Genomic DNA, 144,179 nt, shown 5'->3' with positions numbered 1-144,179 from the left:
GGTGCCCAAATCATTCATGATGACTTGAGTCTCCTCTGGGGTCATTTCATGCAATATTATGGTTTTGAGAATGTTTTGCTTTCTTCAGTTATAGAACGTATTATGTTTTTCTGACTGTTGGGGAATGAAGCCAATAATATTTGGATTTGGGCATAGAATAGGTCCTTGGGGGACCCCCCGGGCTGAGCACTAGTAACATCTTTACTCACAGGGCATAGATTAGGTTATCCAGGTAATGTCCTTCAGTCTGGTATCTCTGAGATGTCTCAGCATGAAGTCAGAGCTTCAAAACATGGCTGATGTAAAAATAAGCTGGAGACCAAAGCTTTTCCTTCATCTAGGTTGCAGTTGAGTGCTCAGCTTGAAATAAAACCTTGTGATCATAGTTGGGATAACGAGGCTCCCTGGACCAGAATAAGGTTTTGTGGAGTTCATCATTAACTAGGAATATGACAAACCACTTTGTTCATAAGGTACCCAAAATCCATTTTTATAGTGGGTCTAATATACAGTACATAAAACAGCTGTTTGCTTTTTTTTTTTTTTTCTTTTTTTAAAGTAAAGCATGTTTTTGAGCAGACTGCAGGTTGTCTGTTTTGGGGTTTTTTATATGCACCAACACAGGGACTGTGTTTTCTTCAGAAAACCTCAGAGGAAAGGTAAATATCCAAAGCTGCCTTGGGTTGGAAGAAGATAAGGATGGGGTTGCATTAATGCCTTAAAATCTTTCTGAGTTAGTACAGGACAAGACTTGATATAAACTGGGGTAACTAAGACCAGAGGCCCTGAGGCTGAGTACCAGGTACCTCCTTCAGCCTCAGGGTCCAGGTCTATGCTCTGATTATCTGAGTAGGAGACATAAGGAGAGAGTATTACAGTTCCTGATCCTCTCTGGGCTCTTTGTAGAGAGTATTATTTTAGCAGGCAGGTCTTGCTTTGAGATAAGAACAGGACAAGGTTTACTGATTCTCCCTCCTAAAAATCCTCCTTCAGGTAGTGAAGAGCATAGAAATTACCCTTAACACAAATGCTCTTTGCTTGAGTTCACAGATTGAGTTTAAGTCCAGGTTTGGGTTGGGATTGTTAATGTTGTGATGAGGCTAAATGTAGAAATGTTGCATTCTGGGGCTGCAGTTCAAAGGTTGTGTCTCCTTTCTGCCAGAAACTCTGTCCTGAAGTGGAAAGAAAAATGTTGCTGTTAGTGCATCAGGTTTGACATGCTGCAGTGCAGGACTTTTATGTTCCAGGGATTCCCTCAAAAAATGTCCAGGATGAAGAGCAAAACCAACAAGAAAAAAAAATATTTTGGCTCAAGTGAATTTCCTCCAGCAAAGGTAAGGACAAGGGTTTCCCAATGTTTGGGTTGAATGTAGGATCAAATTCCTCCAGAATTAATAAACATCACAAAACTCATTGTCTGCTGCTGAAACACAAGACTTCTACCTCTGAGCTGCCTCCTCTAACACCAGATGAACAGCAAGCACTTAACAATGTTCCTTGGGAAAGCAAAAGCCCCTATTGCAGACACTTGTCTCCTGGGGAAAGGATGAGAAAAAGCAGACAGCAGCTGACAAATGCCAGTCACATCTCTGAATGAGCCACTGGAAGGCAGTCAGAAATTATGATGGGGAACTCAACATATGAACAGAACACACCAACACATGGTCAGTCATCCCATCATCAGACAAACTTCATACCTAACCCAAGAGAAGGATTTTGCTTCAGTTATAATGCCTTTTCCCCACAGCCTCAGCATTTGTTACTTTAAAACTATAGCTTTTTTGTTGTTCTTTCTCAGTCATTGCATTTAACTTTTCCCAGTGAATGTATTTATATAAAAAATTCCTTCCTTTTAACAATGCTGCCTCCTTTTTTAGACTGGCAGCTAAGGAAGGGAATGTTCAAGGAAGAAAATGCAAGTTTTTTAGGAAAGATTTGAAAGAAAGAAAGGAAGAAAGAAGAAAAGAAGAAGAAAGGAAGAAAGAAAGGAAGAAAGGAAGAAAGGAAGAAAGGAAGAAAGGAAGAAAGGAAGAAAGGAAGAAAGGAAGAAAGGAAGAAAGAAGGAAGGAAGGAAGGAAGGAAGGAAGGAAGGAAGGAAGGAAGGAAGGAAGGAAGGAAGAAAGAAAGAAAGAAAGAAAGAAAGAAAGAAAGAAAGAAAGAAAGAAAGAAAGAAAGAAAGAAAGAAAGAAAGAAAGAAAGAAAGAAAGAAAGAAAGAAAGAAAGAAAGAAAGAAAGAAAGAAAGAAAAGAAAGAAAGAAAGAAGGAAAGAAAGAAAGAAAGAAAGAAAGAAAGAAAGAAAGAAAGAAAGAAAGAAAGAAAGAAAGAAAAGAAAGAAAGAAAGAAAGAAAACAGTCCAACACAACAAATCAGAAACTGAAGAGAAATGTCAGTCAAATCAAAAAAAGGAACATCAGATTCTTAAGTAAAAGCTACAGATAGAGTGAGCCAGACGCCAAACTGATTTTATTATACCTCCACTTTAGCATAAATAGGCAACTGTCAAAATACAGCATCTTGTCATTCGACAAAGTGAAATTCTACTAAATTGAATCAAGTTGAACAGAGAGACGACTGTAGTTTAGACAGGCTCTCCCTCCCCTTCTGACATTGTGGGCCTGCTTGGCAGAGTGCTCAGGTTTCAAATGAAAGAAATGTGTTGGAATAGAGCAAGTGATGAAAAAAATGTCCTTAACAGGAACTTCATTAATTAAAACCCAAGAGGCTGACAAGCCTTGAGCTAATATCTTGCAGCATTGGGGTGAGGGGTATATATTACTCAGAGCTACAAGCCAGGTTCATTCCCCACCCCTATTACTGGGACTGGTGGAAGTTTCTTCTGTAATTTAAACAGTATTCACTGTTGGAAAAGAAAAGAAACATAACATCAATAAAACTGAGCATGTCACACTTCTGCTAACCTTAGGGCAGTGTGCAGCTCTGAGCATTTATGAAAATCAGTTTTAGGGTGTTATACTGGTGCCCATCAGCATAGTATCTCTCAAAGTAGATTATCCCCAGACTGGTTTCACAGCAGTATTCACAGACTTGGTGACTTCTTCTGGCCCTTGAAAATCCACCTTGGACAGGATAGTGTCTTGATTCTTTTGTTCATGAGTTTTGAGTTTCTCTTAGCTTTCTGCAATTACATGTGATTTTAGGCTGTCCATGAGGGTGACTTCCCTGGGGCCTTTGAGAACCTTCCTCAGAGCAGAAAAGTATACATCAACATGGCAGAAGAGATGGTAAAGAAGAGGTGCAGCATTTTCTGAAGATCAGATGTATCATATTTTCTGTAGGGCCTATTAGGCAAACCTGAATTTTCAATTTTAAGAGCTGTTCTACATGTCTTAATGCTGCATGATGTTTTTCATTGTAGGTTGCTGTGTTCCTGTGTCTCTCTGAAGCTTTGTCTGAATTTTTCCTGCACCATGCACTCCTCTCAAGTTGAATTTCTTTTGCAGTGTCGTTAAAACGCTTCAGACCTTTTTAAGTACAGAGCCCAGAAAAAATACTTCTGTCACAGAAGATATGAAGAGAGTAAGTTGGCAGGAACCTAGGATCAGAAAAGGAGCTGGAGGTCTGGTGAAAAAGAAAAGCTGGAGTAATTAAAATAGGAGCCCTGGAGTGAAATGGCTCAGATCATATCCCAATAGAGCCTGAAAACAAGGAGCTAGAAGAGAAACCAGTGAGAAGTCACATTCGTGGACATTATGTAGCTGCATATACCAGGCCACATGTCTCCTTCAACCTTCATCATTTTACATAATTTCAGCATGTGATGGTGGTGAGTTTTTGTGATAGTGGAGCAGGAACAGCCATCTTTTCAACCAGTGAGCTGTTACTCATCCCAATGAATGTCTGCCCTGTACTCTGACAGAGGCAAAGATCCAAAAGCAGGGACATCCCATATCAAGTTGGGAAATATGAAGTGTAGTAAAGACAATGCAAAGAAAAAGGAAGGAATTTGGGTTACCACCTAGCTCACTGTTCACTCCTTTGCAACGAAGCAGAAGAAAGGATCAATAAACCTTGCTATGAAACTCCCATTCCTCTGACCACCTGTGGCATTAACATGAGCAAGAGGAAGAAGAAAGATTAAAAACTGCAATATTGAAAAGATTAGAAAAGAAACTGTTTTTTTAAAAACTTCTTATTTTTTTACTTTGGTTTTAAATTATGGTACTTCACAAATAAACAAAACCCTCAACATCTGGAAATTTCACCTTTCCTCCATGGAGCAGGCAGAATTTCTTTCCTTTCTTCTTGGCTGGACAGTCCCACCTAGAAGCCAGAGTCCAGAATCCATACTCAGTAATGCATTTGGAATAAACTATTACACATACTGTGCTCCTAAGCAAGTGCTAGTAATCAGGGTATGAAATCAGAAGAGTAAAAGTAAAGGAGTCTGACCCATTTGCCAAAGAAATAATAAAATTATTATTAAAAGGCAAAGGAAAAAAATGCGATGAGAGAAATTTATTTCCCTAGACAGAAATTGCTTACTAATATCAGGCTCTCTTCAGGCCAGAGGAAATAGCCAGATGTCTCACTCAGGCTAATGGCATCTTTGCAGACATATTTATCTCATAGACTTCCACCTTCAGCTCTATCTGTATGGAAACTCAAGAAGTCTTAATGCAAGTAGATAGACCTCCAGATGGTCTTCAAGTAACTTCTCCACCCCTTAGTTCACATCATACAAAGATTTGCACCCAAATCTAAACACCCATTTATAGGCTAGGACTATCTAAAATTTGCCTTAGCAGCAGAGAGCAAAATAGATTTTTTTTTTTCATTATTAGAAGGCAGATGAGTCTCTAATCTTTTTTCTGACAACTGAAGTGAATGACTTCTTTGTGGAATTAGGTCAACAACTCTCATTGTCAGCTTCCACAGGTCTTTCACACAGATTAATTTTATGCCTCAAATCTAATATATGCACAGGCAATAACATCCAACTAGGGTCAAAGGCCTGACCTAGGATCAGAGTTAACCACCCTCTTCTTTAAATCAATGACTCAGAAAAAGGAGCTACTTCACATCAACTCCCAAGAATACACTATTGGGTAAGGATAAATTTGAAATACAAATAGAAAGGTGGTAAGAAGGAAGAATATTTTGTATAAGTATTGCTGAGATCAATGCTGGAATGTTTTGTACAAACATTCCCATTAACCCCATATTTTAAGAAACTGGAAAATTGGAAGGCAAATCTCAAATTGCTTTAAGTGGCTTTCAATGAGAAACTCAGATTCTGAGTCAAAATTATTCAGTCCATGGAGTTTATCAGGAAGCAATTGAGCAGTGGTGTGACTGGAGTCAGTGAAAATGTACTCAAGGAGGAAAGACCCCATGTACAATGTGCCATTCATCAATCAGAGTAAAGGATAATAGGAGTGGAAGCCCTAAAAATTACAAATATAAGTATGACAGTGGAATTGATTCGTCATTATCACAGCCTATAAGGAAAGCATTTAAATATTCACCTGTGGATATTTTCTAGGGGTTATGAAGATGTCAAAGTTATATTTTAGCCAATACAAAATAATAGCTTTATCAAACAAAAACTGCTGGAGTCTATAGCCGGGCTGCTGTGGGTGATCTGATAGGTGCACCACCATATTAAATGTGATATCCTTGCCTTTCTGGCCTTAAATTCACTGACTCAAATAAGCTACTGTAGTGTCCCCATTCCAGTCTTGAGCATCTTTGAAGCCACCGACCAAATCTTTGCACATAGTTGTGGTGCTTTGGCACAGCTGAAGGATTATGGTGTTGATACTGGAAATGAGTTGCATGGATCTAGTTTAAAAGCTGATGCTATGTATAGATTGTGTACGTGGTGCCCTAAATAAGCTAAAAGGGGGCTTGAGTAGTCTGGGAGGAGGCTGTCAACACTGTCAGCTTGTGCAGATCTTCTCTCCTGGCTGAAACACACAGAGCAAACTGCTATTTATCAGCATAAAAACTGCTATTTATCAGCATAAAAGCTCTGCCAAGGGAGGAATGGAGATCTTCCCAGTCTCTCCCATGGAGCCTTTGAATTCAGGCTGTCTCCACAGAAGTAATATTAAGCAATCTGAGGAGACTGCCTTATAGTTGTTCCCAGGCTTCTTTGTGGAGTAGCTGGCAGAAAAGATGGGCGGGAAAGAGTAGAGAAAGGTGAAAGATAAAAGGGAAAGTCTGAAGTGAAATGTTCACTTGGTAACTGACTGAAGTTCACCATCTGTGCAGAGCTGTGCTGAGAGCCAAGGAATTTGCATATTACAGTGAAACTTTTATGAAATACACAACTATGTATATAAATACATTATACTAAATTTTCTTATATATATATTTTTTTTTACCATTAAAAGACCCTAATTACACTAATATTCAGAACTTTACATATGTTATTTGCCATAAGGAATCAATAGGTTTCTAAAAATTTTTGAGATTTCATAAACAGTTTTTTGGGTTTTTTTAATGTTAAAAAAAACAAAACAAAAAAACCCAGTTTTTCTTTAAGTATAAAATATTCTTTGGCATTTGCTTGAAGCTTTCATTTCACTTCCAAAATGGAACTTTTTTTTCCCTCCAAATACTCATAGTCATTTTTAGCAGCCTGCTTTATAATTATTTTTAATTGGACTGCACAATGTATATTAGAAGAGTCCAGGAAGACTATCACAGATTAAAACTTTCCACTTTATCATGTAATGTGAACTCTTTAATCCATCCAAAACTTTCTAACAAAAATCCTCTGAAGTGCCAGGGAACATTGACACCTCTGTGGGTTTTAGTGAAGAAAATTGCTTTCCAGCTTAACTTTGTATGTGTGAAAGGCTTTGAATTTACAGTACTGGAGACCAGAATCTGGAGGCTCAGATGCTGTAATCTAGCAGGGATTTGCATTAAAAAAGAAGCTCTGGACCCATCTGGTCACTTAATGGCACGATGTGTTTAATAGAGACAGAAAAACAAGAGAAGTTGCCCTGAGATTTCTCTCATGTACCTTCTTTTATGGCAGTTCATTAGTCTATCAGTGTGTACAGCTGTAAGTTAATTTTCACCTTGAACACCCATTCCAATCATTAGCCAAACTTTCTGCATTTCTTTAAGGAGATCATGATGGTCATTCAGTGTTATTTGACTCAGATGTTCTTCTAGATCCTCTCTGAAAATCAGTCTTAGAATGGTTTGGGTTGGAAGGGACCTTAAAGATGATCTAGTTCAAAGCCCCCTTCATGGACAGGGACACCTCCCAGCTGACCAGGTTTCTCCAAGCCCCATCCATCCTGTCATTCACAACTTCCAGGGGAGGCGACAGCCACAGCTTTTCTGGGCAACCTGTGCCATTGTCTCACCACCTTTACAGTAACGAATTTCTCCCCTGTATCTGATCTAAATTGCTCCTTTTTGATTTTGAAACCATCCCCCCTCATCCTATCACTCCAGGCCCTTGTCAAAAGTCCCTCCCCAGTTTCTTTGTAGCCACTTCAGGAACTGGAACATGCTCTGAGATCTCCCAGGTGCCTTGTCCAGGCTTAAGGGTCTGGGGAGACTTTATAGCAGCCTTCCAGTACCTAAAGGGTACTGGTAGTCATGCAAAGAAAACACACAAAGGAGTCTGCCCTGGTCTGGTACCGTTCAGCATTTTCACAAAAGATTTACAAGATAGACCTGAAGTTCGATTGACAAAAATCAAAGCTGTGTAGTAGATCAGAAATTAAGTTACTATCAACACTCCCATGCTGTTGGCAAAGAAAGGCAAGGAAGGGCAAAGCTGTCCAGAAAACCACAAAGCGCTGCTCATGCTCTCTTTAGCATCAGTATGTCCCCAGCAGATACAGCATCCAGTCCTGGCACCACTCTGAAGGAAAATACACACTAGGGAGAAGATAAGGGACAGGAGTGAGACTCACACAAATATGGGGGAATGGCTAGAAAACCTGGTCTGGGAATAATTTTTAAGAAGACACTAAGGCTGCAACAACTCCTGAAGTTATTTTCTGTATAAACCTGATTGCATGAAGTGCTCGTGAAACATGTTCACTCCTTGCTTCAGCAAACACACACAAATACTTTTCCCTCTGCCCCTCTCAGGGATGACTCCCAGGCATCCATGAAGAGTTCTTATTCTCCTTCCTTGGATTCCTCCAAATTTGGGATCAACCTCCTCATCTCAAAGCTTTAGACAGCTCCAAACCTGTCAGCCAGCAGGTTGGGGCTCTCTACAGCCAACTGCCTTACAGCTTTTGGATGAGGAGCTGGCTGCTTCCTGGCTGCTGTGTACAAAATAATCTGGGTTTAGGCATCAACATGTAGATTATTTCTTCCCTCTGTGGAGTAGAGCGTTAAACTACAGGAGCTCTTACTTGCCTTTAACTAAGATCACCTTAAAGTATTCAATCATGAACTCTAAGTGCAGATCCATTGTCTATTTAGCTGCAGGAAATGGCAGATGCTCATCTTTAGAGACATAAAATCAGCTCTAATAAAACAAATTCTTTCCTACGAAGGTTTTTGTAAACAGCAGAGATGAAGCAGCATCTGTCTGAACACACCAAAGCACAGGTTCTGAGATCCAGTCTCTGCCACAGGTGCACAGTTCTGACTTGATCATCCACTGGTGGTCATCAGTGTCTGAGATTTACAGAATTCCCTCTTCCTCCTGCATTGCAATCAGTGCAGTTCAAGGTGAGCTTCTAGGGAAAGTGCCCTCATTGAAACTTGAAATTCAGAGAGGATAAATCAGGTGAAGTTTGCAGAACCATGAGCACTTCCATTGCACCACTTACTGTTGTGTCAAGATAAGGCACAAGCTGGGAAAGCTGGGGGGCAGAGGAGGGGGGAAAGTTGCATTTTCACAGCAGAATATTTGATGTAGAAAAAAAATTGTCTACTGGAGACTCAGTCAGATCTTTGAACAAACTGGGATGTCCTAGGCTGTAAATATATTTGATTGAGTCATTCATTAGGAGCACTCAGAACCACAGATGAACACACACAGAGGGATGAACACTTCATAGAAATAAGACTTAAGGAAATAGAAGTTATATTCTGACAACATTCTGTCATACATGTACATAGGTGAAAATTTTGTTTGCTTGTGTTCTTATTATTTTTATAAACCCAAAACGTTTTAGCAAAAAAAAAAAAAAAAAAAAAAAAAAAGATATTTTCTCCATTGTCATTAGTTATGAAGAAGTCTTCTCAGAGCTTTCAAAGATGATAATATGCATCATCAGCTATGAGTGTTGGTGAAGGGTCTTAACAAGTCTTAGAAGGAGCAACTGTGGGAAGTGGAGTTGTTTAGCCTGGAGAAAAGGAGGCTCAGGGGAAACCGTATTGCTCTCTACCACTACTGGAAAGGATCTGTAGTGAGGGGAGATTGGTCTCTTCTCCCAAGTAAGAAGCAAGAGAACAAAGAGGAAATGGCCTCAAGTTGTGCCAGGGGAGGTTTAGATTGGATATTAGGAAAAATTGCTTCACTGAAAGGGTTGTCAGGCCCTGGAACAGATGGCCCAGGGAAGTGGTGGAGTCACCATCCCTGGAGGTATTTAACAGATGTGTAGATGTGGTGCTGAGGGACATGGTTTAGTGGTGGACATGGCAATGTCAGGTTAACACTGGGACTTGATGATCTGAAAGTTCTTTTCTATCCAAAATCATTCTATGATCCTTTGAGTATTCATAACTGCATCCATTGTGCAAATGCATAAATACTCTGAACTGGGTAAATTGTGGTCAGTGTCATTGAAAAGCTTGGCCATGACTGATCACTGAGTTGCAAATCATTTGCAAAAATTGTTTAAGAAGTAATAAAGAATAAGTAATAATTATTCATATAAGAATATGCAATAAATATATGGGAAACATGGAATAAAAAAAATGAGATAGGAGTTACTGGTTATATTTTTTTTTGTGGCTTATTAGCCTGCAGTCTGCATATAACACATACATGTTATAAAATAAATTAATTTTCCTAGGAAAGAAGTCTTAGAATAGAATTGAAACAGTGAATCTTCCAGCTGTTTGAACTTATTATATCTCTGTGAAAACAATTCATGCCTCCATTTACTTATTTATTTTCAGTCATACTCAGATATGAAAGAAATGTCACTCTAGGTGTCATGTATGTGCACACATTTAGCAATGATATTTTTGACATTTCAGAGTCCTTAGCCTTTAGGAAATACCTCAAAAGGAAAACTTGTCTTTGAGATGGATGAATATGAGATCAGGTCTTCTGTTTGTTATAGTCAGGATCAATCCACCTAGAAAAAAGAAACTTTTTTAGAAATATGTTGAATGAGGGTGTTGCAAAAGCTGAATAAGGGTGAACTGGGGAAGAAAATACATTGTTTTTTCTCTAATGTGTTGATCATAGTCATGAATGCACTGTATGGGTGGATGTGTAACTCTCCACACAGACACGCATGCACACAGAAACATGCACACAGACATCTACATGTAAAGAAATAAGTTTATGGCAGGTGTCTCCAAATGGCAACATTCCCACAGAATCTCCAGGGAGATTCTGTTTCTTGGCACACAGGCAGATTTTTCTGCCATGTAAGGACATGTTGTTACTCTGTAATGAGTTTTAATTTTCTGGCTAATTGTTGACAGAAGATCATGAAATCTCAGGGCACCGAGTCAACCCAGAGACTGCAAGAGAAAAGTGTAGAGTCTGGACATATTGAGGACCTCTTAATAACTTGCTGAACATGAACTTTTGCCAGTTCTGGCCTTTATTCTTTCCCTGAATCTGTGATTGGAGCTGTTTTCCATGTTGAGACATCTTGGAAACCAACAATGAGCATGAAAGGAAGCATTGCTCTGCCCATCCTTTCAGTGCTCTCTATACAGAACCTATAGAACTTATACAGGTGAGGACATCTAAACAAAGAAAACTGCCCTTTGTATGTCACCAGTCTCCTCATCCATCATGCTACTTAGTCAAAATGTGTGTATAGATTCCTGCAGGAAGCTATCTGTGGTGGAATACTTGAGAGAGCAGGAGGGACTGCTATGTCTGCCTGGTTTCTAAGAAAGTAATGGACTTCCAGCCTAGCAAAAGAAACATTCAGATTAGAACACCACAGCTCTTTCTGATTCATTGCCTTGGAGAAGTAAGAGCAGCTTTGGCATATACCCCTGTTATTGTGTGCCAGCTATGAGAGAAGCCACACTGAGAAGCCTGGGGCCTTACACTGGAAGAAAAAAAATAAAAATCCACCGCAGTAATTGCTTCTTGTTAGTGCAGCTCAAACCCACAGACTGCAAAAGGTTAAGCTTTTGGTATAAAAACCTAAATAGAGTTTGTCATGTTGGTCCCACATAAATACAGTGCTCTACTGTTTAGTTTGTTGTTTAAATCCTCCTCTTGCCAGTGCCTGGGCCTTCTGCAGATGTCTGAACATGGCAGGAGATTTCTGGTGCCAAATTCATTTTGAGACCAGTCGTTTATTTTGCTTTGGGTTTTTCTTTTGTTTTCTTTTGTTTTGCAGTTTCTTTCTTTTTACTTCTTATTACGTTCATCAGAACCAACCTTCCAGAACTGGCATGAAAAAATGCATCCAGACACACACACACACAGGAAACAACATCGTGGCCGCTTGCCAAGGAAAAGGTCAGATCCTCAGGACAGGAGCTGGTGGGTTTGTACAAGCACACTTGTCTATGCCACGAACACCTTTACCTTGGCAGCACAGCTGGAAGTGCTGTAACAGGGCTGGGGGCTGTCACCAGGGCTGCCACGGAGAAGCCACAACCCTAGCATCACCTGGGCTTTGAAACCAAAGCAGATTTCTCAAGCATTGCTAATACATTCTGAAAGCCTTTATGCACCATTAACTTGGGGAACTCAACCCCACCAGGCAGAATTGAAACCCAGGTTATGCTAATATTCAAACCAGGGATGCTGCAGCACCCCCCAGAACCATCCAGAAGTTCTTTAGCTCGCATAAAAATATGGGCATAGGGAAAACAGCATTGAATTTGCATTCTTAACAGGCAAATTTCTGTGGTCTACCTTCATTAACAAATTTCCTTAAAAGGCAGGGAAACAGTTAACCCAGGCTGCAGCTTCCTGCAGAAACTGTGCGTAAAAAAATGTAAAAATGTTGTTTTCTTTCTCTGTATCAGCTTGTGTCCCAATGGACTGCCATAAATTATCCTGCAATACAGATTCTGAGTAGTACAGTTAAGCTCATCTCAGATAAGAAAGGTTTGTTGTTTGCAAAGATGTCATGGTTATACCCACACTAATAATGTATCTCCAGACAGAAGAATCTCAGCCTGCTCGTGTGAATACTCGTGACTTGCGACAGTGGGAAAATATCAGAGATAAAGATGGCTCAGAAGACATCAAGTTAGTGATCAGTAATGCAGTCTCCTGAACTAACCTCTGAAAACTGCTGTACCAGATGCAGAGGTGAAAGAAAAGTTCAGCTTGAGCCATCTCAGCACAGTCTAAACTCTCTTGCTCAAGCTGCCCAGACAGTGAAAGCATTTCATGACAATTTCTGTAATTAAAAGGTGTTTTTATTTAAGAGACTTTAAACAGATTCCATTTTCCAGTGACAACCAATTTTTTAAAATACCTCATATAAACACTTATCAGTGTGACAATCAGAATATAAAACCAACCTAGGAATGAGTGACATCTTTAAAAGCAATTATTTTGCTAATGGTTTAGACAAGAATTTCCCTAATCATTCTAGTTAAAAGTACATTGTAAAAAGTCAAATAAAACTAGTAATATTGGCAATTGTGCACCCACAAAAATGTATCTGACAATTTGCCCTTCTTTACAGTAAGCAATTTAAAGAAATTTGTTCACCTGCTCTATTCTTTTGCTTGAAGCTATTAAACATTCAGTTACAGTAATTTGAGATTGCAATCGTGTCTTGTGATGAAAGAAGAAATGTTAGATCAGATTTACTCTGACTGTGGAGCCTGGATCACAACAGCTTCCTATGCACTCTAGAAAGAGTCAAAAATAATTGCATTAAAAATCGTTTAGTGAACCTCAAACCTGATTCAAGTGTCTTTTACAGGACTTTTTATGAAGGTTTATCTCTGTATCTTCCTGCTGTTCTGACATCCCTTCTCAGATTCACTGATTTCCACCTCTCCTGCCCTAACAACTGCCTGCCCCCTTGCCTTGGTCTCATGACTCTTGGTATCTGTAGAGTCTCTGTTGCTGGTCTCTGCTTTGGTGCTGTGTTCTGCCCCTACTCACTTGCTCCTACCCTTCCCTTTTATGTTTTCTCTCCTTTGTCAGCTCTGTTCTGCCTCCTATGTAGTGGCTTCAGCCCCCAGCTGCTTCTCACTCACCCCTGTTTGCTGCAGAGACTCTTGTGGCAAGGCCAAGACTTGGCTGATTTCCCTCTTACCCAGCACATCTTCATGTAACTTTTCTGAACTTCTAGCTAAATATTTTTTCAGGCTTTTCCAGACAACTCCACACCCTAATGTTACAAACCCTTCTGACAAGTTTTCCCCACCCCACATTTGACCCACCATCATCCCTTTCATATCCCTTTCTTGATCTTGTTCAAATCACATCTCACCAGTGCTTTCAAAGGTGCAACATAACCTTTTTCATTTCTTTGGTGTCATTTTTGTGGCTCACTTTCTGTGTCACAACAGTCTCCTTCTGTCGTCTTGATACAAACAGGGATAATTGTGTCCCTCCTTTAGCACTGGTGGCCCTACTCCACATGATGCTTTCACAGATCCTATTCCTCATTCCTCTAAATTTTGCAGTTTTTTCTCATTATGTTTTCCTCTTTTCTCATTATGTTTTCCTCAGCCCCCTCCTAAAAACACTGTTCTCCCATTACACCACCAAGGATGCTGGTCAGGATCTGGAGTGCCAGCATGGAATCATAGAATCATGGAATCATAGAATAATTTGGGTTGGAAAGGACCTCTAAGGGTCATCCCCTTAGAGGTCATCCCCTTAGTCCAACCCTCCTGATGTAGGCAGAAACATCCTCAACTAGATCAGGTTGCTCAGATCCTCATCAAGCCTCATCTTGAATATCTCCAGCCATGAGGCCTCAACTACCTCCCTGGTCAATCTCTCCCATTTTTCCACTACCCTCATGGTAAAGCACTTTTTCCTAACATCCAGTCTAAATCTACTTACTGTCACATGGATAAGCAGCCATCTCCTTTCCTTGCAATCACTATCCACAGCCATCTGCTGGTCTTTGCCTCACACCTACCACTGCAGTACAGGATCTCCTTACCAAGACTTGGAGAGTCACCAGGACCAGCTGAATCACCAGGATAGCCCATGTGTAAGCCACCAGCCCTCAGCAAACACAATGTAAGACAGCTTAGGTGGTAACTTTATTAACACAGGAGCTGTATTTATACCACTTCTTGCTCCTGACTATAGAGTTCAGGTCTCCCAGGAGTGAAGACACAATGACTAATAATAATACTAATCCCAAAAATATCAGTAAGGGGATGGTTTTGATTATAATACAGATGCTGATGTATGAACACAGGGTTTCAGAATCTGCTTGCATTGTCATTGTCAAGAAATGGTTATGTTGTAGAAGCCCCTTTGACCTGTCTCTGCTTGCTCCCAAAGTGATGTGAAATTCATCCCCTGCAGAAAGGGAGAGCAATGGGCCAATTAGACCCCTAAGACCCACAGAAGGTGAGTTATGCCTAGAGAGTTTCTACATGTTATGAAAGTATATTGCTGAAAAAAAAAAAAAAAAAGTACCCTTACTCTGGAACAGTCTCTTTGAACACAATATAAATGCTACTGTGGACCACAGGGGTTAATCCATTACAACGAGGCAATTAGATTTAGTGACTGTTTGGATGATAAAAGCAGCGAGTCATAATCAATCCTGAGAACCCAGACATGATAAATTTCTATAATTTCCTCTTACTTCATAGATCTGAGCATGACAAAGCGAGTTAGGGTGGAGTGGTTACAGTCTCATGTCAGAAATGCAAGAGGAATTTTATTTTTATTAAACAAGTTACTTGTGAAAAAGGAGTCTTTCTCTCACTCTCTGTCAGGCAATCCCATTCCAGATGGTGAAATGTTTAGCCCTCAAACATTTTGTAGATGCCTCTTGCTAAGCTTTGAATGTCAGCTTCTGGACGGAGATGGGAACAAAGGGTTTTTTTCCTGATTCTGCTACGGCCAGGAAACTTCAAATTAAGGTCTCATTCCCCATCTCTTGGCTAAATCCTGCCCGGGATCCTGCTCTGCTTACAGATTGTTTCACCCATAGTGGGAAAACATGTTTTCAGTTTTGTGTAAAGGTGGTATGTAGCATTATGTACATCCAGATGCTTCTCAAGCTGCATTTCAGTAGTAGAAGAAATTATTTCTGCAGCAGAGTGGCAAGACCCCAGTCATGAGCTGCTGGGCTGCCTGCAAAGCCAAAACCCCGAGTCAGTATGAAAGACTTCATTAAACAAAGCCACTGCAGTATTTTGAATTGTGCATGTGTCTGTCCTCTCTGCAGCAGAAGACATCTAACCTGACTGGAGGAACCTGGCTCTCTGACAATGTTCTCCAGCAACCCATGCATTGGCATAAATTAGATACAGGAGGTTGGATGCCTGCTTGGCGTAACTCCACCAAACTCACTGCCTCGTGTTATGTCTGCAAAGCAAAAGGTCTTGTTCTCATGGGATAGTGGTATCAAGAGGATGCCCTTGAAATGTTGATCTTTGTGCACAGATCTCTGTACCAAACTTCCCTTGGAGACTTAAGTTAGAGATGCAGCAAGGCGAGTGGAAAGCACTTACACCCCATTCAGCACAGGTCCTCCTGGCATGTGCTAGGTGGACTCTGATAGCATCTGGGGGGCTGATAGTCAGTCACAGATAGACCAACTTACCTCCCTTAGCTTTAACTCTCCAAAAATTTGTGACTTAACCTAGACAAGCCATTGAAATTCTTTCTGGACTCAGGAGGAAAACATCAGGGAGCGATCAGGAGTAGGGAGATGTTACCAAGTTATTAAAATACAGAAACACAGGGTCACAGAATAGTTTGGATTAGAAGGAACCTTAAAAATAACTTAGTTCCAACCCCCTCACCATGGGCAGGGACACTTTCCACAAGACCACGTTGCTCCAAGCCCCGTCCAACCTGGCCTTGGAGATTTCCAGGGATGGAGCAGCCATAGCTTCTCTGGTCAGCCCCTGTTCATTTTTCACCACTAAAGAATTGCTTCCTAATATCTAACCTACCTCTATGTTCTTCCAGTTTGAAATCATTGCCTCTAATCCTATAATCCCTAAATAAGTAGAATTAATGCCCTCTGAAGGCGCTAACAATACAAAGAGTTTAAGGTATTTGTTTAAGCGAAACACTTTTTTGGTTTCAAGAGAGTTAAAGTTAAATTAAATTAAAGTGATACAACTTTAAAAAGTTGTACCAAGCTAAAAAAACTCTGTACCAAGCTATCAAAAAAATTAAGTTCAGGTACCTAAAATTATTTGGTACACCCATCTGCTAATTAGTGCCTTGCTTCCGTAAAAAAGCCCCAAATGAAGCTGGTTGGGCAACATCCATGTTTTTTGCTGGCCCTTCTTAGAGATACAAACTCAGAAGCACAGCATATGAATTCTCAGGAAGAAAAAATGTCCCTGGTGGGACAACCCTATTTTTCCTAGAAAAATATTGGCAAGTTGTCTTCTTCAGTGAACCCACAGCTCAGAGTAGCTGGAGGGAAGAATCAACCAAACAGGTGACACAAAGCTGACACCCTTTGCAACCCAAATCATTCTATGATTCTGTGAACTCCTAATAATCTGCAGCCTGCTCCAGTCCCCATTCACTCATCACACTCAGCCATGGGCATCTGCTGGGGGCTTTTGGGTCAGGAGAACTGTGCCTGAGCCACCTCCCTGGCTGTGCCATTACTCAGTGCCTCGAGGGAGATATCATCCCACTCTGACAGCTGCACATCTGTGGCCATGTAACCAGCTAACTGCAGCTCAAGCATTCCTCTTCTGTATGTAGTTTGTTAGGGCTCTTAGCATTGCTTCGTATTAATATAAGAATATGTGAGGAAAGAGAACATGGTAGCAATTAAGTGCAGCCATGAATTTTATGAACAGTTTGCTGGAAACCACATTAATGACTTCATCAAGGCTAAGTGCACACATCAGCCCGGCAGTATTTGCTTTTTAAAATAAATTTATTCCCCAGGAAAGATGCCCAGCTGACAGCCCTGAGGCCTGAAGCCTTCTCCTAGCCACAGAAAAGATACAGTGAAAGCAGCAGTGGGATAAACTTCACCACATTGCCATGTGCATGTGGGCCTCAAGCCTCTTTCAGAAGGGTCACTTCTAGGCTGGCAGAATAATTTGATAGTGCATCTTTTGCTGCTTATCTGCATTTGGAAGAGGTTCCTGTTTGTGCCAGCAGTAACAATATCTCTAGTGCTGCAGTAGCCAGAGCCTGGATTCTCTTCCAACTTGCAGCTGAAAAAAAACATATTAAAGGTCTCCAAGAGTCAGCATCGTTTTGGTGTCTCCTTGGCTAGAATGAACCAGAGGCTCTGAGCTGCTCATGAAGCTGATTGTTGTTGTCTATCTGCAGATTTTTCTGGCACACACCTTCATGCATTTTTCCAAGCTGCTCCTTGACTTTGGAAGAAGTTTCCCAGAAACATCTGTAAACATCTATTTTTATTACTTTGGTCCCCTTCTTAAACATCTCCTTTTTTTTCCACATTTGCTAAAGATAAACAACTTGGAAAAAAAATTTATCCCTATTATAGTGACCAGCAATGAGTTGGTGGCTTTTACCTTGAGGTTGTCTCTTGACTTATTGCAGCAGGTGGGTCACAGTCATCTCTATCCTGCAGGATGATTTATTGCAGGCACCAAACACCTCCTGTTGCATTGGTACACCTGGGAGGTGGACAGACTCAGTCTACAGTGATGAATCATTGGCCTTTAAATGCAGAAAAGTTAGAGGTTTTAGACTTGGCTTTTTAGTGGAAGAAGACACTTTGAGTGGAGTTTGTGCAGAAAGTACAGTGAGGTCCAGGTCTCCTGCAAAAACAACAACAACAAATATTTCAGACAGCTCCAACCACAAAATTCATATCCAATTCAGGATTCAAACACCCATAAATTTTGCTTCTAGTTGTGAAATTCAGCACAGATTCTCATTACAAATAGTTTCTAAGGTCAGTGTCATAACTGGACCCAGGCCATTCCCTGCTAGGAACTGAATCACTGCACAGAGAAAACTGCAAAATTCTCAAGTGAAAATAAAATTACTGCAAAAAAATATTGGTAGATATTCCTTCTTTCTTTTTCTTTCTTTTTTTACAGCTTTTCTTTAACAGACTGGGTAGTGAGCCTCTGGAGATGGCCTAATCCAAGCCCATTCTCAGAGCTGGGTCACCTACAACAGGTTGCCCAGAACTGTGTCCAGTTGGGTTTTGAATATGGCCAAGGCTGGAAAGTTCACAACATCCCCGAACAGCCTTTTATTGTGCCTGACCAATAACCCATCAAACAAGACTTTTCTTATGTTTAAATGGAATTTGGTTTATTCCAGTTAGTGCCTGCTGCCTTTTCTTATTATATTTGGCTCCACGGAGCTGAGTCTGGCTTCTCCACCCCTGCCCCCTCCAACTAAGTATTTATACACAATGAGAAGATCCCCCTGAGCCATCTTGCCCTCAGGTTGAACAATCCCAGATCTCTCAGGCTCTCCTTTGACAGATGCTGCAGCATGTCCATACCCAGCACTGGGACACAATATTTCAAGTGTGGCCTCAGGCAGGATGGGTCAATACCCTCAACCTGCTGGCAAAGCCTTTTCTAATGCAGCCCAGAGTGCTACTGAATGCAAAGACACATTCTGACATATGTCCAACTTGGTGCCCACCAGGATCCTAAATCTACCAAACAGTTTCCAATCCAGGAGGATCACAACCTATACAGACACATGAGTTTGCTCCTTCCCAGGGGTAGGATTTGGCATTTCCCTTTGCTGAACTTCATGAGGCCACCATTGGTACATTTCTCCAGCCTGTTGAGGTCCACCCTGAACAGAAGCACAGCCACCTAGTCTACCAGATACTTCTCCTAGCTTTCTATCACCTGAAGGCTTCTGATGGTCTACTCTGTTTCATCAGCCAGGTGATGGGTGCACTCATGGTGCAAACCTCTAGTGACTGAACCCCAGATATATTCATGCCACAGATCACATCCCTTTAAGTTTTTACATGACTGATTTCTCACCTAGATTCTATACCACATGATCCTCCAAACAGTTCTGAACAAATACATGTATACACAAATACACACAAATATATATATATATAAATATATATATATACACAAATACACATATGATTATATGGCTGGATTTAAAATTACAGATAGCACCGATCAAGTTAGAGGTACTCATGTTCAAGCCTGTAGAGGATCAAAACTTTTAAAATAACCTATCTGGATCCAAAGAAGAAATATGCCTCTGACCTCAGGATGGCAAGCATCTCACAAAGGTAACTGAGAATTATGTTTGTCAGGAAGCTTACAGGGAGAAGGATCAGAAATGGAAACTATGAATATTTAAGTGTCTCCTTGGGTTTTTTTAATGTAAATTTCACTGAGGCCAATCTCTTCAGTCCATGTTTTTTTAAAACATTTCCATACCTCTCAAAGTATTTAAGGTATGTTAATAGCCAGCTTTTATGCAACACAAGCAGAACTACAGCGTTTCAAGTTATCAGAGTTCCTGTTCTGCAAAAATGTCACCTTCCCAAGGTTCTGCACTTATTTTTGTTGCAGAACAGGGTCTTTTCCTGTATCTTTTCTGAATTAAAAAAGGAGGAGGAAGGAGGGTGATGAAACATGCTGTGAAACATAGTTATATATGAGGAACCATGCATATAATGTGTATTATCATAACATTCCCAGCAGCAGCTGAACCTCCACTTCAGAAGAGCTCGTCTTGAACATTACTCCCCCACCTTTTCTTTTTTTTTCCCCAAAAGGGGAGATTTCCAGAACTTTTGTGTTTAGTTTCCATGAAAATGGAAATGTCCTCTTTCCCTACAGTTCCTCTGAGTCATGGCTCAATGGGAATGCTGACTATAATCTCCTCTTGACATTAAGATGTTGCTGAGCGACTTGAGGATATTTCAAGCAGCGGAATTCATGCTCAGCCGCAGGTTTGGGCTGACAACCAGTTAAACCTTGCTGGAGAAATATTTTTCTATGTTGTTAGTTTTTATACCAAACAAGGTCTGTAGTAACTGGATGCCCCAATTGAGCAAAACTGTTTACAAGAAATAAATCACTCCTGGCATTAAGAAAACACGAGGCTCACAGGCATAGGATCATTCAGATCTTCATTTCTCATAAACCTAACCTCCAAACATGTGTATTCTCATACACTATGACACGAATTTTGAGCTGTGGTCAGTGCATTTCCATAACCCTTTATTATGGTGCTTACCTAATCTCGTAGCCATATTTAGCAGCAAATGCATAAGACACCATTTCATTACTCAAAAAGGGAAAATAAAAACCCATGCTGCTGAAGACCTGAGACAAGGTAGGCATTTTAACCAAAGCTTAACTCTAATGCAGATCTCCTAGTGATGCACAAGGACCAAAACTTGGCCCTGAGAATGATGTGTGGCTTGTGCAAGCCACTGGTGTGTCTGAGTTTCAGGTCCTCTTTCTGCTGGCCCACAGCAGATATGAGTTTTTACAACTTCTAGTTTGGCTTTCCTGTCTGAAGGTCCCTGAGTTGCACCATGACGTGTCAGGTAAGAAGAACTTGTCTACCACTTGTGAGGAGGTCAGACCTGGTTGCTGCAGATCAGCTTGCTCTAACTGGAGGAGGAGTGCAAGTCCCCTCGTGGCTTCAAGCTTGGGTTTTCAGGCAAATTTCAGACCAGAAGGTGTTGTTGTACTTCTTTTATGGAGCAGCTTATGTCAGCCTCAAAGCCACAAGATGACATCCCTGCAAGTGTCCATTTTTTTGCAGCAAAATGCCCATTCTACAGAGATAGGATACAACCTAAAGGCCATCGAGGTGCCCCCACCTTGCCATGCAAAATCAGACCCTGTTGGAGAGTGACTGATTCTCTTTAGAACAGATTTTTTTCCATGTTGAAAGTTTCTCATCTCACCTCAGAGAAAACTGATATTCACCCTTCTGTATAGTGTATGTAGTTGTTAGTTCCTCTTTTATAACATAAGGAAGACAGTACTTGCATTTTAATGTCTGTAATCTCATCTCTCCAGACAGATATCTTTGAGCACCAGAGCCTGCTTCTTCCTCTCTTTCTGCAGAATGTATAGCATAAGACCTTGATTTTTGACTCAGACTTCTCATTTCCTCACCATACAAAAAAAAATTATTATTCTGAGACTTTAAGTTCCCACACTACAGAAATTCACATTTTTTTCTCATATAGGTAGCAAAATTATATCAAAAGCAGATAGCTGCTGTGCAAACATCAAGTGGTTTTCTGATATTACATGTGTTACATGGTTCATTGCTCTATATGCATTGCCTCTGTTTTGATACATTTGTTAGAATGCCCCAGTGGTTCTCTGTGCATGTTACTAACCCTGCTGATACCCTTGAAATCAGCAAAAGTAATTTTTCTTAGCTTTCAACAGAAATAATCATTGCAGCAGAGAAATTACAAAAATATTTCTCAGTAAATAGCAAGACTGTGTGTGCACAGGGAAGACTGACTGAATTTTAACTGTCATGCTTCTGGTTCTAAAATCATGGCTTACATCCACGAGAGACAATTTTCTGTATCATTTTCAGTTACTTAGTTAAATATAAACTATTTGCTAACTTTCCCATCCTTGAAAGGGTTCATTAAAGATTTTCTCTACCAGAGAGGCCAAAGGATCCCACTCAGTTACATTTATAAAAATAAAAATAAATGAAATGGGGTCAGGCCCCTTTTTCTGGTCCTGAGGGCAAATGACAAGCATAGCTTATGTCTATGTCTCCTTCCTCAGTCCCCAAAACCCCAAGGTGTCATTGTCTGCACAGCTTATGAGGAATACCATGTAGAGCCAGCCAGGACAGCCCAGATGAGTGCTTATGGGTGTCTGTCAAAAGTGTTCTGGAGAGAGCACTTTGTATTACACAGTCCAACAGCTAATGGGGTGGAGTTTCATTCAGCCCCGTGATATTAAGGACCTTGTTTTCTCAGCTTAATAATATATTTATGGACATCATTATAAGGAAGAGTTGCTCCATGGTGCTTACCTGTTTTTAAAAGCGTAACTGATCTGATTTAATATCTGCAGTAATACATCTGACCCAGCTTGAGTTCCAGTGCAACAGTTTGGCAGAGGATAATTTTCCACCTTTTATAGTTTTGTGCTTGTCTTTATTATGGAATAAAATATAATCCTAGAGAAAGTGATCTAAACAGAGAGTCTCCCTTTTTATACTTTGGCAATCAATAATCCTCTGTTCATCTCTTTGCATGGACCAAGAAAATTTCACTTTTGAGCCTATTAATGGAAGCAAAGGTGGATATTGCTGTTCCAGGTTCACACCCCTAAATGCAGGATCTAGGTTTCCCATGTGTGCCTGGGTTTAAGCTTGGTGGTGGGCACATTCCCAGGCTCAGTAGAGCAGCGGGTAGATCTTATGAGACTCATGATGGGAAAGTGTATGGCTATCAAGTGCTTTAAGATGTCTTTGAAGTCTCAGCTGTGAATAATCATATCATTGCTACAAAATGGACATAAATTCTGTGGTGATTATACTCTGTTCACCTTAACTGTGGAGCCAGAGCTATAAAGCTGTGACACCAAGTGGCAAGTGTGCTCATGAAATTGGATAATCCACACTGCAATTTGTAAAACTGGAGGGTGTGTTTTGCTGTTGGATGAAATTGGAACAGTTCAACTTTGTGTCATCAGTACTAATAATATTAATAACACTTTTTTTCCTTGATCATAATTTTTGCCGATAATCCTTGAAGTATTCTACAAAGCTGACAAGTATAATTAATTCTAGTTTATAGGATAATAATTTGAGGCACAGAGAAGTGAAATTTCTGGTATTAGGACTCAAAGTCTGAGTTTTGTATGCCCTACACACCAGACTGCATTTTTGGTGATGTTAAAATTACATTTTGCACCATCAGATTCTGAATTAGTGATTTTTTCTACCCCAAAATTGCCTTTACAATACGTATGATATCTGTATGTAAAGGCCTCACACTGGTTGCTAAAAAAACAAGTGTTGTTAGTGGAATATTATTTTACTTCCAAAACCCTGTAAGAAAAATATATACAAGTGAAAAGAGAGCAAGGTAGCTTTTAAAATCATAGATTCATAGAATCATAGATTGTTTTGGTTGGAGAAGACCTTTAAGATCATCGAGTCCAACTGTTAACCCAGACCTGCCAAGTCCACCACGATACAGCAATATCACTTGTGAGGTCAATTTGTTTTTTCTAAGATGTCTCATGAGTTGTAGCTCCTTAGAGAGAGTAAAATAAGAAAACACAATTCCTTGGCACACACTGCTCAGCCAAGCTGACAAAACCCATCAGCAGGTATGAAACAGCCACCCAGCTCTACTCTTCCTCTAAGCTCAAGTGTTGCCTTCACCCTCTCAGGTAGCAGTAAGTAGGATCAGAGCCAGATGTTCAGGGCTTAAAGGTTCAATCACTTCCTCCTCCCCTGCCCAGCTAAGAAGAGAGACTTCAAAAATGTTTCCAAAGCAAATTATAATGGAGCCACAACCACAAGAATGTCCTGCCATTTCACAGTGGCTTCTACCAAGACAATCTCCTTTTCCCAGTGGAGTGGAAGAATCGCAGTGTGCTCCACTTCAGGCTCAGCCCTGTCAGCCCTTTCCAGCCTCAGGAATCTCAGGGTAATTTATGACCAGCTGCTCTGTGCCTCTCTGGCCATCTAGGTAATTAGCAGTGTACCAGAGGGGACTTGCTAAAGGGTGAGAGCCTTGCCCTTTGGATCACCCTCCATCACGAATGTGCTTGGAGGCTTTTTCAAAGAGGTTTGAAGTTCAAAGGTCTCTTTTTTTAACAATATAGAATCATAGAATGATTTGGATTAGAAAGAACCTTAAAGATCACCAGCCCCCTGAATGGACAGGTGCACCTCCAGGTTGCTTCAAGTTCCATCCAACCTGGCCTTGAACATTTTCAGGATAAGGCATCCACTTCTTCCCTGGGCAGTCTTTGCCAGAGTCTCACCACTCACACAGTAACACATTTATTCTTACTGTCTAATCTAAACTTCCACTCCTTCAGCTTAAAACTATTCCCCCTTGCCTTATCACTCCAGGCTCTTTTCAAAATTCCCTCCCCAGCTTCTCTGTAGCCTCTTCAGGTAGTGGAAGGTGCTCTAAGGTGTCTCTGGAACCTTCTCTTCTCCAGGCTGAACAACCCCAACTCTCTCATCCTGTTTTTGGAGGAGAAGTGTTCCAGCCCTCTGATCATCTCTGTGGCCCTTCCTTACTTGCACAGCTGTTGGGAGATGAGTGGAGATCACACAGGAAAGGCAAGAGCCATGAAAGGTCTTGGGTGATTAATTTGTCCTTACTATCCTTCTAAACTCCCATGAAATCTGAATCCCTGCCTTACCTTCTGCCTAACCTTGGAGATCCTTCCAAAGCATCATCAGCTGCTTTCATAAGTTTGCCACAAATCCTTGCTCTTGGCACTGCTAAAGAGCAAAGAGCTTAACCTGTGCTGCATCTCCAAATCATTCCAATCCTCTTTTAAACAGCTACCTGTATCTGCCCAGAAGTGCACTTAGCAGGGGAGAGAAGAGGAAGGAAATTTTAACCCTCTTTTAACACTGTTTGGTGTGGCACGTGTCTGTGACAGCACTGGGAAGAAGCCAGAAGGAGTACAGACTGTCACTTGCAGAATTACATGAGACCTTAGCTATATATCATGGTTCTATGGGCACTTTCCTACAGCATATATGTGGCTTTCATATCCTGGCCTATAGCAAAGGAAGTCTGTATTTCCTCCCACTATGACATTCTTTTTATAGTTCTTTGTAACTTTGTAAATTTAACTATTAGGTCTCAAATTTTACAAATTACGTTCACCTGTTTTCAAAACAGAGCTCAAGATAAAAATGAAAATATTCATTTATTTTCAGCATAAAACACAACAAAACCCAAATAGGTGCTTCATTAAAACATTACACTATCCCTCTTCTCTGGAGCAGGGATTTGGAATCCAGCAAGGGGCTTACCCTACTGTCAGAGACATGCCTTTTCCTGCACAAACCTTCTCTAGTGAAATTACCCGGTGAAATTATCCTATGAAATGAGCCTTTGGGAACTTTGAGGTCACACACACTCCATAGAGACTTTTTTTTTTTCAAGTTTAACAGCTTTGGAGTTTCCTCCAGCCCTGAGCCAAATATGAGTTTCCAGATAATTTGCTGCTCTTGGCTGTGGAAGGGGTGCTGGTAAGGCTGGGGGAGCTGGGAGACAGGGGATGCCTCTGATGTGCTCCCATTGCTCCTCCTGCTGGAGTCAAGCAGCATCAGGGAGGAAGTTGGGACACCCAGCAGCCAGGTGGGAGATGGGTATAAGCAGGGCCAAGGAAAAGCCAGCCCCTTGAATATGGGTTTTCACCCAGTCATTGCTGTTGGGGTTATCTGTTCAGTTTTTCCCACAGTTATTGGAGTTGACAAATCCTACAGGTTTAAAATGAAAAAAAGAAACTTTCTGTGCAAGAGTTACATGCTGTCAGCTGGCAGAAAAGAAGTAATTCTGTTTACCAGGAGAGATATAAATATTCACAGCATCAAGAGCAGGAGTAGCAGCAAGAAAACAAATAGGGCCTTTACACCACCCTTTCTTCTCCCTGTAGTCCCCTGGCCCAATTTCCCACACCCTTACATGAGGTATGGTACTGCCACAGGTCATATTATGGGTTTCTACACTTCCATGAGACTAATGATTGTGAGCTTTGGATAAGATTGTATAGAAGAGATTCACACAGAATCACAGAATCACAGAATCCTAGGGGTTGGAAGGGACCTCGAAAGATCATCTAGTCCAACCCCCCCTGCCAGAGCAGGGCCACCTAGAGTACATCACATGATCATTTAATTCAGGATATCATCGTGGACCTTGTGTGCATGGAAAGAACATGGAGGCTGCACAAGCTACCTGAACTATAGCTTTTCCTAATTTCTTGCTTGACTTTGTGACCTAGAGTTCTTAAAGCATAGAGGATTATGTGTATGCATATGTACTGTTTTTCCCAGCTAATTTGTGTCTGGGTTAACAAAGACATTAGACTGTCTAGTGTGAAAATATACAATATACTTGCTGAAAATGCAGTCAGAAACTGCCCTTTTGCTATGGGTTGCAAAGCTGAGAGTCACCACAAGTAGGATAACAAAGAGAGTTTCATGATTCCTCTTGCTCAACAACCTAATGCAGCTTTTCATAGCCTCAGTGGTGGATTCCTGTCTCCAAGCTCTCTTGTGGTCAAGGAAGTGTGAGGAGCCACAAATGACAGCATGTTCTTGGCAGCAAAATGCAGGCTCCACAAGTCTTGTAAGACTCTGGTACTTCAGGAGCTTTGGTTTTCATTCAGCAAAGAAGTAAAAAGTCATGTGCATTAATTATCTGATTTCTGCGTCCTGCACTTCATGTACACCCTCTGCTTCATACATGTGTGAGTCTGAGAATGAAAGAGGAAACTGATGGATTTATCTGTTTCACATCACTTTTCAGTATTGTTATTAGATGGAAAATAAAAAAAAAAATAAAGCCATCAAGCTACAGAATGACATTTTTAGAAATCAAGGTGGCAGACAGAACTGAAAATCTCTGTCTGTGAGATGGCATCGACTTTGGTGTGGAGAGAGGTGAAATTTCTTAGAGAAGATGGAAGTGAACACAATTACTATATGTAGTTGTGACAGAGGGTTGTAGGTAGTAGATATTCACTTTGAATTTCACTACAGCTGTTTTCTAGGCAAATATCTCTCACCAAAAGAAGCAGACAACGGCTGAAGTCCTTTCTGCTTGTAAAGACAAAGGCTTCTATTTTGGATGCTGTGTGAAGAAGACTTGCCTGTTGAGATCCTTGGTGAAAGGTGTTTAGAAATTACTCATGGTAATTGGAAGAGGACTTAACCACAGATCCCTCACCACAAGGGCAACTTTTCCCTGTCCTGTGGGTGGCTGCTCTTTGAGAGGCTGATGAGGATAAGCTCCTCCAGAGCTGGAAAACACCACAGCTTCCTCTAAAGCTGGCTCAAACCAAGAAAACCAGGGTTTTCTTGGAATATAAAAAAATATTCAAAGATCAAACTGAAAGTCCTGTTCCTTTAACCATGCCTTCCTAGACAGTAACACATAAATGAAGTTAAAACTTCTTTAGGGAGAGAGGGATCCAAAACTGATCTGGACAGTGCAGAATTTTTATGGTTGTGTACACACAGGTGCACAGAAAGAGAGAGGGAAGATAAGAAGAAATCAGCTTAAATTTTGACAAGAGCAATTTAGGTTTGACAAGAGGACAAAATTTTTAAATCTTACACATCTCTGTGCAGTTTTCCTATCTTTAGCCCCCTGCACACATGCATGTGGAGACAGCCAGCAACATTATTATTATTGCCTGTCTACCATCTTCTTTGGTAGCAGTAGCCTCAGGCCTGGCTTGTACCCAGCTGGTTTACTCCTAAGTCTTTTTTCTGTCCTTTCCTAATATTCATCAGTATCACCCATGCAAATAATGTGTCAACACAGAGCAGAACTGACCAGGAGGGTTTCAGAGTTGGGGAGGCTGCTGCAGGACATGGGATGAACTTTACAGGACCACAAGTTCAGACCCAGAATCTGAAGCAGGTAACTGTGGAGAGAATATCCAAGCTGTCTGCCTTTGATCATATGTAAGTATCTCACATTCAGATCCCCACAGGGAGAGTAGGAACTACACCAGCACGGTGTAAAGGTACAGGGGCTGCTCCCAAAACAGATAAATCCATCAGTCTCAGGCTTGTTCTGCCAGATGTTTTGGTTGAATGGATTTAAGACATACAAATGTGATCATGTTTCACCTTCTTCTTTTAATGGTTAGGCTGTAAGTCCTTCAGTGGTGATTCAAAGAAACTGAAGTGATGCTGTAGATTTTTTGCTGAGTTGATCTTTGATTTGAGTCTCCTTCTGCAGATCTTGAGGAAAGACCAACAGTTCTACTATGAATGTCCTTGCCTTGCCACAGTTAAGACCACATATGCACATGACTTGCATGTGTAAGCACAAAAAGATTTGTTTTTTAATTGCATTTTCTACCAGCAAGAGAGAAATGATAGGCTGCAGAAACTAGAAGGACTTCTCAGTTTTCTGGGCAAAATCTTTGAAATCCTTAATATCAATATTGTTTCAGTCAAAACAGTAAAGGTGCAAAAGCAACTCTAGAGCCTCTCTTTAAATTTTCTAATGGACTTCAAGATTGTATCTATGGTTTCACAACCAGGCCTGAATCTATAATGCCTCAGAGGAATCACTTTGTCAAAGTGATGACTGCTGAGATGATTTGTTATAATCTGAGTCAATACTTCATCAGATACAGAGATGAAGAAGACACTGCAATAATTGTCAAAAAATTATTACCTCAAAATTAGTGGTTTAACTCCTCTTTTTAGCTCCTTTTTTTTTTTTTTTTTTTTTTTTTTTTTTTTTTTTTTTTTTTTTTTGCAGCTCCACTTGTTCACACAGCTCTGCTTCAGTTGATGCAACTTAATGGGCAACTCTTCCATTTCTTTGTCTGTTCCTATCATTACCTCTTCATTAATAGAGACAGGAGCCTTAAGGATAAAATTGTATGTGATGAGAGAACTAAAGACCTCATCCTAAGGCAATGTTTTGAAGTTGTTTGGCATCCTTAATTCTTGCATTCATCAGCTTTTAAGTGCTTGATTCTACAACTATAAAATGTTCTTTTAGGTTTGTTGGATTCTTTTTTTTTTTATATCTTTAAATGTAGTACTCCTGATCTCAAAAAAACCCTCACTCTCCCTCCCCCTTCATGTCTCCTCAGTTACATCATGCTGACATTCACCTGGGTTTAGGGAAGGATTGATGCACACTATGGACCAACCCCTATGAAAGCTGAAAAAGAAAAAAGCAATGGGAGTAAACCATCATCTTCTACTGGAGCTAGGCAGAGGTGAGAAAACTTCACCAGTAATTTTCACAGACATTTACTGACTTCAAAGGATTAATGAGCAGTGGAAATGCTGGGAGTAATCCAGACTGCAATGGGCACAAAACCAAGGCTCATTCCTTCTCCCCCTTCCTCTCTGACATCTCCCAGTCTCTTTCCTACTTCTGACTCTTTACCTAATCCCATCCTTTTCTCCTAGACAGTCTCAAATAAAGCACACAGCAGAAAAATACCTGCTGTGAAATTTTCTTGTGGGAATTTACAGACTGAAGAACAGCAAGTCAGACAGATAATTAGATGTGAGGTCCTAATGAGGTGAACCAGCAAAAACAGAGGTCTGCTTTTCTTTGACCTGATAAATAATGTTGCCAAATTTCATCTTCTCGTTGTGTTCAAAAACTGCATAAAAATATTTAGGGATATGTTATACTAAATTTACAAAATCTGGAGTCAGCACTTGTTCACACACATCAAAGCCCCAAATCAACATGGGTACATTTGACTCCATAGTACAGATGTTATTGGCATTTTTTCTGTAGAGGTTTTCTTTCTGGTCACTCATGTGGTGGAGGAGATAATTTTCAAGAAGCACAGTAAGTAAATTCAGTAAGGCCCAAGGAAGTGGGTATTGTCATCTGTTAACTACATGTTGAACTTTGAAGTTAGGAGAAGCCACAGTGCTCACCACACCGCCATGGTCAATTTTTGAGTGGTAATTCCTTCCTCCAGATGTTATTATGTCAGCCACTGTAATAATGGGCCCTTTCTCTAGCTTTGAAGGTTTTTTTCTGATCAGTGTCGAGGATTTTATCGGAAGAGTCATGGACCTTAGGGGAACAACTGCCAAAAACTCATTCTGAAAGTTTGCGGGATCAGATTACTGTGGTGGAGAGAGGGTGAGAGTCCAAGACGACTTTAGACAAATCTGTCCAACTCAGTGTATTTGTTACAGGTTGTCTGATTCCACAAGATTTATTTCCCTGTCAATAACAAAGTACTGCTTCTTACTAGAAAAGCAACTATATGGCTGTATTCTGGCTCAACAGAATGAACCTTGTAGCAAAGTAATCTTGTTCCTTTAAGATAGTAGTTTTCTGTTAACATTAGGATACAATGTGAAAAAAGGTCTTTCTGAGCATGATGTTCTATGAATGACTAAATAGTTCATCAACTGTTTATTACTCAAATATCATGTACTGAAAAGACATTACAGCTTGTGCTCAAATGCTTTTTACTCTTCATCTCTTTAACCTCTTTATCCTTTTTTATCCTTTATCCTTTTTATCCTTTGTCCTTTTTTAACTCCTTTACTGTAGAAAGAAGACTCTTTCAGGTCTGTTATGGTTGTGTAATGAAAAGTAGCTCACTTAGATCCTCATTGTCTCATCTAAAATATAAGCCAGAGCTATCCAAAATACTCATGAACCATCCCTTACTGTACCGCCCTTACAATGCTACTTATCCTTGCTCAAACAGGAAGACTGTAAGATGACCAGAAATTTACTTTATATATCCTATTCCTAACTCCAGGGCCTTGACCACAGCACCATCCTACTCTTAAATCAGTCACATTTGGTTTTGGTTATCCAAAATCTCATTGATGAGGTTTTTGCATAAGCTGTGAAGTGCCATCATTGGCCTAAAAGAGCAGTTAGCTGGATTATCCCAATCCTAATGGCTTTTATGGGTTTGAATTGTTACTAATGAGGGTGGGCCTTGCCCTTCTATTACTTGGCGTACCAAAGGATTTCAGTGCTTGAGAAGCATGGGGAGAAGGATGGTCTAGGTATGAATCTGTGCAAGTCAGCTACATTTTTGTTCAGTTTCTTAGGTGATAAAATCTCATGGTCAGTCATTCCTTGAATATATTGATCTTGCATCCACATTTTCAGGATAAGAAGTGCTGCTTGTTAACAGCAATTCAAAGGTAGTTATATGTTTCAGACAAGTCTTTCAGGATGCTCATATCTTTAGAGCTTCTCCTTGAACTCAGGAGACAATGGTCTGTAGGTCTGGAGAGAGTTTGTCTTCCAGCCTCACTTCCATCAGGAAACATCCTCTGGGAATCTACAAAAAATGAACAATTTTTAATTCAACAGATATTGGTAGTTGTACCTAAGAACTACCTGAAATGGATTTTTGGTGAGTTCATAGCTAATTTTAATAACCATAGAAGGTTCAGAAAAATCCCAGAAGTAAGATCAAAACCAGTATGTAAGTCTTTGAGTCAGAAAAGTGAGATGAAACAGATAGGGAACAGGTAGCCATGGCTGGTAGGTTTTCAACTAATGGCAAAATTTAAGGCATCCAGAAGAGTGATTCACTAAGTAAAGAATTCAGAAATAATATTAAGAAATAATAATTAAGACCACTGAGTAAGTTCAAATTGACCTGACTCTCTTTTGAAACCACACATTAGAACTATAATAATAACTTCTGAGGCAGGTGAGTTATCTAGGCTTTTGTAAGGTCAATTGACCGTGCCACCAGTCTCTTTCAACAATGAACATTGTACAATCTCAACTGCACAAAAGTTAAATGTATTAAGAAATCATTAGCTAACAGATCTCAGAAATAGGAAAGTCAACAGGAAATTAGTTTTGAATAAGGTGCATCCATTGGTCTCCTACAGGGATTGGTATAATTTGTCATGTCGTTCAGTGCTTTGATCATTGTTCTGAAAATAAGAGCAAAAATTGCTGCTCATAAAATTTTCAGATTACACAGTTTTCCAGGTGGATGAATAATAAATGAAGACTGAGCCTTAATACCAAATGATTTGCATCATTCAGTAACCTCATCCCAGTCAAACAAAAGATGGTTTAACAGATAGAGATGTAGGTACAGCTCTAGAAATAAGTTATGCAGACTGTGCATAAGACCTTCAGATCAGCAACAGATGCTCTTCTGGAAAATCCGAATAATCACATGAAAGTTATGCTTCGGCCAGTGAAAAAGTCACTCAGGACAGGGTGAATGAAGTAAACAACAACAGTTTGTCAGGTACAATGGGTCGTATCACATTATTTCAATGTTTTCTGTTCTAGACGACAAGGGCCACAGTTATACACTTAAAACATAGACTTCTGCATGGAAGTAGTCACTCTGGACTCCATAATAATCACAGAGTCATAGAATCATGGAAAGGTTTATGCTGGAAGAGACCTTCAAAGATCATCCAGATCAACCTCTGCTGCCTTGAGCAGAGACATCTTTCATCAGACCAGGTTGCTCCAAGCCCCACCCAACCTGAACTTGAGCACTTAGCATGAGGGGTCATCAACAGATTCTCTAGGCATCTTGTTCCAGTTTCTCATCACAGTTCAGTTCTTCCTCATGTCCAAGCTAAATCTACTTTCTTGCATTTTAAAATTTTTGACCCTTGTTCTGTCACTACAGAACTAGTAAAAAGTCTCTCTTCACCTTTCCTTTAAGCTCCCTTTACATGTTGAAAGGCCACAATAAGGTCTCCCTGGAGCCTCCTCTTTTCCTGGCTAAACCACCCCAGTACTCTCAATAGTCAATAAGGAGAGATGAAAAAAGCCATGATGCATCTCTTCCAATTATTGACAACAAAAATAAGCTAGATGAAGCAACCCCCAAGAGATCCTACTTCTTTCCTTTGCTTATAGAATGTGCCTGGCATGACTATGCTAGCTGTAGATATACCCACTGTAGCTTTCTGAAGCTATACAAGATGAATCCCAGCTCAAGTGACAACAAAGGAAATAAATTCCCTTGAAGTCAGGAGATGTTAACGTATCTCTTACCAAATTATACCTTTAAAACAGCATCTATCAGGAACAACTCAGTTCAAAGTTAAAGAATCTCATATTCAACTGACAAATAATTCTGGAAAATCATCTGCAAAGTGATGAAAGGACCCAGTTTTCAGGAACAGTTTGTCCCAGTTTCAGAGTGGGACACTGAATTTGAATCACAGACTGTGTACCCCTCAGGTGAGGTTTGCTTAATCAGCAGCCACCTTCCAAGTCTCATATTTAATTTACATCATAATGTTACAGCTTGAGTGAAATGGAGGTTTTGTGGTATCAATACCATTAGTTTTCTCTTGAAAGCCATTCTTCAAAGTGAAATTCAACAATAACTTCAGTGCTTTGGGATTGGTGGGGACTTCAGGGGTGTCTTTATCACAAACTCAGTGGTATCTGTCCTTCATGCAAGTCTCCTGACATTTCCAATGATGAAGAAGGGAGAATGGCAGGTCTGCTCAGCCCTGCGTGTCTGGCCTGCCTCCCTATGTGACACCATTGCTCATGCCTTGCTCCAGCATAATCGAGCAGGTCAGCAGTTATTGCAAGCTTCACCCATTCCAGATTCCACCCTTAACCCTCCAAAATGAGTCTTTTATAGTTAAATGATTCACTTATTAGGTAAAATAAACATGAAAATAATGTCAAATTAAAATAAAGCAAAGTAGCATGAAGTTAAATGCAGACTGACATTGAGCAAACAGTCTGGCTGGAATCATTATACCCTTTGGAAGCAGGCATGGATATCAGAGCATGGATCCAATTAGTTTCAATTGGGAGGACCCTTCCTGTTCCTGGCTCCCTGAAGCTTAAATCTCCCAGTTTAAACTTTAATTTGGAGTTCAGGACAACTATCCTGCAGTTGCCATCTGCAGGAGCTCAAGAAACCTGCAAACTGGGTTCTAAGACCAAAATAACAAAAAACATTGAAAAGTATGTAATTTATTGTTTTCAAAGATCTTTAAGACCCCGGTCATGTAAACATTCAAGAGGCCTTGGACTCTATGAAAGCTTGGAGAGCCAAACCCAAGCCAGGTTCACCAAGTCCAAGCACTGGTTTTTATATCTGAGCCAACAGGCAAGCCAAGAAACACAAAAGAAAAATGAGTGGGAAGGGATGTGTGAGGGCTGCTCTGCAACTGCTGAAGGGTAGTGGTAGATTGGTCTTTCTGGCTTGCTGTTACTAATTGGGCTCCACAAACGATCCAGTTAGATCCAGTACCAGACCAGTGCTACAACCACTTGTTGGTTTTCCTGCTACTGCTCCTTACCTCAGTCCAGCAGATGTGAAACTCTATACAAAGTGGTAGCAAAGAGCAAGTAAGCAGCATGGAGTAAGATTTTGGCTGTAGGCAACTTCCTGCCTTCCAGACATAACCTCCCTTGTTGAAGTTGTGGTATCACATCAGGAAAACACAAAACAAAAAACCCAACTCAGTGATGACACTTCAGGACTTTGTGTTGGGGTGGTGTCACCCAAATAAAAACCCTATAAGATGAGGGAAGGTACATCTTCCAGTTAAAATAATCTTGGCTGAGCTCAGGAGAAGACATCTTTCAGAGTGAACAAGTCCCAGCAAAGCTTGTCGATTTTAAACAACTACTTCATACACATCCAGGGAGTGTATAACATGAGGTACATCCCTATTTTCCTGCAAATCCACCATCCTTCTGAGAACTGATGGTGCTCCTTGGCTGTACCACACAGGGTGACATTTTAATATCTTCACTCTACAGAACTCTGCAGCACCTCACCAACATCCTGTCAGGAAGCAATCATAAGAAACACAAATCAGATTTGTGCAGTTCTTTTTCATTTTGCATGCAGTGAGAATCAAGAAGAATGTCAGGATGTTATTTTGAATACTTGTCTTTTTGTTTGTATTTTGGAGGGAAAATATGGGCATTAAATTAGTTTAATTTAATTAGTTAGAAATTTCTTTCAATTTCTTTGTAAAATCTCAAATCAAATAGAGTTACAGTGTTTCTGCTAGCACACCCACACTATTCTGAATTCTGTGTATTTAGTGGCAAGCAGTTTTCAGCTTGCTTTTGCTGCTACACCTGAAATCATTAATGCACACATTTAAATTACCTTTCATCTCAATGAAAACCAAGCTATTATCAAGCTATTGACTCTGAAAATTGGGCAACAGTGATTTTAATAAAAAATAAATATAAATCAAAGCTGATATCACCATCTCTCCCACGTGGGAGTGATCCAATCAGAACTTGGCATAATCAAGTGTTAGGAATTCTTCCAAACATTCATTACAGTCTGTAAAACAGTCTTTCATCCAAAAGGCTAATGCAGCATCAGTTATCACCCCAAATAATCATTACAAAACAGGGAAGACAAAAGAAAAGGCAAAATGAGAAAGGTCTTATTGAAAATATTGCAGATTGGGAAAGGAATGTCTTAACTTTGTTATAATTACATTTGCTTCTCAAGTATGACAGCCCATGTGGTCTACTTTTGCACATCACCTGGGTAACCTGAATATTATCTGGATGAGGACATCAGCTCTTCTGCATAACACTTTATATCCTACCAATGTGTCACAGGCTATGGCCACACAGTCTACATTATTCTTGAGAGAATAAAACCAGCAAGATGGGATCTCTGTAGAATTCCTCCCTTACTGCTCTGAGGAGGTTGAAGATCTCTGTCATCATCTGGTAACTCTTGTCCAAAATCACAAGCACAAGTGAAAAGAATGTGGAAGTTACCCTTGGCTGGGGAAAGTCTTTGCAGCCTCCACCACTACAAGAGCAAAGCATCCTTGCTGCCAGCTCCACCATCCCAACACCTTTTTCTGCAAGACCACTCATCTTCCCATCACCCCTTCAGTGCAAGCCCAGCCCTGTGGTTACTGGGACAATTGCTGCTGACAGAAAAGTGAACCTCAACCTACTCACCCACCTCAGGCAGAGCCAGCTGCCTGGGTCTTCTCCCAAAACACAGATAGACACTTGCAGCCTCCTTGCTTTCTCCAAGGCACATTTCTTCTGCTCCAGCAGTTTGCCATGGCAGTCCAACCCTGGCACAATACACTGTGAGCTCATCATCCCCTAAACAGCCTTCAAGGACCAAAACACCTCGTATCAAGAAGAGATTCTGACATATTACCCTGTTGGAGTATTTCTGCTTAGAATGTTGCCTATTAAGCAATGGCAAATGCCCACCTATGTACTGAGAGAAAAGTTTCTGTGCTCTTATGCACATAAACATCTTGTTCACTTTTCTAGGAAGAAGTGGCTGGGGTGAACTACAAGCCCCAGAACCATTACTGTTGATGACTAGAGCCAAAGAGTTACATCCAATGCTGCCCCCTGAATCCAGCTTGATACACTCATATCTTCAAAACCAGAAAGGGAGGCACAGAATTAGAGGCAACTTCTGTTTTGTTTTTTTTTTTTCTCTGCTCCATTCACCATCTCTCTCATCTGAATTAAACCTGCAGAGCTTGATTTGAAGTTTCATGGGAGTAACTACTTCTTCTTCTTGAAGGGATGAAACAAGGCCCCCTCCTGAGGCTGGGAAAACACTGGCCAGGTTGCCCAGAGAGGTGGTGAATGCCCCATCCCCAGCATCCCCAGAAACACTCAATGTCAGGTTGGATGGGGCTCTGAGCAACCTCATCTAGTTGATGCCTCTGCTCACTTCTGGGGGAGGAGTGGACTAGATGACCTTTAAAGGCCTCTTCCAACCCAAACTATTTTGTAATTCTGTGATCCACACTTTCCAAATCCACAGATTCCAAGCAATATTGGGAATAATGGCTAATGGTACCTCACCAGTCTGGACCAAGGGAACCATACAAACTTTCAGCATTCTTGGTTCTCCATGGAGCTACAAATCTTTCTCCCAGTATTACCCTTAAGAAGGACAGAAAAGAAGATGTAAAGGGCACTCAGCTTTTGCTCTAAAGAGCAGGTAGAGTTGTTTATAAATTGACAAGCTCAGGGCAGTGGTCCTGTAATGTAGATAAACTAATGTGGACCAGTAGTAGCTGGCACTGCACTGGCTCCCAAATCCATTGCTCAGCACCTTTCAGACAGACTTCTGGAGTCAGCAGGTGTGAAATGTTAAGTTAGAAATCCATGGAAAAATGCTGAAAAACTAAGAAAGTATTTGCTAATTGCAAGCCTAGTGGTATCATTCTATTAGATTTCAGATAAGAAACCAGGGAATGATGTATAGACCAAAAGATTCAGCATCTCAGCTGTCAGTTTAGGCCCAGCTGGTACTAACCAGGACTCTGCTCCCTCCCTCCCTCCCTCCACTGTGGGACAGAGAGGAGAAAATCCACTCAAAGATTCCTTAATTGAGACAAGGTCAGGTGGGTTTCATTGCCCAGTTATGGTAACCTGCAAAAAACAGACGGGTTCAAATTGGGAAGAAAAGGAACTCATTTAATCTACAAGAAGAAAGAGAAACCATGGCCAGATCTTAATACGTGGCCATGGGGAGGCAATAATACCAGCTGTGGGGTAGCTTTGCTTGGGCACCTTCAACCTCTCCTTCCTCTCTGACCTCATCAGAGTCTTTGCTCTGGCACTGCTCTCACCCACTCCTCACCTCTGTTCTTCAGGGTTTTTTTCCCTTTTGATATTTCATTTTCCCTTTTTTTGAATATGTTACCTGCAGAGGTGCATTCAGATTCCCATAACCTCTTGGTCTTGACCAGAGGTGGAACCAGAATTGGAAGTGGAGGAGCTTCCAGCAGCTTCTCACAGTGTGCACAGTGCACAGTGTTCTCACCCCTGTGAACACTCCCTCTTCCTAAACACCACTGCACTGAACTAGGACATCAGCAGAAAATTAGAATCCTACCAAATGAAGGTTGCTAAATATAAAATATTTAGCAAGAAAACAACTGATGATTGAAGGGATTGACTTCACGGTGCATTAATGATGGATGGTCTGAGGACAGTTAGCTAAGGAGCTGATGGTGAAGACTGTAGTCTGTTCTGTACCAACCCAGATGTATGTGATTATGTAGGCAAACCAATGTGCTTCTGTGTGATTTCTCCTTTCTTATCTCACGTCAACATTGGAGCAACTTCAAGGTCAGCTTCATTCTTTTTTTCAGAACAAATATTGCCAGTGACTATTTTACACAATACAGCATTTCATATTTTATTCATATTCATACAGTATTTTAGTACTAAGAATGTGTTATAATTAAGCACATGAGACCTATATTCTGTGTCCAGACATTGTGAGATGGGTGAGCAGATGCTATGGTAATGCTATAGTAAATGCTATAGTAATGCTACAGTAAATGGTAATGCTCTTGTTGAGCCCATAGAAATCAGAGAAAGGCTACAAGGAAATTGTTTTGGAAGCATCATCTTTAAGATACCCATGAATCAAAAATTGCTCATCTTGATCTCAGTAATGCATTCACACAGCTTAGAATCATAGAATCACAGAATGGTTTGGGTTGGAAGAGACTTTAAACATAACCCTAGTTCCAACCCCTCCTACAAGGACATTTTCTACTGGACTAGGTTGCTCCAAGCCCCATCCAATCTGGCCTTGAACATTTCCAGGGAGGGGGCATCCATGTCCCTTTTCCTAATGCAAGACAAAAGGCACCAAATACTCTACCCCCAGTGTTGGCTTTGAAGAAAGAAATTGTGGCCACTCTGGCCCCTTGAATCTTACAAACATTGCAGTCCCAGTACACTGGCTACTGTTTTGTATATTAAATTGTTGGGGGGGTGGTATCAATAAACAGCTGCACAGTCAGATTACTACTGTTTACTGTCAAATTAACAAGGAAAGTGATACTTTTGGCTCTTTGTTTATAACCCTGCACAGTTTGGCCCTGGCACCAGGAAGACTAAATGGAAATGGACAGCCCTCAATGGTAGATGCTCTCCTAGATCAAACAGAAGGGAAATTTTGTTTGTCTTATAAAATAAACAGTATCTTTTCAGGTTCATGTGCTCAGAATAACAGCTATTCAGTTGAACCAGATGGTTTTTATTTGATTGCTAATTGGATGTCTCATTCCTCAACAGACTTGCAGGTCATTGTTTCCTTGATGATATTCACTCAGGGAAAGGGCACAAGTGTCGAACACGCAAGTGCCTGCACGAGGGAGGAGAGTGGGGAGATGTCTAAATGTATGGATGAAAGTTTTGTACATTGGTGGGCCTATAATATACTGAGCTTTAGAAGACACATCCTGGTCTTTCAGCATACTTCTGGAGCTTTTGTTCTTGGAGAAATGCTATGGAAATTATACCGAAAACTTCTTTGCTACAGTTATACAAAACTGAGCCTGAGGCTGAGGGTGGAGTTTTTCCCTAAAAAATGCCCCTAAGGTCTACAAGCAGTACTTAAAGAAATATACTGAGTTCCTAAATCAAAATGTAAATTTTTAACAGAAAAAGCCACTAATTATATTAAAATATTTACCTTAACAGGGAAAACTACATTTTTTGCAGTTGCTCCTCATTTTTAGGTGAGGCCTGGGCTACTTGAATTAGGATAATGTTCACTGCTCTCTGTGCTTCTTATCACTCTTCTGATTGTCTTCCTTCACCTCTCAATTCATTAAAATGTCTCTTACACTTATTTTCTAAACTCCCATGTACTCATCCAGAAATATGTAAAGGCTGTACTCACATAATATAATTATTATTTTATATAATATTAATATGAATAGTGGGTGATAAATAATTATTTGTATTATAGTGGCATCAGATTTCTGCAAGATGTTTTCTCCTTCAATCTAATATTAATTTTACCATTTATCATCAAGATTAGACTTAGAAGAGTTGTGGGAGAGCTTTCTAGAGCTATAATTCTTATCATAGAAAGTAAAAAATGGAGAAAGTAAGTACACAGACTATCATAGTTCACTGTTTGCATCCTTTGCTAAATGCTCAGAACAACATGAATGAAGGTGGCAAACATGTTTGGCTGCATTAACACCAAAAGGCAGCAGTGTTCTGTCTCCAGCTGAAAGACTTCTGTGGTGATGTCATGTTGATGATAACTTTGAAATGCTATAAATATGTGCATCTGATCTGTAAAGAATGTGTTTGAGGTCATTCTAACTCATCCCTCTCAGGGAAAATTTCACTGCAGGCATTTCAGCTACACACACAGCTTTAGGGGACTAAAATTCAATGAGCAGAGAGAGAGAGGGAGGGAGGGATGAAGGGATGAAGGAAGGGATGAAGGAAGGGATGAAGGAAGGGAGGAGGGGAGAGGGGAGGAAGGGAGGAGGGGAGGAAGGGAGGAAGGGGGGAAGGGAGGAAGGGAGGAAGGGAGGGAGGGAGGAAGGAAGGGAGGGAGGGAGGGAGGAAGGAAGGAAGGAAGGAAGGAAGGAAGGAAGGAAGGAAGGAAGGAAGGAAGGAAGGAAGGAAGGAAGGAAGGAAGGAAGGAAGGAAGGAAGGAAGGAAGGAAGGAAGGAAGGAAGGAAGGAAGGAAGGAAGGAAAGGAAGGAAGGAAGGAAGGAAGGAAGGAGAAGGAAGGAAGGAAGGAAGGAGGAAGGAAGAGAAGGAAGAAAGGAAGGAAGGAAGGAAGGAAGGAAGGAAGGAAGGAAGGAAGGAGGAAGGAAGGAAGGAAGGAAGGAAGAAGGAAGGAAGGAGGAAGGAAGAGAGAAAAACAGGAAAGAGAAAGAAAAAAGAAAGAAAGAAAGAAAAGAAAGAAAGAAAAGAAAGAAAGAAAGAAAGAAAGAAAGAAAGAAAGAAAGAAAGAAAAGAAGAAAGAAGAAAGAAAGAAGAAAGAAAGAAAGAAAGAAAGGAAAGAAAGAAAGAAAGAAAGAAAGAAAGAAAGAAAGAAAAGAAAGAAAGAAGTTTTTCTTTTCTTTTACTTTTTTTCTTTTTTTTATTGAAAAATTTCATTATTTATTATGAAATTATATGGTCATCTTTACTGGCATTATTAAAGAACAAATCTTGACTTGCTATAAAGCAAGTTATCAAATCAGGATCATACCAACTGAAATTTTCCTTGTGCTTTCATCTGGATGTTTAATGATACACTTCTGATCCAAAAGCCTCTGTAATATTATTCCTTACGTATGACATTTCACAAATGAATAAACTTCAAAGGTAACTTAAGCTAATTCTGAACCTCCTGGACATTACCTCAGAATAACACAACAGCAAAAGGTGCTGGAGTAATGTACAACATGGATCTTGCTAAACCCTAAACATAGTGGTTACTTCGGTTCTCTCTAACAGCAGAATTTCTGTTGTGCAATGCCAACCAACAAGGGGCAACTTTAAAACCAATGAGGGTAGAGGAAATAACTTCTGCAAATCTGTGCCAGACCCTTTCAAAAGACAACAAGGAATGCAGCAGAAGTGATCAAAGGCAAAAGAGCCTGCCAGGCTTTATTTACTCTTTACTCCCTGTCTGCTGGGGATTGACATATTTTATATTTTTATTTCTTTTTTTTTTTGAAAAACAATAGTTTAGACAAATGTGTCTAGACTGATGGTAGAGCAAATGTGACATTAATTATGGATTCCTACACAGTGGCTGAGTCTATGTGGGCAGTTGCCAGTTCCCAGGGAAACAAGAACTGCCAGGCTGCCAAACTGGAAATAGCTGCTCATCTTACCATGGTCACATCTCTGAGCATGACTGGTGGCAGATGCTTCAGAGGAGGGTGCTGGCACAGGGAAGTGGCAACTATAGGGCAGAAGCACTGAGACAAAGAAAAAGGTGTTAATAGAGTGGAGCCTGCAGGGAGATTTGTTGTCACAGAAGTTCAGGAGGGATAAATCTGCTAGGTGAAAGTTAATCTGGCTTGAAGAAAGCTTCCTGCAAATGTGGTGATGCTATTTCTCAGCCCCAGCCTATCTACTGGTACCCCTTAGTCTGCTCTCACAAGGTTGATTCTCTCAGGCTTGTCCACATGACAGTGGGTACCCAGAGAATAGGCAAAGAAGTCAGGACTTTTACAATAGTGTTAGACCACCTTCTTTGCTGGAAACATCTTCCATCCCGGAAAGAATTCTGTGTTATTCTGATTCCATTACACTGGTAGCTCCAAATATCAGTGTTAGTTTTAGTGTCTTAGTGACTATTACTTCAACAGTTAACAAACTAATGCCTCTCCCATCTCAGTTGTGCCCCACTGTGGCTCTGATAACTTGTATTATTAATTCTATAGTGCAATCCTGTTTTTTTTCCTCTATTGAATAGCATCCTACTTCTGCTTTTCTCACCCTCAGGATATCAGTTTTCCTTGCATTATACCCCAGTCCCCATTGTGTCATCAAGAAAACTCAACAGCCTTTTGTGCTGAAGTAAATAATGACCATATTAAATGAATATGCTTTAGAAATTGTTAATGAGAAACTTAATTCTTTAATAAAAGACCATGATCTAGTAATCTCCTTCCAGCCATGTGCATAATATTTTTAATCACATGCATGTTTGCTTTCTATTGAGCTGGTTCCTTTTGAGATGTCTAGACATTTTCCAGATAATTCATATTTAATATAATGGGCTACCATATATATTCTTATATCTTTCGGGGCTGTTGGAAGCCAGAGCAAGATATAAATACACTGCAGTCATGCAGTATTGTCACTTAGTGCAGAACATTCTGCTGGCCATACCCTTCTCAGGATACAGATGCAAGTCTATACTGGACCAGTGTCTCAAGCTGGGTTGTCAACTTCTACACAAGTTCATGGGTAGAAAAGTTCTTTTAACATTTGAGCCCATGGCTAAACCTAAAAGAAAAAAAAAAAAAAAGGAAAAGGAAAAGAAAGTAGCCAACATAGCCAACATGGTTTTGTCTTTTAGTAATTACTCAGCAGCGTAATTTTTAGAACTTACCAGTGACACAACCTGGTATTGGTTTGTCCATATTAAAAACTTCCTGGGTTTATTTTTAATTAAAAATAGCTCTGACTGGTGGAAGTGCTGAAGGCTATAACCTTCTGGTTATCCACAAAACTAAAATAACAAGGGTAATGGGGTGACCTCTCCTCCCGCTGTCTCCTCATGCTTTCTCTGTTCCCCCAGAGGGTCTGACTCTTCCCACTCAGTCTCAGGCTGTTTTGCTGGGTCTGACACCAAAACTGTGGGGCTGGATTTCCTGTAGCAATGCCAGGGACAAAACCAGAGTCAATGTGTAGCCACAAAAAATCCCTTCAGACTCAGAAAAAAAGACTCAGAAAACTGACTCAGACCAGCTGAGGAAGCGGATTCATCCAAATAACTCCTCTCAGTAGCATTCAGGTTAGGGTAAAAGTGGTAGGTGAAAACTCCTGCCCTGTTATTAAAAAAGCAATTTCCCTGAATTTTCTGAATTGAATTCTCCCTTCTCTGAAGTGATCTGCTGGTGATAGTGCATCAGTCAGTTCTGTGGGTGCCAGAACCACAGGAGCTGGCATTGCTGGAGCACTGCACCTCTGGAGGGAAGGTACCTGACCCACTTTTTTTGAGTGGTGTGAATATGGAGCTCCTGAGAAGAAAATGGGTGAGGGTGGACTGTACACATCTCTGCTGCTCGTGATTCATCAATGATGTGAGTCAAATTGTTATCACATATTCATAGAAAGCTTTAGCACCTCACTTAATGGCTGAGAGGCAATCAGTCTGCTTGTATAAAATTATAGACTGGTTTGGCCTGGAAGGGACATTAAAGATGCTTAGTTCTAACCTCCCTGCCATGGGTAGGGACACCTCCCACTAGACTAGGTTGCTCCAAGCCCCATCCAACCTGGCCTTGAACACTTCCAGGGGTGGGGCAGCCGCAGCTTCCCTGGCCAACCTATGCTAGTGTCTCACCATCCTCACAGGAAAGAATTTCTTTGTAAGATCCCATCTAAACCTATCTTTTTTCAGCTTAAAACCATCTCCCTCATCCTATCACCCCATGCTCTTGTAATAAGTCCCTTCCCAGCTTTCCTGTAGCCCCTTCAGGTATTGAAAGGTGCTTTAAGGTCTCCCTGTTGTCTTCTCTTCTCCAGGCTGGAAAACTCCACCTCTCTCAGCCTGTTTTTATAGCAGAGCTATGAAAAAGAGTATAGGCTCTCTCGTCACAGCCCCCATCTGGCTCAGCCCTGATTGGTAGAAAAGTCAATAGGAGCTTGTCTCCTGGATCTAGTGGGGGATGTCTATAGCTCTTGATATATTTGCTTTCTACTCATCCCATCTTGCAGGCAGTTACCTCTAGTTCTGGAGGGACAAATGTGTTCTCAATTATGTATATCTTGATTGCCAAACTATGGCACTGCAATGAGGGGAGTCTTCGTTGGGCTGCAGAAGGATTTGTCCCTTTCAGAAATATGGTTCAGTGAATGTAACCACAGACAATCTTAGGGGTTGTTTATATCAACTGCTGGTCGTTCAGTTCAGTAAAAGTGTGCAAGCCCAGTGCCACCTGTAGTTCTGTTCCCTGACACAGGATATTAACCTGTCTTCAGCCATCCTAAAGCTAAATGTGGAGTCTGAGATGGTCATCTGGAAAAGAATGTGGTTCCTTCCATCCAAAGAGTGGTATCTACAGCCAGCAAGGTAAACAGCTTTGTGGAGGTGCTCATCTCCCATAACTGGTGGCAGAGGCACTTTGGCCAAAGTTAACTGAGGACAAACTCTCCTAAAGGGTTTGGTGGGAGCCCCTGACTTTGCACTGGGCTCCTCAGGGGTAACATGAATCCCTTTTGATACAGCAGTTCTTGAAGATGATTGAAAATCTCAGCTCCTTCCCTCTGCATGGCCATCAGCTAATTGAGCCTCAACAGACACAGGATTTGCAGCAGCCAGGTTTCTAAGACAGTTTAATGTCTGTGAGTGAAGTTTTTTGAAGAGTGAAGTACCACTGTCCCACTGGAACTCACCCACTGCCATTGCTGGAATCCATTGGAAAATTTGGAGCAGCCTGTAGATGCTGAATGGGAAGACGTCCATTAAGAAAATTTAGAAATTGCCTTTAGAAAAGAGAATTGCATGGGCCCTTGCATTTCAAACAGGTCTTTGGGTATGTCTTCCAGAGCTGTCACCTATTATAGTCCAACAAGGACATAGAATTAATTCAGCCACGGAAAAATGTAGCCAAAAAATACAGATAATGGCAAAGAGAGTGCCAGCAGCCCTGATTGCCAGAGGTCATTTCACACATGCTGCTGACATTTGCATCAATTTGTAGTTCTGGGGAACCCAACACTTTATATTTACAAATATGGGGCAACCACCTGATATCCCCAACCCCTGGCTATGTGTAACCTCCATGCCCAGGGGGCTTTTAGTAGAAGCAGCAATCAGCCCTTGTTTGTGTGTATGACTCCAGGCTCTCCTCTTGTGGGAAGCTGCACAGATTCTTTCTGACATAGTGATGGCAAACACCAGGAAGGGATTGGCCACCTGGGTACCACTTCAGAAGTCCAACTTCAACACAGGTGGGGTCAGACACGTCCAGTCTGAACCAGGATCTTGGTCTCTCTCTGTCTAGAAAGCATGTGAGCGTCTACCACATGTGAGCGACTGGGCAGATGCTGAAAATAAGGAGAAAATGCTTTGAAAATGTCATCTCCTCCATTGCCTTCAGTGCCCACAATTATGTTTGCACAAATATATCAGGGTTATCAAGAATTTTATAATGATATTCCTTCACCCATGGTTCCACTTAAAACCACTGTAATAAACAAAACATACAGAGCACATCTCTGGCACCAGAGGCTATAATTTTCTCTGAGCAGAAATATTACAAAAAGAAGGGAAAAAAGGGAAAAAAAATCATAAAAAAGAAAGGCAGGGTTTCATCCAATTTAGGAAGAAATATACGCAGATCTTTCCTTTCATTAAACTTCTTGACTATTATTACAGGAAAATTAGTAGCCAAAAATTCTTTGATGATGACATTGAATCATTTGATGACAGAGTGTTTTGGGAAAGGCTACAAATGCAGATCACTGGTAAGAACTTTGAGTCCCAGGAAGAAAAATCTTTCAAATGTCACAATACTTTCCCTTTTGCAGGGGAACACTTTTAACCCCCTTTTTCAAAAAAGCTCTAATTTTTTTCTTTTATACTTTGGTTTTGCAGTTATGAGGAAAAGAATATATGCTAGGGTTCCTTCTGGTCTTGACTGATGGTAAAGAGAAAGCAACTATCAAGGAAAGAAATCTTGGTTCTACAGAGTATGAAATAAGTAGTGCTCAAGCACACTGGGATCAAAAGTTTTTATTTTCTTATTTTTTTGCTTGAGTTTCAGAATACTGTAAGGAAAATGTAAGCTATGTAATGAATAATTCATCACTGCATGAATGGTCCAAATTCTATTTCCTACATATTTTACGTTTCAGATATCCCTAGTGATTTATGCTTCACTAGTTTATATAGAGCAGCTGTGGACACTTAAGAGATCTGACTTATGCTGCTCATCATTGTTTGGAGGCTGTAGCTGTTTGAAGGTGCTTCTTTGGCTATGTCACCCCCATCCAGTGACATTGACCTTCTTCCTTATTTTATTTTATTTTTTCAGTCACTCTCTCTTTAAAATTGGTGGAAATACTCCGTAAATTAACTGAGTATGTCTTCAAGCACACGTTAAACTCTATCTCAGATAAACAGACCATATAATCCCCTTGAATTCAACCCTGGATTTAAGGGTATGTGACTATACATTTTTTCAAGTGGGAGTCAAAAGAATCCCAAATTATCCCATCCAAGCTGCATCTGACCAGCTTCAAGCACCCATGAAAAGAAGCTGCGGGCTGCCTGCACCCACGTCTCTGAGACTGAGACAGAAATAATTTCTTCATCCTCTTGATTCATATTCCATCAGTTTTCAGTTTGGGGTCCCTTGTGTTATCTGTCCCAGCACACATAAATATTCACCAAGCCCACATGTCAGAGTAAAGCAGACAGAGAGAGCCCAAGGTGACAATGGTTGTCATCCAAAAATTGCCCATTTCAGTGCACTGGGAAGGAAAATTCCCTTTGAGCTGACATATTACTCAAAAACATAGTTTCATTTTGAAATGCTGGCTTTAGATGAGACATTTAACTTTGGTATTCTGGTTAATAAATAAGAATTGATTGTTTTGGTGAGGACTTGAGTGTGTGTCCAAACCAGTAATTTTATATGGAATATTTTGACAAGAATATGGTTTTTTAATGGGAATTTTCTTTCGGATGAAAAATATTTTTCATCTGTGAGAGATGTTGCTTAGAAGACCCCCTAACTGAGGAGTCACATGCAGAAGATCTATGAGTTGTTCATTCAAATTTCCCAAAACTGATCATACAAATGAGCTGTGCCTCTGAGGCACCAGCACAACCTGAGGTTCCTGGCTGAGTCCCTGCAGGTGCTGGGCCATCCTTACAGCTCTTAGGAGATTCCTGGGAAAGGTCAGGATGTCACTGGCCTTGCTGAAGAGAGAGTGAAGGAGAAATCTCTGATGTCCATTCCTTTGGTTCCTGTAGTGGTGGTGGCACTGAGGAGATAAAGGTTTGTTGGTCATTTATCAATTGCAGGTTTTAGCCCCAGTGCTGAGCATTTCTCTACATGAGATAGGAGATCAAGATCTACCATGGGTCATGGCACAGATAGATTTGGCAAACAGAGCAGGGAGGAAGGAACAGCAATGAGAATGTCATGGTTATTCAGTGTCTTTTGTCCTGCAGAGGAAAGTGAAGACAGTGACACTTGGTGACTCAGAGATGAAGTTTTCAGAGCATGGTCTGGCTATAGCTTCCTGCAGACCCAGCAGATTGCAGAAAGGCCCTGAGGAAACATCATCCTTTCTCAGGTCTGGATTTCTCTCCACAAGCCACTGCCTCTAGGTTCCTCTTGCAACTCACCACCACTCTTTTCCTCTTCATTGTCTTTTCAAGGAGGAGAGAAGCCTCCTGCAAGCCCCTCTATTTATGACAAGAATAGGAAGGCAATGATGATCCTGTGCTTCATACATTATTTTCGTGGAGATGAGGGCTGAACTATTGACCTGGCCATTTCAGTGATGAGTTAACGTCTCTGTACAATCCTCTCTATGCACAAAGAGGCTCCAGTAAGAGAACTTTATCCCATTGAGGCTGAAAATTCATAGGATCACCACGGTCACATCGAGCACTTTATTTGTGACATAAATGTTATACATTTTCATTATACATATTTCATTATTGCACATATCCAGACTGTGTGGAAAATCTCTTCCAAAATTTGCTGTAGCAAGTGATGCTGTTTCCATCCATCCTTTGTTTGCCACCATGCTCTCCTGTAGTTTCTCCAGAGGAGAGGATAACCAAGTGCTCTGCCATCAACTCCTGACTGAGGCAGTCTCATGATCGACCATACTCACTTCTCATTCCCTAAACAACCACCCTCAATATCTTAGGGAATGCTCAGGCAACCCCTTGTCCATGGATGGAATTTTGGAGGTTAAAGGAGACACATGGGACATCTTCCAGTTGTCCTTGTCACTTCTTTGCTTAGAAAACCACCATCTATGGTACTAGTTACAGCAACCAAGTGCTACATACATAAAACAAGTTTGATGTACAGGGAAGAGAAAGGAGAATATGTGAAGGAGGATCTCAGCCTCCTGCTCTGCCTGGGGTGGTTGGTGTCACCATGATCCCACTTGGCCACTGTGGCTTGTGGCTGGGGGCCAGTGAAGTCCCTTCACTGTCAATTTAAATTAGGTTGTGCCTCCTCCCCAAAAAATGAATGGTAAAAGCACTTTACAATGTGACTTGCTGAATGGCAACCAACAGCAGAAAATTCCCAGGGCAGCTGCTTTTCCCCAGAGCCCCATTTCTCACAGGCAGCTGGGACTGATAACATCATAATTGCCCCTTCCACTTCCAAGAGCGTCTTGGGGAGCAGTGGGCAGAAACCAACCTCTGTCCTACCTGGTGAGCATAAGAATCCCACACAAAGGAGACCATTGAGTGAAACTGGTGCTGGAGTATATAAAAAATATTTTCCTTTTTTTTTTTTTTACAACAGAAAATATCATATCATCTAAACCACTATCTAGCCCCCGTCCTCCTGGTTTGCCTGCAGGGGAAGATCAGAGCCCCACATTTCTGCTCCAGCAGCCAGTGGTTTTGCTGTCAGAGGAGCCCCAGAATCAGACTGGTCTCTGTAGAAAACAATGGCATTGTTGCCACTGGAATAAACATCCTGGTGGCCCATTTGTGTTTATCTGGTATTTCCATTCTCTGCTGATTACCCAGCCAAGCGAGGTCTTCATGTGGTAATTACAGCACAGCTCATTTGTGTGTGTTTTACAATGGTGTTGATATAATCCCACTAGAGCACCCCAAGCATGTGCAAGGAGTTCCCACCAGAAATCTAACTAACGCCCCAGCACTGCTGACAGTTTAATAACATGACAAAGTTCAGTCTCACTGGATGTCAGGGACAGGAATGTGGCTCAGGCTGCTCTGACCTGGAGCTTTCAAAATCCTGTACAGTTGAGGCTGAGCTTTTGACAAATAACCTTTTCTTTGCCTGCTTGAATCCATCAGACGTTACCAGGTGCCATGGAGAGGCCACATGCCACTGTTAAAATGTTAAATTGAGTGGCATGGCCATCGAAAGCTCTGGGGAGGGACATTTGTCTTTATTATTATTGTTATTAATAATGCAGATATTGCTGTGCGTTGCATTCCAAGGTATTTTTTCAGCACTAAATCATCCAAACGCCCATCGACGGCTCTGATAAATCACACAATAAACCAAAATTCAATGCAGCTGTCAGCCCAGACCCCAAGAAAAATCTCAGTTGAGCTTAATTATAAAGTTCAGGCTGGGACTGAAGCCGTGAGGGACACTCAGCAGCGTGGCACTGCCAGTCCAGGCATGGGAGAAAGGCTGGATCAGCCCTCTCCTCTCACTCATCATCTCAGTGCTGCCACAAGTATCAGAATGGGGACAGCTGCTCAGGACAATGTTTCTCATTGTTTTCCTCTTTCTGCTTTTTTCTCATTGTTTCTTTGGGTTTTCCTCTTTGTTTTGTTTCTCCTTTCTTTATTATTTCTACTTTTCTTTTTGTTCCTCTTTTCCTCCCATGCATTCTCTCTCCCCCACTGCTTGCCATCTATCTCATCATCCCTTCCTTGATTTTTCTCCCTTCTTCCCCTCCCAATCCTTCCCCCCCCCCCCATCAAAGCAAGGAAACGGTAACCCAAAGAACAAGAATTGAACCTGTGCCAATGCAATGGGCCAAGAGGCTACATATGGAACCAGCAAATCACAGAGCCATGAAGGATGTTAGTGATTTAAAGTTATGTATATTGAAGTCTGGATCTTAAAATGAATCCATAATGGTAGAGGTAACTAATGGAGAGACTTAACTGACAGCAAGCAGAGTTTTTTCTTTAACATTGTTATGTTCCCACAAACTCCTCTTTTCCGCTCCCCACCCTTTCCCCTGCTCCCCTCCCTGATTAGTTCAACATCTACGTTGACAATGAAAAGCTAAAGCTGCTGCTGCTTTATGAATAAAGATTTAAGCCCATACACCATAAATATGAGTGCTACTCCTGCTGGATGCAGAACAAGGCATGCAAGTGTCTCTGACAGCCATGGGGCTCTCCTTGGGGAGTCATGTCCTGTGGCAAGGGGTGGTGGATTGTCCTGGCTGAATGGACACAGCAGCATGATTCTTGCTGCAGTGTGATAAACACCCTCCCTGGGACTTGGCCTTTAGGGGAGTTATGGTGCAAAAGCCAGCAATTCCCTCAAATCCCAGCTGCACAGATTTCCTGGGATCGTTGCAGGATCCTCAGAATTAAAATGCTGCTGGGAGGGAAGGGTTGCCAGCACACACACACACACAAACACACACATGTGTAATTAGAGGTGTGTGTGAGTGCATGCATACATACCCACACATATGAAACATCATCCAAAGAAAAAACTCCACTAAAACATGACTGTACTTGCAAAGTCAAACACTTAGGAAACGTAGGAAAAGAGGGAATTCTGCTCAGAGACAAGTTTGCTGCTTTTTACGGTGGCACTGGGACCTGAGGTGGCAACATGTGATGTGCAGGAGCTCTGAGCACTCCCAGAGGCACTTGAAAGCAGGTCAAACACCACCAAAATCCCTGCCTTTATTACTTAGTGTAATACATACATACACACCATATGTACATGGATGTGTGTTCGTATGTCTAGGCTGTTAGAGACTCTTGTCTGAGGCCACTGAGCACCCTCCCAGACTAATCTGTCCCCATTATCATTTGGAAGTTCCTTCACCCAGGGTCCATTTCTAACAAGCAGCTTATAGGAACCATCCAGTTTAGGAGGGTGAAGCAGTATGGACAAGAGCCATTTTGTGCCAGTTTGTCCCAGACTGGGAGTTTTATTGGTGCTGCAGTACCTTGAAATTACTGTGAAAAATCATGCCTTAAATAGGTGAAACAGAGCATCCAAAGTGAAGAGAGATCTTCATATCTGAAGTTCTCAGCTTTGGTTTCCACACTGTGAAGCATCATCACATCTCCCCCAGGGACATGTGGAGTGATCTAATGACAGTTTGTGAGGCAGTCACAAACAACACTGCTGCAGAAAGCACATGACACCACGACTGTTATGAAGAGCTTCCTAACACACTGAGTAATAAGGAATAAAAAGGGCTCAGCATCACACATTGCCAGGAAAACAAATTGCATCACCCATTCAGGGTATCAAAGGGAGCAGGATGTGGCCCCTACAGGAGCTGCTGAAAGTGGGTACCACAGCCTGTGGCAGAAGGAGGTGAAGGAGAAATACATGGGTGACCTTAACTCCAGCAGGTTCTTAAAATCCCTTCTCTTGTTATCAGTAATGTTCTTTAATATTTTAACAAAGGGCTGAGGGAAATGGGACCCCTTGCAATGAATGATTTCTCACATTTCTTAATAAATATACTTCCATCCAGCTTTTCCCATAGCCTGTAGCTTTCAATGCAAGAAAACTAGAAAAAATTCTCCCTATTATCCCTTTCCTAAAAATCAGGAGCATGATGGTTACTCAGACACTAAAGAGTACACCCTTTCTTTTTGTTTTTGGAAATTTAGCCCTTCCAGACTGCTGCACCTTCTTCCCCATGGCATGAAATTCCCCTTCACATTCCGTGATGCTGATTTAAAGAGAAACTTGAGCAGATTAAAGCCTATGGAGTGTAAACACAACAGACAATAGAGAAGGGCTGTGTTTCCAACAGGGCAGATTGGAAACTGGCCACCAGCTCCTGGCATTGCCATGTTCAGCCTTGGGATGATGGTGCAGGAGGAGTCAGTTGCAATTTTGCTGCAGAGTGACTTGTCTGTGGGTTTTTTCTTTTTCCTTCTGTCTCCACCAGAGAAATGTAGATACTGTGAGTGGTGGCTGAATATTGGCCAGATTAAGGGGCATGTGGGTAGAGCCTATATTTATTATTTTTTTTAAGTATAGATTTGTTTGATGTTTAGCAAGCATCTGCTTAAGATTTCTGTGCTTATCTAACGGGAGGAAAGAGCCCATTCTTCCCAAAGCCAACTCAGTGCAAGAAAATGTCATAACACTGCTGGGCCCCTTTGTTTCATCCTTCGCCAGAGGGACTCCATAGTTCCTTTGCTACTTCTTGGAAAGCCAAGAGCAGTAGCTGGCAATTAAAGGCATCTGCTGGGTTTATGAGAGGAAAGGCATGCACGAGATATGAAGGATGGATGACACCTGAAATTGTCTAAACTCTTGCCTGGCGCAGTCTGGACTGATTGCAGAATGTCTGGCAGGATGTGTAGAGTGTAACAGCAGGTACTGAGATAAAAAAAGAAAAACCAAAGTAAACCTTCCTTGACAAAGCTCCCCCTCCACCCCATCCCTGAAAGAAGAGGTGCCAGCAGCTCCATGGAGCCCGCTAAGGACTCTATTTTTCACGTGGCAAGTAGGGAGAGGCAGCAGTTCAAATCCCCATCAGGGCCATTACTGGGCAGAAGCAATCCTTCAGAGACAGAATGACCAAAAAAAATGACCAGCAGCATAGCCACATGGCTATGGAAAGGGGAAAGCTCTGGATGGTTCAGAGCAGACGCATAAGGAGTGATAAAGACAGGAAAAATAATGAGTGATCCAGGTTTTTACTCACCCCATTTTTCATCATTCAGGTCTGAAATCACAATCACTCACACACAAAAATTTCTTATTTTATGAAGCACCCAATGATCTCACTACTGTAAAATATCACTCAGTCCAATGTATGGAGAGTCTGAGACCTGTGTCAGGTTTGGTTGAGCAATGAGAGGTGACAGGGCTATTTTCAAAACTAAAAAACACCATCACTGTGAAACATGCTTTGTTTCTGGTCAGTACAATAAACCCCAAGTACCAAGGCTCCTGGCACCCCCTTTGAGGGACCCAGTACCAGCCACTCTCAGAGATGTTTGTCAGGATGTTTGTTCTGGCAGCACTGGGACATGATGGAGCTGGGCAAGGTTCCCATGAGAAAATCCATGGCAATGTTACCAAACATCCATAGCAATGGCCATGGTCAGCCCTCATGAAGCTGAGTGACCAAACAGTGAAGATGAACTTCAATTCAGGACCAGTTACAAATTAAGAAAAAAATTAAAATAAAAAAGGGGTTGCATCACCTTATTTATTTATTCTTTGATATGCCTGATGGTGAATTTTGCAGTTGGCCTGATTTTCCTCCATGTTGTGACTATCTGAGAGAAAGAAAAAGAACACACCTGCTATGAAGGTGCCTCTGGGTGCTTGCACATCAACGGTTTAGTTCAAAAGCAATCAGCTAAGGCCCTGGACAGCTGAATAGCTATTTCAGCATTAGTTAAAGGTGTAACATTAGGTTGACATTGTAGCGGGAGGAGCCCTTCTTGCTCCTAGGGCTGCTCCTGAGGCCTCGGGGTTTAGCCCATTCCTGGACGATGTCCTAGGGCTGTTCCTGGGGCTCCGGGATCTACCCCTTCTTGCCTGCTCCTGGGGCTCCTTGAGCTGTGGGCTTCTCCATCCTCACTGAAGAGTGAGAGCTCTCTCCGTGGCTGTCAGCTGCTCTCTTATTGGCCCCCTGCTCCTGCACATGCTCAGGAGGGAGGCCAGACACAGGTGAACCCACACCCACTCATCAATAACTGAGGGCACCTGGTCCTGTCTCACTACATTTCCCCCCCCCCCCTTTTTTTTTTTTTTTTTTTTTTTACACAGACATTTACATAGACATTTACATATTTACATCTTGTTACATATACATCTTTAAGGGGAATTAAAGATCACACAATTTACATATATTTTTAGGGAGAATTCTCAACCCTTACACATATTTTGGGATTAATTCTCAAACTTCTTTCTATCAACCTTCTTTCTTTAAGGGGAATTAAGCAGACCCATATATTCGCTCGATGTCAGCCCCTTTCTGGCAAAGTCTCTGCAAGTTGTCTGAGCACTCTTCACAAAGTCTCTGCAAATTGTCCCAGGCACTTGCCCTCTCTTCCGGGGTTTCTTTCCTCATGGGCCTCGGGATTTAACCCTTCCTCATGGGATTTCCCTCTGCTCAAGGGCTTAGCCTAGGCATATTTCACAAAGTCTCTGCAAGTTGCACCAGGCACTTTTCACAGAGTCTCTGCAAGTTGTTCTTCTAGTTATTATTCTCCCTCCTGTATCTGCTCTTCCCAGATGTAGCGGGAGGAGCCCTTCTTGCTCCTAGGGCTGATCCTGAGGCCTCGGGGTTTAGCCCATTCCTGGACGATGTCCTAGGGCTGTTCCTGGGGCTCCGGGATCTACCCCTTCTTGCCTGCTCCTGGGGCTCCTTGAGCTGTGGGCTTCTCCATCCTCACTGAAGAGTGAGAGCTCCCTCCGTGGCTGTCAGCTGCTCTCTTATTGGCCCCCTGCTCCTGCACATGCTCAGGAGGGAGGCCAGACACAGGTGAACCTACACCCACTCATCAATAACTGAGGGCACCTGGTCCTGTCTCACTACATGACATTTATCATCTTGAGTCTGAAGACTTTGGAACAGATAGCATACATCACATCAAGAAAGAGGTGATACTAAAGAGCTGCTGCCCAAAGGTACAGTGACCAGAAACGTAAAGCAGGAGGAATCCTATTTGTTCCTCTCCAGTTGAAGCTGATGAGCTCATTATTTCAGATGGATGTTGATCCCCTATCATGTGCTGTGAGAAGAACCCTCAGCCTCTGTCTCTCCTGCCTCTTGAAATTGTTTTCTTCAAGGAACCTAAATTGAAAGACTTGTGTTGCAATAAAATTTCCAGTACTTCATGTTTGTGTATCATCATGTTAGAAAGGCCATCCTGAAGCCAAGCCACCCATCCTGACTTCAGCTGTGTCTCATCTTTTGCAGCAAAAGCAATATAAGAAATGAGGTAAGTGGAAACCTACCTCTCTCAGCCCTGGTGTTTAGGGTTTTCTTGACTTGGAAATTGCATCCAAACTTTCATGTTTAATGACATTAGTGGATCTCTTCTTCATATCCATATCTGAATCCCATATTCATTTTGATCTGCAGAGCAGCTACTGATAAAAGGCTCCAAAGTTTAATTATATGCTGTGTAAAAAGGCACTTCTTTCTGTTTGCTTTCAACTTGCTGCTTGATTATTTTATTAGGAACACCTAACCTCTGATAGGAGAAATACTGAATAAACATTCCCCATTTCACCCCATCTGTTATTTTATGCACCTGTACTACAATCCCACCATTTCTCATATCCTGTGTGCTGCACTTGGACACTGCCTCATGAAGTGGTACCATGGTACCATCAGCTGCAGTAAGTATATGGCACCAGCACCTGGGGGATGGCGTATGAGGTTTAAGCCTGGCTGTGTCTTCTACCATAGATCACAGAATCATTTAGGTTGGAAAAAACTTTTTAAATCATCAAGTCCAACCACTAACCCAGAACTTGCAGTTGTCAAGTTCCATCACTGAACTGTGTCCCTCAGCACCACATCTACACAACTTTTAAATCCCTCTAGGGATGATGATTCCACCAACTCCCTGGGAAAGCAAGTCCCAATGCTTGACAACACTTTCAGTGAAGAAATTTTTCCTAATAATCCACCTAAACCTCCCACAGTGCAACTTGAGACCATTTCCACTCATCCTAAAATGTGGCTTTCTTGTCCTTGCTGTCTTTCCCTTTATTTCTATTAAATTGATTTTTTTTTTAGATCCAGTAATGAGTACAGCTGTATTCAAACTCTGAGCTCACATTTTTTCTTGTGGCCAAGGAAATGTTGCTTCTTTTCAGAAAGACAATTAACACATTAAAAGAAAAAAAAAAGTTCAGGAATAACTCAATGAGAAAATAAAACACTTTTATTCAAATTATCGTGTTAATCATTTTTGGAATATAAGATTACAAACAGCTCCAATTTAGGAAGGTGGGTTTCTTAATTTAACACATACTCTTTTGAAGGATACAAAAGAAATGTTTGCTTACTTATGTAAAGGCTTAAACTGGAACAATAAGCAGATACTCTTTTGCTTTCAAAAATTAAATTTAACTCTTTCATTGATAATAAAATATACTATCTATTATACAAAAAGCACATTAATTTTTTTCACAGTTGACAGAGTACACAATCATCATACTAAAGGTGAACTGCAATACATTTTAGCTATATTATTCCTATTATTATATATTACAAAGGTCAGAGCAGCACACAAAGCTTCTAATCAGGCTCCTGGTGCGTTAGGAGCTGCACAAAGAGAGGAGAATTATGTAGTTCCTGACCCAAAAGGTTACAGTCTAACCTAAAATTACCCATTAATGGAGGATGCACCTCAAGTGAAATCACAACTAGGCAAAGGGATTTATCCTGTCATCCTGTCTTCTCTGATGGAGACCCCAAGATGCACAGTTAGTTTTCATTGTCTATAAAATAATTATATAAAAATAAATTACTTTTCTTTGAAGCTTACAAGTTCTGAGTTTAAAGATCATTTCTGCTTTCTCCTTGTGAGTTACTGATTTTGCTTTAACTACAGGACATCAGGTGCTGACAATCCCAACAGCCATGAGGTGTTTCTGAGGTTAATGATATTTTGGTGGAGAAAATCCAGCCCTAGACTTGTGTCTCATCCAGCACCTAACAATTCAAGTGTCTTTTCAAATGAAATATATTTTTGCCCATTTATTGACCTGAAGAAGTGCTGTGCCTGATTGTCATGTTATTGTTTATATTCCATGTTTTGCTTCTTCATGTCACTGTAATTTTTAACCAACTGTGGGTCCATTTAGAGCCACTGAGGTCTCTTTACAGGTTGCTGTCACAATGCAGATGGAAAAAATGTCCCTAGACCCCTAATGATTTCCAGAGTGGTTCCTCCTATCCTCTCTCAGTGGAAGGACAGTAGCATGTCCAGTGGGCTTCCCTTCTTCTTCTGCCTCAGACCTTCCTTTGAGTAACCCGAATTAGTCAGGATCTGAAAACAAGTAGGTTTTGAGATGAAAAAGCATTTCTGTTCACCTCCAAATCTCACTGTGCAACTTGGTTATTGATCTCCAGGCTTCAGAAGTGGAAAAAGTCAGAGTAGGACAATAAACCTATCAAATGCTAGATCATAAATCTCTAGGAAATACAGAGCAGGACCCTAGCTTAAAAACAAACAAACAAACAAAGAAAAAAAGAGGGAGATACCATCATAGGCAGATGAGATGAGATGAGATGAGATATATGAGGATCTCTTTGTCAGAAATCAAACCAAGCAGATAGTGGGAATGGATTCACAGCTACAGAAAATACAGCCCCATGCACAAGCAGTTGGCATTGCTCTAGAAAAGAGGGCTGAACTGGAGCTGAGGGTTTTTCATCCCACAGTTTCTTAGGGTTAATAATGCCCAGTAGCTTTCCAGCACTAAACAATGCAGCACGCTCCTGGCTTATTTGAAACCCAAGGCTTGGACAGAAAACAGCATTGGAAATGAGGCAGCGTGGCAACTCAGCACACTTCAGGGAGCATTTTTAAGCCATTTAGCAGAAGTTTATTGCTTCAGCACAGGAGTCTTTGAGCATTCGAGCATGACAGGGTGTGCATTGTTGTGCCAGAGTCGCCCACCCTGGGTGTGCATGTGCGCGGCGAGGGGCCAAGGGCCGTGTTTGAAAGCCTCCACAGCAGAAAGAGGATTTAGGCAGAGAACAAAGCCCACTCCTGTTGTGCCTCCCCATGATTGCGAAACAGAGCTGCCTCGGTATAAATACAAAATGATTGGTGACAAAGATTCTGCTTTGACTCACTTCTGGGGCCGAGCTGTCACGCTGTGGTGGCCAGTGTCAGACCCGGTGTTTAGCGGCGATGCGGCAGGCAAAGGTGCCCGATTCAGGGTTGGCCAGTCCAGGTCTCATGATGGTTTAATCTCATTTTGTAACAGCAGGGGACTCGCCGTGGTCCTTTCACAAGCCATGCTATCCTCTCACCCAAGGAAGGGGTCTGGATGCCTTCCAAAAGGCACTGTGCCTGCTGCAAGGCTGGGATTGCTGCACAGCAAATTGTCCTGTCCTTTCCTCCACAGGGACTGCCAAGATACCTGGATCTGGGAAGCTGGGATCCTGCTTCCACACAACTGAATGGTGAAGCTCCTGTTTATTCCAGACAGCATAAAATCAAAGGCAGAGCTGGTGATGTTTCAAGAGTCTAAGTTTTCCTCTTTCTGCCACCTTCCACCCCAATGCACTTGACAGCATCAAATATCACAGTGCTTTTAAGTTATACAATAAGTAATTAAAAAAAAACAACCAAAAAAAACCAGCAATGGAAATTAGAACTGACTCTTAGGTCCCTATTGTAATATCAGGAGTACTGTCTTCATTTAGTTTTAAACATTCCCCTTAAAACAAACCATAATCTTCTTACTTAAATTGTTTAATCAAAATCACACTTCTATATGTATTTTATACAATAGTTTATTCCCAAAGCTGAGGATAACTTCTTATTTTCTGAAAGCTCTTAAAATTTTCCTTAATGAAAAAGTAGAGACATTTGCTGTTTGCAAATTGTATTTACTTATTGCTTATTTCTAAACTAAAGTAGTTAATTTAATGGAGGGGGAAAACAAGGTGAAAAATAATAATGTGGTGCCCATAGCCATTTCTCAAATTCTTTAGAGTTTATAGACCTAGGGAGACAGAGAAAGAGCAACTTCTCAGCAGTGCTGCAGAATAGGCTGAAATGACCCTGTGAAGCCCAAATGATTCTGAGAATTAAGGGATGTTCCACTCCTGTTATGTTTCTACACTGCAAACTGCTTTTAGGGCTCCCAGTAGTACCCATTAGCAACAGCCAAGCTTTTCGGTTTTAATTTAAGTTAATTTAATTTCCAGCAACAAATTCCACCCTGTGGTGAGAATTGACAGTATCATGTTGAGAACCATTAAAGCATATTTGGATTGTTTTTACACCATGTATATATAAAAAAATAAAAATAAAGAAATCCCCCACCCTTCTTAGCTTTCTTTACGCAAGCCACTTCACAATAAAAGTGGGCCAGACACAATGGAGGCATCGTTACGCTGTGGGATATCACCATGGGGAGTGTGGTTGGAGATACAGCAGAACATGCCTTGGCATTGCACTGCCAATGTGGCCTGGACCCAAAATCCACTCTGAACCTCCCTGTGATAAACCAGAATGGAGCCTGACACCACTGGTGGTGTCCCTCCAGTTGCCACCAGCACAGATCTGGGTCCCCTGTCCTGCTTCTGCAGGATGACTCTACAGATCACTACTGCTGCCTTTTCTCCTTGTGTGTTTTCTGTTCTTTAAGGACATCTTCCCACTTGAAAAATCTCTGTGCTTATGTAGCCTTGGGCTCTACTGGGAATTCCTATTGGGAATTCCCCCACTGGGAATTCTGCCACTGGATTTCAAAGGAAGGAGAATAATAATGCTCTTCATTTAATGTAGGCTTTTCTGTCATGACTTTTAGGCCCCTCTCCAGGCAAACAGGCAAGCACATGTTTAACATTAAACACATGAGTAGTCTCTATTCACATGCTGCAAAGTAGAAATGCTCATTAGTGCTGGATCATGGCCCCAGCTGAGCTGCTAACACACCACAGCCAGGGAGCAGGGCGGCAGGAAAGGTGGCACCAAAACCTTTCATCATGGTTGCACCACCACTGCCTGAGCAGCTTTGGCATTTAGGCTTAGAGCCAGCTCAGAGCCACTGAGGTCATTAAGGGACTGGAGCATCTCCCATGTGAGGAAAGGCTGGGTCTGTTCAGCCTGGAGGAGACTGAGGGGGGAAACATTTAAATAAATATTTAAAGGGCAGGGTCAAGAGGATGGAACCAGACTCTTCTCAGTGGTGTTCAGTGACAGGACAAGGGGTGATGGTCACAAAGGGGAGCACAGGAGGTTTAACTTATAAGGAAAAACATTTTTACTGTGAGGGTCACAGACCTGCCCAGAGTGGTGGTCAAATATCTTGGGAAACATTCAAACCCCATCCAGACGTATTCCTGTGTGATCCTGCTCTAGCAAGGGGGTTTGGATGAGGTGCTCTTCAGAGGTCCCTTCCATCCCCTACTGTTCTGGGATTCAGTGGTTTCCCAGCAGAGTGCCATGGGTTGTGCATTGGCAGCAGAGGCACAACCTGCTGAGCTTCAACAATGCCAGCATGCAGAGCTACTGAGCTGAGGAGCTCAGCTCAGAGGACACCACACTCAACTGCATCCTCTGGAGTATTTTCAGCCTTAGCATCTCTCCAATAAATGGTCCAAGGGGAATGATTTGGGACAGCAAGGGAATAACATGTTTGCTGTGCTGATCAGAATCGAATAACTGAGGTTACACAGGGCTCTTCAGAGCTTTAGAACAAATCTTAAAACATGATTAAGCTTCATAAACAAACAGTGGACAGGATTTCTGTGCCTTCCTAGAGCTTGAGTCTAGTTTGGGATGTTGGGCAAGGAAATAAAAGAGATTTCTCCTGCTTTCCATGTACCTGACCTAAAAGTGAAAGGAAGTGGATGGAACCCCCTTTTCCTCAGCCTGATTAGTAGGCTATCATGGTTTAGTGCCAATTTAAACCATCAGATCCTTTCTGACCAAGGAAATGCAAAATTTTGTGACTGAGAGGGAACATCTCTGTGTATCCTAGGGAAATCTCTATTCAAAGCCACCTTAACCTGAGCCAGCTTGATCAGGTTTGTGCTGAAAATCCCAGTCCAAACCAAACAGTCCATCACTCTTAGTTAAAGTATCCCTGATGAAAATACATATTTTTTAAAAATATGCTTTTAATACTGTTTTTTCAAAAAAATCATTACCTACATCAACTTCTCAACAAGTACAAGCTTCACAGCTTTCCTGCCTCCTCTGGAATTACTAAGTCATTGCAGACATTAGAAATTAATGAAGAGATGAAAGATTCAGCAGAAAGGCAAAGCCTTACCAGAAAAAATATTCCTTAATATCAAAAGCAATTAAAAAATAATTATGATATCTAACAGAATAATAAACAAATGCAAATTTCCTGCTGTTTAAAAGAATACACTTGAAGGAGAAGACAAGACTTTGGGTTTGCTTTTTATGTTGTTTCTTTAAAATAACAATGCATGCTAAAAAGTGGATGTTTCCATGTACTTCTGGGGCTTCACATAAATGGTATTTCCACTGAATAAATTTTTGCAATACCTTAAACTCAGCTAACAAGCAAACTCAGTCCATGCAGAAAGTTTCTACTTGCTGCTCACCTTTGCTGCTGGCAGAGTGATGGGAGCAGAGCTGGAAGCAGTGACCTTAGGGTTTCATGCCACCAGATGGATTAAAGACACTTCCCTGTGTGCCCATCCATGGAAACCTTGCTACTTAGCACTGAGGAGATGGCAGAATGCTTATGGATAACTTGAAGCTGAAGTTTAGCAGGGGTGAAAGAGGAGGAAAGATGGGTAGAGGTGAAAATAAAATAAATGCACATTCAAAATAAACCAATATGTGCAATTCAGCTGAACTTTCTTGTAGGGCACAAAGTTGTGTAGTTTTCCTGTGATACAGGATGTTATTCTTCCCTGGTGGTGGCCTTTCAGCTGATGCAAACATTGGTATAAGCCATGCTTATACCTATATTCCACACTGGACTTCATAAAGCAATTTCATTATATAACTTTAAAAAAAAGGTTTGTCAGAAGCCCTTGTTTAAATAGTCTGGAAACAGATATACCTTTGGTCATACCTGTGCAGCAAGATGACCTCTGGGCAATTCAAACAATTTAAGAGAAAATAAGAGTAACTAATGGTTGGGATCCTCTACCACTCCCATGCCACTGCTAATAGAAGAAAAATCAATATTAGCCCCAGTATGAATGGAGTGTTGGATTGACTGAACCGGGAGCTTTGAAATAAATATCTAAGAAATGTTTGGATGAAATGGACATCTTTACAGACATTTGGTCTGCATTTCTGAAATGTAGATGATTAAATCCACATTGTTGGCTTCTTCCCCCTCTGCACTATGTCTTTCTTTACATCTTGCAAGAAATTTATGAACAAAGTTATTGTAAATCTGTGATGTCTGTCTTGTCACTTAGATTCTTTTCAGAAATGCTGCCTTGCCAATGTAGATATGCAATCCTGTATGATTAATATTTCTTACTTATAATTCTAAATACAATAGAAGGTCACCAAAAATACCCTGCCTAAAAGAGTCTGGAGCCCTTTAATAGCTCACTGGTGATGGATCCTGAGTTTTGAGAAGTGAGACCAAAATCTTAAAAAAACACTTTTCTATGTAGGATTTTCAGCACTTCCTGCTTCTGATTATGGCTAAAGCTAAAAAGCACAAAGGTGAGCAGAAGTTACAGGTCTGAAAACATGAGCTTGTATTTCAATCCAAAACAAAGGTCAGGGAGTGCCTGAGCCTGTCTGCAGTCTCGGATCAGCCTATAACAGAGCTATGAGTAAAATGCAATGTTGGGATGCAGAATGAGACTTGAATTCACAAAGAACAGGCACAGTAGCTGAAGACAGTTTCATGTTCCTTTTATTCTTTTTCATACCTATCCATACATTTTATCTAAAATTTGGGGGGTTACTGTTAGAAAAATAAAGATTTTTGAGGATTTTTTTCATTATTAATTAAAAGGAAAGCAGTTTGGGGATTTTCATATTTTATAATGAAATCCTAAAAAGGTTTTAGACAGATCGTGTCCGAATAAGTTTATTGCACTAACAGCTTTTTATTTTTGGTATAAGACTTAGCATTTTTTAACATATTTTTTTTAAAACAAACGTAATCTGAGCTTGCTGAGATTGTGATATGGCCCTCTTCTAGCAAAGGTGGAAAAGGACATATTAGAACATTTCAGAACCATAGGATTTGGTAAATTGGTGAGGATTCAGAGACAGAAATCAGATAAGACCCTGAAATGGTTCACTTACCCTATATGAAAAATCTCCTGTATGCTTTGACAATTTTCCTTAAGGAGCTAAATAGAGTGGGCACAAAGCAAGATCCTGTGTCTGCCTCTGCATCTTCATGCAAAGATTCTCTGTAACTGTGATTAAGCAAAGCAAATTATTGAGGTCCAAACCTGGAAAAAGACTACTGAGAGAAATGTAGATTCTGTTGATCAGCGTGCTCCAAGCCAAATTATGTTGAAAGTAAAGAAAAACCCAGTGACCATTAAGCAGATAGGAGGATTTTCACTAGATATGAATTTGCAGAGCATGGCTAAGAACAGTTTTCTAACAGACAGAGCCATCTTGACTGGTGTGCTGAGTGGAAACAAAAAAGACAGGAAGGACTGAGTCAGTTGAAATAAATAAATAAATAAATGCCTTAATTGAGAAAAAAAAATTTTAAAAAATCACAAATAATTCCAGTCTCATGAAGAAATGCTTTTAACAAGCCACATGTGCTTGTGCAGACACTTCTAATCTCATTAGATTCTTCTGGCTGCTAATAGTGTTCTTTGAGCCAGCTGATCTCTCAACAATATTTTCAAGAGCATAAGCCTTTGCCCTCCAGTCTTGCCATTGCTAACAAAGCCCATACTAGGGGAAGACTTGGGAGCTCATAGATTTTCTTCCAAGGTTTTGGAAAGTTCGAAACAAATTGACCATGTGAAACAATAGTAAAACCACAAACTATCTTCACGGTCAACGAGCACCATTCTCTCCCAGCTGGGTTAGTGTGGAAATGGAATAGTCCCACCAAAGCAACAGGATGGCTTCAGACTGTCATCAGCATCACACCCTAGAGCTTGGCTTTCAATGCTGTCTCCCATCCTTCAGCTCCCTGGCTGCAAACAAGCCTGCTGCAAGGATCCCTGTGGTCACAGCTTGGGGGTCCCCTCAAATCAGTGCAGCTCTCACAGCTCTGATCAGAAGGGGAGCCCCATTGGGTGACAGCTTAGTTTTATTTTATCTTTGAAAACAATCCTAAATCCCCCCAAAACTGAAAATCAAGAGCCCTGTGCACCCTCATACACATTAGGGTATTGGAGTTTCATGCAAAAGAGGTGTCATTCTGAATTTCTTAAAGTAATACACAAATAATCACTAGTGTAAGGGAGATTGTGTCAAGCAGACACTTCAGACAGAAGAAAACTGTCAGCTTTAGAAAAACAATCCCAATTACAAATTGTGTGACCTGGATCACTATAACCTGGATGAGCAGGACCAAGGCATCATATATGGATTTCTGCAAGCACACTTGCTGAATTTCTGTCTGGAAATGTGCTCTCTCTGTTCTAGCCTGCCCTCTTTAAAGCTCTCAGAGAAAACTTGGTGGTGATAAGTGTTTTAAAGTGACCCATCTGGAGCCCAATGTGAAGAAAGCTCTTTCCCTGCCTGGGATTTGTGTGCAGTGACAGCTTTCTCCTGCTTATCCAAGTTTCCCAAGATAGCAATTATCAAGGAACTGGCAACCATACAGTCAAGACAACAATATCTTACGTGGTTTGGTGAGCTGTGCCAATTCCCCTCTATTTGCTGGAGTCAATATGCTGCCCTTGTTACTGCTGTGTCTGTGTCTTTCCACCAACTAGCAGATCCACTGGGCATTTTGGCACTAGCCCCACTCTTCCAAGGGCTGCCTGCTCAATGGCTCATTCACCCTCTTTCACTTCAAACATTTGGATCCAACAGCATCATGCAAATTTTATGCAAAATAGCATCTGCAAGTCTGACATAGTCACTCAGGCTTCCCCCCACTTGCGCCAAGTTAAAAATAAACACCCTATAAAATCTTGGGCCTTCTAAGACAGAATATTCAGAGAGTTTTTTAAAATACAACTGCTACTGGTATTTCTTCTTCAGGGTCAAGTTCTCTTTTTTGCCCTCTATTTCTCTTATATTTTGCTCTTGCCTCAGGGATCTCAATACCACTGGGAGAAAAAACACCCTTGAAATCAGCTACAGAAAAAACAGATCCTAACTCTCTTATTTGAAACTTCAGCTGATTTCTAACCTGCCAAAGGATACAGGTGGTGACACACCCCTGACATGAAACAAGAAAACTAATGAAGTGCACTCATTTCCAATACTGATTGCAAATAATACTAGTTGAGCCAGATCTTAGGGTCAGATTTCAAAAGGTCTCCACACCTCCTGCTAGAGCTGCTTTCTCTTTTCTCCAGTGAGAAGTGGATTAATCCCTGACCAATACACCTGAAGAGCTGAAGTCAGAGGGATGCCAACCAGAGAGCGCAATGAGAAAGTAAATCTTAAGGCAATAAGGAGAAGAGTCTGTAAAAGGGGAGACTGAGACATGAGGGCTGAGGTCAGTTAGGACTTGCTGAGCCTCTTGGCCACATCTGCATATGCTTGCTCAATCTCTTTGTCTGCTGCACAGGTGTTGGTGAACTCATCCCGGGCGTACGCGTTCCTCAGGTACCGCCACAGCCCCGTCATCTCTGTGGGGAACTCGAAGTTGCGGTATTTCTTGGTAACAATCTAAACCAAAGATAAAAGAAGGGGAAAAAATTTAAAAAAAAATCATCTCATTGGTGATATGTCCTCAGATTCCTTGTTGGAGGGCTACCTACTCTTTCTAGTCCCATAATTAATAGCAAAGGAGAGAAATGCTTGTTGACTCGGGGGCTTGATATAGAGAAGCCTGATAAGTGACTGTTGGTTGTCCCCTATATTGGAAGGATGCTCCTTGTCCTAAGGACACTCTAAATTAATAGTCACCAAATTATGACTTTTATGGTAACTGAATTTCATTAATCTTACCATGGTTTTTTTTCTGCTGGTGTTTACCAGTCTTATGTACATCACTGAAAGATGAGATATCACATTAGAAAGAGCTCATTAGCTGATTCATGAAAAAGAAAGATATATTCAAGGGAAAAGGCTTAGTAAAAATAATATAGAACAGAGTTTCACATTAACTACTCTCTTGGCATTTAACACTGTATTTTATATATAGTATATTTCTACTGTTATATATGTAACATATTGCTTGGCCAACAGTGGCAGAGGATGTCACCATCTACAGCTGTTGGAAGGCTGTGAGCAAGTTCATGCAAGGGAAAAATTCAGGGCAGTATGGGTGCCATGAGTGAGAAACCAAGCAGACATTAAAAGCAGGAGTGTTAGGATAAACTGGGGGAGAGGATGGCTACTTCAAGACTAGTTAGACTTGGATATTGTCTATCAAGGGAAATTTCTGATTTCTAAAAACACTCAGGCTCTTATTCAGAAAAATATTTAAGCACATACTTAATTTTAAGCACCTATATAGGCCCACCAAAGTCAAAGGAGCCAAGCTGTGCTTGAAGCTAGTTGCTTGGTTAAGTAGCTTGCTGGACTGGGATATTTTAGTTTTCTTGTAAGGATATACCATATAGAATAATCCTGTGGTGACAGAATGAACTAGCTGATAGGAAGGGATGGATTAGCTGATTTAATGAGTGCTTCCAATCTCTAATTTTTTTGACAGTATAAAATTGTTGCTGGGCATAAATTACATACATATGTGCCACAGAGGTTCACTTGATTTTTAAAGCACATGGTCGAGCTGTTTTCCATCTCAGATTTCTTAGGACAGTCATGTTCTCAAAAATGACTGTGATTTGGTTTTACTACCAGGATTCACTTGGTATTTGCAACTCCAAATCCTGTCCTAAACTGGATTTAATTAATTAAGCATCGCTGCCCTCACTAAGGTTTCATACACACACAGGTAAAATAAAACCTGCTGAGTAAGTTAAGATATTCACAATTTTGCACATTTTCCATGAAATGAAACAGTTTTAATAATTTACTCTTTTCTTCCATCTGTAAAATGCTTTTCAAGCAATATATTATGTCTATGCTTGACTATGAAACATTTGAATTCTCTTTTGACATCTTTCATTTCATCCCAGGGAGACACGAACAAGGAAGAGACCACATATGCATTTTGCATAGCCTGACTCTAATGTCACCAATGAAGATGAGCCAAACAAAGAGCTAAACTTGTGAGGATATTATTACATTTCTTACCTGGAGACTTATGCACTTTTTTTTTTTTTTTCAGTCAGCTCACAGACTTAGTTATACTTTGGCTCATGGAGTCAAATTAGATGCATGACTTGGCTTTAATTTCTAACTTTCTTGCTTGCCAAGGTCTGCCAGGTACTTGCTTTACTCTAAAGAAACATGTAATCCAATAAATTAAATACATGCAACATTTAGAAGTCAAGATGATGTACGCTCTTTGCACTATAGCATCGCTCATTGTACATCTTAAATCCTGGACCTCAGCAGTGACTTTGATTCATCAACTTCTCTGTGTGACATCCCAGATGGAACAAATATTCCCCCCAAAGATGGACTGCTGCTTTTAAATTACAAATGGGTGAGAACTGACTAAAGTTTTGACATCTCTCTTAAGAATAATGGCAACTAATTAATATGAAATATGCTGTTACTTGCAGCAGGGTAAAAACAAAGAGATGGGATACTTAGACCTTAATATTGTCTCCGGCAACGATTATCTATGGGACAATTTCCCCACTTATTAAATATAAAGTTGCTTAAGTTAACCTTCAGGAAATACTAAAGATGAAAATTGTGTTTTAAACTCTGCTCTTCTAGGACCTAAGATGCCTCTGCTGAAATACATGTTGGCTTTAGCTCAAGCTGTCAGAGCAGGGCACTCCATTGGCAGCTAAGGCTTGTTTGACCATTGTGTGACTTCTTTTACCTTGACAACATGGAGTTTGGGGAGAAGGTTGCAGTCAGCAAGAGTCAGGTCATCTCCATCCAGAAACTTTCGTTTAGACACTTTCTCCTCTTCAGTGCTGTCTGCATCAATCTCCTCGGGCAGAGGGGTTCTCAGGTAGTCATCCAGCTTCTTCAGAGCCTTCACCAAGCCTCTTTCAAGGGCTTTGCCAAAAAGTAATGAATAATTGATTAGGGGAAAATAAAAATTATTTAGAAACACTCATTGTAAAAGACTATGGTTGTGTCTGGAAAAAAAAAAACCAAGAACCATGTCTTTGTTGTTAATTTATCCTCCAATGCCTACACTGTCTGATGTTAAAGTAACTCAGCAAGGTCTGCCTGAGGTTGAAGCTCATCTTGCAGTCAAAAAAGGGAACATGGGAAACAGCTGTGCTACATGGGATGATTCTGATTGGACAGAAGATGTTAATTTTTCACCATGACAGTCAAACATTGGAATGGTCTCTCAGAGGAAGGGGGGGATTCCCCCACTTTGGAAGATTTTAAGTCTCTGCTCTGCAGGGTGCTGAGACATCTCATTTAAACTATAGTATCAGAAGGGTTGGACCAGATGATCCTTCAGGTCCCTTCCAACCTAACATTCTATCATTCTATATTTTCTTCTGACTAGCACAAAAAAAGAATAAAAAAACCCACAAAAAAACCCCAACCAAAACAAAACAAAAAACTCAAGCCAAAACAAAACAAAAAGAGAAAAAAACCCTAACAAACATACAGAAAAATCCAGTATAGTGAAAGAGCCCATGGAAGGAAAGAACAGCTTGTCTGGATGGTATACCAATAAAACACATACACCCTATCATATTCTTCTGGTCTGTGGAGGCCATCACAAAGTAAATTGGAGATCTTTATGACACCACATTATTTCTTAAGCAGTTAGGTAAGACTATAATAAATGGGAATTTTCTAACATTACTTCAGTTATAAAAAGTTGTAATCTTACTTTAAACCCCTTGCAGAGTAATTAAAGGCAATAGCAATAATGCCAGAGATGCTAACCAGAACTCTATGGAGCTGGAAAACATGGAGCTGAAATGAAAGCAATATAACAATAATTAAATACAATGCTACACAAAAGAAATGAGATATTCAGCCACTGTAAAATTCCCTTCACTTCAGGCTCAAGTTAGGTGCAAATTCTCTTTGTGATTTAATTCAGTCTCAAAACAAGTATCTCATAGGAGAGTCTTTGGACCTCTTCTTTCAATAACTAAAGACCATGTCTCATACTGTTGCTGGCTCCAACAAATTGCAGGTTTAAAATACCACTCAGACATAATATACAGTGGAGTGCAATTTTTTATTTGAAAATATCAACCTGTGCAAAGAATTCGGGGTTTTATGCATTACCAGCAGGATAATAGGAAAACTTGATCACAACCAGGCACTCAGAGAAAACTGAATGACTGTAGGCAGATTTGAATGTTATTTAAAAGCATCCTGGGGCAAGAAGGGGCTTTTGTATCTCTGTTGGAAGGGTGAAAAGCATGGTGGGGTTCTGGCCCCTGACAAGTGCCCCAAAGTGCTAAAGCAATATAAATAAGAAACAGCAAGAATTTACAATGTGAAAAAATAACAACATGACTCACAAGCTTAGGGCCATAATTTCAGCTGGTGAAAATTACCTGCAGTGATTTATCCCTGCTACAGACCTGGCCTGGAGTCAGCATTTAAGACCTAATCCTGTAAAAACTTATATCTCTGAGTAACTTACTGCCATTTAACTAAAGGGGAGACTACTCACTGCATCAGGTTACTCAAGCAGTGCAGCTCTACAAGGCCTGCGGAGATAAATATATTTATGGACCAGAACACCAGCCTTCAAAAGGCTGCAGGTTGCCCTGAACAGAGCAGCTTGCTGGCACAGGTAGCTCCTCTGTCTCTGCTGTCAGCCCCCCTTGTGTTTTTGGCACGGAGAGAAAGGCAGCACATAGAGGGCCACTGAGAGAGCAGGAGCTGAACGCCACAGAACATGACTTCTCTGCTGCCCTAACATCCATTAAACCTTGTGCCAGTGGTGGGAGTGAGATTAAGCAGCCTGATGTCTTGCTCCCACTGAAGCCTCTTGGCCAAGCCCCAGGGAACCATCCCAGCTCTTTTGTGGCTGGCTCTTAGACACAGTGGCAAACCCTGGCTTAATTGATTGACTGGGGAAATGACTGTGATCCAAGTGAAAACACCCCAACAAACATAGCAGGGAGTGAAAGAATTTAATTTCTGAAAGCAGAGCATCTAAAGCGACTGAAGTGCTGCCATCCATAAAATAAAAAAGTGTTGCCATCCCTTATTTAATCAATTCAAATTGAATTTTGACACTGACATTCTGCTGTCAGATGCTGGCAGTGGTTTCTAATCGTCTGCAGCTGTGCTCCCCCACACAACTTCTGCTGAAGGGTAATAACAGCATAGCCTGTAATATACCCCCATGTGGCAACACTCACAAGATTTAGCAATCTCTTTTTGGTTTGACCCGTAGCACCTGTTGAATAGAGGGTTCTCCTTCCCTTGGTCAGCCACAGACTGTGTCCTTTTACAATGAATCGATTGAGAGACAATAGAATTGAGTTGCTGTAATTAAAATCAATTTGCACATTCAGAATTTAGAGAAGAGGCTTAATGCTGAGTGTTTTCCAGTATTGCCTTCACCCACTAGGACCATTAGTTCTCTGAGTCATCTGTAGAAGTACCAACACTACTTTATATGGCCCATGGGTCAGTTAAGTGTGTGTAGGGAGGCAGGAGCATCAGGTGATCTGTGGTTAAAGTAACTTTTCTGCAACTTATTAGGATTGGCTTTTTTTTGTTTGGTTTTTTTTCTGGTTTTTTTTCTTGATGTATCAAAGTGCGTCATGGCTGTCTCAAAAACAATGCCTGGAGTGAAGCCTATTTGTGACAGTGGGGAAAACATCTATCTGAATTCATACTTGGCACTGGCATACAACAGCTTTAGGCCAGAAACATGTGTGTGTTCAGGCTTCAATGCACCCATGACCTAATTTGCAGGCTCTGCTGGAACCCACAGGATCCTGAGATCTCCTGGTGAATCATCACATGGTCAGGATCACCTCATAACCTGATAGTCAAGAACTGGATCACTGGTTATGAATCCAATGACACTGATTTATTAATCAAAACTCTTCTGATCTTATTAAGTCTCTTGGAATAGCCATAAAAATAGAAGTGGATGAAGGAGAATTGCCTTTCTTCCAAATGAGTAGTGATGGAATTTTGAAAAGCTAAGAAAATTAACATCCTAAAAAGTGACATTTCAAATGGAGTTTAGGTGCACAGGCTGAGGTTTTTAACACGTTGCAAATGCTAATTTCTAGATGCCCTGACACATTTAGATTTATGTGATTTAGATTTATGATTTCAAGTCTGAGGTTTCTTGAGGGAAATCCCCACTCAGAGTAGAAAGATGTGTAAAAAAGTCTCAAAAATATTGAAGCAAGAGGCCCATATCTCAGAGAGAGCCAAGTGTCTAACACTGGCATGGGTGGGAGGACCCACCTTATATTTGAATCCACCAGTGACCCCTCAGAAGACAGAGGTATCAAAAGGAGGTCAGTTTTTTCTTACAAAAAACTCTGTGGGAAGGGTAGTGATTTTACTAGTTGTATAGGGAGAGCAGTATTCTGGAAAGTGGAAGACTGAGTTTCAAATGCTTTTGCAATGTGAAGTCAGCCCAGATCTGCCAGAGGTGAACTCACCAGTAGAGTACCAGGTGAGCTGTGCAACTCTCCTGTTGAAGTGTTTCATTTTCCATAGATAATTCTTCATTCAGTGGATTGTGACTGAAGGCTGACACCACAGGTGAAGGTCAGAAAAACTCAGAAAACTCTAAGTATAACTATAACCTCCTCAGAATATCCTACATCTTCTCAAGGTTTTGGGACTCCTGAAGAGGAAAGAGTTATCGTATTTCATATGACTGAGCCAAACCCAGCATAAAAACCCAAAGATTTCAGTCTAAACCTTCCATAGCATGGCTGCTTTGGGAAAAATTGGATAACTAAGTGTTTTGTCCACCAAGAACACAGGGACAACAGGCACTCACCAGGGCAGGGGCCTTGTGAATACCACAGCAATGGACCAAATGAAGACATTTAAACAGATGTGGTTAACTAAAAAGTGACTAATTCCCCACTTGCAAACGTCCTACCCACTGTGAATTTCAGAAATGGCTAAGCAGCAAATTCCCTTGGCAACTTATCCTCTTGGAAACATCATTAAATAACTAAATAGATTTGCTGATAGCAGCTGAGGCTCCACTGCAAGTCAATTGCTGGGATTAATTTTCCCTGGAGTGAGTAAATTAAATAGTAGTTTTAAATAAGTAGTTTTAAATTAGACACCCTGAGCTTCCTCTGTAGGCAGTGGAGTCTTCTCTTCTATGCTTGATTTAGGTGATGCCTAAATCAGCTGAGAGGAGAACTTTTCCTGAAGTGTCCAATCTCAGCCTTGCTTTGCCTTGGTAATGTTAGGATGGAGGATTCAATAATACAAGACCAAGTGGAACCCTCTTTGCTGGGTAAAAAACTTAATGGATGACCAAGCCCAGAGACTTTTTCTGAACAGAGTTAAACTCAGTTTGTGGCCTATCACAAGTGGTGTTCCCCAGGACTCAGTGTTGTGGCCAGTTCTCTTTATCATCTTATTGAAGATGAGGGGATTGAGGACACCCTCAATAAGTTTTCAGATGACACTTAAGTAGGGAGGGAGATTTGATGTGCCTGAGGGTAAGAAGGCTCTGCAGAGGGCTCTGAGAGGCTGGATCAATGGGCTGAGGACAGCTGCATGAGGTTCTACAAGGCTGAGTGTCAAGTCCTGCACTTGGGCCAGGTCACAACAATCCCATTCAATGCTACAGGCTTAGGGAAGAGTGTCTGTATAGCTGCCCAGATGAAAAGGACCTGGTTGACAGCCAACTGAACATCAGCCAGCAATGTATTCAGGTGGCCAAGAAGGCCAACAGCATCCTGGCCTGCATCAAAAATAGTGTGGCCGGAAGGACTAGGGCATTGAATGCCATCTATTGCCTTTGCAATAGATGCAGTGTCTGAACCCCTGGAAACCATCTTTCTGGACGATGAAATCACTGAGCAAAAAGGCAGTAGCATCCTTTGCCTCCACAGTGAAGTATCTAATGTAACTTCAACTATTTGGCATAGGTGAGGACACATTTCAAGTCCTGCATTCAGTTTTCAGCCCCACACTACAAGAAGGACATTGAGGTGCCAGACCGTGTCTGGAGAAGGGCAATAAGGCTTGAGAGGGGTTCAGAGGAGAAATCTTGAGGGGAAAGCTGAGAGAACTGGGGTTGTTTAGCCTGGTGAAAAGGTGGCTGAAGGGAGACTCTCTCACTCTCTACAACTACCTGAAAGGAGGTCATAGGGAAATGGGGATTGGTCTTTCCTCCTGATAAGAAGCAACAGAACATGAGGAAATGGCCTCACATTGTGCCAATGGAGGTTTACATTGGATAGTAGGAAAAATGTCATTACTGAAAGGATTTTCAGGACTGGAACAGGCTGCCCAGGGAAGCTGCTGAGTCACCATCCCTGGAGATATGTAAAAGATGTGTATATGTGGTACTTAATGACATGGTTTAGTGGTGTCCTTGGCAGTGCTGAGTTTATGGTTGGATTCAATGATCTGAGAAGTCTTTTCCTACATAAATGATGCTATGATTCTATTCTATGCCTTAGAATGTGTCTCTGTCTCTTGAAATTTGTACCTTCAATTCCATCTCCAGTCTGCAGACTTTCAGCATGAATTTACAGATCTCAAATCTACATTACTTTAAATTAGAGAAAAGTAGATTTAGATTGGATGTTAGGAAAAAGTTCTTTACCTTGAGGGTACTGGAAAAGTGGAACATGTTGCCCAGGGAGGTGGTTGAGGCCTCATCCCTGGAGATATTCAAGGTGAGGCTTGAAGAGGCTCTGAGTAACCTGATCTAGTTGAAGGTGTCCCTGCTTATTGCAGAGGGTTTGGACCAGATGACCTTCAGAGGTCCCTCCCAACCCTAATTATTCTATGATTCTATGAAATGTGAGGAGGTCTGTGAGAGGAGTATTGTCATCAGGTTACCTTTGCAATAGATGCAGTGTCTGAACCCCTGGAAACCATCTTTCTGGACAGTGAAATCACTGAGCAAAAAGGCAGTAGCATCCTTTGCCTCCACAGTGAAGTATCTAATGTAACTTCAAATAGCAAGAAGTTCTACCTGTGTATATGCAAAATCAGTGCTGGAACCATCTCTCTAAATGTTCTTTACTCTGCCATGGACTATTTACATAGCCAAAGTCAACTTACAGAAATCACATTCCTGCCATGTCATCCCACCAATAATAAATAAAGATTTTAATAAAAAAAACCCTCACGAGCTCTGTGATTTTCCTTCTCCCTTAAAAACTATGCTTTTATACAACTTTGCTCAAGAATCCTGAGTTAGAAGCCAGAAAAATAGCACTTTCCAACCTCAAAGCAACCACAGAGCACTTAATGAATGTATTACCATCTGTCAAATGCACAGGGTGAGGTTCAATTTAGTTGATGATACCTAATTCACAATGACGCTCTGTTTTCAGCAAAAGGTTACTTGATGTTGAACAATGAGATTAACAAATCCTGACATGCACAGAAACACAAATAATGTAACAAAAGTTAATAATTGGCAAAATTGTGCTCTCGGTTACACTGACATAAAAAGGAGTAACTCCATATTGTCAACAAGCTATTCCATATTTACTCCAGTTCAACCAAGAACAGATTTTGGCTCTGTGACTTAACTATTCAAGCAAAAACTTCCTTCAGCTATTAGCCTGTGCAACTATTTCCAGGGCACAAAGAGAAATCCTTGTGTCTTGAAGTACCTACAACACGACTGAACAAAACATTGGAAAATGTAATGCACAGAGCAATCCTGCAAGTCAAGGGGAGGGTCAGCTGATGAGAATTCATTACTAGGTACCCAGTGTGACATTTTGGCCATGTTGAAGCCCATGAAAGTTTTGCTGTTGACTTCAGAGGATTTAGGATTTCTCCAACAGCTTTTAAAACCAAAAGGGACTCTTATAATCAGTTAATATGACCTCCTACATAATATCTGCCATAAAACTTCCAGCGTCATTGGTCGTTTCCATCCCTACTTTCTGTGGGTCAAATAAGGCTGAAGCAAAATGGAAAGAAACTAGAAAGTAGTAAAACAAAAATGGTTTGGAAAAAGCAAAATTGATTCAGACTGCCCACACCCACAGCATTTGCAGAGGTCAGGCAAGGACTCTTCTTCCCCTTCCTTGAACTCCAAATATTTCCTTCCTTGTTTAATCCTGGGATGACGAGAAATAGCAAAGCAGACAAAGCACATAAAAGCCAATCTCTGTGGCCTAAAGAAGCCACTGGAAGGCAAATCATTCCATCCTAAAATAGTAGACTAGGAAAAGCTGAATTACCACTAGAGAAGCCTCTCTCTTTTCTTTTTTTTTTTTTTTTTTTTTTTGAGAACAGGCAGACTGGTTACCTAAATTTAAAACAGCTAAAATTAGGTGAAATGACTCCTATTTTATGTGTCCAAGTGGAACCTTTTGCAGAATGAGGATTTTACTTAAGAGTTATTATGGGAAGAGATTCAAAGCATGGAGGGCACAAGATTAATAAGAATGATTCTTTGACCCATTTGAACATAAAAACTATTTGATTTATGTTAAGACAGCAAAGGCAGTACATGTTTTTTATCAGATTTAAAGCAAAATAACACAAGATTTCCAAACAAACATGAAAACAAAAAGAAAGCTGTGGCTGGGGAAGGCTGGTTAAGTCAGTCGTGCCTAAACATTCAATAAGTTTTGCATCACTTTTAAAATGTTTCTAATCTTCAAAATTAACATGTAATTTCCAAATTAAAAAGAGAACCTTTTGAACCTTTTGTTTCAAAAGGTTTAAGATAAAATATTTTTCCTATTCAAAACAAGTCATTAGTCACCCTAATCAACCCACATTTGCCAATAACCCAGGTTACTCACACCACCCACGCCATTTTTTTGTCAAATAAACATTTTGTCACAAAATATTTTCTCCAAGCCCAAGTAAAATACATATGACCCTCTTCATAAGTGAATACCACCGAAAGCACAGTGACAGAAAGGCATCAAAGTCATCAAAGCCCAGCAACATAATGACTTTTGTAGCCATCATCTGGAACCACCTGGGACTGACCTCATCAGAACTGCAAGTTTCTTAATTGTCAAGCCCAGGCAAGCTCAACAAACAATGATCCATGTACAAAAATGAACAACAATTCCTGCTGCTACCCTGGATCACTGATTGATGCTTTTCCTTTTTACTGCTTTCCTCCACTGCCCTCCAGTAAGATTTATCCTGTAACACATGAAAATTAACTTGGTGAAATATGCAATGAGGGAAAAGGGGGAACAGTGCATAAATATTCACCCTCTCACACAAACAATCTGAGATTTATTTTCCCTTTGAAAAAACAAACCACCTTTCCTGATCACTTCCAGATTCATAGAGTTTGATATAAGACGCAGCACTGTTTTCTGGTCAGAGAGAGAAACCACCTAAGAAACAGCAATTTAAGGTAAGAAAATAATGTCATTCTACTAGTCTGACAGTCTGATTAAAGACCAAGGCTTCATATTTTCACTCTCTCTTTTCTTCATCCTGCTCATTTTTGCAGGCAGGCTCAACAGAGTATTGTTTATATATTCATTATTTATTTATTATTTATCCACTTTAATTTAGACAGATTAGCCCTACTTACATGGAGAAGCTGTGACTGCAATACGTTCGCCACTGTATTACATATTGAACAGGTTATCTCCCTCCTGTAATTTCCACAGAACCCCTGGGATTTAAGTGCTGCCTTGATTTCTTCTGTTTAGCCATTAAGAGTCAGGTGTCCCTCCAGTCCCAGCTGGTTCTGTAGGTTCCCTTTCCCTGTTTGGAGGCACTGAGAATCTCCAGAGGGCAATTCCTTCCATCTGCCTGAAACACTTGATTTAGAATCAGAGACTCATAGAGTTTTCAGGGTTGGAAACAACCTTTAGGATCATCCAGTTCCAACCCCCCTGCATGGGCAGGGACACCTCCCACCAGATCAGATTTCTCCAAGCCCCATCCAACCTGGCCTTGAACACTTCCAGGGATGGGGCTTTCACCACTTCTCTGGGCAACCTGTTCCAGTGTCTCACCACCCTCACGGTGAAGAACTTCTTCCTAACTTCCAATCTAAATCTCCCCTCCTCTATTTTGAATCCAGTCCCCCTAGTTCTATCAGTCCCTGACATCCTAAAAAGTCCCTCATCAGCTTTCTTGTAGCCCTCTTCAGATACTGGAAGGACTTTAAGCTTTGTCTGACTCACTCCACACATGCCCTTCTCTCTGCATGAATAATAGACCAAGCCTGAAGGACTAGCTCAGACTAGACATCTAACTTACAGAGAGGTGAAGTTAAGCAAGATGAATCCTTACTTTTGAATATAATTTCACAGTTCACCTAAGTGATGTAGGATAAAACCTCCTTTTTTTTTTTTTTTTTTTTTTTTTCCTAAAGAGACTTAAATATTAGAGCTTACTCCACAAAGGGCAAGTACTTTGCCAGTCTGAGCATTGCAACATCCTTTGCAGGCATGTTTCTGCCTTGTAAAATCCCCAGCTCTGAGCAGCATCTATATTGAGAGGCAGATGAGTGGGCAGTCACTAGAAGAGACACTCTGGGGTAAAAGGGAGTTTCTGGGCTGAGTCACCTCTCCTATTAAAGATGTTCCACTCTAGATAACTAATTCAATATTCACTGAAACAGAGACTTGAGGGTGTTCCCACAACAAAGGTAGATGCCCATACAACCACACTGAAAAGTTGTGATCTGTTTCGACTCACTTAATGAATGAATACCTGGCTGTGTAAGTAGGAGAAATAATTAGTCTCTCTTACTCATCAACTCTGCTTTCCAGGCTAGGGGTTTCTCCTGGGAGAATGGGGTTCATAACTCTGTTTCATTCAAGGGTGGGACTTGAAAAAAGAGTTTAACTCCTGACCAGGGTTCAGGTGAGCATACAGCAGGGATGGGAGAAGACACATGGACACAGGGGGCACAGACACAAACAGCCACACAACATAGGCCATAGGCTGCCTTTCAGACATGGTTCAGCCAGGCATAAATAGGTACATATTTTACAAATGTGTTGGCACATGTGTGGTGTGTATATCCAGTGAGAAAAAAAAAAGAGGTTCTGAACACCAGGAGCACTTCAGCCAGAATTCAGAGGAACGTGGAGCTGAAAAATAGACATTAGATACCCAAAGCAGCCTTAGAAATTGAGACTCATCAGAAATCTATTTATTTACTTATGGATAAGATTCACTTTGCCTAACTTTAGCCATCTGAGTGTTAGGCAATTAGTCCAAACTAGCTGTTGAAGTCTCCTTTATAGATAGCAATGAAAAACAGGCATCTCTAAAGGAAGTGCTCCCAAACTTAGATCCGTATTTTATGATAAATCAAACTGCCCTTTAGAAATGGATTAATGTTCCTCTCCACTGATCACAAGACACTGAGTATTGGATGATTAATGTAGAACTTCTAGACAAACTTAGGTGAAAGGATCTCTCCTTTATTACTCCCCTTCCCTCCCCACCCCATCTACATAACCTTGATGATGTGCTTTAATCAATTAGACTATCATCCCAAAATTTGGGGATATTTTGACAGACCTCTCTCAAAATGCCACAGAAGGTCTTTCTCAGTCTCAGAGAGGTTGACGTCTTGACATTCCAGGCATCCTTTACTAAGACAGAGTACAGTGATCCAAGTGTTAAGAGGTTACCTGGATTTAGGAGAATTGAGTCTCTTCTTCCTATATATATAAATGTTAAAATATATTAAAATGTTATATTATATTATATTATTTTAATTCTATGCCTTTCAACTTCCTGTATACAATATAAGGATAATAGCACTCTTCAGCCACAAACTTTACTCTGGCAAAGGCAGTGCTGTACCAGCCATCGACATACATTTCAGGCTGAGGAGGATAAACTGCAAATACAACAAAACAAAGAAGCATCATTCTGTTTTAGTGATGCCATCTGTCCTACTTTCAAATTAAACACTGTGAAACAGGTAACTGATAATGTATTTAAAAAGAAAATTAAATCTATTTTTCTAGCTTGTAGCAAATTTGTTTTGATTTGTTTCTAGATTCATATTCCCTCCTTTTCCCTTCCCATTTTTCTACATTTCACCGTGAAGGCAAGAAATAAATGTAATATTTGTAATGTTATCATGAAGAAAGAAATTGGAACACCTTCAAATGTTTTGGGTTTTTTTTTTCTTTTTAAGAAGATAACCCAGGTGTTCAAATGACACCAAAAGAAGGGTTAATTTCCAAGTCTGTTAGTAGTCCAAACAACCCCGAGGGTAGGAAGCAAGTGGATGTAAAACTACTGGCCTACAAGTGCCCCAGGAAGAACAGTACCTAACTTGCATTTCACAAATCCTCCTACCTGTGTAGCAGCACTGAAGTGACAAGCATCATTTCTAAGGCATGTCCCCAGGGGCCTAATCCTGACCCCTTTGGTGCTAGTCTTCTGCAGGTGTCCCTAAACCAGCTGCAGACAAGCAGCAGCTGATTTGCATCAGAAACTTCAGAAAAAAACCCAGCACATCAAACCCTGCAGATTATGAGCACACATACTTAAGAGTATGAGATTATCAGTCCGGTATCTTGATATTTGAGATGCCATGTGTTTACTCTGAGTGTAAAGTTTTGTTTTACCAGCACAGAACAAACAAGGTGATTCTGGGACTAACAAATTAAAACTAACCACATTAACTGACTACAAAAACCAACTGCATTAAAATAAAAGTCAGATTTTGGTAGAGCACAACCAGCCTTTAGTGACAGTGCTGTGGGGACCCCTTGTGTTCTACTATTGAAACAAAGAAAATTGCTCCTCTGGAGGCCCTTGGTGCTTGCACCTTTAACATCAATTTCTTTCAGTCCCAGGAATCCACAGGAATAAAGTTTGCTTTTGGTTATACCAGGATAATCTTAGTTGCACTCCACATATTTCAGGTTCATGATTTAACTTCAGCAGCACTGAAGTAAAGACACCTGAGAGGGAAAAGCAGCAATGTGCAGCTAGCAGTGCCCAAGGATGGAGTTTTAAAACTTCCTGAGTTCTCAAATCCTTCAGTTCACTTAGCAAATTTCAGTCTGAGATTGTTCTGGTTTAATGATTCCAGTATTTTCTGCCCTTTGTGTTCAAAACTTGTTACTTAGATACAAAAAACATGAGACGATGAGATTTACAAATGACTCACATCTTAAATCTTTTCCATTGTCTCTCTGCTTTGCAGATTTTTTTGTTTCAAGCCCCATGAAATGACTTAGAGATCATCATGATTATGCCTGAACTTAGCCTCTCTAAAAGGAGCAGAAGCAAAAAGAATTATAATTAACTATGCAGCTATAAAAATTTTTCAAGTACTATTAGGGAGGGCATTCTCCCTCTTTTGCAACTTTACTGTTGCAATAAGTATTAGGAACATTTTTCCCAGTTTTGGTATCCCCAGTTAAAAAAGGCTTTGAAAATTGGTGCAAGAGGTCAAAGGAGAACAATAAGACAGTGCTCAGGGACTGGGACCAAGCCTCAAAATGTCAGGTTTGAGGAGTTTATTCAGATTATTGCAGGGAAGGCTAAGAGGCCAAGGTGCACAGATGGTCACTTGTGGACAAAACATCTGGGAAGTGAGAGGGAGCTCTTCAGCTTTGCAGATGAAGGTGTGAGAGGGTCTAATGGTTGGGTTTGGGGCAAGCTTCCTGTGTTTCCAAACCAAAGCACTGTTTAAAGAACAAAGAGAGAGAGGGGGAGCTGGTGATTCTTTTTGAGGTGTTTGTAAAGGGACTAAAAAAGGCAGGCTTGAATCCAGTTCTGGCAGAAATGGGATAAACTGGGAGGGGAGTAGAGTCACATGGGCAGGTCATGGCATTTTAAAATTCCTAAACCAATTTTTTTGGTCTTGGAGTCTGTTGACTGTACCACCATCCATGTCACAGATAAGTTGCTACTTAACATTGAGATAATGGTTATAACTAAATCTCATGCTTCAAGAAGTAAGATGCTTGCAAAAGTCACAGTGCCTTTTTTCCCAGTATCCAATTAATCAGATGTGTTAATGGGGTTTATCCATGGCCATCAGGTCAGTCTCTGCTAGAGATGAGAACTGTTGGACTAATGCTTTGGAGTAGAGCAGAAAGCTTTGCTGAGTAGATGCCTTCCTCACATGTTCAGAGTCATCCTGATTCCAGATTAAGGGCCAGGAATGTTTGGTTTTCAGCTGATCAACTGGGATTCACCTTCCTCTGTGATGCAGAATATGCAATAGCTATTACCACCAGCTGGTCCTCTCTTATCCACTAAATTCCCTCCTTGGAGGTACGTTGTGCATCAAAGACACTTCAATTATTCTCTGCTCTGATGCAAACCAAATTACACTCTACAGGATGGAATATTAATATTCTTGCTCAATGGGCAAAATTGACTAGAATGTGATTTGCAGAAAGTCATAGCAAATAACCCAAAGTTTCTTCTAGCCTCAAGCTCCATGAAATTCTGAAATTTTTTTCTGCCATCAGAAGAATCAGGATATTTAGAAAAGAATTATGCCTCCAATTTGCATTTAATCATCTTATTCCCGGCACTGTTTGCGAGTTAATGGCCAACTACTAAGGATCTGATTTAATAGAGAAAATTAGCAGCACTGATTCTCATTTGTGTCGCATTCTCCCCTATTATTTTACGAAGAACATTTGAATGCATAAAACAAAAAATCTGTTTTGGGAAAAACAGATTCCAAGCCAATCCTTCTCCCTTTGAAGTCATCCACAGTTTTGCAAACTGACTTCCAGGAGCCAGTTACTGGGCTCTCTATCATGTGATAGCTTGCTCTGCAACAGCTAAATATAAGTCTGTGAACAGTCTTCTCAGGACAATTAAACCAGTTGGGTTCTTCAATCTGGCCAGTAGTTTGTATACTTTTGGGTACTTTACTGAGTAAGGCCAGAACTTCTCCTAAGTCCTTGCTGAGGAGAACGTTCTTAAGATGCACCATTGATATCTCAATGAGGGGAATTACCCACCAGTGTGAAACCATAGAGCAATGAAGTTAAAACTCAATTCTAAATAATAATGCAATCGAGGCCTCCCATTCCAGTGGTGAGGCACTTAATTCCTCTCAGGGCTGCTGCTGCCAGATTGCTCTAATCCACTTCCAGCTGTGCTACTGCTCCTGTGTGCAAGCATGGGAGCTGGGCTGGGAAACAGAACAAAGCATCCCAGTAAAGCCAGCAGCACTTGGAGGAATATTCAAACACACAGGGGAAATAATTCCCTCTTAAAGAAGAGCATCTGCCAGCTACTGTTCCTGTTTCAGGCTAAGCCTGGCCTGTGCATATAGGCCCTGATTCAGCAAAAGCTTGAGAACAAGTCTTAATTTGAGCATATCATTAACATCTTTAACTGGAGTATATATTGCCAGATGATTATTAGACTTTTGCATTTTCTCTGTCTTGAATTTATCTAAAAGGACATATCCTTCCATTTTTTTCACTCCCTCCCTATGTTTTGCCATTGTTTCAAAGCTACCTCAGCACAGATGAGTCAGAAAATTCTGTCTGCTAGTGTATTAATTGTAAATGTTTACTGTCCCCAGAATGGCTGCCTGTAAGATTGCTCATCAAGAATACCAAGTTCCTTACCTTAGAGGGCTTGCAGTCTGACTACATCTGGATCTACATAGAGTTTTAGTGTTGTATTGTTTTCAAATATTATTTTTCAAATTTCCATCACAAAATATTCACACCTTAGTTAGCAAAGTTTTAGAGGAAGAAAAAAACCCAAAACGATAGGGAAGTTCAGAAACATTCCCTCATAAGGTACATAGTTATGAGTTTAAGTTGGTGGTTTGTATAATTTTTTTAAAAATGAAAAATTCTTCCTTCCAATGGCATAAAAATTCAGTTCTTAGTTTTGGCGGGTCAAAAGACATCAGTCCTTAAAGCTGTCACTGGTACCAGACAGAATATTGATGTCTCTGGGCCTCCAGCCAGCATGATTTTGAGGAGAACTTTCAAAAAGTTATTACTCAAGCAAACTTATTTTGCAAGCTGCTGTTTCTAAGTAATTTAGAGTCAGTCTCTGATTACCAGGCAGAAGGCAGATAAAGCAATTTAGAAGGGATGATAAATGCAACTTGTGGCACTACTTAACAAGTTAGCACACAGCTATCACCACTGTTTTAATGGTCTTTACATCTGTGTTTTTATAAAGAGACAGAGCGGAGAACGATTTTATTAACATATCACGAGTGAGTTATATGGGTCATCCCCAATGAATGGCAATAAAAGCTTTATATCACACTCACCAATATGTATTTGGTACTTTATGTGCCACAAATGTTGCAGAAAAGCTATTTTACATATGTTTTAAAGATTGGGTATTTTTTATATTAGGGATGGTTTTGTAAAGCTGCCAGGCACTCTCCCTACCACGAGCTCAACAGTACTCAGCTCAGAGGGAGCCATAAAAACTTGTTTAAAATGTTCTGAAATAGCCTTTTTTCTTTTTTTTTTTTTTTCCTTTTTTTTTTTTTTTTTTTTTTTTTGTGCTTTGAAATGCTGCAGTAAAAGATCTGTCATTCTGAGACATTCCACAGCTAGAAAGTCCATCACAAAGCCAGTCCTTTTTGCTAAAAAATATTTTAATAGCTGTTTGTAGTCCTCCTTGGTTGCATGACAGAGAAAACTTAGTATCACCACGGGATAGGAAAAACTGTCCCACTCTTGCCCTTGGTGAAGTGTGGGGTATTGCAGTGCAAAGGGCAAATTTGCAACTAAAGAGGAAGAAGGAAAAAAACTAATGTGAAGTTGACACACGGACATCACTGTCACATCCTGTGGCTTCACTCAAACTGGAGATTCCACATCCTAGGACAGTGTTTCTCTTTGAGGGCAAAGTTACCCTTTGAGTAAACTAATAATTCTCCCTCAGGCTGTCTGAGTACCCCTTGGTCAGATTAAGGTAAAACTACACTCAAGGTTTGTTTCTCTACAAAAAAAAAAAATAATTTTGTCTAACAGTTAAAGGCTATTTTTGAGCAGTACTTAGGGAAAACAAATCACCCTCAAGTATGTATGAATGTATATTTATATATATATATATATAAGAAGGAATAAAAGCACAAAAGCAGATACTTCGATTATTATGGTCAGGCTGTGAATCACAAAGGCTGATTATTTAGATCACAAGAAAAACCCTCAATACATGGATGTTAAAGCTGCATAACCTAGGAAAAAATTGTGGTTATTTACTAATTTTAGGAAAGAGAAAGATAAAACAAAAGAATAGGAGAAGAAAAGTTGAGAGAGATAGATAATAGAAAATCACCAGTCCTGGATTCAGAGTTGGGCCAGCCACAGGGGAGGGTTGGTGTCAGTGAAATTCCTGAAGGCCACCAGTGCAGCCCCTCGTGTTATAGACCTGCTTCACTTAGTAAATGTGGCTGAGACATGTCAGATTTGGAGAAGAGGAGGCTCAGGGAGACCTCATCACTCTCTACAACTCCCTGGAAGGAGGTTGGAGTCAGGGGGGGGTTGGGCTCTTCTCCCAGGCAGCTCTCAGAAAGACAGGAGGTCATGGACTTAAGTTCTGCCAAGGGAGGTTTAGGTTGAATATTAGGAAAAAATCCTTTACAGAGACGGTAATCAGGCATTGGAATGGGCTGCACAGAGAGGTGGTGGATTCTGAGTCACTGGAGGTTTTTAAGATGAGACTGATGTGGCACTGATTGCCATGGTCTGGGAACCACAGTGGAAGTGGATCAAGGATTGGACTTGATCTCAGAGCTCCTTTCCAACCTGGATGATTCAGTGAACAACTGGAGCAGACCTCCATCCACTTCGCTCCCCAGTTCTTCTCTCCGTCATATGCAGTCCCTAAGCCACCTGCAGACCTCCTCCATCCAGTCCTTACAATCACATACACATTTATAGATATTTATACCTACATATTTATATGGCATCTCAAAAATCCGTGCAAAAAGCCTAAAGCATTAATGTTGGTCCCAAATTAGAGCCTGATCCAAGATCCCTGTCACCCCATAGATACCAGGGGGTCACACACCTTTCTTAACCTGCTCTGTCACAGTCATGGGGAACTGATCCACAGCATCACGAAGCTCCTACCCCAGCTATGTACATCAGCTGAGGTGCCATGAAGGCTCTTCACCACAAAGCTGACAGTGCTGTGAACATTCTACACAGGTTTTTGGAGTGATTTTCTGCTTCTTTAGGCAGAAAGTACCTGATGGCTTCTAGAAAGAATCAGACCACGCAGCCCAGCCTGTGCACGTCTCTATAATACTACGGCTCTGACTCTTTGCCAAGCAAGAGTAACTCCGTGGTGTAAAACTGTTGCAGAAGAGTTTTAATTCTAGCCCTATGTGTGTGTGTGCATACATACCCTGTACATACACAGCCCACAAAGAGAGATATTTCCCACCTCACGCACTTAACCACAAAGTGTGATGTAGCTACTGAAGGAGGTGAATGGCATTTAATCACATGGAAGTTAATGATTTAAATGCGCTTTTATTTTTGGCCTCTTGATGTAAATCCAAACCAGACAAGTGGAGTCCTCTGGTCAGACGGCTGGAAATTCCTCTGCATGAAATCATGTTGGTGGTCTCCCAGCTCAGCTCCTTCTGAAGAGCCATACAGTGAAATATCCTTCCGTACCACTAATGAATGCGCCCACCCACGCTGGAGCTGGTGCCCCCTAAGAACTCAATTCAAGAACAACTTTTTAAACTCATAAATGAAATCAAAGGGCTCATTCTGTGAGCCAAAGAACTTACAAATTTAGGCGGGACAGTTAATGGGTGGTTACTATAGGTTGTCCTCTTGGCTTGCAATATACAGTCTCACAGGAAAAAATAAGCAGGATACAGAATATGTACACAGCGTTCCAATTAATTAAATTTTATCCACCTCCAATGAATAGAAAAATTGTTGCTGCCCTGGTTACTGTACAGACCTTGAGTGATTTGCTCAATATCAAGCAAAGGAACCAAAGTAAGCTCACAAGATTTTGGGTTACTTTCCTCTCCTCAGAGAAAAGCTCTGTCTAGAAATTCAAGTCACTAAGATCCAAAACCTCCCAAACTGGACGTGAAAACTTGAGCAAGAGCACCCAGGAAACAATTTTTAAGACTACTGCCACTCAACTCTCACAAGTGGTCCTGTTCTGGTGTGAATGAGCACTTGGCCTTCCAGTGACCAGTGGTGAATCCTGGTGGCAATGGCCAGAGGACTAAGTAATCCCAGTTGTGATACTGAAGTGAGACATGGATCTAACTCTGTGTCAAGGAGATGACTCTTTGAGAGAAGCCTGTTACAATATTATTGACTGACATTGGGGGTGGAAGGAATCAAGCTCATTGTAATTGAAATGAATTGAAATAATAAATGCACACACTTGCTTTAAACACAGCTTGCCACATCCTGAGAATCTGGAATCAATTCCTTCCCTTTCAAGAAGCTTGAAAGTGGTGGGACTTTGATATGGCATGAGCATGTTTGCTTCTGGGCTTACAGCTCTCGCCAGCCTGTTCCAAACCTTTCAACATTTTTATATTGTAAGACAGAAAAGTTAGGAAAACAAAGATGGAAAAAAAGAATCAGAAATTCAGGGAACTATTAAATCAGGGCAGCCTGGCTGCCAAATACCTTCGGTAAGTAAATGAATCATGATCAATAACATATTGCCATACAAACTTACAGATGAAGGTTATCACCTGCTCCCGTGCCAGGCATAAAATATAACTGCGTGTGGCTAATGAAGTACTGCTTGAATGCAGACAAAAAGCACTATTTTTCTCTGTAATGTTAAAGCATTTTACTTCAAAGTAATTTTAACTCATCCAGAAAAAACATTATTTTTTCCATGAAAAGCCTTGTCAAAATTGATAGGTTGCTATGAAACACTTCTCTTTTGACAGTGTTGCATTTGTAAGAGGAAGCTGTCTTCATATAGGGAAAACGATTTTGTGAGGGGATGTTCCAGCCCTGATTGTATAGCTTCTTACTTTAGACATTCACATATTTGCCAGCAGAGGGTATCACAATCTTAGAAACAAACAGACATATGTACCATGGTGTCTATTCATTTACACACCAGAAGCCAGAAACACATCAGAACCAAGAAATTGCAGATCTTGTTTCCTTCAGTAATTTTTCCACTATCAGAAAAAATTACAAATCAGCTACTTAAAGACTCTGTCATGGCATCACTTGAGTCTGAAATTATTGCACGAGCCTGGCTGTAAACCCTCCTGGGAGGAAGACCAGCTAGGGCTTATCTCTGGTGTGCATTAGGCTCTCATAAATTCTCACATCCACTATCCTCATACTGCATAAATCTCATTAATTATCCCAACCACTTCATGCCACTTTACTGCAAAGAAATAATAGCCACAGGCTGCAGTGAGAGCTCATGTTACCTCAGCACATGACCTCAGCTAAACCAGCATGCTAGGAAGAATGATCATGTACAATTAAGCCTAACCCACACTTCTCACAGAGAAAGATGGGCTGATGCCACAAATTGCCAGCCTGATATGCCAGGCATTAATGAATTCACCTCTCTGACTCCCAAGTTAGGAGGACTTAATTTAAACAAGCCTGATGTTTGCTGCTTTTGATTACTCAGTGTTCTCCTATTCCCAATTGAAAGAAATTAAAATAATTCTTTACATACTGTGATTTGGGCTCTCTTTCCTCTTTTTTACTGATTAACAAGTATATTTCTATTTGTTTATTTTGATAATGAGCAACTGATTTTCTGATGTCAGTGGTGTGGCCTTGCAGATTAACACAAGTACTTGAGTCAGCTGGAACTGAGAGCCAATACAGGGGATGACTCTGAGACATGATTCATGACCTTTATCTGAGGGCTGGGGTGTACAGAAACTGTGTAACATAACCACAGGCCAAATCCTACCTCCTCACGTGGACACAGGGAAAGGCATATTCTCCTAAGTAATTTCATTTATAAAATGCTTCCTGTTATGACCAAACTATATCCACCTTCTTCTGCTTGTAATATAGGGAGGATGAGGCGTCAGAATTTGCTCCAAAATGGCATGTAGCAGATAGGGGCTAGAGCCCCAAATTTCTTTCTGATTCATGCTGCACTTTTTAAAAATACCAGTCAAAAAGAAATAGGAAATATATGTAGAGCTGTTCAGTCCTTTCCTTTTTGTAGTCTTTTCACTGCTCAAGAAAGCTAATACAACTACCTTTTAATTAACTCACTATTTGCCATCCAAATCCACCTTCAGAATAAGTGCTGCAGGTTCAGATGAACGGGACAGGGAATTGAGGAAACTTCCTGGGACAAGGGAAAACCTGTTCTTGCTTAACCCATGAAAACTCAGAGTCAATTATTCTGCTGAAATGAAGGTTTAGTTGTCATGGCACAAGTTCCAAGGACTCTGAGGTCTTCAGGCACTTCACTCCATTAACAGAAAGACTACGTAGGTGCTACCTAAACACTTCTCATCCCTGCATTATTCTCCTTGCACTGCAGGACTCCAGCTGTGAAAGTTAAGAAAAAACCATTTTCTCTGTTTCAAAGAAGGAAGTTGAGTATCAGTACGATCAAAGATTGCAGTGTGTGCACAAACCAGCTAACAAAATGGGGTTGAGGACATATGCAGGGAACAAAGATTGTTGCTCACATGCAGCTCAACATTTCCTTTCTTAACAAACTTGGTGTGCTTAATTGTCATTGGGAAGCAATTTAATTTTATTTTCAAGAGTCTGTCAGGCAGAACTAGGGAAGGCTCCCATTAAGGAAGGCAGGCAGTAAATACGTGGAGACCCAGCCACAGGCACTTTGCAGGGTAAGACTCCTTATCTCCCAGTGATGGATACCTGACCTTGAATTCCAGCTCTGGTTATAGCCAGATGCAGACACCTCTAGGACAGGCAGATATTCCTGAAGGAGCTGCCAGCCCTTATGAGACCACAGATCTGTATGCTGCAGTTACTGAGAAGCAACACATTGGGATTATGCCTGTGGACAGACATCCAGGACTGGTTTAGAGTGCAAAGCACAGCACAGATGAATTTCAGATTTACAGTTCTGGAGCAGATCATAAAAATTCTTTGTAAATGGCCAAGATATTTTATTTTCTCTGTAACATCTATTCAGTCTAACTCTTAATTTATCTTCCTTTTCCAACTTCTGACAAAGGTTAGCTGAGCATCCCATTAGCATTAGACAAAAAGAATCACTTTTTAGCATCCTTGACAAGTGAAGTGCTGCAATTATTTTTCCTTTTGTTAACAATACAAAAAAATATTAAGGACAAGATTGTTATCTGCCATAAATCATCATGCACCCATTTTCACCTCATGGGTCAAACCCCAGGAAATGAAGTTTAAGTGCAGAGATGAAATCTGTGGCAGAGCTGGAACCTGAAAAAATGGTGATTTATCTGAATGATATGATGAAAGTGCACAATTTTTAACATGTTTTAGGACTCTATGAAACTTACAAGGTAAGATGTTCATCAGTGAGTGACTGCAAATAGTCTAGATCTACTAGAACATCTCATGGCAGTGAGCTTTCATAAAGCAACAGGAGCTTAGACTAGATGAAATCTTGCCACCCTGGGGTGAAAGGAATGTGAAAAAGAAAAGCAGTTTCATTAGGGAGACAGTGTAGGATGTGTGTAAATATGCATGGCATTCAGCTTCTGGGGGGGATATTTATTTTGACACACAAATATGTGAGGGAAAGTCTGGAGCATAGAGTGTGCCATTACATTTGTTATAGCTACTTATTTCATTTAATTACTTTGTGTTTAATGTCTTGATATAACTCAGTTTATACGAGCAAATTAGCTGTCACAGCATCATATAACCATGAGAAAAGTTGGAAGAGTCTGATGGTCACACCTAACAAATTAGTAAAGGTGGAGGCACGGGTTGCTCTCCCTCACAGTGAATGACTCTTCACTGCTAAATTTTCAGTACCAGCAGAGGTCTGGGTCCAGCAAACACACAGTCCTGTCTGCAGGGCCTGAGCAGTGTAGAGTAGGTAGCATGGACCACCAGCAGTGTGGGATCCTGGGCTGTATGAACAGGAGCCATGGGATGGCAGGTGGTAAAGGGGCTACTGAACACTCTGTGGCCTTTTTTATTTACTAGTATAGATGTAGTTAATTCAACATGTGAATTGGGACCAACCATCTCAAGTTGATCAGTAACAGTACCTGATACAACATCAACGAAGTTTACACAACATGATGGAAAAAACAGCAAAATTATTCCACTTTTGAGCACACAGGCTCCTTGGTACATTTGGTAATGATCCTACTCACCAGCATTATCCTGCTGCTTGGTATTTTTGATGTATGCAGAAAATTTGGAGAAGATGTCAATTCCAGCAGTGTTTGCTTCCCGGTGCTTTGCAGCCAGCTTGGGGTACCTGAAAAGAGAGAAGCAATGTGGAGAGTAACGTCTTGTTACCAGCAGGATAGTGATGATTGCTGATACAATTCACAAGATGGAAGAAAAAAGCTCTGTACAAGAAGCTGCAATAAACGCTGTCATTCATCTCAAAAAAAAAAAAACAAAAAAAAAACAAACCAGCTTGGCAAGCCCTTCTGAATAGTAGCTGTGTCTGTTGAGACAGGCATTTAGATGGTAGCACAGGAATGGCTTCATGAGAAAGGTAAAACTGCATTTGTGTTTTTGTGACCACAATCCAAGACACCAGAAAGGTGAAGCAGAGTTTGGCACCGAGCTCACTCTATTGAGAATGGCTCGTGTCTAATTCCCTCTGATGAAAATGCACTCCAGGATGGAATAGCAGGGCATGTTAGTATTACCCTGGGTTACTGTAACCTAGGGCATGTTAGTATTATGTGAAGGAACATAAGGGTTTCAGTCTCTGAATTGTTTTTTTATAGACATCTGGTGCAAAGTAATATTTCGATTTGAAAGACCAACACAGACTGACTTCAGTGGTCTTGGACCACAGTATAGCAAATTTAAATATCTGATATACCTCTTGCCTCAGGATTGGCCTCTAGCTGCTGATTCAGTTGGAGGTAAAACACTCCATAAGGAACCAAGCCAATTTTCATTGATTCATAGATTTTAAAGTCCAAAATACAAGCCAACAATTTCTTTTTCCCATTATCCTTGTATTACATCCAAAATGTTTGACTAACTAAGGCATATCTGGTGGATCTGGACCTTTCCTTGATAATTTGTTCCAATGGTTAATCATCCATACTAAAAAAATCTGTGCCTTGTTTCTAATCTGAATTAGTCTGGTTATAACTTCCAGTCATGGACTCTTGACATTTCTTCACTGGAATAATGAGCACTTTGCCTCCAGAGCCTCTCATACTCTGTAATCAGTTCCTCTTCCAACCTTTCTAATACACCATACAGCTCAGAAACCTCCAGATTTTTGCTGTAAAATGCTTTTCCTGGCACAGATATTTTGTGTGGCAATTCTCAGCATCCATTCCAAGTTATATTTAGCTTTGTAAAATGTGGACACCAGACCCCTACAGATTTTTTCAAGTCTTGGTCTCCTTAATTCTGCATACAAGGGCATCCTGAAATGTGTACAGAGAAAACATTCTGCAGATATTAGTCATACAAGGAACCTTCACACATGGAAGTCATCTCACTGAAGCCAGCAAGTTTCATAAATAAATATTACTCCTTTAAGTAAAGATTGTAGGAGGGAGTGCTTTTTGCTTTTTAGGAACTCCTCTTAGGGCATCTTTCATTCTTAGGAAATGGAATATTGACTGAAAAAATCCCAAGTTCTTACTTTGGAGGTGCAAGAGTCTCTTCCAAGAATTCCTCAATCTTGTTAACATCTGTCTTAACTTCTCCATTAAAAGTCAAGAAAGGTGGATGGGTGCCAGGAGCCAGATTGTGTAGGTCAGCTGGCTTCCTGTAAAAAGAAAAAAAAATGTAATGAAATTACTAATCTTTATGTTCAGGTAGTTCCACAGATATTTATAGTTTCTACAAAATGTTTGCCCTCCTTTTTTTTTTTTTTTTTTTTTTTGTAATTTGTGGTTAAGAAACTTTGAAACTACCCCAAGCACCCTGTTTAATATAAAAACATTCCACAAATTAAAAAAAAATAAAAAAACACCAAAGCTGGATCCAAACTATTTTGTTGTGCACCACAGATTCTCTATGCTAGGTAAAAATCTCATTTAACTTGGTGGGGCCTTGCTATAAGGCAAACACAGGACCCTGTCATTAATTTCAACTAAAAAGAATGATTTTTACCTTTTCAGGTCAACGGTGGTGACGTTGAACACAACTCCTTTGAGCCAGAGGATCATGAAGAGACGCTGGGAGAATGGACAGTTCCCAATGCTTTCTCCATCAATACCAGCCTGAGGGTTGGAAAGAGAGAAAAAAAGAAAAAAAAATAGATTTCAGACTAGTTAGTCACTTACCTCCCTCAAGATGGAAAATTGGATGCTGAAAGAAAAATAAGCAGTTTAAAAATAACCAACAGTGCCTGTTTACCATCAGCACAAGAATGGAGTTACTCCAAAATCCAGACTTCATCAGGAGCTTGAGAAAGAAACCTGGTGCCTCTCCTGAGGGTAGTTCAGGGGATAGGCGATGTGTCCCTTGCTACTGGCAAGTAGCATCTGGGAGACTCTCTATTCTTTCATTTGCTCTCTTTCCTAAAGCTCTGAGTGCTTCAGGGCCACACTACAAAACTCAGGACAAGTTTTCTGCTCCACTGTTTTACTATCCAAAATGTAGAATTTCAGATCTGGATTTAAACCCAAGCACTCTGGACATTCACTCCTTCTTGTTGACATCTAGTAAAGCAAGAGCCTTAGACACAAACAGAATCAGACATAAATCTCCATCTGAATCCTTCTAAGGTTCAACACAGATCTCAGCTGCCACATTCAGTCTGTTTCTATCTCTAGTACCTAATGAGTTGCCTGCAAACCATTACAAAAAAAAAATTAAAAACTGCTAGTGTTAGCATTGAGGAAACAGCCTGCTTTTTCCCCTAAAAATTTATGGTCCTTAGCCATGCAAACTCTGACTTTGAGCCATGGAGGGATACAAATAACACTGTTTGAACTGAGCCAAAGCTGCTTCCAAGGGCAACATCCTTCTACAGTAATTATTATTGTGGCCAAAGCTTTCAGGACGATAATGGTTTTGATAGATTTCCATATTAATTTGTGGTACCATTGTGTTCAAAAGATTCTCATAATCCTGGTGAAGCAACCAGCCTTCCGTTGTTGATCCACATGGGTTGTGTAACTGTATTTTATGCACACAGTGTGTGCCCAAGAATGGCTGATGAAAGACCTGAGCACACACATGCCCTTTTCTCTTGGAGAAAATATTATATTAATGTGTTTGCTATCACAAATTTTACCTTATTAATATTCAAGCTGTGAGGTAGGATCTCTGTGTCTTGCGTAAGGAATTGCTTTTAATTACTACAGTTCTGTGATACGTTCACAGCACAGCCAGGGACGTTTTGAGATGTGTCTAGTTGCTACAGTTTCAGGCTTTGCTTGTGAAATGTTTAGCTAAGAGATTTTCTCGTAGGCACCATGAAAGTTTCTCATGTCTTGAATGCAGCTTTTGGAGATTCTGAGTTTAAAGACAAATTCCACAGAGGCGGCTCAGGGGAGACCTTATCGCTCTCTACAGCTCCCTGAAAGGAGGGTGTAGCCAGGTGGGGGTTGGTCTCTTTTGCCAGACGACTTTCAACAAGACAAGAGAGCACGGTCTTAAGTTGTGCCAGGGGAAGTTTAGGTTGGTATTAGAATTTCTTTACGGAGAGAGTGATCAGGCATTGGAATGGGCTGCCCGTCCCTGGAGATATTTAAAAAGAGACTGGATGTGGCACTCAGTGCCATGGTCTAGCAACCGCAACGGTGGTTCAAGGGTTGGACTCGATGATCTCTGAGGTCCCTTCCAACCCAGCCAATTCTATGATTCTATGATTCTATGATTTTCTATTCACCAAAATATGGAGAGAGCATGAATTCAAGGCTTCGAGACAGCCCATCATAAGGTTTAGGTTGTAAAGAGGTTTTGTCTGGGTTCAAATTCATCTTCAAATACTCAGATTCTAGAGGTATTTGGATCCAGTAAGTTATCTCTGCTCTGGATGTTTCATGGCAACACAATGACAGTGTCACCATGGGAATACCCAACCCCACTGCATTGCATGCAATAATTACTGCAAAGTCACTATTATTGATTTGGCTTTGGCTTGTTAAATCATTGCCAAGAACTTAACTTCTTTCCCTTACTGAAAAGAGGAAAATTCTATAGGAGAAAACAGCAATAGGACACCAGATTTCCTCTTGACTTTTTCACTGTTTCATTCATAAACATATTCTTCTGAATGGAGCTGTATGAGTCTACAAACAATATATTACAAATGGAAAACCTGAAGAAAAAGCGATTAACAACTGAACGAGATGGCAAAAGGGTGCAGACAGAAGGGCTGACTCTCATCTTACCTGCTCTGGATTTACTTTGGCTTATAACTCCATTAAGCATGATTCACTTTTCACCTGGCCGCCTTCAAAGTGAATATAAAACACTGGTTTGCCAAGTCCTGCAATGACCTTGCAAGCAAAGGGGTCTTTTCTTACAATAATATTCAAAGCTCCAGCCCTCCTGCAGGTCTCCATCCTTCATGGAGACATCTCCTGCCTGTCCTCATCACACACTTCTTGTGCACTAACAGTTTCACCTTTCTCAGGCAAGAGACTCATAAGAACCACTTTGCTTTTCTCTCCAATTAAATATTCCCATACAAAAGTCAAGGATTACCCAGATCTGTGGTTTTTTACACATTCTCCATTCACCTGCAAGGTAATGGTGAAAAACCTTCTCAAGACTAGAGAGAATTATTGAGAGCACAAAGCAGATGAGCAGTGAGCAAGACACAGTAGTGATGGGTCGTGTGAGGTTGAGGGATCCAAAAGCCATTTAGGACAACAGAAAGATGCAGAGTCTGGAAGAAAGAAGATTCACTTAGACATCAAAAATGAAATTAATTGTTAGGGTCAACCAAAAGCCCCAAACCATCAAAATATCTTCCCAACACTTCCAGAAGAGTGGGAAACATTAATTGCTGGAGACACATCAGGAATAGACAGAGGAAATTCCAGAAATGAAAGATAAACTAAAGGGAAAAAAAAAGTACCGTATGATCTCCCTTCAAAGCTCCTGGATCTGGAAGCCAGGCTCATGATTTGGGTGGAGTTTGACTCATGGGTTTTGATCTCATGTGACTGGCATAACTCAAAATGCTACCACAAATCACAAGGCAAACTGGTGACAGAGGAGGGAACAGAATCAAAATCTCCCCAGTAACACAATTTATCCATTAAACTCAGCTCTTTTTTTTTCCAGAAATTATAGTCAAGGCTCTGTTGGTTTTATGACTCCTTTCTATTTGCTTCTAACAGCAGTCAGTAACTCAATGTTCAGCTCTCAGAAAGAGCAAAAGCTCAGTAGGTAATGACTCCAAAGGATTATCAGAGTGTCTTGAGATCCCTTGTGAAGACTATTAACTACCAGGAGGAGATGAGGAAGAACAGAGAGCTTGAGAGGCTTAGTTACTCAGCTTCAAAGAAAAACAGCTTGCTTAAAGCACCCCAGTAAGGCCTAAATTCAAACCTATTATGTACCCATCCAAAGTCAAGGGCTCAGAAATGCAGGAATTAAATAATACCTTCATCAAGATCAAGAACTCAAATAGTGTAAAGAAAAGAACAAGTATTTGACAAGCTGGAGAAACACCATTTTTTGCCTGCTGTTACTCACAAATGAGGACAAAAGGTTTCTCATGTTGCTTTCTGAAACACAGCAAGTGATCAGTCACTTTCAAAAAAGGGTAAGTTTAGGATATATGCACTTTCCCTGTCAGAAATACCTGGTATTTCTCATTTATTGATTGCTACTAAGGATAGACTTGAGGCTTTGTAGACATTAGGATCACAGAAACGGTTCTTAAAGTGCATTTTAATTTCCAAAGCTGTGAAAGAGATTCACAGCCACCTTCTCCCTGCATATGACCAGTTCCTTCTGTTCCCTAGGGAGAAGGGAACAGGTAAATTGCCAAAGTGACTGTGGAAGAATAAAAAGAACTCAAGGATTTGCTGGATGAGACTCTTTGACCAATGGTTATCACACTGAAGTTTAACTTTGATGCCCAAGGGAAGGTCTCTTGTGCAGGCAAGGCCAAGATGCACACCCAAAGGATGAATCTGGTCACTTTTCATTTCAAATGAATTAAGTGAGTGTCTGAATTAAGTGGGATGAATGTGGACCCCAGCAGTACAAAAGTCTAGAACCTGTGGAGGCCTAATTGCTAGAGAATTCTACTGCTCCATCTTGGAAACATCACTTTATACTCCCATTGACATAAATTTATTTATTTATTTTGTATTAGTTTTGCTACAAAAAAAAAAAGCCAAAACCAAACAAAGAAACAACAACAAAAAAACCAACCAACCAAAAAAAAAAAACCACCAAAGAAATGCTTTTCTACTTAATCTCCATCTGTTCAGGTACTTCACACCAACTGAGGAAAGGTTGGAACTTGCTATAGTCATGTCTATCTGAGTAATGGCAAAAAGGAACAAGAATCCTTTTGTTATTTCTAAAGCACTCCTCCTTAAATATTTCAGCTTTTTTTAATGAGTTAATTAAACCTTAGTGGTATTTGTGTGCACAAGTGGGAGATGTCCTGCCACTTAATAAGGAAGAGAATGAAGAGTTTCTGGAGGCAAAGGAAAAGTCTCAGTGCCAAATATTAGTGTAATGTAGCAGTAATATTCAGAGCCTCCAACCACTGCACAGCACAGCTGAACAACATGAACAGGGAGCTCTTCAAAAGCTCAAGCTACTACTTTGCTATAAATTCAATAAACTGGAATAAACTTTCTCACTTGTTCCAAAAAAATACTCCGGCTGGTACATTCACAATGACTGCAATGCACACAGACAACTGTATATTATTTTAATAACCTTAAGAGGGGAAGAAAAAAGCAAATTTCATTTTCAGTTATTCCCAAGACATGGCAGCTTTAAAGAAATATATCTTCATTAATAATGACTAAGCATCCAACTTAAAAATGCAGCACTGGAAGGAGTTGCATTTCAGAAAGCACTGCATTTTTTCCAGGAGAGAATATATTTGGTTTTATCAATTCCCCCTCTGTTTCATTTTATTCCTGTTGAGGCCATTCTGCTCAATGGCCCAGTGCTGTCTTGGACTCTAGGGTAAGGCAGGGAGCTGTATTTGGTGAGACTAAACCACATTTCTTTTTCAAAGGGATTTTTAACAAGTTAGCAAAAGCAGGCATGCTAATTCACCTCAATGATTCCCAGTAAGGATTAAGGAGGGATTTGATTTCATCATACCTAAATCAAAATTTAGACTCACATTAGACATGGTTACACCCTCTGTTTTTAAGTTGGGGAGGCGCCTGCCTTCTGACACTTACTCTCCTTACTCTCAGAACCCAAAGGGGAGGTGAAAATCCTATTCAAAACGCAGAGTAGGCCAGGAAACATCCTATTTCTTGTGCCATTAAAGAAATAATAATCTGTCTTAGTAATTATACCACACACACAATAGCACAAATCACCATTGTAGGGAAAAATCATTGGCTGAAACATGAGCTCAGACGTGCCAAGGTATTGCTTTAGTAAGGATTTTTTTTTTTTTTCCAGTTTCTTGTCTCCTTTCTTTCACAACTTCTTCTCCAAATATAAAAGCCAGTAAGCTATTTGGAGTGCCACCAACAGCGAGGCAAGCTAAGGAGTGTGTATTCATAGAGCAGCCCTGGTAGGTCTCAAGTAAGAAGTAAATCTTGTAGCACAAGCCCTGTGTATCACAAGACACCCTTGTTGACTGTGGCTCTGCTTCAGGAAAGCATTTAAGCATGTGCTGAAATACATCCCAATTCAGAGGAAGTATATGCTTGATTTTAAGCATGTTCTTAAGTCCTGATGATTTCAATGGGACTTAAGCACATCCTTAAGTATTTTCCTGAATGGAGGCCTATAACAACAATAGCAAATTTGCTGTGCAGCATTTTAAGTTAATTGGACTTCTCCCAAGGTTTCATTTTCCTGGGAGAAACTCTTAGAAACAGCCTTCCAAGGAAGGGCAAGACAGAGCAGGAATATATTCCTAAGAACATGGACATGGAAATGGACCATGTGCATATACGTCAAATAAAACCAGAGCATTTGCTGGAAACACTGTCAGGGTAGTAACAAAACGAAAAGGAAGCAGCGAAATTCTTTAGCCAGCTCCTCAGAAGTCAGCCAAAATGTTGTCTGAGTTTGGCTTATGTACAGACATACATTACAAATGGACATAAGCTTAGCTTGGCCTGCACTGCTGGCCAGTCTAAGGGAGCTGGCTTGTTCCCCTGGGCTCAGCCCAGCTGAGCAGCACATCCTGAGCTGAGGATCTCCTAGGAGCTGCTGTTGCACTTCTCAGATCTCTGCAGTATTGGGGAGAGATGCACTCTTGAGAGATTCAGGGTTTTCAGAAATAATGGCAGGTTTAAGATCCTGAGGAAAGCTGTCACCTGGATTGACAAGAAGCTGAACATGAGCCAGCAGTGTGCCCAGGTGGCCAAGAAGGCCAATGGCATCCTGGACTGTGTCAGGAACAGCGTGGCCAACAGGTCCAGGGAAGGGATTCTGCCCCTGTGCTCAGCCCTGGTGAGGCCACAACTTGAGTCCTGTGTCCAGTTCTGGGCCCCTCAGTTCAGGAAGGATATCGAGGTCCTGGAGCAGGTCCAAAGGAGGGCAACCAGGCTGGTGAAGGGACTCGAGCACAGATCCTATGAAGAGAGGCTGAGGGAGCTGGGGCTGTTCAGCCTGGAGAAGAGAAGGCTCAGAGGAGACCTCATCACTCTCTCCAACTCCCTGAAAGGAGGTTGGAGCCAGGCGGGGGTTGGGCTCTTTTCCCAGGCAACTCTCAGCAAGACAAGAGGGCATGGGCTTAAGCTCTGTCAGGGGAAGTTTAGGTTGGATATTAGGAAAAATGCTTTACAGAGAGGGTGATCAGGCACTGGAATGGGCTGCCCAGGGAAGTAGTGGATTCTCCGTCCCTGGAGATATTTAAAAAGAGACTGGATGTGGCACTCAGTGCCATGGTCTGGTAACTGCAGCAGTAGTGGATCAAGGGTTGGACTTGATCTCAGAGGTCCCTTCCAACCCAGCCAATTCTATGATTCTGTGACCTAGTTTAGACATGACAAATGTTTTCTGTAGGCTTGGTAAACAATTCTTTTCCAACTTTTTATATTCACATGAATGACAGCATGAGCAGGAAGGGATTAGTCATATTGGTCAGCTTCTCCCTAAAGATCCTTTCATGCTGGCTTGGGAAGTTCACAGTAAAATCAGTTGACTCAAGCTGGCCCATGTGCCTGGTGCAGGGTAGATCCATCTGCCCCATCAGCTGAGGTCCTGGTGGCAAAACAGCTCCATGCACAGTGATCAGACTGTACAAATAAGTCCTGGTTTTCCTCAAGGGCTCTGTTGGAGCCACCAGCCACTGTATATTTTTGCATGAAATATGGTTCCTTTTAAATAAATCTTGCAATGCCTGAGAACTCCAGTCAGTCACGTACAGTTTGGATTGAGGAAACCACAGACTTGTCACAGGTAGGTAGACTCAGCATGTGAAAATTATTCATGCTATTCCATCACCTATTCTGTGTTCCTTAAAGACCTAGAGGCCCATGGCTTGATGAGTCTTGACACAGTAAAAAAGCACAGACTGGTCTGACACCCTCGACCAAGAAATAATTTGGTTCTCATTTCTGTTTGTAAATCCCTAACTTGTTGCATGCATTCGTTGCAACAATAAATTGATAGTAAATAATCAAAGGGAGTAGGAACTATAAGGAAGTTTTCTGAACTATAATATAGAGAGCAATTCCTGAATTAAGGATGGAAGCAAAATATTTTCTTCCAGGAGAACACGTTCTAGCATGTTTCTGTGAGGAATATCTGCATACTAAATCTGACTCTCACGTGGTGATGTATAAGGCAAAAGCCCTCAGAAGAGTGGGAGTCATTAAATAACGTCAGCAGTATTGTAGAAACAAACCACATATGGAACATCTTTCATTATGAGGATTGTCAGCAAAATGCCAGCTGAAGGATGAGTAGTAAATGCAGGCTGACATGTCTGAAGTGACAGGCAGTTCTATAGCCTGTGAGACAGTTTGAAGGCTGCTGACTTCTCACAAGTTCCAATTTCTCCACATTGGGAAAACCAAGCCAGGAGCCACCCAGAATAAAAAGCTGCATTTAAAATCTTAGTAAGGAGTTTTTAGATTTGTTTTAGAAGTATCTCTGCCTGATTCTGGACCAACTCAGGAAAAAATTAATATGAAAATGTCAGGGAAAAAATGTAATAAAACAAACAAGACCAAAAAACTGCATTGAAATAATATTCTTTTGAGGAGGAGCACACTTGGAATGTGACAAATACCATGTGTAGAAATATACTTGGAGTCCTGGTCATTGGCTACCCCATCATGATACAGCTGGAGGGTGGAAAGGGTGCTGGGACCATGTAAAGTTGTAAGAACACAGAGTTGCAGCTGAGCTGGGATTTGCAGGGCTCCTGGCTGCCCAGCAGCCCACCCATTAGCCAAAATTTCCTCCCAAAATTACCGAGACTATTTCAGTTTCCACCTCAAGGAAAATCCACAGCTTCTGCTCGATAATGCAGCAATAGTTTTAAAATATTTTTTTTAGGCTTAGAGGAATTTAGAACAAAATCTTTAAATTCTTCAAAACTCAAATTTCCCATTCTTAGCAGAGCTCTACTTAACAAATTATGCCCAATGTTCCTGTGCTTCTGAACACAGTGGACAGGGAATATATAAGTTTCTTTCTTGGCTTGATGAGTAAATAGCAATCATCTGCTCGACTTCCTGACGCTTTTTCCAACATAGTAAAGTAATTTTGGGTGGAAAAGACCTTTAAGATCATCAAGTCAAACCATTAACCTGACACAGCCAAGCTCACCAGTAAACCGTGTCCCTCAGCACCCTATCTACACATCTTTTAAATCCCTCCAGGGGTGGTGACTCAACCACTTCCCTGGGCTGTCTGTTACAGGGCCTGACAACTCTTTCAGTAAAGAAATTTTTCCTAATATCCAATATAACCCTCCCCTGGCACAACTTGAGGCCATTTACTCTCATTCTGTTGCTTGTTACTTGGGAGAAGAGACAAAGCCCCACCTCACTCCAACCTCCTTCAAAGCAGTTGTAGAGAGTGAGGTCTCTTCTAAGCCTCCCTTTCTCTCCTTTTCTCTCCTCCATCCCCTCATCTGCTCCTCATAAAACTTGTTCACCAGACTCTTGCCCAGCTTTTGTGCTTCCCTCAGGTACCAGGATCATGGCACAGGATACCATGTACCCATATTATCTGCTGGAAGGAAACACATCAAACAGCTTTTAGAAGTTTGCATTTGAGGAGGACCCTTCTTCAACAATTCATTTGAGACCAAAGAAACAAGAAAAGAACTCCAGAAATGACAGATATATAAGGCTAACATATAAAAGACACTGGAACAAATGATTAAACAGCAATCCCACAAACATATGTGGAGATGTAAAGCTGATAAGAAAAGACAACAAGGGCTTATCAGGAGGAAATTACATCAAATCAATCAAATTTTGTTCTCTGGCAGGGCATCCAGCAGGGCAGGTAGGAAAGAAGCAGCAGGTGTCTAGAGGTTAACTTCTATAAGGTTCCCAACATGAGCTCCAAATAATATTTTCATAAACAAAGTAGGGAAATGGGAACTGCATGAAATCTGGGCAAAGTGCTTGTATGAGGAGTTGAAAGAATAGTTATGGAGCAGTAACAATCAAGTTTTCTCTTTGTCTAGAAACACAAACAGATGTCCTATAAAGATCTACAAGAAGATGAGTCATAGCTAATGTTTCTATTAGCAAAATGGAGGAAGGAAGAGACAGAATCTTACAAAATTTACTGACAGCAACAAGCACAGTGATGTTACTGATAATCCTCAGGAGAGGAGTACACACCAAAGTGATGCCAAGAGGTTGAAAAAAGCTGTTTGAAATTACTTAAATGAAATTTAGGGAAGTAAACCTCAAGGTAGGAGACGTAAGAAGAATGGAACCTAATGTACAAATGTAGGATGGGGAGTAGCTGGGTAGGCTGAGAGGCTGAAGCAGATGAGGTTTTGTGTCAATCACAAAGAATATGAATCATCAGCATATGTGTTTACAAGCAACAGCAAGAAGATAATGCAATGTAGATGTGATGTCCTACCACTACATAACAGTCTTCAAGCATGTAGAAGGCTGTTTTACAAAGAGGATGATGATCCATTGTTGTTCCTGCCCACAGAGGATAGGATTAAGTATTTTGCTTAATTTGCAACAATAAAGCTTTAGGGGAAAAAAGAATCCAGTGTAATTATAGGAATAATGAAACACAAAGCAGGCTTTCTAAGGAGGTTGTGTAATCTGCATTAGTGGAGGCTTTGAAGAAACCAGAAGGGAAAAAATTGTAAAATTGGTCTTGATTTATTTCATCGTGCTGCAGAGCTGAGAGGGTGCATAGGATGCTTTAAAATCCTTTCTTACAGTATATATTAATGACTCTGAGAACAAAGCTGTTCTTGCTGTCTGTGCTAGATGCTTGGTGGCACAGACTTTTGTTTTCCTTTGACCTGCTCAGGGTGAAGTCTGGCCCCAGTGAAGTCAAAGGGAATTTTGCCCATGACTTTGACGGGACCAGAATTTCGCTCGTAGGTTTAATGGCCAGAAGGGACAATTAAAATAATCTTTCCTGACCTTTAGCATAATACAAACCATAGATTTCACTCAGTCTAGAGCCAACATCTTGTGGTTGAACTACAACATATGTTTTGAAAGTTTTTTTCAGGCTAGACATATGCGAGACATTGAGTGGTAGTAAAATCCCCTCTTGTGGTCTATGTTTGCATTGCAGGGTGAAGTTCTCCCTACCATGGAAGTCAACAGAAATATCCCATTTGTAGGATTTCACTAAAAGTAGATAGTTTACCCCATTGCTTATATATGTAATTTTTCTTTTTTTTTTGTCTGTAAGTTTAGTTTATGTAAGTGAGAGGAATTTTAGTCACAGGATCAGGGGAATCAGGTCCCAGCAGTACTCAGAAAATCACCACAATTTGAGTTCAAGTCAGTAGAGATCCTCAAGCCTCGACTACTGCTTGGTTATCAGTGTGTCCCATAGGAAGAGGTAAGGATGTTGAACAAGAAAGCCACAAATCCTTTTTTTTTTTAAGCCAAATAAACTTGTTCTGCAATGTATTTGCACTGGGTGTCTGTTCATGCTCTGCACACACAAAATGCAGCTTCTACATTTCAGAAGACTAAGCCTGTGGGGTTACATTCTGGTTTTATATTTTGGTGTCACAGCTATTAGAGGAATATTCCTTAATACACTTGATCTAATCCCACTTCCATAACAGTTAATATTCATACAAAGTATTCCCAGTGATGACAAATATTCCACCTACTTCAGCTAGAGCACAGTCAGAGGTTGGATTCAGTTTCTTTCCAATAAGTGATTAAAAGCACAAGTGGGCTTATGGGCCCTGGAGAAAGAATTTGGGAACTAATCTGGTTTAGCTATTCACCAAGCACCAATTATAAGTCTTTCAAATACTGATGATTCTATATCCTGAGAGATAATTAGATATGTAAAAAATTCATTTCTCCAAGAAAGCTAAAAAAATAGAACAAGAGAGAGAGATCACAACCCAAAGGTGTCATGGGCAATGCAAATTATAGTCAAATTATTGCTGGTTCTAGCAGAGATCAGGCACAAATAAAGGAGTTGTTTCTCCAAAGCAAGATCTGTATAGAGCTCCAGTTCCTAGTACAGTACCAGAATCTTTCATGCAGCTTTTCTTTCAATAATTAAATCTGTGCACATCTGGAATTTGAATGCCTGTTACAAATCTCTGAGCCTGGGACAGTAATCTGGTCATACAGAATATTCTGCAATGGTTGATGAATTGCAGCCAAATTTCCATGCCTCTGAGCAGCGTATCGGACTAACAAATAATAACAGCAGCCAGGTGCTGAAAGTTAATGCTGAACCTGAAATCAGACCCAGGGCTGAATTATTTATTGAAATTCCATTACTTTATTTGCAGTATTAGCAAATAAAGGTCTGAGTGGGGGAAGGGGGGAAGTGGCTGCTAAGGGTATTTACCACCCCAACAGCTGACCCCAGAGCAGGCCATAAACTACTCTTAATGTTCTTATTTAACATCATACACATACTGTCTGTCAGTGAAGAGAAAAGAAAAAAAAAACAATCAGTCATCCTCAGGAGCCACCCCACCGTGGGCAAGATTCAGTTTTCCTGTTTCCTTTTGCATCTCCAAAGTCAAGGGTTCTGCAGAGGGTAGGAGAGCAGCTCCATCCTGAGCTGCCATGAATGTTCATGACTTCTAGGGAAAGCAGATCAAGTTCCCTTGGAAAGGAGCAGCACATTGCAGGCTCAAACCAGTGTTTGGTTTGACTTTTACATCTCAGCAAAGTTTCCCAATTCAACCCAAAATACCTTCAGTAAGACAATTCCTTTTCAGTAAAATATTACCAGCATTTGGACTGAACTGACTAATATGACACTAAAAATGCAATATAAAAAAAATTTTCTGGTTCCTGTCTACTTGCAGAGAAATTATTACAGTTTCATGTTTAGGGGATATCTTCTCGCCTCTAGTATTTTCTTACCTTCTAAAACTGATGTATTTGTTCATCTGATCATTTAGACAGACATAGAGGCAAATTTAGCCATGAAAATGTTACACTACAAGGTAATCTTTTCTGGCAGCCAACTACAAGGCTACCAGAAAAACCCAGCTCAAGGTTACTTAAGTTTAATTCAATACTATATATTAAAATAATTCTTACTTTTCTCCCCTTTATACAAAATCTTAGTTATGCCAATGCAATTTCCTTAGCACCTCTTCACCTCCTACTTTCTGCATGCTTCAGAGATCCCTGACCATGCTGTTTACTCCCAACATTGCCTTTTTTTTTTAAATTTTCAACCCTCCTGAATCCCTTTCTTACCCAGGCTCCTGATTCTCTAAGTGAATGATTCTCCCAAGAAGACCAACAGTAACTCTAGCACGGATGTACAAGCAAAACCTTTCCCAAGTCTGTCCTTTCCTATCATTCCTGTTTCAGAAGCAACTGGGGAACTCCTCCTCCCTGAATCTCTCTCACTCCTTCTGTTTCCCACAGAAAAAATCTTGATTTTCTTTTGTTTTATTCCTATTACCTTTCAGGCATGTATATTCTTTTCACTGACTTCCCCAACCAAGCTGGTGACATCAGCACCCAAATCTGCCCCACCTCCCATCCCATCCCATCCCATGCCATCCCATCCCATGCCATCCCATCCTATCCCATCCCATCCCATCCCGTCCCATCCCATCCCATCCCATCCCATCCCATCCCATCCCATCCCATCCCATCCCTTGCCTGTCCACTCCATTTCTCTGACATTTTCATCCAGCTGCTACATCCAAATCAAAGAAATCCTATTTTACATGGTGGAAATGGAGCATGACATGAGTATCATTCCCTGTATCATTCCCCTCACCCATTTATCATTAAGTTCATAACCCAGTGAGACTTTCTCTTTTTCAGACAGCCACCAACTAAACTCTGTAAGTCAAATCTTTATCCTTCTTTCCCCTGGTCACACAATCCTTTCAGGATCTGCAATACTGCAGGCCAAATCACTGTTTGGCACTCTTGAGAACAAGTTCCCAGAGATTTCTCCTCTCTCAAGCTCTACAAAACAGACACAAAATCTCATCTGGATCTTCTTCCTACTGTCAGTTCTACAGGAAAACCTTCACTAGAATTTGGCACTGCAGTTTAACCTCAGCACTGAGGTTTTTGCTGATAAAGTTGTATATTTTAAGTCATTCAAGTGGGATATCATACTCACTATGCTTTGCTTGTACTTCAGACCTTGACCTCATTCTAGATGGATTACACAGAGATTCCATGCTATCAGCATACAATTTTTCTGGTCTTCTGTATCATTTCTATTTTACATTTACAGTTTTTATCTTGTTTTTTATTTTAGTGTTATTATATTTAATATAAGATATCTGTTTATTATGTTCTTTTTATTTACAGCTTGTTGTGCAATCTCTTAACAGGCACAGATAATCTGCTTGCCAGTAGGGTTAGTGAATTATAGAATCATAGAATCATAGAATTGGCTGGGCTGGAAGGGACCTCAGAGATCATTCAGACTTTACCACTTTCTGCTCCTATGCCCTTAAAAAGGTAACCAGGCTTAGCCATCATATATAGAAAAAGAAGAATCTCACCATGCTTTGTTTGAGTTTTTCTGGCAGCACTTTATTTTATCCTGGGCTTTCCATTTGCAGGTTGCCAGAGTGCCATTAGCCTGAGCAACTGCAACAATGGCCAAGTGCCATTTGAACCCTTCAAAGAAGCCATTGGAACATCCAGGTTCATTAGGTAACTGAGCAACTAGCATCTGGTGAGAAAATTTCTGAATTTTTTAAAATATATTTTGTGCAGCTAGGCCCAATTCACTTAAGCACCTAAATAAGTTCTGAAGAATGAGCTATTTTTTCATGTTTACTGCTAATTCTCTCTGACATGAAAATATTTTTTTTTAATATTGTGAAGTGCCAAGCACACAGGTGGTTACTGGAAAAAAAACAAGTGTAGAGAAATCCTATAAATTCACATTTCTAATGAATAGCCAAACATAAATGACTACAAAAACCCTCTGACTGACAACAGGGCACAACGTGATTGCTACAATGTCATTCCCAGGGGTCCTGGGTAGAGCTTTAATTAAATGTTAAATAAATATTTCAATAAACAAAAATTTTAAAAAATTATTGAGAAAGACAACCAGAAAATCCTGGTGCTGAGTGTGGAAGAATTGCCCAGGTATTAGTTACAAAAGACCCCTCTGGCCCAGGGGAGCTGCAGCAAGGCACTGTCATGTGGGCAGGAGGGGCTGGGAGTGGTGGCCAAGGACAGAGAGAAGAGGCTTTTCCTTCCCCTGGAGAAGAAAATTGACATTCCAAGGTTTGTCTTTGTCAGAGGAGTGGCATAGCACTTCCTCTAAGCTCTCCTCCTGGTCACATCCTTCCCAGGAGCTTCAAGGTTGAACCTCAGTAGCTGTCTACAATAAGTATTATTTAAAATTATTATTGCAGAACCACAGAACAGTTTGGGTTGGAAGGGACATTAAAGATCACCTACTTCCAGCCCCCCCTCCTGTGACATCTTCCACTAGACAAGGTTGCTCCAAGCCCCATCCAACCTGGTCTTGAAAACTTCCAGATTGAAGGCTGCTCTGGGCAACCTGGGCCAATGTATCATCAAGCTCACAGCGATGAGTTTCTTCCTAATATCTATGCTAAACACACCCTTTTTCAGCTTAAAACCACGACTCCTCATTATATGTTCCCATAAGAAGTCTCTCCTCAGCTTTTCTGTAGCCCCTTTGGGTACTAGAAGGCTGCTACAAGGTCTCTCTGGAGCCTTCTCCTCTCCAGGCTGAGCAATCCCAGTTTTCTCAGCCTGCCTTCACATGAGAGGTTCTCCAGCCCTCTGATCATCTTTGGGGCAGAGGTTCTGCTCAGCCTTGAAGAAGATGATTTCTCCCTGTAGTTGAGTATCAAAGGGTGCTGGTTTTGGTGAACTAGGATGACCAGGTAGATACTTCCTAATCTGGAACAAATCTTGCCACACGGACGTGTGATTGTCTTTTTTTACAGAATGAATACTGAGAAGTGTAACTCATGAGGAGTTAAGAGAAATATATACTTGGAAATGAACTAAACCCCAAAAGATTACTTTCATGGACCCCGAGGAGATTCTTCTGGTTACATCTTGGAGCAAGGTCAGTGCTTAATACAAAGGGAGCAACAGATCCTTTTTAAACCTCATGCAAGGCCCAGATCTACAGCTGGATCTGGAGCTCAGCTTCTGGGGGACTCAGATTTACTACCTTTAAAAAGAAAAGCAAACCAAAAATGAAGTTTGAACAGCTCAGTTCAAGAAAGGGCAACTCATTAAATCAAGGTAAAAATACCATCCCTTGCCAAACTGCACATGCTAGTCAACAGTCAGAGAAGAAAAGAAAAATAAAATTATATAAATGCTGGAGGGGAAAAAAGGGCTTAGTAATGAAGGGGTCCTCTTGGATCCTCTTAGCATGCCATGAGCATTTAAAAGAACCAGGCACAGAAAAACAACTGAAATTGCCATTTTGTGAGATCCTGTGACCTGCAAAAATATTCTGTGATTCAAGCTCTCTTCATCCAGGAACAGCTTTTTTAAAAAAAACACTATAAATAAAATCAACAACCCAAACAGGTCTCCAGTTGCACACTGAATCAGCAGCAATGGCTCATCACAAAACACAGGGCAGTGAAAGAAAATCATTTCCTCCCGTGATACCCACTCGTATCTGTTTAAAGCTGCCCATTCAGCAGCTAAAAGCAAAAGGAAAGCAGGAACACAACGTGTCTGTTGACCCACACAAATTGAATCACAATCTAGAAAAACACTGGCTACAATAGCCATGATCCATCGGGGCCAGGCCCTCTGATTTCCACTTGTTTTGGACAATGCACAGGTACAGACAAGCACCAGCAGCCAAAACAACAATAGCAACATCCAGCTGGTGGCAAGGTTCAGGATGTTAATTCTGCTGCTGAAATGTTCTGGGAAGGACAAGTTTGACAGCTCATCACAGATTCATAGAATGTCAGGCTAGAAGGGACCTCAAGGATCATCTGGTCCAACCCTTCTAATATTATTGTTTATGGGAGATGTCTCATCATCCTGTTGAGCTGAAATTTAAAACTTTCCAAAGTTGGGGAATCCACCCCTTCCCCAGGGAGACCATTCCAATGTCTGACTGTCCTCAGAGTGAAAAATTTTCTTTTGGTGTCCAGTTGGAATCTCCTCAGGAGCAACTTCTGCCCATTGCCCCTTGTCTTGTCCATGTGCGTCCTGTAAGTCTCCATCTTCTTTTTAGCCCCCCCTTTAAGTACTGGAACATTGTAATAATGTCTCCCCTAAGCCTTCTCTTCTCAAGGCTGAACAGACACAGTTTTCTCAGCCTTGTGATGTAGAGAAGTATCTGCCCAACCTGATAATTATATCAGTACTTTGTAAGGAGTTCCACCACAGTGTCTGAGTAGCTTCCACAGTCATTTGCCTGTGTAAAGAGGGATGAAGTGATGCAGTTTTAACTGGAAAAGCTGCTGGGTTGCACGGAGATGAAAATGAATGTTGGTGCAGATGTTTCATAGGAAACAAAACCAAGGCACAGGGCTGTGGCATGACTTAAGCAATGGCTCCATGACAAACAGAAAGGGAATTCAGCTCCTGTACCTTTCAAGAGAGTTCTTCCTTCATCTCAGCCACAGGATCTGACCCTTACTGACCCAGCATTCACAGCCCTGGCCAGCATCTGCTTCAGCCTTTGGAGTCCCTTCCAAAGTCTGGCTCTTGCATTTCCAGACAAAGAAGAGCAACACACATTTAACTACCACCTGGCCTAACCCCATCCCATTATCACATCCAGGACACCAAGGGGTACTTTAAGCTGTGAAGTCTCTGAACATAATTTCTGTCAGTTTGACTTTTGAGACACAAAAATCCAAGATATCTTCTGTGCTTGAACCAGAATCCCCCTTCTGGTTTGCTGAGACACCCTCCATTGCAATGCCTTCCTGATTTGTAGGCTTCATGGCTTGGTTATTCTTTTATTAACTCTAATTATACACACTTCGTTAAAGCATATATAGTCTTATTCTGAACCAGAAGAAGAAATGACATGACTTTTTTGGTGGTTCATTCCATATTTTAATTCCCTTTACAGTTACTTTTAAGTTCATTTCTAACTTTACTATATCTGACCTTAACTGTTATTATTTCTTGTTCTACTTGTTACCACTACATTAGAAAGCCCCCTACAGATACATTTAATATTGCAGTAATTTTTAGGTCTTTTAAAATTATTCTTTTCTAAATCTTTTCCAGTGTCATAAGACATTGGCTCTGTGTGCATTTAAAATAGCCAGCCAAAAACCTTGACCCCTCCCTACAAATAGCAAAGTTTTGACTAGCATAATTTGTGTATTTATTATGGGAATATTTAGTGTGCATTACTAAGCAGATGGGGCACATGAACTCTGAATCAACAGTACTAAGTACAAAACCCAGAAACATGAGAGCTACACCTAGAGGATGGAGCACAAGACATCACTAGTGTGATGTTCTCAGTATTATGAGCAGGTGAATGGAGAATTGAGTCTCAGCATTTTTAACATGGACCAGAGGAAACCAACAAATGCAAAAGAATTTTTTTAAAATAGTCATTAAATGACTTTTTTACAGACCAGCTTACATAAGGAAGGGAGGGGAGGGGAAGTCACTATTCCCATATATGATGTTCGCAACTTTTAAGTGTTTTACATTTTGCCACAAATACACATAAGTAAGTCCCATAGGCTTCAGTCATCTGCTCTGGACACAAAATTAGTGAGTGCCAAGAATGAGGACTTAGAAGAGCAGTCTGATAACATATAAGTATTTATTAAGGCAACATCTGCCTTAATATAATGTCATTTATGCCAATGTAGCAGTGATAGTTTTGACTTCTACTGTCCTATTAAGGCATTAATAAGTTATTACAACACAACCCTCCTGAAATACATTTCAGTTAGTGCTGCTTTATCTAGGTTTTAATCAGAGTTGGCAGAAATATATATGCAGTTATTTCACCATCTTCTGGAAATCATGAGTGTGGAAAAATTGGACAAGAACCTGAGCTTCAGATATACAACACCTCTGAGGCAGAAGTTGAACCAGGGTATCCTGGGGACCAGCATAAAAATCATGGTGATCAGAGCACTGGTATAAATCTATGAGCCTGAATTCCTGTGAAAATCAGGGGTAAAAAAGCAGAGTTAAAAAAGAAGATACTACAGAAGATATCAGACCCAGAGAAGGAAAAGGAGGGCAGAGGTGGGAGATGGGAGAGGTTGCCAGTGGAAAGGAGCTTTGGCTCCACTGCTGCAGGAGGCAGCTCTGGTTGGGCACAGCTGGTCAAATTCTGGGCTAGAGCCCATGTCCAGACCCTTGTTAAAACACCCAGCAGCCTGTACCTGAGAGCAGACAAATGTCCAGTTTCCTCAGGTATGACTTCTTTTATGTCCACAAAATTGAGGCTTTCAATATACATAGTCAGGAGGCAGGACTGTACCAGAGACCTGATCCCATCAACTGCTGCTCTTGTGTTTAAGGAGGTGTTTAGGATTCCATGCTGAGGACAAGGGTGAAGAATGTTCCCTGCTCCCATGGTGGAAAAGGACAAGTGTCAGGATTTTATCAATGGGAGGAGACCCTGAATAATTCGTCTAAGTTCACTGAAGGAGGTAGTAGAGCAAAACAGTAAATAAAGCCTCCCAAGAATGTGGGTGTTAACCGAGCCATATTACTGCTCTTAACATATTGCAGAATTTGCCTGGCAGAACCTCTTCATATTCTGATTAGAGCTGGACAACATAAATAGAGTTTCCCTTGGTGAAAGCACTGGCTATTGCTCTGTATTAAGATAAAGTGCTGAAACACTGAGTGGAAAGTAAAACAAATCTGTTGATTTGGATTTTGCCGACACATTTAAACACAGCAAAACCTTGCTATGGCATAACACAGAACTGTATTTCAGGTACTTTGTGTCACAGTCCCTTTTCTAACACATCTTTACTCATGGCACTCCAGCTATGCAATTTCTGTGGCACACCCAGGTCACTGAATCAAAAAGGAACCTCTTGTATTGTGGAAGATCAACTTCAGACAACAAACATCATCCTTAAAACAGGGTACATATAGAGGAGTGATATCATAAACACTCTAAAAGATAAGTTTTGAAATCATTATTGAGAGGGACAGAACAATAATAATATATAAAGAATCAAGTAATTTAATACAGGCAGAGAAAACATCCTATTGACCCATTCTACTTTTATGTGTGAATTTGCAGCCAAGTTGCACAGCAAACAGCAATGTCAGGCTGTAAATGTAATTAGCTACAGAAAGTCCTATTCCTAGGTGTTATTAGATAAAAACACTGGCTTTGGATTTTCACATGGAAATACATTTCAATCACTTTTGTTCCATTGTTATAATTTCCACATCCTAAACCTTATATTAAAAAATCATGTCAGGAATAAATGATGTTGCTTAAACACATCAGACCAAAAATTAAAGGCATTTTCAAGTCATGGCTTCATATGTACAAATAGATAATTCTTATTGCATCTTGATGAGTTTTACTGCTTGTCAGCAATACAGGAGAAGTGCAAACAAATTGGGAGAGCAAGGGGAAAGGAGGGAAAGAGAATAAGGATCTATTTTGGATTTTGCCAGTATTAAATTTACTACGTCAAACCCCTTAAAGCTATTTTCAAAGTACTTACTATAGCACTTCAGGTACCTGCTGTGAGTTCCTAGTTCACATAAGATGTAGAGACTTGAATACACCAGGGACCTAGCACAAAACCAATCCTCACTCATGCCATCTGATTCTCCCTATGACTTGGATTCAGCCTTTGCTGGGGAAAAAATAGTATTATTGAAACCTGTTTTAGTTTGTGTGTAAAACTAACACAAAAGCTCACAGCCCTTTAACATCATGTTACTCTATTTAAAAAGAGTAATTTGAAATATTGTTTATCAGAGCTCTTGCCTGCAACATGGAAATACTTGTGTATAAGTTACCTCTTTGCAGCATTGCTGGGATTATTTAGCTGAGATCTGCCAGATTTTGAAGAATTAGGTGTCACATAAGCACTAAGTAATGTTCCTGTAATGATCAATATGTTATCCAAAATGATCCTTCCATCAAAATATATTTGATGTGGCCAGGGGAACTGACACTAACATTTAACAGTGGAACCCAGGGAGATGAACTTCCTACTGGCTCCCTTGGAAAGGATCCCTGTGTATTTTTGGGATGCTATGTCAAATGATCTCTGTGACATTTGCTGCTCTGGAATAGCCATGGCAGAGCCTTATATTGCTGATAAAAGTTTTCTGGGGACACTTGCTGGAGCTTTGCTGTCATTGCTGAACCATGACACAACAACCTGTGAGCCTGACAAGACATGTGCTGCCAGGGATGGCAAAGGAGCAATGTGGCTAAACATAGAGCATCCAGGGCACACTGCTGCCTGTTTCTAAGTGCAAGCAATTATAATTACGAATCTCACCAGTCTTCTGCAGTAGAATTAAAACACTGCATCTGTCTGATTCAACTTGGTGGCTCAGGACATGTGGAATAAAGGAAGGCTTCAAGAGGTGGAGTTTAAACAAGATCTCAGAGGTACTTAAGCTGGGCACTGAAACCAGTAGTACAAATCTCACTGCTTTCTATGGCCATTGGGATTTGGGCCTTCCTGAATGTGTCTGAAGTCTTACCCATTCAAAATGTGGATTTGGTTTATAAAGGCATTTAAAGAAATAAAAATTATACGTATTCAACACAGCATTTGAAAACATTTCATTTTAATGGCATTTATTGGTGCCAAGTTTAAGAAAAATCAACTAGTCAAAGCCATTCCTATGAGGAGAAAAACCCAAGGTGTGGCAGATAAGGGTGTCATTCACCTTCAGTCATAAACTAATTATTAGATCACAAACTTAGGCAGGAGACATAGTGGAAAATCCCTCCTTAACTTGAGATCCAGTTTCCCAAGCAATCTCAAAAGCATTCCAGACTAGGTTCAAGGTGGCAGGAATAGTGATTATAACCCTGCCAAGTTCTTTTATAAATTTGGCCTGCTTAAGCTATTCACTGCCTGTCTCTAATATTCTCACCAATGAGGCACTTGTCTTGATGCAAAACAAAATCTGCAAATGCTCAGGGAGAAAACAGACACACAGACACACAGGCTCTGGGTAGTATAACTCAGAGTAAAGCTTCTTTAAACTATTGTTTTTCTTCATCACAAGGAAAAACAAGCAACTTGTAATTTTAAAATATTTGCTGGGCAGCTGTTTGTTAATTTAGGGAATTGCTTTCTTTTAAAAACATAAAATTAAAGCAAAATTAGATCTTGACAAGATAGATGTCTTTCCTTAACTGTTCTTTTTATTATTTTATTCAAAATATTATTTATTCAAAATAATAAAAATAATAAATAATAAAAAGACTAGAGAAGTAACTAACAGTCCAGGCAGCATTTCCCTGGTTTAACCAGGTCTGTAGTGGAGTTACTGTTAATTTGTGATTCAATTTTAGGAGGCATAACTCTCTTCTTGTGCCTATTTTATATGTATATGAACTCTGTGGGCTTCATCAGAATCACTCCTGAATTTCACTGAAACACCTGTTTAAGCAAACCTTGTAAACCTCTTTTCTTCCCTGTATATATGGTGATGTCCTCTCAAGTTTGGCAACCTCAGCACCCATACACAAGGCACGTAGACTAACAGGGGAGGCTTTGGGTGCTGACCATACACCTCTTCCCCAAAATAAGTTTAGAAGAGACATGAAGTGTGGTGCTTGACAGCTCTGAATAGGTGAAAAATGAAGATCCATAATAACCCCTGTGCTCACATCACGCTCTAAAAAATGTTACTGTTAGTCTTGGAGCACCAGACAGGTTTGACCAGATGTTTCAGTATCATTATTCTTCCTTGTGCTTTTCTCTCTTTATTATTTCCTCTTTCCCTAGAAAGTTTCGCTCAGCATAGCTTTTGGCTTCCATACAAAATCATTCCTGAACCCGTGATACTCAGTGAAATGACCATACTTCTCATGAAACAGAAATTAACTTTCAGATCTGATTGTGATTTCTACTCATCAGCAAAAATACTTGTTGAGGGCAGACTACAAATCAAATAAGTTACAGAGCCTGTATTGTTCTCGTGGGTTGAAAGGTTGCTGTCAAGTTCTGTCTCCCAGTTTGTTAGGTCATTATTGGTTTTGATAACCCTGAAATCATGAAACTGAAATCAGTTTTCTTATCAGAGTGACTCCCTTACCTTAAAACCACAATAGCCTTGATAGTGGGGAAGGGCTGTTTGTAGCAAGAGTTACATTTTTATTTATATCTTCTTTCAAGGCTGCATTGCATCAGTTCACCAAAATCTAAACCAGGGTTAGTTTGGAATCACCCTTCAGCAGAGATAACTCTTAAAAAAAAATTTAAACGAAACAAAATCCTAGAGTAAAAGTCTTGCAGCTCCCTGGGATACTTTCTGGGATAATTCCATCCAAAGGAGAAGAGAGGGGCAACTATGCCCTCCAGAGAGCAGCAGCTCCTGGGCTGTGATGGAGCACACCAAAGGCTGCAAAGGGCCCTACAAGTACTCCAGTGCTGTTGAACCACACCTTGGCTGGGACCATCTCCCTGAGAAATGCCAAAAACAGCATCTCTGTTCCTGGTCATGGACAATGCTCTCCTCCTGATGGGAGGAACAAGCTGGGAGTGTTCATGGTGTTTATGTCTTCAGCTGGCAGATGGGAACACGTTCAACAAGAGTCAGTGAGTGGGGGAGGCTGAGGCCTTTGAGAGGTCTCTCATTTGCAAGCACCTTCATGTTTGCTCCAGATGGATGTTCAGTGTGACTATGGTTGAACATTTTGTGAAGTAAAGCCTCATACCTCTTATGCCAAAGCTTGGGTACACCTGAGCTGATAAACATGTCCAAAATATTTATTATTCAATACCACAGCTATGACTCCTTGAAGAAATCACTGCCTGCCAGCTCACTCCTCATTCTCCTCCTACAAGGATGATACTACCATCTTTGGATTGTCAGAAATGTTTCTTGGTATAGAATGTTTCTAAACCAGGAATATTTATGAAATTAAATGTGCTTTGGACCATTCCTGCAGTGTCTTTGCTCTCTAGACTGCACTCATCCTGAGCAATGCAAGTAACCAGCTGTAGTCTCAAGTCCTCTTTGTTTCATGCTTTGTTTTCCATGTTTAAAACATACCTCCCCTCATATTAACTTTCTATATATTAGGCACCACTTTAATTCTGAAGTGCCAGAAACCTACATCCAAATTACTGTTTCCCCTGCAAACAAAAAGAAACCATAAAATTTCTGTGATCTTTCCATCTGGGTTTTAATCGTCTGAACTACTGCAAGTCAAAAGAGCACCAGCTCAATGTAGTCATTGTCTTCAAGTAGGCAGGTACAAGACAGACAGCCAGAGAATGCTAAATATACCTTCCATCATGGTGTCATTTACACAGGAGCATTTTGCTTCTCCAGCACACAAAGACTTTAAAATAACCTGAATCACAACAAGCTGGGTTAAGCACAGAGCAACCTCCTGATGCTCACCTCCCCGGAGCTTCTGGGGGACCAGCATCCTGCACTGTCACATATCAAGCCTTTTTCTCTGGCAGCCTGCTCCAATTCCTTGTCAAACAAGTTTAGAGAGGCTGCCCAGGAGTTTCAGTGTTCACAAAAGGCCTGCTGCCACAAACTGCAGAGCTGATTAAGGTGGCACCATCTCCCTGCCAGACCTCACTGCTCTGCCCCTTCTCACCACCCCTCCAGATCTAAGGGGGGTGGAGGGGGTGATCCTCAATCAAGCACCTTCTCATTCACAGAAAAAAACACCTCACAAATCCAGGTTAGGGCACCACTAGTAAAAGAGTAGAATGGATGGGGATGACAACAAACAGGTGAGATAACCACATAACCTGTCTGTGCCAGGGCAGTTCATCTGGCTGAGTCCTGGTGCTGCACAGCCCATCTGCATAGCTCAGGAGATATCTAACCTGCATTAGGTTACAGCACAGCTCTTTTGTTTACCATCATCTCTCTACTTGTCTTTCTATGGCTCCCTCTCTCCTGGTTGTTAAATAGAAAAAAAGGAAATAGAGCAATTGAGTAACACCTTTTTTTTTTTTTAACCTGAGACAGAAGCTGCTTTTATTAGAGATGCTGCAACTGGTGAAAAAGAGTCTTTTCTGGTTTATTTGTATGTGTAGGTACAGTTTTCTCCAGGCCACATCTACTGCCTTGTATTTTTGTCACTGATCTCTGCATCTTCAGGCTGTATTCATTCAAGGATGCTGGGCAGAGCTTTTTTCCTTGAGTCAAATATTAGCATCATACAAATCAAATTATGAGATGCCATTGACCCAAACATCTCCTGTTATTTATAACTTTTCTCAAGTGTTGTTCAGTATATTTAGATTTGCCTCTTGTCGCAGCATCTCATACTCATCCAGAAGTAGCCACACTCCTGTTAATCTTTCCATCCTTAAAACAGAGCATGTGATTCTCCTTTGCAGACTCTTTCCTGGATGAGCCTTCCTTTTTACCTCCCCTTACTATTATCCTATTCTATTCTTCAACTTTTACCCCCTCTCTTGCTTGGATGTTTGTCTCTTATTTAATTTCAACTTCTGAGCTGTATAATTTAATATTCTGGCTACATACTTTGCTATACAACTTTTTAGGCTTTTAATTAAATTAATGGCACCTTCCCAAAACATCAAGAATCACAATTTTTCAACCTTAACAGAAAGTTCCCAGGAAGATACCAGTTAATTCTTTTGCCCTGGTGCTGCAAATAATGAGTTTTATGCAACAGTCTCTGTGCAATTCTGTAACATGCATTATGCAGGAAGTCACATCACTAAAAATGTTCTTTCTGGAGTTATAAATCTTCAGCTGAAGGCACAGCTCAACTGAAAACAGTGCAAGTTATTTCCAGTAACTTATGGACCCAGAACTTCACACAATTAATATGGCCAAAGACCTTCACTTAAACAGCTGAGGCAGTGTAAGAACCACACATCACAAATCCCAATATCAGCCTCAGTAAAATAGTGTAAGCATTAAAACACAGCAGTAGTTAAAGGTTTGCATTCCAGAATACATTTGTGATGACAGAGTGCCAAAAAGTCACACTAACCTATTTTTTAGCCAAAAAACATCTCCAATACACTCACTTTGGGAGGAACAAGTTAGAGAGGAAAGGGATCAGGATGTATGGGTTCATGCAGGTCCCTTCTGATACATAAAGCTCTATTGGGCAGTTATGAAAGTTATGAACAAGAAGTTCTTGTAAAATCAGTTTACTAGGGAAAAAGGTCTTAGTGCTGGCTCAGTCAGAAAGGCTGCACCTGAACTGACTGGTTTTGGAAGATGCACGAGGAGTCCATGTATATACATCATAGATGTGGCTGACATTTCAACTTACAGCCCAAAATACCCATCAAATAAGTGTAAAGTAATTATATACCCTCCACTTGACAGGAGGGAGAGGCCGGAATTCGATTTCCCAATCATTCAGTACTCTGTTTGCAAAGGGCCTGATAAAACTCCTGTGTATTAATGACAATTCTATTGATTTACAGGGATGAGGACCAGACCAAACTTCTGCATTTTATATGGCCATAGGGGATTTCAGCCTCAATGTACAAAGACACCTTGGAATCTGCTCTGAACATCAAAAAATCTGAGCTCTTCTCTGGGAAAGGGTTTGCATAAAGTTTATCACTAATAAGGTTTGAAATGGATTCAGTTTGAAAGGTGACACTGATTTTAATGGTAAGATTTTCACAGCCCAAGACCAACAGGCATGTCCAATTTGAAACATTCTGTAATCTTACCATAAAATAGATTTTTTTTTACTATATTTTCTTTTCTGTTCTCAGTTACCCTTGCATAAAATCAGAATGAGTTATGGGCTGAGGAAATGAGAATGAAAACTGCTTTGGTTTTCAGTGCTTTAATTAAAAAAAAACAAAACAAAAAAACTCCAGAAAATAAACAGAAGACTGGCAGCTTATCTCAATTCTTTTTGTTTCTAATCCACTAGTGTTTCAGACCTGACAGCTTCTGCTGAGGTACCAAAATCTCCTGAAATGAAGAAGGAAGTCAGAATTCTCAGTGACAAACCTGCCAGTCTAAAGTTAGGACACAGGACATTGCAGACAGCAGGCTAAGAATAACAGGGCAAACTCACAGGGGGAGAAATAACAATAAAATACAGGAACTCTGACTCTCCTCCTGCAATATCACCCAATCCTAACGCCACCAAGAAGAAAGCAGTGTGAACGTGTGTGCAAGAGATAAGAGGCTGTCAAAGCACTGGAGGCTTCTGCTCAGTGCCAGAAAATTAAAGTTGGATTATTCAGTAGAAGTCAAGCTGATCTGAGAGTCACACCAGTGTCTGGTTCACAGTGCAACTTACCTTGACAAAGAGCTCAATTTCAGGGTCCTTTCCTTCCCCATTAGCAGGAACAGAGTCTGTCATTTTTCACCCCGAAGGCTACCAGCTGATCTCCTGCTCTCAAGTGGCAAAAGGAGGTTTCAGCTGCACAGTGGGCAGGTTCCTCTTCCCGACAGCTCTCACGAACTCTTAAAACATCATTTGTAATGACAGAGCTCAAAAGCGGCGAGGAAAACAAGTTTGCTGGCTAATAAATAAATAACAGTAAGAAGGAAAGCAAAGCAGGCAGCAGAGAAGCAGTCCCTGTCACGGCTGTGTGGTTCTTCAGAGCAACAAGTGCTGCTGTGCTCTGCTCCTGTATCCTCATCTGTCAGAGCTGCAGTTCTCACTGCCTGCCCAAAATAGCCCAGAGCATAAAAAAAAAAAAAAAAAAAAAAAAAAAAAAGAGGGTGGGGTTAACTCACAGGGGAGGAGACAAGCTCCTGGTACCTACAGCAGGATCAGTCTCTGGGCAAATAATTCACCTCTTCCCTGTTTCCAGTGTTTCTCTTGTTCCCTCCCGCGTTCTACAGCTGGGAGCAGCGGTGACAGGGGAGAGATGACAGTCTGTGCAGGCTGGTTTCTCTGCTTGAAGCAAGAGGGATGGTTTTTTTCCTTCTTTTCTGAAAGGTGTCTGCCCTGCTTCTAGCTGTCCAAAATCCTAATTGTGTTATTGCTAAGAATGGTAGGGGAAAAAAAAGCCTGATTTCTTCATCCTCTGCATAGGTCGTTGCAGTGGTACAAGGACCATGCAGAAAAGCCTTGGTGAAAATAGAACTGGGGGCAATGGTTTTAAGCTGTAAAATTTAGATTAGACAGTAGGAAGAATTTTTTTAGTGTGAAGGTCATGAGACACTGGCACAGGTTGCCCATGGAAGTTGTGGGTGCTCCCTCCCTAGAAGTGTTCAAGGCCAGGTTGGATGGGGCTTGGAGCAACCTTATCTGGTGAGAGGTGTCCCTGCCTATGGCAGTGGGGTTGGAAATGGCTGATCGTTAAGGTTCCTCACAACCCAAACCATTCTGTGTTTCTATGAAGAATCACAAAGCCAAAACTGAATATTCTTGGGTGAGAAAAACACCCATGGTGCCACCACTCCTGATGGAGTTGAGGAGCAGAAGAACAGGAATGTGACTATGCTGGAGAAAGACGAGCCTTCAGGGCTCTGGGAAAATGAAAATATTTGGGTCCCATAACTATTTCTCAGTATGTCCTCTTGGGGTGTTGGTAATAGCAGGGGGACAGGAGGGTGATGGCATGCTGGGGTGGAGTATGGAAGAAAACTGTCAAGGGCCTTAACCTACTATTGACATATTGTTGTCATCTCTATCCCCTCCCTTCCCCCTGCATTCCTCCTGTGACTCAGAGGTCACCATGCAGCAACCTGAAGCAAGGGGTGGCACAGGGAAGAAAGGTCTGACACAGTTAAATGGTTGGACTTGATGATCTTAGAGTTTTTTTTCTAACCAGAACAATGCTGTGATTCCATAAAAGGTACTAAGGAAAGGAGTGCTGGCATAAAAGAGGAGGAGGGTCAAAGGCAAAAGAGTCTGGTGGGACTTCCTCCTCCTCATTGCCATCATTGTCTGGTGGAACTGGCTCCCTTTGTGCCCTCCTGCCCCTGGCAAAGTCCCTAATCCTTCACCTCTTCCCCAGCCCCCTCCCTGTTTCAGGACCACAGCATTTTCAGCTCAGATGCTGTCTGCAGCTCATGCTGCCAGACGTGAGCAGCTTTACTTTCCCCTTCTCACATAGAGAGGCCTTATGGGCATGGTTTGATGGCACCAAACACTTGACTTTCCTGAAAGTGCTCTTAGCTGTGTTCTTTCATGATCTTTAATTCCCTCCTTTGACCTCCAGGCTTTTGACACCAGTCCAGAGCTTTAGCAGCCAGCACCTATGTGGCTCTCTCCCTATGGGAGTTTCCCACCACAGATGCTTCATGTGCCCACAGAGCACTGAAATGGTTAACAAGTAAATCTCATTATGCTGTTGTGACTGTAATTACAACATAATCAACATTATAATTAGTGTAAAAGTGTGCTTATGGTTTATAGATCTAATTAGCACTCATTCAAATAACTGGAAGGTAAATTATAAGAGAATTAAGTATTATTAACTCCTTTGATTTCAAACTTTTACATGTAATTTTTGGACTAGGTACATTAATTACAAACATTTATAGTATAATTATTCTTAGGCCTACCCAAGGCAAACTTCCAAGGACCTGGGTTAAGTGTACTTACATGTAGCAAAAAGAATCATTGCATTCCAATTATATATTACAGTTGTAAAAGTCTGCCAAAAACTAGTCACTGTATCTCTTAAATGCACCCCTAAATAATTGGTTTTGCTGAAAAAATCTTTTGCATTGGCACTTCATGTAACAAAGTCATGTCCCTTAATGTGGGCAGTGGGTCAACTGGACTGAGGGTACCTGTAGCTCCAACCTCATTGATAAAGCTGTTTTGATATATGCTTTAAACCATCTGTATCAGCACAAAAACAGACATATCAGCACTGGAGGAGAAAATGCTGCCAATTGTAAGAAGAGTCAGGAGGCAATACAGCTAATGCAAAACCAAACTATCTGGAAAAAAAATCAGTCTGGAAAAATACCAGCACTTAGAAGATGTGACCTATTTAGATGTCTCCTTTAGAATGAAAAAAATGTGGCCTAGAAGTGCCTACTTTTTTTCCACTGGTAATAAAGGAAGCCTAGGATAATAAGCTCGTATAAAGATAATATAATGGTCAGGTAAATCCACTTGTAATATTTAAGTTATAGAAATCTGTGTCTGGTTTCTCTTTGTGTCATCTCACACTGCAGAAGATGTGCATGCCTTGTGTTTCTGAAAGCTAAACTTTAGATTTAGCAATTTTAGAAGAGACTTATCCTGTCAAAACATTTATATCCTTCCTTCCCAATCACTGTCTGGGTTTAGTGGTGTATTATAATTAGCTTGCAAGAAGATTATTGTGCTGAGGCTCAGCAAAGCAGAAGGGAAAGTGCAATACAGAGGAGGGGAGTTAAGATCCCCTGAAGCTGTTTCCATCTTGACCCGGATATAAACCACTGCAGAACTGGGCTAGACCTCATCTGGTTCAATAGACCTCTGGCCAGCAGTGCCCCTGGAAGATCCCTTCCCCCTCTGTTTTTAACCATGAGGCATCACCTTGCACTCATTCCCTGTCCCAGGACTTGATACAGGGTGCTTAGAGCTGAAGTGTGAACATCACATATCTGGTATTTCAGCTTTGCTTTTAGGTATCCACAGAGAGAATTAACCCAGCCCAACTCAGAAAACCCTCTGGTTTTCAAAAAAAATCTCCATATAGAAGCCCTAGAAGAGACCAAGCACACCAGAGTCTGGCTCAGATAAATGCTGTTTCTTAAAAATAGATTCTGAAAGCTTGATTTGAGATAAACATTGAAGGAGACAATGAATAGGAGGAAATATATATATATATAGATGCATATATATATGCAACATATATTTATATGTATTACTTCAGGAATCATTCAGTAGTAGTAGAAACATTTAGTAAAAATCATTTAATACTTTGCTGTCATATAAAACTCACCTATCACTTACATCTAGGTGGAACATTTTTTACTATAATAGTTACTATTGTCTACACAGCTCTGTTTCATGTTATGAAATCAACTTTTTATTCAGACAAATTAAGGGTAAGATACTGATAAATAATTAGCACACTCTCATTTTACTGCAAAGAATGAGTTGCTTAGTTTGGCCTATCATTTTCTCACAAGTCACAAGTAGCAGAGGCTTTGAGTTACATCCAAGAACGTTAGACATTGAATTATGAACTCTTCATAAGCCAAGTCATTATAGTTTGAGGTTTATGAGGTATATAAATGGATATGAGCACATTAATAAAAGAAGAGGACAGCCTCAGAAAAGGAACCAGCACATCTCCACATAAGAACCTCTATTGTAGGTGAACTCTGACGCACTATCAGCTTTCATGAGCCTGATCCAACCTTCACTTCCAGCAAAGATTTGTCCCGAGGGGGTGAATCAGAGGCCAAGCATCCAGAATGTAATTCTATCATGGAGTTCTCCAGCAGACTGCTAAGTTACCAAGAAAGAGCAGGGCACGGAGTGCATCTGTCCCCTGGTGCACACTTGGTGCTGCTGCCCAGCCTGTTCTGCCAGAGCTTGACCTTACACATCTTATACGACATAGGAAACGTGTTTCTTGTGAATAAACTTCCACTAGAGAGGAAAAGAAGAAGGAAAAATCCTGGTGCAGCTGCAGTAAGGTGTATCTGGGGCTAGGTTTTACCTGGGGATTATTTATCTGCTTAGTTGGCTAAAAATCCACAACTAAGAAGCAACCAGGTACTAAATTGGCATGTTTGAAAAGATCATGAAAAAATAGCTTCTGGGCACAGTTCTGAATCACTTTGCATTTATTGCAGGTTACTGGCTTTAACATCCTATTGATTAAGAACAAATATAGTGAATCAATCCAGCAAATACAGTGAATCAATCCACTAATTTTAATTTCCTTTTGAATTACGTGTCACTATCTAGTCTTTGTCTGAACTTCTGAAAAATCAAAAGGCATTTGTCACAGATATTTAGGGTCAGGCTGCATATTCCTCTTTCCAGATATATTAGACATGCAAGGATGTACAAAGCTCTTTTTATTAGCTTCATGCCAGGATTGGGAGAACAGGTAGACTGCCTCAAGTCCAGAGATGCTGAGTGCCTCAAAACCTCTTGTTTTGATAGAAAAACTCTGATTTTGTTCCTTCTAATGAATTGTGCCACACTCAAGGGTATGGAATAAAAGATATCAAGTGATACAAGAAGCCTACAGCCTGGAAGCCCCAAGAAATGGGATGGGATGGAAAAATCTAGGTCAGTAAAACTTTGCACTCCAATCAACTGGCAAATTTTAGATAGCTCTCTCTGCATCCATCCACCACACAGTATGAAACCATCCCAGCCATGAGCTACAGCAGCTCTCCTTTAACTGGTTGTAAAAATTCATGATTTAGCTCTAAAGGTCTCTGGATGAAACTCAGCTACATAACAGAATTGCAGATCACTAGAATCAGCTCAGACAGGAGCTTTGCAAAGCAGGTTCTAGTCCAAAAGCATGCAATTATTTTTCTTTTTTTATATATATAACTATGTTTTCAGATGGATGCAGTATCCAACTTGGCTGTAACATTAACAACTTCAAGAGAAAAACCCACTGCTGTTCAGTGTAAAGAGGGATTTCATTATGGGTAATTATCCCAGCACTCATCCTCAGACAGTCACAGCCAACCATTCACAGGGAAATGGCACTTAAAAAGGTACAAAATCACCTCCTAGTGCTGCACCTAGTTGAGAGGCTTCTAGAGGGCAGCTGTTTATTCCTTTATTTTACTATAATTCCAAATCTGTCATTTCTGTTAAAAACAAAAGACACTTCCAAAAAAGACTGCTCTGGAAAGTGGTATTGTAGGGGATACAATGGAGAGCATTACAGGTTGTCCTGCACAGTGGGCTCTGGGCATACTGTGGCTGATGAAAGGTAGAATATAGATATCCTCAGCCCTTGCTTTTCCAGTCAAGACCTCCATACTTCATGAGAAAAAACACCACCAAGTACTGTGATATACTTATTGTTGACTCACTGCTGTCACAGACCTAAAATCACATTATTAAACCTAAATGTCTGCAACAGAGTAATGCATATCCCTGTCCTAATTTTCAAGTGTTCTTAGTGCAAATCCCTATTTAGATTATTTCTGTTCATTTCCTGGTATCATTCTTGTCATAAATCCAGTATAAATGTATCAGTATTCAAAGCATCTACAAGAAAACTAGGGTTAAATCCTTCCAAGAAAAAGATCAGCACACAACACTCTACTCCAATCCCAAATTATGAATTATAATTTACAGAAAGTGTTCAAAATTGCATGAACAAACTCATGGACATCTCAAGGTTCAGTTCCCCCAGGTAAATAAGGGGCAAAGAATGCACAATTGCTGCTGATTTTGCTGGATACATTTGTTTTTCACTCTAGTGTTTGGAAAACAATTTGGCTGAATGCAGAAATCACTTTCTACATTTTGATGCACATTATTTCTAAAAGATGAAGCTTTCAGCACTCAGTTTGGAATTACTCATGACTCAGACAAGTTCCCATGGGTTCAAATGCTGGCATCAATGACATTCAGCTGTGCCAGAGCAAGCCAGAAAGTACCTGCACAGCAGATGAGAGGATTCTCTGTGGTGTCATTACCTTAAGAAAAGGCCTTCTGGCTTTTGGCTCCCTGATAAACACACTCTTTTTGGGTATGAAATAGCACAGACCAACATTTTCACATCTCTCTTTATGGCAGCAAAGTTGAACCTCTGGATATATTATGGTCACCTTAGCAAGGAGGGGGCTGTACACACACAGCTGCCTGACCTTGAGGCTGACAGTGAGCTGGGGAACTCTTCCATTCTCCTCAGAACTTTGCTCTTATTAATTTTTCATTTCACCTTTTGGTACTTCTCTGATAAAGTTTCCACAAAGTTTGCCAATGAAAAAGCTCACTTTTCCTTTGTGCATCATCTCAAGCTGTTATTAAATGAATGGTTTGGGTTTGGGGTTTTTTTGCCTTCTTTCTTCAACAGAACAGTTCAACATCTTGAAGCACCTGACACTGACTTGGTGATACTACATTTTAATTTTGCTTTGGAAAAGTTTCAGTTTTAGTTTTCCTTGAGTATCCTTTTCACTACAGAGTTAATGCAGACAACCAGGATGAACTGGAATAATGTGGCTGGTTAACCAAGATGTGAACCCTTCTGCTGCAACCACACTTCAATGTTTGTAGATTTTCACTGGTTATCACCATGCACACTTTATTAGGGCTTCAGAGACTACAGTCCCACATCCTTAAGTGAAATATGGTAGTGGCAACTCTTAAAGAAGAAGTTGGTTTAAGCCTGAAAGTAAATCTTAGTGTGAAATGCAGCTCTGAGCACAGTCTGAACAGCAAGGTGTTCTTGATTACATCTGTCACTATTGGGAATACTGGGTAGCCTAAGCAGAAAGATGTTTTAGGATATAAAATCTGCCTGAGCAGAAAGACTATCAAAAATTTTTTTTCCTCTTTTCCCAGAATCTCAAAATTTTCAGAGAGTATGTAGCAGGTAGCACTTCTATAAGGAATGTGTGGGCACTTGGTCATTGGCTGAAATATCTGGAAGTAACATCATAAACCACAGAGAGGTCAAAGGCCAGAGTTACTTTTGCAGTCTCACTGCTCTTGCCTTGGTGGCAGCTGTGATACAGTCCTGTAGACAATGGACAAGGTTTTCCTTGGAGAGCTACATCAGTCAGAAAAGTGCTAATGAGATATGGAGCCCTTTACTCATTATTACTACCCATTCTTAGACAAGCAGCATGTAAGAACTGATGCCAGAATAATTCATAAATATATATATATAAGGGTATATCATGATGCTGAGAAAAAAAATCTAAATCCCCCTGCAGAGGCTGGCATCAACAAGAGACTCTCAGGTATATGTGGCCAAGAAGGCCAATGGCATCCTGGCCTGTAACAGGAACAGCGTCGCCAGCAGGTCCAAGGAAGTGATTCTGGCCCTGTACTCAGCGCTGGTGAGGCCACACCTCGAGTACTGTGTCCAGTTCTGGGCCCCCCAGTTCAGGAAGGAGATTGAGGTCCTGGAGCAGGCTGGTGAAGGGACTCGAGCACAGACCCTATGAGGAGAGGCTGAGGGAGCTGGGGGTGTTCAGCCTGGAGAAGAGGAGGCTCAGGGGAGACCTCATCGCTCTCTACAACTCCCTGAAAGGAGGTTGTAGACAGGGGGGGTTGGGCTCTTTTGCCAGACGACTTTCAACAAGACAAGAGGGCATGGTCTTAAGTTGTGCCAGGGGAAGTTTAGGTTAGATATTAGAAAGAATTTCTTTACGGAGAGAGTGATCAGCCATTGGAATGGGCTGCCCAGGGAAGTAGTGGATTCTCCATCCCTGGAGATATTTAAAAAGAGACTGGATGTGGCACTCAGTGCCATGGTCTAGCAACCGCAATGGTGGTTCAAGGGTTGGACTTGATGATCTCTGAGGTCCCTTCCAACCCAGCCAATTCTATGATTCTATGATTCTATGATTCTATGATTCTATGATTCTATGATTCTATGATTCTATGTTGACACAGAAAATTGTCTTTCAGAGAAGAAAGACCAAGTCACAAAGGGTGAAAGTATGGGTGCTGCAAGGATTGACTCCTCTCAGCTCTGTAATTGCATGATGTGGAAGACCCTGTGTGGGAGTTTCTACCTCTGCTCATGCTGGGTGAACTCACCATAAAAAGATGACTTCAGTCTGCAGAATTACCAAACTGTCATCCTCTACAGTTAATCTTGTTTGCTATGAGAGATTCCTCAATTAAGACAATGAATTAAAAGGTATTTGAATGTTCTCATGAAAGGAAAAATGACTGGGCAGTGACCTTTTCAGAAAAACTAAGTACCTCAAATCAAAACTAAAGGCAAGCTAGCCAGGTCATCTATCCATCTTGCAGGATATTATAAACCCTGCAGTGTACTATTAAAATGGGGGGGCGGGGGGGGAATTAAAATACTATAACTAAACTGAAAGGAAATCCACCCATAAAAATCCCATAATGCAAAGCTTCCTAAAATCAAAGAGAAGGACAGAACAGCTGGAATTAATACACAAGGGGATAGTTTACTATTGATAGGGTTGATATTATCACCTATTTTTAAGCCTTCCTAATGCTTTCCTGGTTACACCCCATTTTCAGTTCCATGTAACTTTTTTCATACTTTAAAAAGTAGGCTTTTCAACACAGCTCTTCCTTCTTTCTTCATCCAAAGAGCTTCAGAAACCCAAGGGTTTATCTTGCAGTGCAACCAACCACTGAAGTCCCCATTCCCCTGATGTCTGAGGTTAAAAACAGAGGACAGGCAGGGCATGGAAGGGAACAGAAACACAAGGAAATGACCTGATTTCCCTAGAATCAACAGCAAACCTAAGAATAGACTCCCCAGCTACTCAATGCCAGATTAATCAGACCATTGTAAATTAAGAACACATTTGTTCTTCCAAGTATTCAGAATCCCCTCGTCACAGAGAACTCTCCCTGTGCAGGTGGCTTTGTGAGTACACACAAAAGTACAACATTCTTGGGCAGAAAACCCCAGTTATTCCACTACCCCCCTATCATAGTCAGGTCTTTAGTTTGTGTCTGGGTTTGGATTTTTTTTTCTTTTGGTTTTTTTTTTAATTAGAACATGGTTCCTCCCCCCCATGAGCTACACCGTCCAGTGTACGTCTTTACTCGACAAGTTAATTGTTAAGAGGAATGAAGCTGCAGAATGTTCTTTGGCCAGATATTTGCAGGGACTTGGAGAACAGAGTATCCTCCCTGGCTGGCAGTGGAGGAGGAAGTTCCAGGGTTTTATACCCAGGGTATTTTTAGCTGTTATCATTCAGAGTGCACAGGGCCAATCAGTGCTCGATGTCTGCAAGGAACTCTCCTCCCGTCCAAACTTCGTTCCCTGCAATCTCACAGGGAGGAGCCAAATGACTGTGGATTTGCTGCTCTCAGCTTCTGCTCTTGGTCATAGGAGCTCAGGACCACATGGAAAAGCTCTGGCACACCGAAGGATGGGAACAATTTGGACCATGGTGGGGTCGTTGAGTCAACAGATTGAGCACCCTGCCTACATTTGGGGAAAATCAGGAAATTGGAAGTGTCTCATAAAGTCTCCTCAGGAATGCAGCCCTGCAGTGTGATCAACACACAAAACAACCTGTGTGGTTTTTACAAGGGTGTTCTTTCTTACGTCACTGTAGAACTATGCATTATGCAACTAGAAACTGCTTAATACTGATTATTTACAAATCCATGTGGTCACCAAAGAAAGGGCTCAAGATAGTTGTATAGAAAATTTTTGATACTGGACCTTTGCCCAGTACATTTGCTTAGTGTCTTTTCACAGAGATATGACCTTGTAGTAGTAACTTTAGGATGTGAGGAACTGGAATTGGGATTAGACTGCTCAGACATGGACTTCCAGAGGCATGTTAGGTGCCTTGGGGTATCCTGCTCAGCCTCCAGAGCTGCTTTTCACAGAAATATTTTAAAGCTGTTCAGCCACTTCCCCATATGAGAAAGCTGCTTTCTGAGATGGTACCTATCAAGATTTATCAGGTGATCAGGGTTCCCTATTAGTTGATCTACAACTTAATGACTGACTTCCTACAATTTCAGATTGAGTGGATTCCTTAGGACAGTCTGTGTTAAGTCCTGGGGTGTTTAACTCAAAGAGATGTCCTCTGAGATTTGTGAACTGTCATTTTTAGCCAAAGTAAGAATTTCTCCTTCTCCATATTCAGCTTTTATCCAACATAGAAACAAAAGAGAAAAACAAGCAGCTCAGACTAATGTACAAGAAATTCTCTGTCTGACAGAATGATTTAAAAAAAAAAAAAAAAAGACTTCAGAAACTGCAGACACAAATCCCCAAATTTGAACAATCTTCAAACTGCATGTACAGAGCATGCATGAAAGAATCCTGAGTGTTATCCTGCCTGCACTGAATCAGTGTAATACAAAACTCTTTTTATTTTCAGCATAGCCTAGCTTTTCAGCCCAAACATGCTGCTCCTCAAAAATAACCCTGAAATACCATGGAGTCCCACTGAGCAGAAAGTGTATCAACCATGATCTGCACTGCATAACTTGATTGCCCAATAGGTCTTTATCATATTCATAGGAACTGACAGACTGAAATAATAAATAATGAAATGAAATGGAGCAATTCAGCTCTTACTGTTTCAGATCTTCCATCGAAATTTCACAGAATCACAGAATGGTTTGGGTGGGAAGGGACCTTAAAGATCATCCAGTTCCAACCCCCCTACATGGGCAGGGACACCTCCCACCAGCCCAGGTTGCTCCAAGCCCCATCCAACCTGGCCTTCAACACTTCAGGGATGTTGAACCACAACTTCCCTGGGGAAGTTTCTTCAGCTCTAGTAATTTAAACTTATTATTTTAAGTCAGTCTTATTGTTAGCCTAAGAGCTGGTCTTGAGTGCTAGAAGTCTGAAATACAGATCAGACAGCACATCTTTCAGAGCCTCTTGTTTAGGATTGCCACGTAGAGAACTGTGGCTGAATCACAGGCAGAAAATATAAAGAGGACGTGGGCTTCATTGTGTTTGCTGATGGATCACTTGTGCCAGGAAGGAATTTGTGGGTAGTAATAGCTGAAATTAGGCTTTGATATAGGTTACAAAACCTTGAAGTCATTTATTTGTATGAGGGCAGAAATGTACTCATGAGCTGAGAGGTCTGACTGATCTCTGATACTCAGCTGCTTCTTTGCAGCCTCCCACTAGGCCAGGTTGCTCCAAGCCCCAACAAACTTGGCCTTCAGCACTCCCAGCCACAACTTCTCTTGTCCAGTGTCTCACCACCCTTACAGGAAAGATTTTATTCCTAAGATATCATCTAAATCTACCCTCTTTCAATCTGTCCTCATCAGCAGAGCTGCTCCAGCCCTATGATCATCTTCATGGTCCAACAGCTCCATGTCCTTCCTGTGCTGGGGGTACAGAACTGGACACAGTGCTCCACGTGGGGTCTCATAAGAGCAGAGTAGAGGGGAAGAATCCCCTCCTGTGACCTGCTGGCCGCACTTCTTTTGATGCAGCCCAGGAATCAGTTGGTTTTTTGGGCTGCAAGTGCACCGTGCTGGCTCATGGTGAGCTTCTCATCAACCAACACCCCCAGCTCCTTTTCCTCAAGACTGCTCTGAATCCATGCTCCACCCAACCTGTCATTTATCCAAGACTTCCTTATATATACATTAGAGACACCTCACTGATAAGTCACATGCCATTTCTGGCTAATAGAGACCCTCTGAGGGGCCACCAAAGTATTAGTGTAAGGAAGTATCAGGTAAGGAAGTTTGTAGAGTATAAATGTGGGACAAGTACAAAACACTTCTGCTGCCCAGAACCGTAGCACAAATACATTTTAAATACTTTTTTAAAAAAATAAACAATAAAATGGTAAAAATGCATTTGACCAGAGTTCAGAAGAGAGATTAAATACCTCTATATTCAGATGGAAAGCTTCCACTCTTTCTGTTTGCTTCTCAACAAGTCCTCAAGCTGCAGGGTTGAGCTTTAGATGTGAATGCTTCCCAAAGACCAGCAACTCAGACAGGTGAACAACCACATCTAAAAATCAATCAAGGATCCAGAAAAGAGCTCTTCAAAGGTGTTGAATTTAAGACTCAGGACCAGTGTCTGTGAGTCCTCCTTACACCAGTGGGGCAGTGGAAATAAAGCCCTCCTGGTGCTCTGCAGGCAGGCTAGAGAACCTTACAGTCGTGTGTGAAAAACATCAGTGCTGAAAGGAAAACAGGTGCCAGGATAAATGAAAAACTGTGAAAAGCACCAAGAAATTAATTAAGGTTTTACTGTCTCCAACGTGTTCACATCAGGACATTTCAGCACAAAGAGAATGATGCGTTTACTTAAGTTATCACAGATATCTTAAGGCAGAAGGTTTTTAAAAGAATCTTTTTTACTGCTTGTTTAGTCTGGCTATAGAAGTAGAAGCACCCTGAGACAGGATGCAGCTGGGGAAAAAAAAAAAGGCACCTTTGTGGAAAAAAGAAATGTGCAGAAGGGGATTACTATGACAACTGGAAGACAGAGAGAGCAAAAGGATTTGCTGGTTTAGCCAGCAAAACATCTGAGGATGTCTGAGACTAAACTGATGTAAAAAATCACTAAATGAAAGAATGAAATGCTGATGGACCATACTGGCACAAGAGCAAGGGTGTGTTAGCTGCCCATGAATAAATGTAATTTGGAAATTAGAGTGAGGCCTCAAATCATCAGAGCAGTGATGTTCTGAAACAGATTTGCAAATGAATAATAATGGCCACTTAGGTTTTAGATCAACCTTGATCAATTTATGAGTTATGTATCACAGGATGAGGCTGTCTGTGACAGAAAAGACTTTATTTTGTGTCACAAAAGGTCACCTCCAGAACCAATTAATTTTTTTCAGATTATCAAGAAGAAAAAAAAATCATCTTGATGTGCAAAGATATCTACCTTTCTGTACAGTCTTTATAAACTGTAAGTGGGAGATCATTGTTTTTCTCTCAGTGTTCTCAAGTTTCACTTCACCAACACTTGCAGACTGCTTTGAGGTGACTGCAATGAGGCTGCAACAGAAAATCAATTAACTCACAAATCAAAATCCTGGTTTCAAACACCACTTACCTGTAGTGAAACCAGACCTGTGCACTAACCAATTCCCTTCTCCTCTATTGCTCACTGTATCATTGCAACCTTATCAAAGTCCTTTACGTTTTACAACAGTCAGAGATGTACCAACAATAAAAGGTCAACAGAACTGTATAATTAATTGATAGGAAAAAAATCATCTAGAAGTCTAATAGAAGAGTCACACCTACAGATAACAAATCAGTGACTCGTTTTAAAGTGACAGCCCACCTGCTGTTTTTTTCCCATAGAAGTTAAGTTTCATACAGGTTCATAACATTTGCCCTTAAGCAGTTGTAAGCATTTTAAAAATTGCTACTGATACAGAAAAATATTCAGGTGTTCAATTTCAGGCTCAGTCAGATAGCATGAGAGAACACCAAAAATATTTCTAATGGACCAGTAAATACAGTTGCAGAGCAGTGGAAAATTGCCTTTCACCACAGGGTCTTATAACTCAAAAAACCAGAAGCAGATTTTCTTTTTGCAGTTAAAATCTTAATCTGTGTTTAAGATGGAACCTTGGAATCCAAACCTAATAAATTCAGTTGGGTTTTTTTTTCTTTTACTATGGTGTCTAAAATAAGAAGAGTTTTCAACAAGTAGGGCTGAAAGAAATATTTATGGGGGTTGGTGTTAAGAAAAGGATAAGGGTTGAACTTAAAGAAAGTGCTGATTCTCAGCCTTGGAAAGATGTTACTATGCATCACACAATTTAATCTGATCAAATTAAAATGGCCAGTGAACAGCTAAACTGTCCAAAATTGCACCATTTGTTCACTGTTGCTCTTCAGCTGTTGCTGAGTGTGGATGCTGACAGAAAAAAAAGGAAAAGTAAATAGCCTGACAAAAAGAAAAAGAAAATCAGTCTAGTGTTTGTTTCCAGATAGATACCCATTATCAGAATTAGCTTCTAGTCTAACCTAGTAATCCAGGTTTCGTATTTAAACTGTCACTGCTGGCATGCAGTTTATTTAACTTCAAGTGACAGTGAAGGGTTGTGTGCAGTGAAAGTTTATGGCTTGGTTCAATTACCTAAACCTAGATATTCAGCAGCATTTGGGAGGCCCTAGGGTTGCTGAGGAAATCTGTAAACATATATGGAAAAGGATCTATGGGAGACCCATGGTGTTTTGCAGAGGCAGCTGGAGACCAGGAGGGAAATCTCAAGGCATCTGAACCAGAACTGGTTGTCTATGGTTGGAAAACTGAATCAGACTTGATTCAATAAATGGAGCTTATAGAACAAACCTCACCCTACAGCTGATGCCTACATTTGGCCAGATAATTAACATCCCATTGTGCTATTCCAGGCAGCTTGCTTTTTTTTTTTTCCTTGCAAAAGGAGCCGAGATATCCTGCAGAAATGTAGTTAATACCTTGTTGTCACATCTTAAGCCAAGTGAGCCAATCCAACCCTTGAACCCTAAAAAACCCAAAAAGCAGAGCAGAAGGGCAGCTTGCAGATTCCAAAATAATTTTATATTTATCATTACCTTTTCAGGGACTACCTTTTATTTTGTGTTTGTAAAACATCAGTCTCAGCAGAGCTGCTCTTTTGGCACTCTTGCTATAAATAAAACCACTACAAATCCCTTGAGCTTGGACAAGAAACCATTTAACAACTGATGGTACCACTGAATAGATAAGTTATCAGGGACAGCAAAAGAGCAATCAATTCACAAATCCAAACATTTTCCTCTCCTAAAATGTAATAAAAGGAACTGAGATGTGTCAAAAGAAAAGAAAGGAAAACAAAACCAGGCTGGGATAAACAGTTTTATTTTAAGACCATGAGCAAGAGTCATAAAAAGAAAATTCTAAGACAAAGAAGCAAGTAAATCCCATCTCAATTTTCTCTCGGTGTGAGCTACCTGTTTACGTTGTATTTGCTCTTGCTGCAATCACTGTGCAGTAACAATTTCCCAGACAATACAGGTCCCTATTTTGAAGCTGTTGCTACGCTACTGCCCTGTGCCCAACCACGGGCGCTGCTGGAGCCAAAAGCTGAAGGTGGCACAGGAGTGACAGCTGAAAATTGATTCATGGACCTCTCTGGAGGCAGAAAAGGAGCTCAAGCAAAGCACAGGCTCAGCAGAGGTCAGAAGCAAGACCTTTTACCCTTTGTATCCAAAAGATTAAGCAAACTGCTGTGCCCTGCTGCTAAAGCACACGTTCTGTTCATGACTGATAGGGAACTGGATGTTATCTGCAACACCACTGCCATTTGCTAATCTTTTCACACAAGCACACAGAGTAATTCAGATAAGCATAAATCAAGCTATGAAGAAACCCACAACACCATTATCAACCCCAGAAATTAGGGTTTGTTAAAACTTGAGGGATTATCAATCCCCTACCCAGGACAGGGTGTAGGAGCCATAAAGCCATCGTGTGCCTGTATACATGGTGTGGAGATACTACAGTTGTATCTATCTTTCTGAGTTAGTAGAGCAAAAGCACTGGTTAGAGTATGCTATGGCCTGGATTTACACCAGAGAGATTCTCTGACTTCAAAACCATACTGTTTGCAGTATCATATCACTCTCAGAAACCTAATGCTTTTCAAGTCAAGTGGCTGTGTCACAGCTACCTGCAGGCCGGGGAGTAATAAATGGTTGGGATTGTTACAGAATCTTCTTTTGGGGAAATACCAGAGCTAGAAGGTGAATTTTGTATTCTTAAGCAATACGTAAAAGGATGCACAAGTATGCTAAAATGCAATAAAGTGTCCCAACCAGAGAGTTGGAAAGATGATGAACTAAAGAGGCACTTCTTGCAGTAATTTTTATTGGCAATGCTAACATTACCTGTACCTGAAAAGTGGAGTTTAAGCAGTGTGTAATTAAGTGGAGAGAGACTGAAAGAGGTTAAAGAAAAACCTAAACCAAAACAGAAAACCCCACAACACACCAAACCACTCAAAGTTTAGAAATGATGGCTCAGTCTTGAAGGCAGGCTGAAGGAATTTAATTTGTTTCATCTAGGAAAGCAAAGACTGAAGGCAACTTGATATCTGTCTTCTAACACATAAAGGACCTATATATTAAAAATAAAAATAGCATCATTCAGAGCAATGGAATTTTAATCAAGTAAAATATGTGTCTCAGGAAAATGATTAAGCATCAACAGAGACTAATTGGTATAAGTGCTGAATCTGCATCACTGGATATTTTCAAAGAAGCACCTGCTAGGGATGGTCTAGAAAAGGCTGAGAGCAGGAGGACACATCTTATCACTTGACATTTCAGCCTTTTATTTCTATATTTTATTGTACTTGTAAACTATCTTACATAAGACTAACTGTGGACAAAAAAGTAATAAATCCATTAATTTCATTAAAATTATCAAAAAAGGTACCATGTTAGGATATTGGCTCCCCATTCATCTTCTCTTATTGTGCACATCAACTTCAGCATCATGCATCTGGATCTGTAAAGCTGCCATGACTGGAGAACTCTGAAAACAGTTTTTTGATCTTTTGCTTGCTCCAGATGCTCAGTTAACACTATTTAAAAGGTGGATTATGAATCATTTAACCTTTTTTCTAAGCTTATTCATAACACAAAAGTAACATTTGCTTACTTACATTAGATTTATCATAAAAATATTTTTAAAATCTAAAATGTCACAAAAAGCCAAATTACTATAATGTTATGTACATATGGAAAGTTACACCTACCACCTGGCTTCAGCAAGAATTCATTCCACTCCCTGAAAACCTCAGGGGAGAAGATCTGGTTTAACATCAGCCTTATGTGCAGTATTGGAGGCAATTAAAAGACTACCCAGCTTTCATTGCTGAAAGGAACCTGACCACCTAATTATGCTTGCAGATTTCTATAGCCCCCAAAAATTCCAGTTACAGCTTTTTTTCCTCTGTAGACTATGAGTGTAGCAAGAAATAAGTGGCTGAAAATTTGAAAAACTGTTCATTTGAAAAAATGTTCATTTATACCAGGTACTCTTTTACTTTTCATTTACTTTTCATATATTTTTTAATTCCCTAAAATGCACAGCAAAGCACCAGCATAACCACTGACTTCAGACTGGATATCCAAGCACTTAGATTACCATTTGGTTCTCATCTCTTCAAATAATAAATGTTAAAAATCAGCTATGTCCTGTAACTTCGTGTTCTAAAGGATTCATACACACTTCTTAGGTAAAACATTCTCAGTATGGTCCATAAACAATAGAAAAGCCAACTCAATGAGAAAGAGCATGGATTTTGCAGTGATACAAGCAATTAATCTGTGTTCCTGTTAAGAACATGGTCTGTCAGTCATAAAAGTTCTGCTCAACTTTGAGAGTCAGTAGGGAGCTAGCACAGGGTTGTGCCATCAACTTACAGCCCTCAGGCCTTCTGAACTTGGAACCACAGGAGTGGGAAGAATCTTGCTGGAAAAACAGAAATTTCCTTTCTTTCCCAGCTATTGATTTAAAAGAAATTTTACTAAAAGATGCAATAACCCCAATGGGGAAAGCTAGAAGTTCAAGTTCTGCTGTACAAAGTTAAAAGAAGTATCATTCTTTCTTAAATGTAAGCACTGGTATCCAGAGAAAGAACAGGAGGCAACAGGCACAGGTTCAGATACAGAAAATTCCATAAATTTGATAATGATGATTATCTGATTTGAAATTTATAAATACAGAACTGTTTATTATATAAACAATAATATTAGAAGGACTGGACCATATGATCCTTGAGGTCACTTCCCACCTGACATGCTAGGATTCTGTGACTGGAATGGCTCCACAGAGAAGCTGTAGATCCTTCATCTTTGGAAACAGCAAAAACCTGGCCAGACATGACACCAAAAAACCTGCTCTAAGTGATCCTGCTCTGCATTAGAGATTGGATTAGATGATCTCCAGAGATGCTTCCAGCATCCATAACTCTGTTACCCCAGTGCAGCAATCCAGCTAAAACAGTGCATTGGGTTTGTATTGTTTCAATAACTCAAGGTGTTTGCTTCCCAGGGCAAAGAATTTCCTTCTTTCTTTTGGGAACTGTGCTCCTACAGCCCATACAGAAAGGCTATAATTTTTAGCCAGTCTCAGGTCATCAATAAACCTGAAAGGCAGTAATTTTCTGAAAGGAAAATAGAGGGAATAGTCTTTAAATGGCAACTCAAGCTTCAGGAAAGCAAAAAGTTTGCATTTGCAACCTTCAAAACAAGCATCCTTCTACACAAGGAAATAGAGCACAGCAGTGAAAAGGTTGGACCTTGGAGCAGCATTTAGTTAGGTCAAGCTGTCCTGTGCCACAGCCTGCATGTCAGTCATATTTCTGTTCAGATTTCAAAGGCTTCTGTTGAAAGAAATTATGATGTTGTTGAAAGGGCATTAAAGTGCCTTTGACAAGCCTGGACATGCTGGATTCACACAGACAGCTCTATGCTGGTACATGCTCTGTTCTGCTATTAAAGGTACACAGAATTCTTTGATGAAAGCAGATATTTTTACCTTATGGCACACCCTGAAATAGTTCATTGACATAGTTACTGAGTACTGATAATCAGTGTAAGATTAGTCAATGTGATTTAAACTTTTTCTTGGTGTCTAATAGCACGGATTGAATTACAGAAAATATTATCCAGTCTGACTGAAACTATGGTCCTAATGCAACAGCACCAGCAACATTCTGATGAAGTTAAATTTCTATTCTAGGCAGTGTACTGCCACTAAGCCAGCTAGCCTGGTAGTTAGACATCATTTCATCTTCCCACCTTCTCTGGTTTTCAGTCAGCAACCTCTGACACTCACATTTCCAGCCTCTCACAGAGATTTGTTAGTGCTACAAACAAAAGAAGGAACATATAGTGGCAAAAATTGTCATTACCACTATTTTCCCACAGAAAAAAGTCCTTCTGTCCTCTTTGTATCTCCAGAAAAAAAGCAAATCTAGAAGATGAACCCCATTTCAGAGCAACACTGGTGGGCCAGAGACCACATGAGAAGGGAACCACCAGGGAATAATGGGCGCTGCCACAGCTCTGAGGTTTGGTTCCTAAGGGCAAGTGACAGCCTTCAGGTATTTCACAATTCTTGTTATATATTACTCTCCGACCTTCCTTTTTATAGGCTGACTTTTGCTATCTAGATAATTAAAGATAGCAAAGCTGGCTCTGCAGTCCATGAAGTTAGCAGTTTATTACCTTGATACCAGCAACAAAGCAAACCAAACCAAAAACTGGAGAGAGAGGGGAAAAAAAAAAAAAAAAAAAAAGTCATCACTTTCTCAAGGAATAAAATGCTGCCCTTGGACTTGAGTTCAGCCACCCCACACAGAAACATCCAGTGCCCTGCCCATCAGGTGTCCTGCTCCTGCTGGAGGAGGATCACAGCATGGATCACCTGGAAAGCCTCATGGATCATCTTCCAGCCAGGCAAGGATGTCCTGGGGCTCAAGGACATCTCAAAGGCACTAGGCACTTATGCTTAGGCAAATTTAATAGAGTCCAAAGTTTGTGTTTCTCTCCAGGTTGGCTGATAAGTCCCTCTGTGGGATACTCAGCTACGCTGCACAATCAAGACAAGGAGAAGGACTTCTTCAGTCCTTCTCCAAAAGTTATTTTCAAAATGCCCCTTTTCTCACTTTTCAGAAAGTCAAATTAACCCCATCATCTCTGCTTGAATATGACCATCTGCAAATGTTCCTTCTTCATGCACCATTATTGTGAAACAAGGGGAATGTGAAAGAGCAAGGAACATATAAGAATCTTAAAGTCAAAGTACAACAGTCATGTTGCTAACACCAAAATGTTGCTAAGAAACAAAGTATAATCAAATGCTTTGACTTTTAAAACATGTCAGAAGGATTACAAGCAGAGATGTGAACTAGAACCAACACCATACACCCTTCTTTGCCCATGTAATGAACGATTTTTAGCAATGCCATGATCCAGTCACAGAAATACAACAGCTGCCCTATGATGATAACCAAAGGCCAAATGCCTTCACACATGGTTTTCACAACCCAGTTCTGTAGAAATCAGTCACAAAACCCCCTTGTGGAGTACACATGGTACCCGAACAATTCAGAACCCAGTAATTAGTGGCTGCTCCCTCTCCTGTTTCTCTTTTTACAAGAGCAGCTGCAGTTATTTTGAAATTCAAGAGAAATGGCTGAAATGCTATGGGTTTTCTTATCCTGAATAAGACTAAATAAATCAATAGCCATTTCTGGCTTGTTTGGATTTTTAATTTTTGTATTTATCAATAATTTAAATTACCTGTCTTTCTGCAAAAATCACAAAAACCATCACAATGGATTGTCACACTAGGAAGGGAGACATGAAGCAGGAATTACATCAACTTTTCATCTACAGGAAGACATGATATGAAGCAAAAAAAATTATATCCTGGCTTTCTTAATGTATTCAAAAGAATCTCAAGATTGTGTTGACACCTTATGGAAGTGCTCTCCTTTATCATACAGGCAAATGTAGGATAAATTTTTAACTAAGTTTTCCAAGAAATCAAAGATTTACAACCACCAAACCATCTGATCTCCCCTAGCTTGTACAAGATAATCAGCATCTCACACCAATGTAAAGGTCATGGTGTGTTCTTGCATAAATAAATTAAATTAACAAATACAGACACTGGGGAAAACACTTATCACTATGTCTGGTGACAAAATCTCTTATCCTGCTTTCAAAGTACCTGTGGAACTCAGGAACAGATTCTGATAATCTGATTTTATGTTGAAAAGATAAAAAACTTCACAAGACTTCTGTTGGAATAACAGAATATTACACTCATGGTGTATGGCCCCATTCAAGGAAAATAAGAACTTAAAATTTTATTTCTCATGTAGTTTAAAAGGAGGAATTCTCAGGTCTGTGTTATGACCTAATAAATATTGAGGATGGTTGAATACAAGAGTTTTCATGAAGGCAAGTAGAGTGTTTATTTAAGAAGAAATGTGTTTATGGTTTAGAAATTTAAGTAATACTTTATAAGGTTACAAAATTTACCTTAGTTGTTTATACCTAACTCAAAATTAATGAAAAATATATGTTAAAATTTCCAGAGAAATACATTAATCTAAACACATATTAATCTAAATATTGAAAGAAATAAGAAAGACACCTCTTTCAGGGAGAAGCATCTGTAGAAATGTTATTGCCATGATCTAAACTATTTATTTAGCTTTCTTCACAGCATAAATAACTATCACTTTTGAATCATCAGCTACTAGACAGATACTAAAATGCAGGGATAGCTGAACTAGCTTGACTAAAACAGTTAAAGTAGCAGTAGTATAGCTGCAGCTGCAGGGAGACTTCACAGAATAAACGAATTGTAGCAACCAAACACTTTCTCCATGCTCCTGCTTCACTTGTGCAGAAGTGCAGAAATCCCAAGCATCTCCACAAAACACAAATTTCTCCTCTTTGAGTGCCTTAAGATGTAAAGAGTAAGTGGGTAGCTGTAGTTTACCAAATCACAGGATATATACAATGATTTCTGGTTTAAAACAAGTGTATTCTTTAGAAGCTCCCCAAGCTCTTACCTTTACAAACATGTAAATCTCACAATCTTCCTTAGAGTTGCCAGTTTCTCCCAAGTTATTGTTAAGGGGGAATCTGAGGGACATGGAAGAGTTGGAAGAAGTTATCGGGGTCTGTCGGGACAGGAAACCTGGAGAACCACGCATGTTGCTGGGAAATACAATATCATCTATGTGCTTATCTTCTAGAGCTGGGTTCCCCAGATCCATCTCCTGGATGTATTCTTCAGCACCATGGTGAGATGAGGAACCATCCTCCCTATCAGCCCCATGCTGAGAAGTTGCAGAATTACTACAGCTATCTTCTGAGCCCTCCTGACTGCCATCCATGCTCTCTGGGATGGTAGTGAGGGAATAAGGAGGTGGATCTTCACGGACATTGTTATAAAAGTTATCTCCTTTTTCTTCCTCAGAATCTGGAATCTCATAGAGAGTGGTATTGGCAGCATTTTGATAACTGGGTAAGGCCTGATCTTCCATCTTGCTGGCTGGTGAGTTTTATTTGCCTTCTGGTGTCTCAGAAGACTTAGCAGTTCAAGCAAGATGTTGGCAGACCAATGCTCTTGAGAAGGGAGCAGTCTGTGGTGTTCTTTCTGAGTGCTCTGCTACACATGGCAGATCTCCAACAATCATTTACCCAGAGCTTTAAATCAACAACTACACTTCCACTGGAATAAAAGATAGGGCTGTCTCACTTTAACCCCTTTGTCAATCTGACTCCTGACAACTCTACTTTAGGACCTGTAACCACTTTTTGTCCTTCCAGATGCAGCCTGGCCAAGTGTCCTGAGAAACAGCTGAGGCACCTATCTATATATTTTCTGCATCTGATTTATTTATATTATTACCAGAACTCTTAAAATCCAATTGTATTTAACCTTTTGGGTTTCAGCCAAAAGGAAAAATAAAGGTGTTTTCCTCCTAACCTGTCCTTGCAACCCCCTGAAAAGAAACTGCCACAGCCAGGTTAGATGTCTAAAAGAAAACACAAAAGACAAGTAACAGTCAGAGGAAGACACAGAATTTCATGTGTTAGAGTTGCACATGCTACCTGTCTGAGATTTATGATTGTAGTTTTATGCCTTTATTCTTAGACTGAACATTTTATACTACTAATAAAGTATCAAAAGCAAACCAATACTTCAGTTTATCAAACTAGGGCCAAGGTTCTAAGGTTCCTAGAAAATCCCTGAGGTGCAAAAATCATTGTCACAACAAGGTTTAATCACTGTAACAGTGAGGAAAAACACTACAGCAGAATTTCTATTCCCTCCATGGAACCAGCAATGCACTGCATTTAGATGATATCTTAGGAGTAAAATCTTTCCTGTAAGGGTGGTGAGACACTGGACAAGAGAAGTTGTGGCTGGGAGTGCTGAAGGCCAAGTTTGTTGGGGCTTGGAGCAACCTGGCCTAGTGGGAGGCTGCAAAGATGCAGCTGAGTATCAGAGATCAGTCAGACCTCTCAGCTCATGAGTACATTTCTGCCCTCATACAACTAAATGACTTCAGGGTTTTATAACCTATATCAAAGCCTAATTTCAGCTATTACTACCCACAAATTCCTGCCTGGCACAAGTGATCCATCAGCAAACACAATGAAGCCCACGTCCTCTTTATATTTTCTGCCTGTGATTCAGCCACAGTTCCCTACGTTGAAATCCTAAACAAGAGGCTCTGAAAGATGTGCTGCCTGATCTGTATTGCAGACTTCTAGCACTCAAGACCAGCTCTTAGGCTAACAATAAGACTGATTTAAAATAATAAGTTTAAATTACTAGAGCTGAAGAAACTTCCCCAGGGAAGTTGTGGTTCAACATCCCTGAAGTGTTGAAGGCCAGGTTGGATGGGGCTTGGAGCAACCTGGGCTGGTGGGAGGTGTCCCTGCCCATGTAGGGGGGTTGGAACTGGATGAGCTTTAAGGTCCCTTCCCACCCAAACCATTCTGTGATTCTACGAAACATGGTAAAGCCAATGAGACAAATAGAAACTTTTATTACTTTAATCTTTTTATTAGTATTAAACTGCTGGCAACATAAAATTCCGTCCTTAGTAACTCCGCTGGCAAATAACTTGAGGAAGAGAACACACACATATTCATGACAAGGAGCAAAGTTCAGTTGCACAGTATTCAGTCAAATGATTGGGTTTTTTCTTCCATGAAGACATTAGCAGGATGCAGCAGCACCTGCTGGAGGGTTTAAAAAATCACAGGTAAAATAAAGAATGAGAGCAGCGCTTATGAGTATCATTTAAAAATAAATAAATAAATAGAGTTCATGTGGATTTAATTATTCAGAAACATGACTTACCCAGGTTCTTCTTTCATCTGCCACTCTCCAAGAGCTGAGAAAAGTTCCATTCTGCTCCAAGATTCAGACTTCTCTCCTGTGACAGTGATAAAGCCATAGAGTAAACTTCCTAGCTCTTAAGAATTTATCCAAGTGAAAATTAGATTCATCTCAAATCACATTCTAGGAACTCATGGCTGGTTTACAACCCTTCTATTTCCTCTTCGGGGAAGACAGAAAGGATTCTTGTGCCATGATTCAGAAGTTATGTGATAAAACTGAGGTGCCCACATCGTTACCTGGGACACTCGTGTTCTGAATTGCTCCTCTGTCTCCTGCAGTGCTCCCTCCTTATTCCCCAACTAAAAATGCTCTGCTCCAGCAAAGGAATAGGGCATGGCAGCTGTTTGCAGATATGTCCCATGAAATGGGTTTATTCCTCGTAGAGAAATGGGAGGAAA

At 40.7% G+C, this 144,179-nt stretch overlaps 1 protein-coding gene across 2 annotated transcripts; it reads right to left on the bottom strand.

Moving 5' to 3' along the window:
* Positions 1 to 62,866: 62,866 nt before the first annotated feature.
* On the bottom strand, positions 62,867 to 141,907 carry CLIC5 (chloride intracellular channel 5). Of its 2 annotated transcripts, none has more exons than XM_030448365.1 (6): positions 141,431 to 141,907; positions 92,499 to 92,608; positions 92,026 to 92,151; positions 90,554 to 90,660; positions 68,039 to 68,220; positions 62,867 to 65,799 (listed from the first exon to the last, which is right to left on the bottom strand). In XM_030448365.1, the coding sequence occupies exons 1-6, from the start codon at positions 141,905 to 141,907 to the stop codon at positions 65,632 to 65,634; spliced, it is 1,170 nt and encodes a 389-aa protein (XP_030304225.1). In that variant the 3' UTR covers positions 62,867 to 65,631. The 2 variants fall into 2 exon arrangements, with proteins under 2 accessions (XP_030304225.1, XP_008498053.1); XM_008499831.2 differs by lacking the exon at positions 141,431 to 141,907 and adding an exon at positions 119,568 to 119,922.
* Between the last annotated feature and the right edge of the window lie 2,272 nt (positions 141,908 to 144,179).

The sequence above is a fragment of the Calypte anna genome, chromosome 3 (assembly GCF_003957555.1).
Source record: "Calypte anna isolate BGI_N300 chromosome 3, bCalAnn1_v1.p, whole genome shotgun sequence".
NCBI lineage: Eukaryota > Metazoa > Chordata > Aves > Apodiformes > Trochilidae > Calypte > Calypte anna.
The sequence above is the reverse complement of the archived record's forward strand: the minus strand, read 5'-3'. Positions and strand labels throughout refer to the sequence as shown.

Bases quoted from the DNA above. Each gene is read 5' to 3' on its own strand.
- CLIC5 (XM_030448365.1), bottom strand. From the start codon at position 141,907: ATGGAAGATCAGGCCTTACCCAGTTATCAAAATGCTGCCAATACCACT. The intron at 92,152-92,498 runs GTAAAAATCATT...TTCTTTTTACAG, and splicing joins ACCACCGTTGACCTGAAAAG to GAAGCCAGCTGACCTACACA. The intron at 90,661-92,025 runs GTAAGAACTTGG...CTCTCTTTTCAG, and splicing joins GAGACTCTTGCACCTCCAAA to GTACCCCAAGCTGGCTGCAA.